At 47.1% G+C, this 142,106-nt stretch overlaps 3 protein-coding genes and 1 pseudogene across 10 annotated transcripts; 2 read left to right on the top strand and 2 right to left on the bottom strand.

The window, feature by feature from the left end:
• The first annotated feature begins 8,308 nt into the window (after nt 1-8,308).
• On the top strand, nt 8,309-26,336 carry TRIM25 (tripartite motif containing 25). 3 transcript variants are annotated; one of them, XR_004972840.1, is made up of 10 exons: nt 8,309-8,995; nt 13,594-13,689; nt 15,573-15,806; nt 18,101-18,257; nt 18,846-18,911; nt 19,635-19,661; nt 20,485-20,568; nt 20,648-20,746; nt 21,350-22,011; nt 25,873-26,336. XR_004972840.1 is itself a non-coding variant. In XM_036340483.1 (9 exons), the coding sequence occupies exons 1-9, from the start codon at nt 8,402-8,404 to the stop codon at nt 21,877-21,879; spliced, it is 1,887 nt and encodes a 628-aa protein (XP_036196376.1). In that variant the 5' UTR covers nt 8,309-8,401; the 3' UTR covers nt 21,880-23,036. The 3 variants fall into 3 exon arrangements, 2 of the variants coding, with proteins under 2 accessions (XP_036196376.1, XP_036196377.1); XM_036340483.1 differs by lacking the exon at nt 25,873-26,336 and having other exon boundaries at nt 21,350-23,036; XM_036340484.1 differs by lacking the exons at nt 18,846-18,911; nt 25,873-26,336 and having other exon boundaries at nt 21,350-23,036.
• Nucleotides 26,337-36,946: 10,610 nt separating this feature from the next.
• DGKE (diacylglycerol kinase epsilon) lies at nt 36,947-63,429 on the bottom strand. 5 transcript variants are annotated; one of them, XM_036340487.1, is made up of 13 exons: nt 63,298-63,429; nt 62,398-62,870; nt 54,788-54,947; nt 52,518-52,637; nt 51,041-51,184; nt 50,351-50,508; nt 49,691-49,742; nt 47,401-47,514; nt 45,498-45,569; nt 44,198-44,325; nt 43,863-43,974; nt 43,296-43,519; nt 36,947-37,299 (listed from the first exon to the last, which is right to left on the bottom strand). In XM_036340487.1, the coding sequence occupies exons 2-12, from the start codon at nt 62,850-62,852 to the stop codon at nt 43,340-43,342; spliced, it is 1,695 nt and encodes a 564-aa protein (XP_036196380.1). In that variant the 5' UTR covers nt 62,853-62,870; nt 63,298-63,429; the 3' UTR covers nt 36,947-37,299; nt 43,296-43,339. The 5 variants fall into 5 exon arrangements, with proteins under 5 accessions (XP_036196380.1, XP_036196381.1, XP_036196379.1 ...); XM_036340488.1 differs by lacking the exon at nt 36,947-37,299 and adding an exon at nt 37,313-37,921; XM_036340486.1 differs by lacking the exon at nt 36,947-37,299 and adding an exon at nt 39,707-40,000.
• LOC118671746 lies at nt 47,525-49,615 on the bottom strand (annotated as a pseudogene).
• CUNH17orf67 (chromosome unknown C17orf67 homolog) lies at nt 63,309-90,942 on the top strand. 2 transcript variants are annotated; one of them, XM_036340491.1, is made up of 6 exons: nt 63,309-63,448; nt 65,662-65,762; nt 70,458-70,514; nt 76,864-76,964; nt 88,491-88,627; nt 90,514-90,941. In XM_036340491.1, the coding sequence occupies exons 3-5, from the start codon at nt 70,490-70,492 to the stop codon at nt 88,605-88,607; spliced, it is 243 nt and encodes an 80-aa protein (XP_036196384.1). In that variant the 5' UTR covers nt 63,309-63,448; nt 65,662-65,762; nt 70,458-70,489; the 3' UTR covers nt 88,608-88,627; nt 90,514-90,941. The 2 variants fall into 2 exon arrangements, with proteins under 2 accessions (XP_036196384.1, XP_036196385.1); XM_036340492.1 differs by lacking the exons at nt 63,309-63,448; nt 65,662-65,762 and adding an exon at nt 65,773-65,888 and having other exon boundaries at nt 90,514-90,942.
• Nucleotides 90,943-142,106: the final 51,164 nt, after the last annotated feature.

The following is a 142,106-nucleotide window of genomic DNA, read 5'->3' on the forward strand; positions in this document are numbered from 1 at the left end:
TGGATTTGGGGGCACCATTTATAGCAGCGGTTCCCAACCCTTTGGACCTCACGGACCACCGTGGTTCTTGGACCACTGGTTGGCGACCGCTGATCTATAGGGTTTTGGTAGGGTTTTACTACATGAAATGTGGCTATAAGGTAATGTCTGATTTAAAAACAAAACATGCCTTGGCCAGGTAGCTCAGTTGGTTAGAGCATTGTCCTAATGAGCCAAGGTTGTAGGTTCAATCCCTGGTCAGGGCACCTACAAGAATCAACCAATGAATGCTTAAGTAAATGGAACAGCAGATCGATGTCTGTCTGTCTCTCTCAAATCAGTTGTTTTTTTTAATGAGTAAAACGTTGAAAGGAAGTCAATCTAGAATTTTAGATTCTTTGAAATTATCCATTGAAATGAAGATAAAATAAAGACATTTTGAGATAAAAGCTGAAGGAATTCATTGTCAGAAGGCCTGCACTACAGGTTATGCTACAGTAAACTTGTATCCATAGGAAGGAATGAAGAGTACTGGGAATGGTAAATATGTGGAGGATATATCTCTTTTTATACACAACTATATTTTCTTTGAGGTAACTTTTTTTAAAAAAAATATATTTTATTGATTTTTTACAGAGAGGAAGGGAGAGAGATAGAGAGTTAGAAACATTGATGAGAGAGAAACATCGATCAGCTGCCTCCTGCACACCCCCTACTAGGGATGTGCCCGCAACCCAGGTACATGCCCTTGACCGGAATCGAACCTGGGACCCTTCAGTCTGCAGGCTGATGCTCTATCCACTGAGCCAAAGCAGTTAGGGCTCTTTGAGGTAACTTTAAAGCAAATGTAATTATATATAGTAATACTGTTAAAAGGTAAACTAAGGCATATACATTTTTGAAGAGTTTATGTCAGCAAACTGATTGAAATCAGCCAGTGCAAAATCAGAAGTGGTTGGGGGGCTCTGTTAGCAGGAGTGAGAGGAAAGTCTTTTATTATTGGGGCCAGGTGCAGGTGGAGGGTGTCAATGGGGGAACAAAAGGGATGTCTAACACTTCTAACAATAAAGGTACATTTTTTTTTTTAAATATATTTCATTGATTTTATACAGAGAGGAAGTGAGAGAGATAGAGAGTCAGAAACATCGATGAGAGAGGAACATCGATCAGCTGCCTCCTGCACATCTCCCACTGGGGATGTGCCCGCAACCCAGGTACATGCCCCTGACCGGAATCGAACCTGGGACCTTTCAGTCCACAAGCCGACGCTCTATCCACTGAGCCAAACCGGTTTCGGCAATAAAGGTACATTTTTTAAAAAGAAAGTTTTATTATTGAATTGGCTATAGTGGAAGCAGTTTTCCTATTTAGGAAAGCCGAGTGCTGTTGTTTAGTTTTGCTTTCCTAACCTCGAGGTGTTTATAGGAAGTGATTCTGGCTTAGGTTTTGGCTTGCTCATGTCAGAGTCACCTCAGTCTGCTAACTTCCTTGTTTAATGATTTTCATAATAGTATGGGGTTTATTATGTATGTATAGGTAAAATATATGAAAACAATAGCAAATGAGATGGTGTATAAAATTTTAATGTAGTAAGATTCTCATGAATCATTAATGCAATATTAATTCTAAATAGACTGTGATAAGCTTAGGATGTATATTGTAATCCCTAGCACCACTAGAAATATAATAAAAAGAAGCATACATAGCCTGGTCGGCAGTGGCTTAGTGATTGAGCATGAACCTATGACCCAAGAGGTCATGGTTCGATTCCCTGTCAGGGCACATGCCTGGGTTACAGGCTCAATCTCCAGTAGGAGGCGTGCAGGAGGTAGCGGATCAATGGTTCTCATCATTGATGTTTCTATCTCTCCCACTTCCTCCCTCTCTGAAATAAATAAAAATATATTTTAAAAAAAGAAGTATAGATAAAAGGCCAATAACTGGAAATAAAAATGAAATGTATAATATATTTGATTAATCTAAAAGAAGATTAAAAAGAGGAATATAGGAACAAAAACAGTTTTAAATGCGTATATTAGAAAAGAACAAAGTTTAACAGTAATGATCTAATATTCCAACAATGAGCTTGAAAAAGAAGAGCAAATTAAACCAAAAGTAAATGGAAGGAAATAATAGGTAATAGAAGAAATCAACAACAAAAAAAAGCAGACAAATGACAGAAAATTAAAGACAAAAGCTGGTTCTTTGAAAAAAATAATAAAAATAATCTATTAGGTGGATTAATCAGGAGAAAAATAAAATACAAATTACCTATATCAGGAATTTAAAGGTGTTATTGCTGCAGATTCTACTGACATTGAAAGAGTAATATGTTGAAATCTAAAAAACAAACAAGCAAACAAAACAGAAACATTCATATATACAGCAGACAAACTAATGGTTGCCAGATGGGCAGAGGTAGTGAGATGGGTGAAAAAGTGAAGAAGATTAAGAAGTTCAAAAGCCAATTATAAAATGAGTCATAGGGATGTAATGTAAGAAGGAAATATAGTCAATAATTAACAACTGTGTGAGGGGACAGATGGCTACTAGATTTATGGTGGTGATCACTTCATAAGGTATATAAATGTCTAATCACTATGCTGTATACCTGAAACTAATATAATATTGTATGTCAACTATAATTTAAAAGCAAATTTTAAAAAATTATTACAGGAAGAAAAAGATTTCAGGTTGATGAATTCTTAGTTTCTACCATGAAATTTATTAATAATGTCTTTTTTGGTTCTTTTTACAAACTTAATAATATGATAAGGGTTATCCTGGGTAAAAAAAAAAAAAAAAAAAAAGACAGTAAAAATGGTAGAGTAAGGACCTCTGAAAATTTTGCCTCCATAAAAGAAAACTAACAAAAATTGTCAGAATCAACTTTTTTGTAACTGTGAAAATTAGCGAAGACCTTGCAACAAATCAGGGAACGCTTATTCAAGAAAAGTGGCTGAATTTGGTAAGAACAGCAAGCTGTGGTGTTTCAACTTTCCTTATTTCATTACTCCAACCCCAGCTCTATGGTAGTCTTGAAAACCAACAGTCTGCAAACAACTCCAAGACCTTAGAAAACACTGGGAAACATACTGGTTTCTAGGCATTTAAGGAAATCTCTAGCTGGTCATTAGTTGCTCACTAGGCTAAGGGAGCAGGACTCTATTAGCAATGTATGACAAAGAATACAGATTTCATGGAATTAAGTCAGAAAGTCTCTAAACAAAAACAACTAACAGCCACAACAACAAACCCTGGGAACGGGGGCGTCTGGTGTCCACAGTGCCACACTGTATTTTATTTTTTTATGCATGTTTTTATTTCAGAGAGGACGGGAGAGAGAGACATCGATGATGAGAGAGAATCATTGGTCAGCTGCCTCCCGCAAGCCCCACACTGGGGGATGGAGCCCGCAACCCAAGCATGTGCCCTGACCGGGAATCAAACCGTGACCTCCTGGTTCATAGGTCGATGCTCAACCACGGAGCCACACCAACGGAGCCACATTGTATTATTTTAAATATCAGGTTTTGAACAACAAATTATGATATAGAAACAAGAACGAATGACCCATATGAGAAAAGGAAATCAACAGAAATTGTCCTGAGGAAGTACAGGTGTTGGATTACACAGACAAAAACTGTAAATCAGCTATTTTAAATATGTTCAAAGAGCTTTAGGAAACTATGTCTAAGGAAAGTAGGAGAATGATGTCTCTAAATAGAGACTATCAATACAAAGATAGAAATTATTTTTTTTAAAGAACCAAATATAAATTCTGGAGTTGAAGTGTACAGTAACCGAAACAAAACATTCACAAGAGGAACTCAGCAGCAGATTTGGGCAGGCAGAAGAAAGAATCTGGCCAGAGGTCAATTGAGATGACCCAGTCTGTGAAACAAAGGGGAAAAAAATAAAGAAAATTTTTTAAAAAAGAAAAAAATGAACAGAGCCTCAGAGACCTGTGGGACACCAACAAGCATACCAACATCACAGAGTTCCTACAGGAGAGAGGAGAGAGGGAGGGCAGAAAGAATGTTTGAAGAAATAACAAAGGAATAAAAATAATGAGAAGGCAATAATGGAGAGAGAAGAACAGAAAAGATGTAAGGCAAAAATATATAGCAAATGGCAGATGTAAATCCTTATCAGTAATTTAATGTAAACATGCCAATTAAAAGGCAGCGATCGGGAGAATGCATTAGAAACAGGATCTGACTTATATGCCGTCTATAAGAGCCACACTTAAGATGCAAAGCCACAAATGAGCTGGAAATAAAAGGATGGAGCCCTGGCTGGTGTGGCTCAGTTTGTTGGGCGTGGTCCCACACACCAAACGTTTGCCAGTTTGATTCTGGTCAGGGCACATGCCCAGGTTGAGGACTCGATCCAGTAGGGAGTGTGCAGGAAGCAGCCGATCCATGTTTTATTCTCATTCATTCTCTCTCATTCTCTCTCCCTCTCTCTCTCTCTCTCTCTCTCTCTCTCTCTCTCTCTCTCTCTCTCTCTCTCTCTTCCCTTCTCTCTCTTTCTCTCTCTCAAAATATCTTGAGAAAATAAAAGGATGGGAAAAGAGATGCCATGCAAGCAGTACCCAGTAAGAAGATAGACCACATTCAGGTAGTAAAACAAGTCTTCATAAGTTTTAAAAGGTTGAATAATACAAAGCATATGCTTTAACCACAGTGGGATGAATTTAGCCTACCAGGTCTTAGTAAATATCTACAGTGTGGAATTTGAAAAACCTAAGATATTTGCCTCCCAGTAATTTTTACTGTCTAATCAGCCCTTCTAAGCATCTGGGAAACAAAAATCCACAAGCATTCTTTTTGTTGTTGTTAATCCTCACCCAAGGATATTTTTCCCATTGATTTTTAGAGAGAGTGGAAGGGAAGGGGAAAGACAGAGAGAGAAACATCAATGTGAGAGAGACACATCACTTGGTTGCTTCCCCCATCCACCTTGACCTGGGCAGGGAATCAAACCTGCAATCGAGGTACTTGCCCTTGACCGGAATTGAACCTGCGACCCTCCAGTCCACAGGCCGATGCTCTAACCACTGAGAAAAATTGACCAGGGCCATTTTTTAAACAATACATTGTAATGTTAACGTAAAAAAAAAACAAACCATTGAAACCTGTAAAGAATTTTTGTGGGTTTATTTGAGCCAAACTGTCAACATATGCCGGGAAGCAGAACCTCAAGGAATTGAGAATGCTCCCGAGAATGGCGGGGTTACATTTGTATTTATACATTTCAATCAAAGGAGGAACATAGGTGGGTTACATGAAATTCATTGGTGATAGATTAAGGAGGAGGGAGAAGCAAAGCAGGAAAACCCCTGGGATTGGATAAAAAGCAAAATGATGGACACATACTTAGGGGGGTGCAGGAACAATTAACATGATGATGAAGGAATTTGTGGTATCTGTCCTGGGGCCCAGCACATTTGGTTGTGCCCCAGGGGCTCCAGATAAAGGGAAGTCACAAGTTACCCAGACATTTCAAGGGTATGTTATCATAGATGAAAAAGACAGATAGGCTCAGTTACGGTAAAGGTTGACCTTGTCAGTGAAGATACTGGCCTAGGAGTAACTGCCCACCATAACTGCTTTTAGTCAAAGTTTAATTTCAGACCATCCTTTGTGGTTACTTTAGGTCTCTGAGTTTGCAAGAATGCCATGCAGGCCTCCCCTGAGCTTGTCAGGTCAGCATGTGGCCCCTTTCGTCCACAATAATGCTTAGAATTTTAATAAAGAAGATACATTTAAAAATTCATAACATGCAGAAATAGACACAAAATGGAATAACATAACTCACATTTCATCAGCTTTTAACTTAACTTGATTTTAACTTTTGCAAAATTATAATCCCTGGGGCCTTAAGTGCTTTTTAAAATTAAACAAAATGTGTATGTGTACACAAAATTAAAACTGTCAGGTCGTGCAGAACACTTGTCAAGAAAAATGATGACACAGAGTTTAACTTTACTCAGAGCTTCCTTGGTTTATAGTTGAACAAGTTGATAAAACTCTATGAAGTCTTAGCATTTTTAGCCTCCAGTGCTTGGAATAACCCATATTTTTAGCTTGTGCATCTATCTTATCTAAGTAGGGCTAAAGTTAATGCAACAGGTAATCTTCTGTGGACTCCGCTTCGTTTTGCATGCCATTCAAGCCAACAAGATATTGTCGGGTGCCCTGGCTGGGTGGCCTGGTTAATTGGAGTGTCATCCTGTACATCGAGAGGTCGCGAGTTCGATTGCCGGTTGGGCCACATACCTGGGTTGCAGATATGGTCCCGGGTCAGGACAAGTAAGGGAGGCAACTGATCAGTGTTTCTCTCTCTCTGCCTTCCTCTCTCTAAACAAACAAACAAACACCCCAAAACAAAAACCCAACCAGAACCTATCCTTGGGTGACGATTTTTTTTTTAAAAAAGGATATTGTTGAGCTTCTTGTTAAATCTGGAGCCATGATGGATGCAGTTTCAATCAACAGCTCAACTCCTTTAAGTAGAACCATTGAGAGCTGAAGACTGGATACCGTCAAATAGTTGATATCGGTGCTAAATTCCAGCTGCTCTGGATGCGGTGGTTTATGTGAGATCTGGAGTCTGGAAGCCACAATGGCAGAGCCAATCAGGAAGAGGGCGCTGCGGCGGGAGAGGCTCACCCAGCGGTGGGCTTCGAAGACTAGAGATGCCCTTTGAGAAGAACAGAGGAAGCTCAAGCATGGGAAGCTGCGTTCAAGACCCGGTGGTGGGGGCTGGAGGAGCAGGCCGCCAGGAAGGTCAGGCTGCAAACTGATGGACAAGAGATGTCCAAGTGGAATTTCCTCTTTCCACAAACATTCTGGCATGAGTCAGCAGGCCGCCTCACCCACGAGAGCTAGGTCATAGGGATTTTATGCTGTTTATTTCCTGGAAACTGCTCCATCCCGCCCCGTGAGAGATAGCATTTCATAGAAAATGCTTGCCTTCTGGAGTCAGATAGTCTGAATGCCGATATCCACGGTCTCAGGTAAGTTATTTAGTGTCCCTACGCCTCAGTTTTCTCATCTGTAATGAGATGATTATACCTGCCTCAAAGATTTGTGAGAATTAAATGAGATGCCATGTACATAAATCTTAATTTCCTACACACCGCATCTTCTGTCTTCCCCCCTCCCTATGCAAACAACAACAATGTAATATGAAAAAGAACAAGTGGGCTCAAGGGGCGGTGGTGGAATCGTTGTAGGGGAACTAGGAATTAGAATGTTGAGTAAGCAATCCTCAGCTAGAATCCCAGTCCTATTTTATATAAAATTCATGACCCTCACCTGTAAAACGGATATAAGAGCTTCTGTCTTGTAGGGTTTAGAAAGTCTAGAAGAGATTGTAAGGATTTTAGAAACTAACATATGTGACTTTCCTACCACACAGTATGTGCCCCATAAGTGGTATCTATTATTTTAGCAGTAGTCTATGACGTTGACCTTTTTCTTATTTTTGCTGCCCACCCTGTCTCCAATGCGAATTCCAGCTAACTCCTCTTTAAACACGGTCTTTCTCTTTGCCCCCCACCCCCTCTCTGGAACACTTCTTGCCTCCTGTACACCCACTTTTCCTACTCCCTGGCAGAGGGGAAGAACAGAGCTAGAAGGATGGAACTAAATCTAAGCAAACAATTTTGAAAAAAAGAATGTTTAAGTTCCAACATTACTGTTATCTGAGTATATGTGAGAGAAAAACCTTTGTTAAACGGGGATGTCTCCAAACCCTAGTAAAGTAGAACTGGAAGCTAAAAAAAAAAAAATCATGTTAATCGCGGTGGTATGGAAAGAAATCACCCAGTTTAAGCATGAGTGTGTGACCATGGGCTCCAGCCTTCAGGGACCGAACGACGAAATGCAAAGCGCAGGACCAGGGAAGAGGAAGGAAGGATTAAAAAAAAAAAAAAGGAAAAGGAAAAGGGGCAGTGGTTTAACTGTTCCTACAGTTATTTTTTAAAGTCCGGTCCTGATAAGCCCCCCTCGCTCGCGCAGCGCTGGGGACGTCGCGGGTCCAGGTAGGTTCTTGTAGGAAAGAACTCGCGGCGAGCGCGCTCGTGCAGAAGCCGGACTAGATCTGGGCTGGGCTCCCGCGCCCCGGGGTCTCCACCCGACGCCTCGGTTTCTCCATCCGCGGAGTGGCCGTACGGGCAACCGGAAGCCCCGAGCCCCCGCTAGTTCCCCATCGGACCGCAGCGACCCCTGGCTCCCCCCGCCCCCCGGGTCCCCGAGCGCCGGCCCCGCGCCCGCCCCCGCGCCCCACGTGACTTCTCGAAAGGCCGCGGGCCCGCCTTCCTGCTGCTCAGTTTCGTTTCCTGGGCTGCCTCGGGGAGGTCGTGCAGCAGTCCCCGTCCCTGCACGACTCGTCCGATCCCCCGAGGAGCGCCATGGCGGACCTGTCCCTGGCCGAAGAGCTGACGTGCTCCATCTGCCTGGAGCTCTTCAAGGTGCCGGTCACCACCCCGTGCGGCCACAACTTCTGCGGGTCGTGCCTGGACGAGACGTGGACCGTCCAGGGCGCGCCGTTCCAGTGTCCGCAATGCCGCACCGCGTACCCGGCGCGGCCGCAGCTCCGCAAGAACACGGTGCTGTGCACGGTGGTGGAGCAGTTCGCGCAGGCCGAGCTGGCCCGCGCCACGGCGCCCGACGACTGGACGCCGCCCTCCCGCGCCGCGGCCCCCAGCCCCACCGACCAGGTGGCCTGCGACCACTGCCTGAAGGCGGCCGCCATCAAGACGTGCCTCGTGTGCATGGCCTCCTTCTGCCAGGAGCACCTGCGGCCGCACTTCGACAGCCCGGCCTTCCGGGACCACCCGCTGCAGCCGCCCGTCCAGGACCTGTTTCGCCGCAAGTGCCCCCAGCACAACCGGCTCCGCGACTTATTCTGCCCCGAGCACAGCGAGTGCATCTGCCATATCTGCCTGGTGGAGCACAAGACCTGCTCGCCTGTGCCCCTGAGCCAGGCCAGCGCAGACCTGGAGGTAGGGGGTGCGGCGCGAGGCGCAGAGGGGCAGCCTGGGCCAGCTGGGTGGTGCAGAGGGCGCCTCCGTGGGCATCTCCGCCTACGCTGGATCACCTGAGTCGGAGCATGGGCTTTGCTGAGCCTGAGATCTGGGGCAGAAGACACGGGTGATGTTGCTTGCCTTAAGCCTAGTAGTTAGTACTTGTCTGATGGTGTTAATAGAGGGTTTTGAACCCTCAAATACGAACCCGGGAGGTTCCCTCTGTTCCCTCATTAAATCCTGGCAACACCCAGGAGGTGGGTATCATTAGTTCCATTTTTCAGGAGAGCAGATGGAGTTCCGCAGAAGCTAATTTAGCCTGAGTAAAGGAGTAAGTGGCCCACCAACAGTTTGCCGGCCCTCCTCAGGTACCAGCCTCAGAACCAAGTCTACAGAGTCCAGGGCATGGGACTCTCCTGGAGGGTGGAGGTCTTATGAGCAAGAGTCATTGAGGAGCTGGAGAGTCCCACTGACTAGGGAGGATCCCTGCGAGTGGGAGGGCTTGGATAGGACCCGACCGACCTGCGGGAGAGCCAGCCATCTTGCCACAGAGTGCCCTCCGTTCTAGCTGTGTGACTGTGAGACAGGGTTTGGCCTCAGGGCCTGAGTCCTCCTCAGTGAAGTGAGGAGGTGGGACCAGGTTGACTTCTAAGGGGCTTTCCAGGTCTGTGATGATTTTCGTGGCTTCGGGGGGCCCAGAACCTCCGCCTGTGTCAGAGGATGAAAAGGTGTAACCAGCCCTAACCGGTTAGGTTCAGTGGATAGAGCCTCGGCCTGCGGACTGCAGGGTCCCAGGTTCAATTCCAGTCAAAGGCACGTGCTTTGGTTTCGGGCTCAATCCCCAGTAGGGGGCGTGCAGGAGGCTGCTGACCCGTGTTTCTAACTCTCTATCCCTTTCCCTTCCTCTCTGTAAAAAAAATCAATAAAATATATTTAAAAAATAAAAAGGTGTAACCAATCCACCTTTTGTTATATCAGTCTAAGCTCCAAAGCGTGCCTTGATGCCCTTTCATTCTCCCAGCACTGTCACGGAGAACAGGGACTGTCTTCGTGTTGTCAAAGCAGACCTGAGCCTTGGGGAGGTTTGTGGCGGCGCCAGGACCTGGGTGCAGGCCTTGCTTTTCTCTGGCCACAGCCCCTCCCCTACCTGGCCTGCTCCTCCCTTTCTGAGCTGGGTTCTCAGAAGTCAGACCTCCAGGCCTTGTGAGGGAAGTTGACCTTTGAGGTGCAACCCTCTGAGGCCCAGCCACCTGGGTCTTCGCTGTTCGCTCTGCCCCATCAGCTGTGGGTTAGGGCAGGTCGCTGCAGTTCTCTGCTGGATGGGGTTGGCTGCATTCCCCTGGCTGGGAGGCTGCCGAGAGAGGAGCTGCTGGGGAGTGCTTTGTGGGCGGGAGGGAGTGGCTGGTTGACAGGGCTCCAGCCAGAGCTGGATGTTGAGACCTGGGTTTGAATTCTGGCTGCTTCCTAGCTGGGAATTGGCAAAAGGGGATCATGGTAGTACTCATCTCAGAAGGTTATCGGGAGGATTAAATGAAGCGGCCTATAAACAGCGTTTTCCAGTGAATGCTCATTTCTGTCACTCCACCCAGGGAGGAGAGCTTGCTGGGCAGAGTGTCAGGTTGCCCAGATCTGTGCCTCGGGAGGGTGCCTGGGCCTGTCCTGAAGACTGGGGCAGCCTGCCTCCTGCCCAAGGGCCCTTCTAGAAGTTCTTATCCATTGGGGCAGAAGGCAAGTAGGGGCAGGAGGGCCCTTCTTAGCCTGCCCCTGACTCATATCTCTCTCAACCTCCAGGGCCCAGAGCTGGAGTCTGCACCCAGTTTATTTGAATGCCATACACGTTTTGATTTTTTTTAAAAATATATTTATATTGATTTTTAGAGAGAGAGAGGAAGGAAGAGGGATAGAGAGATAGAAACATCAATGAGAGAGGAACATTATGGATCAGCTGCCTCCTATGGCACCCCTACTGGGGATCAAGCCCGAAACTGGGGCATGTGCCCTGACAGGGAATCAAACTGGCAACCCCTTGGTTCCTGGGTCAGTGCTCAACTGCTGAGCTCAACTGCAGCTGGGCACGTTTTGCTTTTTTTTTTAATATTTGTATTGATTTTAGAGAGGAAGGTAGAGGGAGAGATAGAAACATCAATGAGAGAGAATCATTGATTACCTCCTGCACGCCCCCTACTGGGGATTAAGCCCGAAACCCAAGCACGTGCCTTTGACTGGAATTGAACTGGGGACCCTTCAGTCCGCAGGCCGAGGCTCTATCCACTGAGCCAAACCAGCTAGGGCACGTTTTGCTTTTTGATTCTTGTAACAGGCCTGTCCCCACCACCTCCTCCTTCCCCATTGTCCTGGCCGAGTCCTTTAGCCACTCTCCTTTCCAGGCCTGCTGCTCTGCTCATTGCTGGTGGCAGAGCCAGCCTCAGTCGGGCAGTGCCGCAGCCTCGGGCGGCTGGCTTATGCCATCACTCAAGCCCTGGTACCTCCCACATGGAGGACCCAAGTCCCCAGGCTATGAGGAATCCTTAGAACTTCCTTCAATTAGGGAATTGTGGCTGTTAGAGTCCTTGGACCGCTTTCCTTTTGTCTGGAGCCATGTGGGCCCCTTTCCACCATCAGGGGACTATTAAGTCTGTTTGGTTAATGGTGGATAAAACCTTTCAAAATACAGAGTTTGGGAGTTCACTATTAAGCGTGGCTCTGCCTTTCAGAGGCCAAAAGGTTGGAGGCCCCTCTCCCCCTTGGCTCTGCCTCTCAGAGGCCAAACGGTTGGAGGCCCCTCTCCCCCGGGTCTAGAGGTTTCTTCTAGCTCTGAGCCCTGCTAGGCGTGGCCTGTGGGGGCATGGTCTTCAGCCTTTGGCCCAGTTTGTCTTGGCCACTCTGAGAGGCCAGCTCAAAGGGCATTGTCACAGAGGTCGAGTCTGAAACATCATTAGTGACGCGGGCTTTCGGGGTCGAGTTAGTGTGGCCTTGGACTCTGCTTCTGCTCTTTCATTCAAGGTCAGGTTCAGCCCTGAATATCTCTAGTGGCGTGGGAGAGGCAGGAAAGAGGAAGGGCGGGTCAGAGTATGTTGAACCAGCTAATTAGGGGAAGTAAAAAGTGTTTTTTTCCCCCTAGAAATTCTGTGTGCTCCGTTTGGACGCATGTCTAATTGTAACACTAGGATCTCGTAACACCAGTTAACAGCGACGTAACGTCAGTCAGACCACCTAATTACTCTGTGCGTCAGTGGCCTCCTCTGTAGAGGGCAGGTAACCCCAACTTCACGGTTTTCCCGGAGCTTCAGCACAGGCAACGCACTAGAGCAACGCCTGGCTTGCAGCAGCCACGTAATGAACACTCCCTGTGATTCTGACGGTGGTGGTGGCTATTTTCCTCTCCATTTCTATGCCCCAACATTTCACCTGAGCAGGGAGGTAGGGACTAAGTAAGATATTATGAAAATTTATAGAAATAGTAAGAGGCCATGGATGATATTATCTTCATGTGTAATGTATCTTTGTTTCTGCAGGTGGCTAGGGGCCTAGCAGTTCTGAATCACCTTAGTTCAATGTCTGGGACTTGAGCTGACGGTGGGCTGGTCCATTGCTGGTTTATTCTTCATTCTTAGGACGTCCCCGCCTGTGGGGCTGACCAAGTGAGCTCTGGACTCTGATTTGTCCCCCTGCCTCCCTGAGCTGACAGGCGCTCGAAGCTGTCTTCTGGAATTGGCAGGTGGCTCTGGGAAAACAAGCCCAGATGCCAGGCTTATCTCTCTGGGTTTCTTTCTCCTGGATCTTGGCTCTGTAACCCTTCCCTGCCTGCTTTTCTGGTTGCTTGTGGTGGGGCGGGCTGCTCGGAATGACCTCGCCTGCCATGACTGAAGCAGCTGTCCCAGCTCGCTCTGTCTCCTCTTTGTGAGCTTGATCACCTTCCTTGCCTTAGTTTCATCACCTGTGAAATGGGTGCTGGTGGAAAAGCGCATCATCATACAAGCTGACATGTAGTTTATCCCAGGGGTCCTCAAACGATGGCCCGCGGGCCACATGCAAATACAAATATTGTATTTGTTCCCGTGTTGCTTTTTTACTTCAAAATAAGATATGTGCAGTGTGCATAGGAATTTGTTCATAGTTTTTTTTAAAACTATAGTCCGGCCCTCCAACGGTCTGAGGGACAGTGAACTGGCCCCCTGTTTAAAAAGTTTAAGGACCCCTGGTTTATACCTTACTGAGTGGGCTGAGGACTTCTGCTGTTTCTGGGTGGCTCACGTTACTCCTACTAGCCCTGTGAGGTGGGAACAGCTGTATGTCATTAGTGGCCAAGGAGACGGAGGTGAGAGGCAATTGGACAGCTGGGAACTGGGACTGGAATCCTGGTCTGTCTGGCTCCAAATCCTGTATTTACAGCACGGTCTCCCTAAGAGGATGAAGGGAGGTAGTGAATATGAGAATGCTGAAAACGGCTACAAGCAGGCAAGACTTGGGGTGGCGGGAACACCACCTGTGGGATAGGCTCAGGGGATGGTTCGGTGTTGGGTGCCGGTGGGGGCCGGGCCCAGGTGTTCTCTCACCCTGTTTTGTTTTCCCCACAGGACAAGCTGAAGTATAAACTGACAGTCATGTACGGTCAGATCAACGGTGCCGCGAGAGCGCTGGAGGATGTGAGAGCCAGGCAGAAGGATGTGCGGGTGAGTGGCAGGGCTCTCCACCACCAGCCCTGGCCCTGGGCCTCCCTCCGCCTCCAGGCAGGACAGGCTCAGCTGGGATCTTCATGAGGCTCATGGTGGGTTCATTCACAGTGTCAGAATTAAACGTCAACCTTGTAAAACATGCCAGAAGCTATGTGCCCAGGAGAGAGCCTTCATAGACCCAAACAGAAGACTAGCTACAAGCCCAGCGTTGGGAGAATCATTAAAAATTAGTGTTGAGCCCTGACCAGTAGCTCAATGGTTAGAGCATCAGCCCACGCACCTGGTTGGTTGAAGCTGAGTCACCATTCCATCTCTCTCCTAGCCTGCCAGAAGGGCAACAAGTAAGAAGAGTGTTGCGTGTATCACTTCCGCTCATGTATATCACTTCTGCTCATACCGTGTTAGGAGCAGCTTAGTCACATGACCAAATCTCACCGCAGGGAGAAATGTAGTCCGTGGCTTCGCAGCCATGTGCCCTCCCGAGACTCCAGGGGTGCTCTCTTCCTGAGAATGAGCACTGGGGGCCATTCACAGTCACATTGGAGATGGCAGGGCAAGGGTTTGGGTAGTAAAGAAATAACTGAATTTCAGTTTCCCTGTACATTGCCCATCTCGTGTCCATTTCTGTTTTCATGTTGATTCTGAGCTAGAGCACTGCTGTGCAATAGAAATAAAATGTGAGCCTTCTCTGTAATGTCAGATTAATTAATTAATTTTGGTAATACATTTTATTTAACTTAAAACATCCAAAAAGTGATTATTTCAACACAGAGTCAGTGAACTGTATTAATGAGAGACTTTGCAGTCCCTTTTTTGTACTCCGTCTTTGAAAGCCAGTGTGCGTTTTACACAGCACATCTTAATTGGGACGAGGCACCTTTCAAGTGCTCTGTAGACACACCCAGCAAGTGGCTATGGAATTGGGCAGTCCGTTCCTGAGGGTGATATTCTCTAGAAATTTTCTAGAGCAGCTTCATACCCTCTCTCTAAAACAGAAAAATTACCCACAAACTGCTTCCCAACTTAAGAAAGGAAAATGGCCCTCACCATTTTGGCTCAGTGGATAGAGCGTCAGCCTGCGGACTGAAGGGTCCCAGGTTCGATTCCAGTCAAGAACATGTACCTTGGTTGCGGGCATATCCCTAGTAGGAGGTGTGCAGGAGGCAGCTGATCGATGTTTCTCTCTCATCGATGTTTCTAACTCTCTATCCCTCTCCCTTCCTCTCTGTAAAAAATCAATAAAATATATTTTAAAAATCAATAAAATATATTTTTTTAAAAAAAGAAAGAAAAATGTCACCAATGCAGCTGAAGCCCTCACTCTACTATATAAAAAGCCTTCCCTTTTTATATCCCCCTTCCTCTCTTCCAGAAGCAACCACTATCCTGAATTTATTTCCATGGATTTCTTTATACTGTTTTATGTTTGTGTGCCTCCCTTTGGCAATAAATGCTCCCATTCTGTTTGTATCTAAGCTTTCTGTAAAGGCATCAGTACTGTGTGTCTTTTTCTACAAGCTGTTTTTCCCTCATGGAACTTATCCATGCATCGCCCCAGTTCATTAATTCTCATTGCTGTTTAATCTTCCATCCAGTGAGTACGCAGCCTGCATATTCAGTCTCCTGTTTCCAGGGTTCTGCTAATTCAGACAGTGCTGCTTGTGAGTGTTCTCATGCACATCTGTGGGGATTTTCCTGGAGTACATTCCTTGAGTTGAGTTGTTGGGTCACAGGGTCCGAGCGCCTTCAAATGCACTAGAAATTGCCAAATTGCTCTCCAAAGTGATTCTGCCCCTGTGTGCTCCACACCTCACTAGTGCTTGGTCCCGAGGGCTTAGCTTTGTCAGCCTGATGGATGTGTTCTTGTCTTGGCATCTTAGGAGGCTGCTCAGAAGAAGATAGAACAGCTTAGACAAGACTACTTGGAAATGAAGGCGCTCATTGACGCCTCCGAGGCCAGCTCCACGCGGAAGATAAAGGAGGAGGAGAAGAGGGTCAGCAGCAAGTTCGACAACATTTACCAGATCCTCCTCAAGAAGAAGGCAGAGATGCAGACCGTAAAGGAGGAGATTGAAGCTGCCCTGACCAAGGGGGGCGAGTTTGAGTTTCTGGAGGTGGGTCTTGATGAGGACATTGTTGAACACTCTTCCTGCCCAGCCTGACAATGTTGATTATGGGGCAACGGGGCCTCTAGGAGTGGGGTCTGTGAGAGGTCATTGAAAGCGTCCCTGACACCCAGGCTGTATTCGTTTTACATGCTGTGGGACGACTCACCACAAACACAGTGGCTTAGATCATACATGGACTGTGTCACACTTTCTGTGGCTCAGGAGTCTGGGCGTGGCGTAGGGGGTTGTCTTCTGAGGGTCTCTCACAGGCTGCTTTCTGAGTGTGGGCGGGGCTGCATTCCTTGGTAGTTGGTAAATCCAGTTCCTTGTGGTGCAGGACGAAGGTCCCCCTTTCTTGCTGGCTGTGCACGCTCTGTTCCTAGAAGCTGCCGCAATTCCTTGCCACATGGCCCTCTTCCAACTTGGCAGCTTACTTGAAAGCTAACGGGAAATTCTCCCTCTAGGAAGGCCTGGCCCCCCTTTTCAGGCCTTTCACCGAGTAAGCCTGGCCCATCCAGGAGACTCATCTTTTTGATGAACTCAAAATCAACAGATTTGGGCCCTGGCTGGTGTGGCTTAGTTGGTTGAACATCGATCGTCCCATGCACCAAAAAGTTGCCACTTCGATTCCTAGTCAGGGCACATGCCCGGTTGCCTGTTCGATCCCCAGTAACGGGGGCGAGGGGGCTCATGCAGGAGGCAGCTGATCGATGTTTCTCTCTCACATCGATGTTTCTCTCCTTCTCCCTTCCACTCTCTAAAATCAATTAAAAAACATACTTTTAAAAAATGACCTCTGAAAAATTTTTTCACATTCACTGCCCTGCTTGTTCTCAAGGGAGGTGATTATATAGGATGTGTAACCTTGGGAAGGGGTGGGACTCTTAGGGGCCATCTTGGAATATTGCCTACTGCATGCACCTCGCTCTCTCCCCTGATCCTTCCTCCACATGGTCCCTGGAAGTGTCTTTTTTTTTTTTTTTAAATATATTTTTATTGATTTCAGAGAGGAAAGGAGAGGAAGAGAGAGATAGAAACATCAGTGATGAGAGAGAATCACTGATCAGCTGCCTCCTGCACACCCCACACTGGGGATTGAGTCCGCAGCCGGGTGTGTGTCCTGACTGGGAATCCAACCGTGGTTTATAGGTCGACAGTCAACCTCTGAGCCATGCCGGCCAGGCTGGAAGTGTCCTTATAAAGCACAGAGCCCTCCGCCCTTTCTGACTTCATGTTCCTTAGCACGGCCCCCAGGCCCTTGATGACCGGGCCCTGCCTTTGCCAGCAGCCTCATGTCTTGCTGCTCACCCCCAGCCCATGCTCCGTGCTGTGACCACAGCAGAGCCCTCGCCGTTCCTCCTGGCACTGGATCGTGTCCCAGGGTCTCCAGTTTCCTCCGTCCTCCCTGGACCCCATTGTTTTGCCATTACTGACAATCAGAGCGTGCCCCCCCACCTCTGCCGAAGCTCTTGACATTGTGCTAGATGTGTTTTCCTGTCTGTCTAGGCTGTCAGCTCCGTTCACTGTGGCCCATCCTTTACGGCCACCTTTCTTCTTCCTGGCATGTCCAGCCCTTGCAGAATGCCTGGCATGCAGTGGGTGTTCTGGTGAGCCCACTGATTGGGTGACGTACTCTGACCCCTCCAAGGCCCAGATTCCTTGTTCAGGTCCGGGGGAGGGCACAGGAGTGACTGGTCCACCCTAGGCTGGAGGGTGTTAGCTTTTTCTCATTGCGGTGTGTTGGAGTAGCTGCCTCGAGCTCTCTGAGAAGGGTTCTGAATTCACATTTGGGCCTCTTCATACACTGTGACCTGCCTCTTGTCTCAAAGTTTGGGACAGCCCGGAAGACCCTTCCTTTTCATCGGATGTGCCCTAGCTGAGTCCTGCATGCTTGAGACCTCCCTGTCCATCCCAGAACCTGTGTTCACAGCTGGTCCTGAGTCTCCCGTGCTGCCTCAGCCACAGCTGGAGGAGTGGAGGGAGCGTTTTCCATGGTGCTCAGGGGACCTGGGTCCCAGCTTTGTCCCTGCCACTATTTGTGACCAGGGCTCCTGTCAGGTCACTTGTGATTTCTAGACGTCAGTTTCCCCATCTGTCAGGGGAGCAACCTCTGAGGGTCCTTCCAGTTCCAGATCACTGTCTTAAAAGTGGCACTTTAATGCCCAGCGACCTCAGGCCTATATAATTGGGAAGGCGGGGTGGGTGGGGTGGGCGCAGGGCAGCTCCTCCAGGCTTCTGGAGGCTGAGCCCAGGCCCTGGCTTCCTGGAGCCACCTGCACTGACCCCCTGGCTTGTTCCAGAAAGCGGCACAACTGCAGGCGGCCTCAACGAAGCCAGTCTACGTCCCCAAGGTAGAGCTGAATCACGAGCTGATAAAGGGCGTCTACCAGAGCACCTTGGACCTCAAAACCGAGCTGAAGCGGTGCCTCAAGAAGCCTGAGGAGCCCCCCACCTCAGGTAACCATCCGCACCTCCCCACGGACCCCACTGAGACCCCTGACTCTGGATGGGTCCCCTCAACAGTTTGGGGTGCAAGAGAGGGCTGTGATCCCAAGCATTGGGACTTAGTTTCAGGGGTCCTGCCACGAAGACTCCCAGTACCTCCTCATGGAGGGCTCGGCCCCATGGAGGAGCGTAAAGCTGTGGACGAATTAGCCCCCTGCTACCTCAGTGGTCCCTGGTCTGGGGGAGGGAGGGGTGGAAACCCAGAGGGAAGGAGCTGCAGGCACCTCTGTGTCATCACTATGAGCAAGGGCCCCCTCCCGCTGTGCGCTGGAAGACGCTGAAGCTGGGCCGGTGCAGAGGTCACAGAGCGGGTGCTGGTGGAAAGACTCGACCCCAGCTTCATTTTAAGCCAGAGAAAAGAGAGAACGCCCCAGATTGGTCCTCCTAGGACCTGTCTTCTAGCTCTTGTAAAGGCTGGGCGGCGAGCGTGGATGGGATGTGGGGGTGGCTGCCTTTGTAAACCCGCCCTCCTGTGGCAAAGCTGGCTCCCGGGGTGTTTTGGAGGAGCCCCATCAATGAGCACCTTCTTCGTTGGCACAGGGGAGCCTCCAGAGCATGCCACGGCGCCCACGCCAAAACCCACACGCCCTGTGAAGAAGGTCCCGAGTAAGTAACCCCGCGTCCCCGTGGCAGCAGCATGGCTGTGGCTGGCGGGGCTGGCTGAGACAGTCACAGGTGTCGCTGCTCCTTGCAGATGGGCACAGCCCCTCATAAATCACTGCAGAGCCTGCGTGCCGGGAGGGGCTGTGTGTGCTGTCTGAGCCGTGAGCATTAGGTATTCGAGCTGCCTGGAGCAGGAGGTCTGGAGTGGGGCTCGAGAATGTGCATTTTCTGTGGGTTCCCGGTGATGCTGATGGTTGGGACAACACGTGGAGAACCGCTGTTTTCGCTAAGTCAGTTTCCATAGGCACACACTCCAGCTAGTTCTTAAGGACTATTGCAGTACTTGGCCAGCACGTGGCTTTTGCTGACTCTGTTTTTGTTTTTTGCACTTTTCCTTTTATGGAGATATAATTTATGTCCAGTAAAATGAACAGATCTTAAATACAGTTAGGTAAATTTTGACCAATGCATTCGTGTGTGGTACTATTATTACCCACATCAAGATAAAGTATTTCTATTACCCCAGAAAATTCCATCATGCTCCTTCCACACCAGTCACCATGGAGCTATTTGCCTGTTGACCCCTTATCTTTGTCAAGTTAAAACATCCTAGCTTTATCAGTATGGGTCACATTTATGCAAATGAATGTTATTATGGTCTTGGGAAAGCATCGTTGTGTTGTGCTTTACAATGTCTTTATTCTGGAATTTTTTTTTTTTTCCCAGAAGAAGAAAAGAAACCCAAGAAAGTTCGTAAGTTATGCATTTCTGCTCTGTTTGTTTCTTGAGACTGGCTGAGTGCAGCACTAAATGCCGACCTGTCTCATCGGGATTCTGTGACGGGGCCCAGTTCTAGGATTATATTCTGTAATAGCAGGTTGGAGGTGAGGACAAGTGTAAAGGAAGAGGTCCACATACTGTTCTCAGGTTGGAGGTGACGACAAGTGAGCGTAGCCCGTCTGGACTCACCTGTGTTGCCCTGGCTGTCCAGGTGTGCGTCTGTACAAGTGACTGTTTTTTTTAAAGTTTTTTTTTTTTTTTTTTTAATATATTTTATTGATTTTTTACAGAGAAGAAGGGAGAGAGATAGAGAGTTAGAAACATCGATGAGAGAGAAACATCGATCAGCTGCCTCCTACACATCTCCTACTGGGGATGTGCTGGAAACCCAGGTACATGCCCTTGACCGGAATCGAACCTGGGACCTTTCAGTCCGCAGGCCGACGCTCTATCCACCGAGCCAAACCGACTAGGGCTTTTTTTAAAGTTTTAAAAAATATTTATTTTTATTGACTTCAGAGAGGAAGGGAGAGGGAGAGAGAGAGAGAAACATCAATGATGAAAGATAATCATCAATCAGTTACCTCTTGCACGCCCGGACATGTGCCTGCAACCCGGGCATGTGCCCTGACCGGGAATTGAACTGCGACCTCCTGGTTCATAGGTGGACACTCAACTATTGAGCCACACTGGCCGGGCAGAAGTGACTCTTGAAAATCAGCTTAGAAGGGAGTAGAGGCCATCAGGTCACTCTGTGTCATGTCCCCAACATTTGTTCCTCCTTCCTCATCCCCAGCCGCTGCTGCTGCCTCACCCAACAAGCTTCCCACCTTTGGGTCCTCGGAGCAGCTAGGAGATTTAAAACAAGCTGGCTTTGAGGGTGAGTTACTGTGGACGAGGGGCAGCGGGAGGTCTACTCTGAATTTGTTCTGAAAATGGCTCTCTGTTTCCTCACCCAGCTGCAGCCAAACCCACCCCCGCGCAGCCAAACTCGGTGTCTCTCAAGGCCAAGGTGCTGGAGAACTTCTTAGCCAAGTCCAGACCTGAGCTCCTGGCGTGTGAGTAGCATCTGCAGGCAGTGGCTGTTGCCGAAACCCACCGGTCCCACTGCCAGCTCTCTCCTCTGGTTTCCCTTTTGGCTCCCTGCCGTTCCAAAGCCTTGCCACGCACCATAACTTCTCCCTCTCCCACCCAGCTTCTGTGTCACAGAGAAGAGAGGCGCTCAGAAGGGGCCTCCCTCATCCTCTCATTGCCGTCTCACTTGACTCCATACCCTCTCTCTCCTTTCTCTGTTCACTTCCTCAAGGCCAGTTCCTCGGCCAGGACTCTGGCTCTTACCCCTTTTGCTCTCTCTGGAACTTTGTGTTCTCAGTTAGGCCTCAGTTATGGATGAATGGATGGATGAATGAGTGGATGGATGGATTGATGGATGGATGGACGGATAGATAGATGGAGGTATGGAAGGAGGAGGGACAGAGGGATGGATAGATGGACGGGTGGATGCGTGGATGGATACAATAGTAAGTAGATGGATAGATGGGTAGGTGGATGGATGGGGGAATGGATAAAACAAATGAGTGATACTCCCAGTTGAGAAAAGGTTTAAAAGTGAGAGCGCTTGGGTTCCTTGTGATTGATTGCTTGGGGGGATGCTTTTGTAGATGCTGTTAAGGTCATCCTGGACTACAACACTGCCTACAGCAAGGTGGCTCTCTCGGAGAACTACACTGTGGCCTCTGTGGCCGAAACACACCAGACCTACCGGCCACATCCCCAGCGGTTCACGTACTGTTCTCAGGTGCTGGGCTTGCACTGCTACAAGAAAGGGATCCACTACTGGGAGGTGGAGCTGCAGAAGAACAACTTCTGCGGGATGGGCATCTGCTACGGCAGCATGGCGCGGCAGGGCCCTGAGAGCCGGCTCGGCCGCAACAGCGCCTCCTGGTGCGTGGAGTGGTTCAACACCAAGATCTCTGCCTGGCACAACAATGTGGAGAAAATCCTGCCCACCACCAAGGCCACGCGGGTTGGCGTGCTTCTCAACTGCGACCACGGCTTCGTCATTTTCTTTGCTGTTGCTCTTGACAAGATCCACGTGATGTATAAGTACAAGGAGGACTTTACTGAAGCTCTGTACCCGGCCTTCTGGGTGTTCTCTGCAGGTGCCACGCTCTCCATCTGCTCTGCCTAGTAGGCAGGCCCTGGACACTGGCCGACTGCCCGGGCAGCGCCCAGGACTCTAGTGAAAAGGCTGCAGGGGGCTCTTGGAGATCTTCCCTGACAGTCCCAGGGGTTGCCAGGATGGGAGGGGAGTTGATGGAAGGTAAGAGGGTGAGGAGATGGGATAAGGGAGGAATTTGGCCAGGGAAAGGCGTGGGGGTGATTGTGTTGTGGGCAAGGAAGCGTTTCTACGTCCTGTTGCCCCTCAAGGCAGGATCGCCCCCTCTCCTCCCCTGGTTCTGGTAGATTCCCAGGCTGCTGGGTGGCTGGACAGGGCTTTGGGGATAAAGTCATCAGTGCCCCTTTCCTCTTGGAGAACATCTCGGGCCACTGCAGTCCTTTCTCGGACCCCTTGGTGGATGCCCTCATGTTGTCTTCCCATCTCCGTGTCTTGATTACTCTTTAGGGCTATTCAACTCTATAGAGCAGCGACTTTCAACCTTTTTCATCTCATGGCACATAAGCTAATTACTAAAACTGTGGAGCACCAACAAATATATTTTTTGCCAATCTGACAAAAAGGGAAAGATATAATTTTGACTCATTCACACCGAACAGTTATTGTTGTGTTGGCTGTTGTCATTTTCTAATTTGACAATCTAAGGGAAAAGAGGTCCGTGCCGCTGACTAAATAGTCAGGTGTTGCCATGTTTTAAAAATTCTTGTGGCTCACCAGTGTGCTGCAGCACACCTGTTGAAAATCGCTGCAGTAGATTGAAAAAAAAAATTCCAAGTCTTTGAATTGCGATATTATTCACCCTCCCTTCCCGCCAGTACCCGCGTGTGAGGACTGGGGGTGAATGCTCAGATTCCTGTTTATTTTTTGTGCTTGAGGGCAGGTCTCCACCCAGACCAGAGTTTCCTCCAAAAGTGGGTCCTCTTCCTCCCCTGGAAAACAGCCTCACCTCCCTTCCTGTCCTCATCGCCCCATTGGGAATTTTTAAATGTTTACTCCAACAGGAACCTTTTCTGTCTCGGGCCATGATCTGAATCAGCCGATGTTGTATTTCTTCTTCTTTTATAAATCCTCACCCAAAGACATGCTTTGAGAGAGGAAACAAAAGAGGGGGAGAGAGAGAGAAGTACAGACAGGCACATCGATGTTAGAGAGAAACATCTGTTGGTTGCCTTCCATATGTGACCCATCCTGGGACCGAACCCACAACCCAGGTTATGTGCCCTGACTGGGAATTGAACTGGCAACCTGTTGGTGCACAGAACCATACTCAACCAACTGAGCCACTCCGGCTGGGCGTAACTTATAGAATTTCTAATTCAAGGTCAAGGTGACCCAGGTCCCGAGTGAATGGAAACCTCTCCCAGTCCCAAGTATTACGGAAGGCATCTCATGGCTGTAGCCACAGAACCTCGCTGGAGGCCTTCTCCCCACAGCCTAGGCTTTGGGGCAGGGAATCCTGACCTGGCTGCCAGAAGTGTGTGGCTTTGGTCTTGTTAGAGGATCTTGCCTTCTTATCGGTACCTCTCCTCAGGGTAGCTGCCTCTCCCCAGGATTGTGGGATACAGAGCTGGCATAGCTGAGCAGCTAGCTAAGCCCCATCTCTGAAACCTGTTATCATAGGAGAGGTTGTATGTAGCTGCCTCAGGGACCATACTAGCTCATCTGGGTGACTACCTACAGCTGGGATGATCTTCTAGCAGATCCCGTGGGGAACAGCACCTTCCTGTTCATCCCAGCCACAGGCTGCTGACCCACCACTGGCTCTTGCATGAGTCGGAGGCCTGTCACTGGCCCTCGCCCCTTTCGCTGTCTTCTTCCTTTGAGCCAATTCTAGATGTGGGCATGGACCAGGCTAGAGCTCAGGAAGACCATAAGGATCGGCGAGGGAACGAGCTACAGGATTCTAGCACAAGGGGCTGTTTTCCTGCAGTGTTTCCGTGCAGAGAAAATAACCCCAGTCCATGAAGGGGCGGGAGTGAATGGAGGGCTGGAATTTCCCGAGCTCTCTCTATCCTCATGTCAGGATGTGAGTGGAAGGAATTTCACCTCTCGTGGTGGAATGAGTCCTGCTCTGGGTTTGCCCGAGAGAGGAGCTTAGGCCAGGCCCTTTGTGGTATGAAAAAGCGGTCACCACTAGGGTCTGGAGACTCCAGACCTTTTCATGTGAAGGTGAAGCCTCTCTGGCCCTGTGCTGGCATTCCAGGGCACAGGCAAGCTCAGGGCACGTGGTGTTCCTGACAGGTGTGGATCTGTGTCATCTCCCAACGAGGACTGTCACTTCCTTGGGGGAGAGACCATCCTTGTAGGGGAGGCTTCTCTGCTGTCGTTGGCATGTGGTTATCAAACGTTTTCTTCCCTTGCTACCGGGAAGAAAGGTTCTCTGATGACTCTTCTCTGCTTTTGGAGATGGCCAAAAGCATCTACGTTGACTTTCTGAAACAATAGCCTTGTCTGGAGCCAAGTCGTACTTGGGAATCAGCTGGGCTTAGAGGAGAATGCCCAAGACGAACCCAGGGTCCTACTGTGGCTCTCTCCCGCAGAAATGAAGGCCACAGAGGGCGCTTCCCCGGCCATCGACCACTCAGGAAAGGGAAGCACGCGTCCCTCTGTCTCTAAGAGAGGCAAGTAGGTGACCCGAGCTCTGCGCAAGGTGCTTTGGAGGTGTAAGTGAGGCGCACACATTCCTGTCTCGAGCCTTACATTCCCTGGCCTTGTAGGGCTACTGCCTAACCCTGGAGTCCTAGGGTGGGAGGAGCCTTTGCATTCATCTGACTTCTCGCTTTGCAGAGAAAGTCCAATGGGGAGGTATGGGTGATGCTGACTGCTCTCGCCAACCCATCATGGAGATGCTTCCTCGAGGCCTCCTGCATGCGTCCTGGTACCCCAGGGAAGTGTCAGAAATTTCCAGAGACACAAACATAAAAATACATCCCAGACCTGGGTGTCAGGGACTGTCTCGTTCACTCTGGCATGAGAAAGCAAAGGTCAGGGTCAGGTTTCTGTACAATTCAAGACTGCTTGGCTGGTTCCTCCTGTTTTAATGACTCTGAAATGGATAATTGATAGGTTATCGCTTACCTTATGCTGACCCCCATTGATTTTAGTTAATCAGAAGTATCCGAGCTGTTATTTCATGAGCTTGTTTATTTTAGCGTTGATTCTTTGCGAGATAATCAGGGCTGTGGGCATGGATCTTTTGAAACTTGTGAGAAATACGAGGACCAAGGCTGGCTGACTTGCCTTAGAAGTTTGGAATGTAGGAAACCAGTGTTTGGTGTCCTTCCTTGCAGCTCAGTGTGTGTAGACAGTGTGACCCATCACACTGGGGTGAGCGAATGAGGTGCCCAGGGGCCTCTGGTCACCCAGGCCCTACCCAGCTGCTCCCAGATGTTGAGATGTCAGCAGACCTATAGCCCATTTGAGACTGGCCGAGGACGAGAATTCCTGATGGGATGTCCCTCTGAGCTTTGCTTCAGGATAATCCGAGGATGGGTGTAGGGAGAAGGGGTGGGTTATGAATGAAAGGGTGAGCCACCAGCTGGTAATCAATGAAACAGTTGCGGGATAGGATAGTTCATTAAAATATTCTTTCTACTGTTGCATATTTTGAAAACTTTCACAATAAAAAGTTTTAAAAATGAAATAAAGCATAGCCCAGGCCAGCGATAGGCCCTGTCAGGTGGATTTTATCTTTGTTTGCAGAGGTAGGAGTTGTGGGAGGTTTGGGTTTGAGTCATCCCCTCTTATCTGTGGGGTATGTTCCATGACCCCCGTGAATGCTTGAAACCAAGGATAGTACTGAACCTTATGAATATTGTGCTTTTTCCTATACGTACATACTTATGATAAAGTTTCATTTATAAAATTAGGCAAGTAAGAGATTAGCAATAATAACATAATAAAATAGACCAGTTATGACAATATACTGTAATGAAAGTTATGTGAATGTGCTCTCTCTCTCTCTCTCTCTCTCTCTCTCTCTTTCTCTCTCTCTTTCTCTGAAAGTGTCTGATAACTGAGCAGGCTACGAAGTGACAAACGGTGGGGAGCTATACAGTGTGAATATGCTGGAAGAAGGGATGACTTACCTACCCAGGTGGGATGGGGTGGGACTTCATCATGCTACTCAGAACTGTGCACGATGTAAAACTTATGAATCGGTTATTTCTGGAATTCTTTGTTTAATATTTTCAGACCACCATTGACAACGGGTAACTGAAGCTGTGGAAAGTGAAACCATGGGTAAGGGGTATGGGGTGCGGCTACAGTGTTTGGACAGGTTCAAGCCTTGGACTAATGAGAGGGCACAGTCCTCTCGTGGCCACGTGCAAGTCCCAGCTTGGAGGGCGGAGCCTTCCCAGCACCATTAGCCAACAGCTGTAGCTGTAAGCTTGAACCTGTGGTCCGAACACCTGGCCCCACGTGCCTGAGTGATATAATTCAGGTGCATGTAGTTGAGTAGGGTTGAAACCAACGAGAATGTTGTAAACATCTTGATCACGCCCCTACGTTGACTGGTGGCATCTGCTATAAAATAAAGACACGGCTTGTGGGCGCTGGCGCTGTCTTCTCATCAGGGAAGCCGCGTCCCACCGAGACCCAGCTTTCGTTCTCTTGTCTGTCTTTTCTAAGTCTTTCACACACACACACACACACACACACACACACCCACACCCACCTCAGGGTCACTGAACCAGGCTGAGCTGGCATGGCACATAAGGCGCCCTGGGGCTGAGTATGCCATGGCCGTGCCGGCTCCCCACAAAGGGGAGACTATTATAATAAAGAATTCCACTGGCCTTTGTCCCTGGTTTCCAGAGGGGAGATTCTGAATCCTTGGCATTTCCCCAGTAAGAGGAGTGTCTTGGTCATTCATGAGCCCCTTGGGTCACACCTGAGTTTATGCTAGGAGTTGAGATGACCCAGGATGGGGCCTGGTCATCAGAAAGGCCCACCATGAGGTTAGAAGGTTGGGACTTCGAGCCAGCCTGACGTCCATGATGCAAGAGGGCCTGGAGATGGATTCAATCAGTTATGCCTTTGTAATGAAACTCCAAAAAAATCTCTGGACATTGAAACTCTGCTGAACACAGGGATGCACCCCGGTTCCACGGCCGTGGGGAGGGTAGAGGGTACAGAAGCTCTGCATTTGGGTCCCTCCGAGACATCACTCTGTGTCTGTGTCTCTTCCTTTGGCTGGTCTTGATTTGTATCTTTGATAAGCAAACTGTCATCATATCTGTAGCCCTTTTCTGAGCTTTGTGAGTTCTAGTGAATCATCGAACCTGAAGGAGGTTGTGTGCTATACACTGGATGCTTGTGTAGCCCCAAGATCCAAATGTTGAAACCTCACCGCCAATGTGATGGAAATGGAGGTGATTAGGTCCTGAGGGTGGAGCCCTCATGAATGGGATTAGTGCCCTTAATAAATAAAAGACCCCACAGAGTCCCCTTGTCCCTTCTGCCATGTGAGGACACAAGAAGACACCAGGCACAAAATCTGCCAGCACTTGCATCTTGGATTTCCAGCCTCCAGAACTATGAGAAATAAATGTTTGTTGTTTAAGCCACCCAGTTTCTGGTGTTTTTGTTATAGCAGCTCAGACCAAGACGTCATGGGAACCTTCTGGATTTGTGGCCAGTCGGTCAGAAGTGCGGGTGGCCTGGGGACCACTGAAGTGTGGCTGGTGTCTGAAGTGAGGACAGCCTTGCTGGGACTGGGACCTTCAGCCTGTGGAGCCTGGCTCCGGGGCCAGGTGGTTCAGAATAGAGGTGGGGGGACTTGCCACCTTTGAACAGGCCCTTTGTGACCCATCTGTCAGAGTAAAACACTGTCCTTCAAAGGAGCTTCCCGTGTTTTCTCTCCAGTGTCAAGTTTCCAGGATTTTGTTCCCTTTCACTCCCACCACTGGCAGTTTTTTCTTCCTCACTGTCACTGTACCCACAAAAACACTCGGTATGTCAGCTATAGGCTTGTCCTCCCGTTCAGAGATGCCACTTAAATTGTCATGGAATATTCTTCTGTTCTGATAAAAAGCTCAGAACAATAACCTGACTCCTCAGTAGAAGTACAACAAAGCTGCCCGCCAGTGTGCATGTGCGATGAGGGGCTAATTGTTTTTGCTGTTGTCAATCCTTTTTTTCCATTGCTTTTCAGAGAGAGTGGAAGGGAGGGAGGGGGAGAGAGAGAAAGAGAAACTAATGTGAGAGAGACATCGATTGGTTGCCCCCATACCTGCCCTGATGCAGGCCAGGATTCGAACCTGCAACCCAGGTACGTGCCCTTGACTGGGAATCAAACCCATGACTCTTCGGCGCTCGAGCCGACACTAACCACTGGCGAGGCCTACGAGGGGCTAATTTTTGTTTTTTTAATGTTATTGATTTTAGAGAGGAAGGGAAAGGGAGAGAGACTCATTGATTGGATGCCTCCTGCACGCCCCCTACTGGGGATTGAGCCCACAACCTGGGTATGTGCCCTGACCGGAAATCGAACCATGATCTGGTTCATAGGTTGATGCTCAACCACTGAGCCACACTGGCTGGGCATATTGTGAAACAATCTTAATTACTCTAAGCCATCGGTTCTCAACCTGTGGGTCGCGACCCCTTTCGGGGTCGAACGACCCTTTCCCAGGGGTCCCCTAAGACCATCAGAAAACACATATATAATTACATATTGTTTTTGTGATTAATCACTATGCTTTAATTATGTTCAATTTGTAACAAGGAAATTGGGGGTCACCACAAAATGAGGAACTGTATTAAAGGGTCACGGCATTAGGAAGGTTGAGAACCACTGCTCTAAGCAGACTCTTAAAAAGGCAGGTCTAAGAGGGATGGGTAGACACAACTGTGATATGATTCTAGGTCCCTTTCAGGTGATTGGCTCTATGGGGATTTCCCAGGAGGTGTATGTCCTAGCGTCTCATCTATGGATGGAATGTGAGTCTAGGACAGTGATGGCGAACCTATGACACCCGAACTCATTTTTTTGGTTGATTTTTCCTTGTTAAATGGCATTTAAATATATAAAATAAATATAAAAAATATAAAAAATATAAATCTTTGTTTTACTATGGTTGCAAATATCAAAAAATTTCTATATGTGATACGGCACCAGAGTTAAGTTAGGGTTTTTCAAAATGCTGACACGCCGAGCTCAAAAGGTTCGCCATCACTGGTCTAGGATGTGAGAAGACGCTTCACCGCTAACCGGCTCTCACACACCATTTCCAAATGTTTCCATTAGTTTCCAATGATGTGTTTAGGTTTCCATTGCACCACAGGTTCATCTTAGTAAAGCATCCGTGAAGGCCCCCTTTTGTACTCATCTCACCTGTCTTCCACGAGGGTCCCATGGCATTGAAGGGTCCCATTCCAACTCAGCTTTCTCAGAGGTGTCTCTGTGACAAGAGAGATTTCTCACTCTTGTACCCAGGCCCATGGCTTATCCTCACTGGGCCCTGGCAGCGTACCACTGTGCCCATCTTAGGCTGGTCCAGCCTTGCCACCAGTTCTTCCAGGTGGGTCTTGCCCAGGCCAGTCCTGGGGCCGGGAGCCCCGTGGACAGATGACCAGGAGTCCGAGTGCTCTGTCAGTGTTGGCTCACCACCGGATCCACCCCCTGCTGGCTGGATTGGCCCACTCTGGGACTGGACCTCAGGGTTTCAGAACCCTCGGTGGCTGGAAGCAGAGTCAGAAGGTCTATGCTAAAATCACCTGGAAAACAGGTCCGACAGCTAAGAGTGGAATCATGGACTTTTCCTCTGGGCAGATACTTTCCTTGCCTGGGGCCAGAAAGCCTGGGTGAACTCGGAGATGACATAATCCAAGTGCAAACACTTCAGACTGGGCTGCTAAGTGGTTATCAAATGTGTGGGCATGGAGTGGTTCATCGTCTTCCATTGTTTGTGGGATCAGTGGTGATGTCTCTGCTTTCATTTTTGATGTGAGTAATTTGTGTCCTCTCTTTTTCCCTTAGCTTGGCTAGGGGCTAATTGATTTTATTTATTCATTTTGAAGAATCAGCTTTTGATTTTATTGATTTTCTCCATTGATTTCCTGTTTTCAAATTCACTGATTTCTGCTCTGCCCCTTAGTGCTTCTTTTCTTTTGCTCCCTTTGGATTTAATTGGCCTCTTACTAGTTTCCTAAAGTGGACCCTAAGATGATGGATTTTAGAGCTTTCTTCTCTTTTTAATATATGCATTCAATGCTATACATTTTCCTCTAAGCACTGTTTTCACTGCATCCCACAATTTTAAAAAAATGTTTTTTAGGTACGTCGGCGGCGCATCTTGAGGAGAGACGAGCCCGCGGAACCGCAGCGATGACTGAGGCTGACGTAAATCCGAAGGCCTACCCTCTCGCAGATGCCCACCTCACCAAAACGCTATTGGACCTCGTTCAGCAGTCATGTAACTACAAGCAGCTTCGAATAGGAACCAATGAGGCACCAAAACCCTTAACAGAGGCATTTCTGAGTTCATTGTGATGGCTGCAGACGCAGAGCCCCTGGACATCATCCTGCACCTCCCGCTGCTGTGTGAGGACAGGAATGTGCCCTACGTGTTTGTGCGCTCCAAGCAGGCGCTGGGGCGGGCCTGCGGGGTCTCCGGCCTGTCATCGCCTGTTCTGTCATCGTCAAAGAAGGCTCCCAGCTGAAGCAGCAGATCCAGTCCATTCCGCAGTCCATTGAAAGGCTCTTAGTCTAAACCAGTGGCCCCTGCCACGCTCTCTCTTGCCTCCTCCCCCTGGGCTTGTGTATCATACTGTCTGTGTTACCATGTAGGCTTCCCAGCTACCGTCTATTGTCATAAAATATTGTAGTAGTAAATCTTTTTATATTTTTGAACTATTTTTGTTTTGTCTTATAGATTATCATCCCCACACCCACCCCACCCCTGCCCTAAGCCTCCTCTTCCACTTTCCTTCTGCCATCTTTCCTCCCTTTTGAAAAATGAACTAAGGCCAGAACAGGTGGAGCAGAGTGGTGACGCCATTCAAAGGCAGGAAAGAGCCAGGGTAGAGATCTGCTTCCAGCTTTGAGGCACTAACTCCCTTTTGTGTACAGGGCATGGTGAGGTAGACACCACCCACTTGATCTGCCTTGTGCCTGGCGTACAGAATCACTCCATACGTGATCCAGGGGTTCCTCTGCTCTCTAGGGGGACGATGCATCATTTGGGGAAGAAGCATGTATCCTGTGAGGTTGTTCGTTGTATGCCCAGGTGTCATTTGTTAATGTACCCCTACCGGTTGCTTTTGGTAATATGATATGTCCATCCCCCCTCACCCCCCAAAAAAACCAACCTCCCAATGGTGCCCCTGAGGGTGGCAGGACAGCAGCATTCCAAAAGTGGCCTGGGCTAGTGAGACACGGAGCAGTTGGCCTGGGTCCTGGGTCTTAAAGGAGTCTGGAGTGGCAAGAGAAAGTAGAGTCAGCTGGTGCTGGACTGAAGGATGCTGGGCAAGTCTTGGAGACATGGGAGCTACAACAGAGGTGAGGGAGTCCAAGGAAACATCCTTTCTGGTGAATAGATTTCTTCAGTGGATGCTTGGTATCAGCTCTGAGAGCCTTTACCCATTTCCTGTCCTGCCACGATGTGGGTCAGATGTATGTGTTCTTGCTCACGTCAGAAGGACAGTGCTAATGTGTCATTGTTGTGAGAGTCCTAGTAAAGAAATATATTCATACTACAAAAAAAAAATGTTTTTTAACTGATTTTTTTCTTTTCTTTTTTTTTTTTTAAAAGAGAGAGGAAGGCAGAGGGAGAGAGAGAGACAAACATTTTGCCTCCCACACCCACCCCGACCAGGGATCAAACCGGCAACCTGGGCATGTACCCTGATCAGGAATCGAAAGGGCACCCTCTACCTCTTGGTACACGGGATGACGCTCAGCCAACTGAGCCACACTGGCCAGGGCCACACGTTTTGATAGGTTGTATTTTCATTTTAATTTAGTTGAAAATATTTTAAAATTTCTCTGGAGATTTGACCCACGTGTTGTTTAGAAGGGTGCTGATTAATTTCCACATTTTTTGGGGGGAGGGGATTTTTCAGTTATCTTTCTGTTACTGATTTCTAGTTTAATTCTACTGTGGTCTGAGAGCAGACATGGTATGATTTCTCTTCTGTTAAATTTGTTAAGGTGGTCCTGGCCGGCTGCTCTGTGGTTAGAGCGTTGGCCCTTGGACTGAAGGGTCGCAGTTTGATTCCCAGTCAAGGGCACATACCTGGGTTGTGGGTTTGATCCTCAGCCCCAGTAGGGATGAGTGCGGGAGGCAACCAGTTGATGTGTCTCTCACATTCATGTTTCTCTCTCTCCCTCCCTCTCTCTCTTCTTCCCTCCCTCTCTCCCCTGCTTCTTCCCTTCCTCTTTCTCTGAAAAAAAAAAACCAAAAAAAAAAACCACACACACAAAAAACGAAGGGAAAAATATCCTCTGGTGAGGGTTAACAACAACAACAACAATTTGTTAGTGTGTGATGTACGGCTGGAATGTGGTCGATGTTGGGGAATGTTTCAGCGAGTTTGCTGCTGTTGGAGAAGTCCTCTGTGGATGTTTGGCTCTGAGGCTTGCTCTGTCTCTGCATCTGGGGCTTCCTGCCTGTTGCTAAGCCGTGTGCGTCCTCCTGCTGGTCCGACGGGACCTGCTGGGCGAAGGGAACTGCGTGGTGCTGCGGTCAGAGGCCTTGGTCGTGTGGCTGGGAGGTTGGGGGCGGGAGGAGGCCAGGGAGTGCCCGGCAGCCCTGGGATGAGGCCTCGGGCTTTAAGTGACCCCATGCTTCTGGAGTGTGACCTTCACAGTGTTTCTGTTTCCCCCTTTCCTCCCCCAAGGGCGACAGGAAGGCTGGAGTGGGCTGGCCTCAGGCATTCCTTTCCCGGCCCCTCGGGCTCTGATAAAAGCCCAGCAGCCGAAACCGGTTTGGCTCAGTGGATGGAGCATCGGCCTGCGGACTGAAGGGTCCCAGGTTCGATTCAGGTCAAGGGTATGTACCTGGGTTGCGGGCACATCCCCAGTAGGGGATGTGCAGGAGGCAGCTGATGGATGTTTCTCTCTCATCGATGTTTCTAACTCTCTATCCCTCTCCTTCCTCTCTGTAAAAAATCAATGAAATATATTAAAAAAAAACACACACACAAAAACCCCAGCAGAGGCTCCAGCTCACCAGCTCCTCCTGCAAGAGGCCGCATTAGGAACAGAGGCTCTGGGTTTTCAGAGTAGTCTCTCCCTCCTCCCACCGGAAGCGGGAGGGACTCCCCGGATATGGACTGTGGGGACCTGGCTGAGCTCTTGGAGGTAAATCTCACAATAGGGTGGGGGCCCCCCCTCCCTGGTCCCCCCTGGAGTTTCTAGTGCCGAGTGGTTGGCCCTGAGCCTCAGCAAGGCATCGGGTGTTCCTACTCCAGGTTTCGGCTCTCGTCTCCGGTGAGTGTCCGCTCTGGGAAGCCGGGGTTCCCTGCGTTTGTCTGTCTGTCCCTCCAGTCTCTGAGCGGCAGCTTGCCCTTGTCCTCCTCTCTCACAAATCCAAGGAGAGCTGTTGATTTTTTCAGTCTGTTCTGCTTTTGCTGATTGGTAGGAGGGAGTGGCATCAGCTGCGCTTCTATGCGCAGCTGGAGACCGGATCGCCATGATTTCATGTTCATTCAGTTCCAAAGACTTTCCTCTGCTTTGACCCAGTGGCCCGCTGCAGGAGGTTGGCTGTGGGAGCACCCTGACCACCAAGGGGTAGCTCCTGCGTTGAGTGTCTGCCCCCTGGTGGTCAGTGCATGTCATAGTGACCGGTCGACCAGTTAGTTGTTCAGCCGTTTGGTCACTGGGTCACTTAGGCTCATATATATATTATTGACTATATTTCCTATGCTGTAATTTACATCCCCACCCATTGGTTATTTAGAAGTGTTGTTTGTTTTTCACATATTTGGGGGGTTTCCAGATATCTTTCTGTTGTTATTGGTTTTAAATTTGATTCCACTGTGGTCTGAGAATATACTTTGCATGGTTTGAGTTGTTTTAAGTGTATCAAATTTTGTTTTGTGACTCAGAATGTGATCTAGCTTGGAAAATGTTATATGTGCACTTGAAAAAAAATGTGTATGCTGCTGTTATTGGGTGAAATGTTCTATGTCAGTTGGTCAAGTTGGTTGATAGTGTTGTTCAAGGCCTTTATGTCTTTACTGATTTATGTCTACTTGGATCAGTTCTTGTGAGAACAGTGTTTAAATCTCTGACCAAAACTTGAACTTTTACCAGTCTTTGTTTTAGGTAATTGGAAGCTTTCTTATTATTAAGTGCGTAAATATTTAGATATGTATGTCCTTTTGGCAAATTGACCTCTTTATCATTATGAAGTGACCCTTTTCATCTCTGTTAATATTCTTTGCTCTGAAAACTACTTTGTCTGATATTACTATAGACATAGTAGCTTTCTTTTGATTAATATTACCATGACATAGCTCTTTTTTCATCCTTTGGCTTTTAACGTGTGTCATTATATATTTAAAATGTATTTTTTATAGACAGCATATAGTTGAGTCTTGTTTTCTTATGCAATCTAGTCATCTATTTTTAATTAGTGTGTTTAGACCGCTTACATTTAATGTATCCGGAAGGGTCAGAACAGGCCTCCACAGGATGTGCTGCTTTGGCCTGTGAATTATCTTGAACTGAAGGCAACCGAGACCCTGCAGGTTCATGAGAAACTTTTACCTCTCCTTACAGAATTTAAGTCGGAGGCCTTTCCCATAGTAACTTTTTATGACCTAGCTCTGGGGCAGGGCAAACATCTAACTACCGAACATTTGCCTGTCTTATCTGCCTGGGAATGACCTTCCTCTCTTCGAATCCCAAGGCATCTTACCTCATCCTTACCCCAGACTGACGTATAGACCTCATTTTAACTTTCTGTCTCTGAACCTGTCACGCGTGTGGGTCTCTGATTCTCATGTATGTTCCCATGTGTACATATGAAGTGAAATTTGGTTATTTTCTCTTGTTAATCTGTCTCACATCAATTTGATTATTCGATCAGCTGAAAAAAAGGAAAATGGAAAAAAAGGAAAATGTTATCCTCTTGTGGATAGCTTAGCATGTAGAATAGAGAATAATACTACACTCACATTTGAAAAAGAAAGCAACACCATAATTCTCTGTCTTTTTTTCCTCCTTTAACATTTACTAGTTTCAGGTTGGCCCGCATCTGTGTCCATTTACTGTTGTTCTGTGAAGTTACTGAGGATAAGGGAATGTTCATATGAAAAAAAGCTCCTCAGTTTGCAATTGTATATACATCTCCCTCTATGTAAAAGGATTCATGACGTAGATAATAGCATTTGAACTTCAATACCCACATCTATGAATAATATTGGATTATTTACCACCTGATGCTACTGGGACTACCAGATGCAATAACCCTTGAAAAGGCACAAAGAGTAGTGTCACTTGTTTAGAGAACAGAAACTCAATTCTTAAAATACCCAACCACATTAGTGCTTCTTTAACGTAAGTTGCTTCTTTTTTGTTTGTTAATCCTCATCCGATGTTTTTTTCCCCATTGATTTTTAGAGAGTGGAGGGGAGAGGAGAGGGGGAGAGAGAGAAACATCAATGCGAGAGAGACACATCGACTGATTGCCTCCCACACATGCTGCTATCTGGGGGCCAAAAATCGAGCCCACAGTCAAGGTGTGTGCCCTTGACCAGGAATTGAACCCAAGACCCTCCTGTCCGAGGGTCGACGCTCAAACTACTAAGCAAGACCGGCCAAGGCATACGTTGCTTCTTTAAAAAAAAATCTCAGAAACTTACTTCTACCTTATAAAGCTTTCATTGCTTATTTGTAAGAAGTGATGCCTCTTTATATCTAAAGAAAAGGCAAAAAAAGAAAGAAAAGAAAAGGCTGAATGCAATTCGTGCTGTTTCCTTTTGAAACGTTTTAAAATGTAAATCTAAATTGACTGCTGATGTAGGAAGTGTCAACTCTCTTTAGTTAGAAATAGATGCCAGCAAAGAAATCTTAAAAACTTCTATGAAATGTCAACAAGCTTCTGCATGTATTTCCCTGCTGTGGGTTCCTGCACATTTCTGTTCTATCCCAGGAGAAGCCCTTTGCTCTATTAACAGAAGCCCCACCTGGTAGGTGGGGAGTTTCTGTTTTGCTTTCCGTTCCTGAATGAGTCATAATGAGACACTGCTCATTGTGTCTAACTGCTTCATATAGCTCAAGTCAGAGATCTTCAGCCCGTCCCCACAGCGGCACACAGTGACCTTTCACCTGTCACCTCTCGGGAAGGTAGCCAATAACCAGAAATGAAATACAGCAGGACCAGGTTGCACACTTTTAGGAAACAGCAGTCTTTACCATGGGCGAAAGGGGAGGACCCTAGAAGTGATCATGCCCAACTTATGGCAACATGGTCACTAAGAAGGTGCAGAGCCCTAGCTGGTTTGGCTCAGTGGATAGAGCGTCGGCCTGCAGACCAAAGGGTCCTGGGTTCGATTCCGGTCAAGGGCATGTACCTTGGTTGCAGGCTCCTCCCCGGCCCGGGCCTTGGTTGGAGCTCATGCAGGAGGCAACCAATCGATGTGTCTCTCTCACATCAATGTTTCTCTCTGTCTTTCCCTCTCTCTTCCACTCTCTCTCAAAATCAATGGAAAAATATTCTCGGGTGAGGATTAACAAAACAACAACAACAAGGGAGGTGCAGAGTAGATGCTGGAATTCTGTTCCACGGTTATCTCTTTTCGTCTGTATTTTTGATCTTTCCCTTTTTATGAGGCAGTTCCTTTCCTCTGTGCTGCCAGTTATGCCCCAGTGTTCCTTAACAAAGTAACAATATTTAATGAAAAACCCCACTGACTTGCTTAGTTTGGTGTAGCCCAGGGTCTTGCATCTTCTGTTTAGGACGACTGCTCCTCTGCATAGCTTGTCCTGTCTCCCCTCGCCCCAGTGTTAGTACGTGCAGACCCAGGGAGGGTGCGAGGACTGAAAATATACTCCGTAAGTGGAGGGCAGGGAAAGACGAATGAAAGAGGCTGGCCACTCCGGTCTGGGAATTAATAGAGTTTATTAAGCGAAACTTCTATACAAGGCATCTTGGATGGTTAGAAGATGAAGTGGGTCCCTGTGCTGCTTGGTAGGTGCCAAAGAATTATATACAGGGGGAAGGAGGGAACAGTTGCAGGCACTAGCATGTGAATGCTACCAGACACAGGAAATTACACGCTTGACCAGACCGAGGCATCAGCCTCTTCCAGGAGCCAGGAGGGATGCTGATTAATGTCAGAATGAACATTGATTATGAGCAGATAGTCCCGAAGGGCGGCTTTGCAGTCAAGCACTCTCTGTTCTGGCCGGGTCCAGCTTGTGGGTCCAGCAGTGGTCACGCCATGGAACAATCTCTCCTTCACAGCTTTTCAAACTTACTGAGGTGAAGAAGCAGGGGTTTGATGCATTAAAAAATTTTTTCCAATACATCATGTATTGATATTTTTATAAAATAGAAGAAAATGACATGAAAAAGACATACAAAATACAAACCACATTTTACTATGGTTAGATTCAGTTGTCAAGATAGCTAGAAAAATTTCTAGACTCTTAGTCTCAGTTCTGTACTTCTTTCTTGGTGGGCCAGTTCCGGGGCCACACGTGAAAACAAAGCCTAGCGGAGACTCCGATTGGTTGCTGGTCCATTGATGGGCTCCCTGGGACCAATCAGTCACAAGGGAGGAATGATCACATGGTATGAACACGCCCCTTCGGCAGAGTCTTTGGTTGGGGGCACTTTCCAGAGGATGGGGCATGAGATATAGGAGCACAAAGCTTTGCTGTTTGCCTGGCTGCCGTATGAATGCAGCACCTCAGCAACTTAATTTGTTCAGATTGCTGAGTGCCCCACCTGCTCATATGCTGGAAATTGGAGTCTGAGAGCAATGTCCTCTAGGCCAAGCATGTCAAACTCAAAGGCTAACACGGGCCAAATAAACGAGGTATGCGGCGAGTTTGACATGCTTGCTGTAGCGTAAGGGTTTCGTAACAGAGCAGGATCTTCACAGAAAATACAAAATACTCATTAATTGAATGCAAAGATGAACAAGGTAAGCTCTCTGCCCTCAAGAGCTCACAGTGGTTAGAGCTTTTTTATAGACTAATTTACTTTTCCATCTACTCCCATGAGAAAAATGCTGTTTCTATTTCCTAGTCCCAAACCCTGTCGAAAAATTAAATTCTTTATAGGCAATGTTATTACACATTCAGCCCATCAAAAATCTCTGAGTTCCTCCCACAGTAATTTATCTTTGCATGTATATGACCAGTTTCCTTGTGTGGGGAGTTGCTTTGAGGGCTGATTTATAAACCCGGGCATTCCCAGTGCTCAGCTCAATAGCATGTCTGACTGTATTCAACATTTTTTTATACTGTGGGCGGCGGTTGTGTTGATGATGAAAAAGCAGCAGGGAGGAGGACTTGGGGTCAACAAGCTCCTAGTTAGTTGCCAGTCTGTAAAATGGATTAGTAATGCCTACCTCACAGAACTGTACTAAGAGACAAAAGTAAGTAAAAGCCTCTGGCACAACACCCAGATGCTCAGTGTGTGTGTAAAGCTGCTTAAAAAGTCAAAACACGGAATTGTTAGGGGTTGCTTAGATAATGAGAGCCTTCCTTGGGAACTTCAGTGGGTAGCACAGCCAAGCATAATTCATGTTTAAAATTACCGAGTAAGAAAAGGTGCATTATGCCTGGCATCATTCAAAAAATAAAGCAGGAAAGTGAGCAGTGATTTTTAAGTTATTTCAAAAAATTCGTAAAAATGGACTTCTGGGTAAAGATGACAGCCTGAAGCTGGACCACAGAATCCCCTTCCTCTAATGCCTAATGAATGAATTTAAAAAATTATATGCAGTGAAACCCAGATCGAAGCTGATAAAACCGTAACGATTTATAAAAATTCAAATGGAAGGAAATGCAACGTTTTGCTAGGTCTAGTAAGATGTCTCCACCCCCCCCCCCCACACACACAAATATACCCATCATATGACCCTGTAATCAGTTGTTGCCAACCACTATTTAAAAATTAGATGACAGAAGGCTGTCTCTCTCTTCTGGGAGTTTTGTCCTCATGCCCCTGCTTTCCTGCCATCAGCTGCTCTCTGGCTCACTGCAGCCTCCCACACTCCTGCCCTGGTCAGCTGCCTTGTTCTCTGAGCATTTGAGTTTGCAACCCCGAGGTGGGCATGAACTCCAAGTTTATAAAGAAAATTGAGGCTCAGGCAGAACAAGTAACTTGCTCAATGTTAAACAGTGACAGAGGCTGGGTTTTTAACCTGGATATTTCAATAAATTCTATACTCTTCCCACTGTACCGACTGAAAATGAGATGAATGCACCTCATTTATTTTATGTTTCTCCGGTGTGTCACTCAGGTGTGTATACACTCTGTGCCTCTAGGCTACAGGAGCCATACAAAATAAATTATATGTTTTCATCCAAAAGAATCTGACCCAGAATTCGCCACATATCATGTTTGTCCAAGGACCATCTTCTGTGAAACTAACTCAAAGCCACTTATTTTCTCATTGTTGTGTCAAAAAACATAGGATCATATATTTTTTTAAAAAGTTTTTATTTATTTTAGAGAGAGAGGAGGGGAGAGGGAGAGAAAGATCAATGGGTTGGCCTTCTACCCGCCCCCTACTGGCAACCCGGGCATTGAACTGGCAACTTCTTGCATGGGACAACGCTCACCCAACTGAACCACACAGGCCAGGGCAGGGTCATACTTTTTACTAGTAAGTGTTGCATTTTTAATTGTATTAAAAAACAGACATCTTCAACATTTCAAATGCTTTAATTCACATTTCTGTCTGTAGGCAATGACCACAATACAGACCCAACACAACAAAAGCAATTAACACAGGGTAATTAAGTGGTAGGTACACAGCATGTGGCCAGAGGGCAAGAAAGTGCAAGAGGCCAGCTGGCTGCTTAGTGGAGCCTCACAAGCGTCCTCAGTCCTGGGGATTCAGGGATCTGATTCAGTCAGTTCTCCTGCAAGAGTGATCAGGCGAGGGGCCCAGGCTGCTCTAACTGTGCACAGAACAGAATTACAGATGACTGCCCATTTGCCTGCAGGAGATCAAAGTAAAGAGAAAGAGCCAGAGCTGGAGAAATGAGAGCAAATGTCCTTATGAGTCATTGTCATCCACTGCACAAAGGCCTTTTCTTACTGCAGGCATTTCCTCCCAATCTCATCTGACCTGGAAGCCAGCTTGCCTGGACAATGCTAGAGGAGCAAGAAAAGCAACCTAACTACTATGTTTTCAAATTTCTAATTTTTTAAAAGAAACCTACCTACATCTCACTGTCCACAATTAGGCAGAATTAAAAAAAAAGTGAATATAAAGTGCTGGTTCTTGATTCAATATTATCATTTCAAGGGAAAACCACCCAAAACTGTCACCCATTCTATTGAGCTTTTCAGCTGAACAATGCAGATTATGTGTTCGGATCCACAGGAATCTGTAAATTAATATAACCTTCAAAGTTTAGTTGTTGCCAATTTAAAATTCCATAATGTACGTTAAATACAATTTTGCTTTATATTACAAATGCAAACTGTCTTTGCTTCCACATGCTGGTTGTATTCATTTTTACAGTGCAAAAAGGACTTTACAATTTCTGAGTCACAGTATATTTTACAACTCTAAGTAGGCAAACACATTTCAAAAAGCAAATACTATACATGTTTCTGACACACCTTAAAAAATAAAAATAAATACTTTTGACTATAAACTTTTTATAAACATTAGTGACATTAAGGTTCACAGCTAATGGTTGCAGAAGCCTAAAACGCACTTAAGGTCATGTACTCTTCCCATTAGACAACCTGTACTTTAAAACACAAGTCAGTCTGGTTTCTATTAAACGTAACCAAGCATGGGAATGATCACCATTTACTTACATAAGGGATCCATTAGAGCTGCCAGGTATTCAGTATTTAAGCCACTAAGTCTACCAGGAGTTAGGAATGTGTGAGGACAATAAAAGATGAGAGAAGTCAAGACAGACATGGAGATATGCTTTACTTCGTATATTTCTTCCTGAGACTATAGAAGCTATTAAAAAAAAAAAAAAATCAAGCCCAGCCAGTTGCTCAGTGGTTGAGCATCAACCTATGAACCGGGAGGTCATGGTTCCATTCCCGGTTGGGGCACATGCCTGGGTTGCAGGCTTGATCCCCAGTGTGGGGTGTGCAGGAGGCAGCCAGTCAATGATTCTCTCTCATCATTGATGTTTCTATTTCTATCCCACTCTCTCTTCCTCTCTGGAAAAAAAAAAAAAAAATCAAGACAATTCCAAATGAAACAGGAAACTCTTGGGGCAGATTATCTTTTGCAATCTGTAGAATCCCCAGTAACGTAAACAATCGCTACCCTAATATATAACTTGTAAACATGAGTCTTGTAAATTGTAGATTATTTAAAACAAGACACATGCCTATATATGTATTTGAAAGTGAATTTAACAGTATACAGGGGTGGACAAAAGTAGGTTTACATTAGTTTATATGGAAAAATAATACAATAATTAATAAATACAAGAATAAAGTGTTTTGCCAACTCACAACTGTAAGCTTACTTAACTTTTGCTCAGCCATATTTGTAAAAGGTGATAATGTGTAACAATTCTGACCATGAATTAAAGAATAAAACTCATTATACTCAAAACATGATCTCCCATCACTACATGGGTGCATGAATAAGGTAAGACCAGATCTGCTCACAGAAATCTCTCAGTACTAGACTTTAACATTTCCTGATGAGATTTGGGAGTTAATTTAAGCAGAATGAAAGTACTTTATATAATGTACTAAGCATTGTATTCAGCAGTAGATTGTTCCTGGGCCTTACCTTTAGTGACTGAAAGTTAAGTTTACAGTAATTCATGGATGACAGAATCATAATAGATCCTTAAGGAGAGCTGATGTTGTTTTGGGGGACACATTTTAATCTTTCAGAGATTAATGTTATGCAAGAGCAATAAGACAGGCCATTTGTTAGAGAAACACCAGGCTGGAGGCCCAGTGGGTCTGCTGAACTCCAGAAGGACGGAGCAGGTTGGTTAACAACAGAAGAGCACCCCTAATGGATAACCATGGGACTAGCCCTTCAGTAAGGTTTTGGCAATTGAGGGTCAAATAAAACAGTGAAACAAAACATTCAATTATCTAAGAGTAGTTTGTCAGTGCTTTCACTACCCCCTTTTAAATTGAGGAGTATTTCTGAAGAATGAGAATATCTGTCACGGGAATTAAATTATGGGTTTTAGTTACTTAGTCAATAGGCCACATTTCTGATTGTGACTAGAATTTATGTGATCAATAAACTTATTAAATAAAGCTATATACTATAAACACTAGACACAGGTTACCACAATAAAGAAAATAAATAAAATAAAAAATACATCTCTCTCTTAAAAATAAATACGATAGAAACATTTTTAGCAGAGGATAATATCATTGCCCCAAGGGGAAATTCTGTTAAGTACTTTGGCTATAAAAGACTACTGTAAGAAGACCACTTATTACTCATTATTAAACTGTTTTTGAGAAATTAATATGACTAGTAAATTTTCTTTACTACACTTTTCTTGGATTACACTGTCTTTTAATAAAAAGAGAAGTGAGTGGGTGAACTGTCCAGCTTGGAACCCATAACTTTCAATCCAAAGTATTATGCTAATTTTCACCAATTCGCCTGTGTGGCTCTCTCTTGGCTGCCTTGGGTTCTAGCAAGATTCTGAATTTCAGCAGCTCAACATGGTCATTACCGGGATTAACCAAACATTTGGGGGTCTGAGAGTATTCCTAAAATAAAAACCGTAACAAAAATTTCCAGTATAGTCTTTCCTTTACATTTCTCTTTTTAGGGTTTCCTGGAAATAAACACTATGGACCCACTAGATGCTGGGCTGTAGGAACTCTTAGGAGGCACATGCTGAAGGAGGGCCCAGCTTAACCACACTGGCTGGAAACCGACCATTCCCTGTCAAAAAAGCAAGTTAATTTTGAAAATGTTATGGTGTCACCACATTAAAAATTAAGATGGAAGTGATTTTCCCACCCACATCTTGTTGGATGTATACTATGTCCATCAAACGTGTGGTTCAAGAGCCTCACTCTCAAGCATAAAGCCACGAAACAGACACTTCACCTTCATGTACAGTTCTGAGACATTTTAAATGAGGACCATATGATCAAAGTGTTTGCTAAAAACAAAACCAAAAAACAGGCATTAGTAAACAACTGGAAGTTTGGCTGTTTTTGGAATGATATTTACAGAAATGTGTACTCATACTACTGGTGAAATGAAGACTAAATAGTTGATAGGGAATTTCTACTTTTGGATGAATATGCATTTACTTGTTTGTGAGCATTCTATTGTAAGTTTTAATTTCCTCATCCAGCTACTCAGTATCCTTGATATCCTCTTGATCTGAGTTACTAGAGATGTCATCATCCGTTTGTTCTCCGGAGAAATACAGCATCAGTGCATGTGTCTTGTGAGTGATGGTAACAGTGCAGGGTCCTTGGGCCCAGGGCTCCCCATCCACCTGCATTGGCATCATCGAGCACTTCAAAATCAGCTGGTATTAGGGAAAAAGAATTAGAAAAGTCAGTCCCCAAAAAGCTCAGAAAGGTCTTCCTTAAAATATCATCCATAGTCCTTAAACCTCCTTAGCATTTCAGTCTGAGAAAATCAACCTGGATATATTTTTATTCCTTGCTTGTTTAAAGGATTCTTTCCCAATGAACACTTTATTTCTTCAACTGGACTGACGGCCCTATTTGCTGTTTCTTCCCCATCCCACTCAAGCCCCTCATGGAGGCTGATCAACCGCATAGGAGTAAGCACTGCGTAAGGAAAGCGACAGGTCAAGGGCTTAGAAATGGACGGACCGACTAGCCTGTTAGCGCACGTTCACCTACCCGCACTGTGTGTGCCTGTCCTATTCGAAAAGGGTTTGCCAATTTCACTTGAATCTGAGCACAGTGGAAAGACCCATATACTCCAACGACTTCCAGTAAACCATCGTCATGCCTAAAATTAGAAAAAGGAAATTTGGATTATACGATGCAATAAAATAAAATCAGCCATGTTAGGACAGTTATTTTTTTTAACATAGGTGGACCATCAACTTATTAAATATTTACATTAATGAAGTATACAAGAAAGAACATCTGAGGAAAAAATGTCTATGAAGAACAGACTGCTTAAAAGCAGAACACAGTGACATAAAATAGCAGATCGCAAATGTACATACCTGGCTAGGGGGTAAGTCTCATCTCCCATCCCTTCCCATAGTCTGCAGCCACCGCCCCAGTATCCAATGTTCAGAACAATAATACCTTCCAAATTAGGCAGTTCCACTCGCTCACCATCCAGTTCTAGCTTTAAAGAAATCCAAGCAGTTAGTTACTACAGGGCACATGATTTGCAGACATATCCACTTAGAATTCACGTCCACTTTCACATACATGAGATGTGAGAGATGCATGTGTAAGGGAAGACTACTTCCTCACTCATGGTAATCTGGCCTCTCACATCTGTGCAATGTTTATTATAATAAACGAATGATAACAAATGGATTTTCCCCACAAGGTCATCAATCACATCCTTTTTGTTAAATCCCATTCTTTTACTGTATTGCAATGTGGTCTGAATGTCTTTCTTCTCTCTAGACCAGCGGTCACCAACCTTTTGGACCTCACGGACCACCAGTGGTCCGCAGACCACCAGTTGGCGATGGCTGCTCTAGACTACAAGTTAGTGACAACAGGGGTTCATCGCTGTATCCCCAGTACCTAGGACAGTGCATTTTGTAGGCGGCTTCACTAATATTTTTGTATAAATAAAGGATCAGACAAAAAAATAAAGTGCTACCTCCCATGCTTCATCCTACCAACGCTATCACAGCCTAACACAAAGGAAATATGATAAAGCAGAAGGAAGCTTTTTTAATGGGCAATCTTGCCATTCCTCTGTGCTGTGGCTGCAAAGGCTGTGAGCTCTTTCCTTTTTACGTATTTTACTAGTTGTAGGTTTCTCTGTATTAATGGCTTTGTCAGTGCTATTAACAATTACAAATTCTTTTTGGAAGCAAGCAAGGAATATATACAAGTCTTTGCCATATTATGATGTCAGGGATATTGTAGCAGTAAGCAATTGTTAATATCCTGTTTTTACTGCTCATATCTTTTATTTTGTAAGAGAGATGCATGTGGTAATATGAATTAAAATTTGGGTCAAACCTCCCCCTAGAGTCCATGATGAGTCAGGCACTGTGTTAAATAATTTCACACTTGTCATCATGTATGAATGGAAATTGTTTAGCATAGAGTTAAAACAGACTCTGGAGCTATATAAAGCCGGGGTCAAATCCTGGTTTTACATGTGTTTTTGTAATTATTTAATTTAGTGGGATAATGTGGGATAAAGCAGTTAGTAAAGTGTCTGGCACACAATAAATACTTCATATATGTTAGCAAAATATGTCAGAAATTCAGCATTTCTGTTAAAACAATGTTCATTATCCAGAGAGCACCTAAACTTTAAAAGCTTACCTCAACTTTTTTATTCAGATCTTTACATTCTTGCACTAAACAATCTTTGGTTCCATAGAATAAGTAAACAGCCTATGAGAAATAAACAGAAAATATGATAGTAAAGCAATCTAACAAGTCCTGTAAGCAAGAAAAAGACACAGAACCAAAGCTCCCTGCCCTGAGTGCTGAGTCATGTTTCCTCAGAGTGGATTAGACACTGTGGATTAGGCACCATTACTTTTTTTTTAAAATATATTTTATTGATTTTTTACAGAGAGGAAGGGAGAGAGATAGAGAGTTAGAAACATCGATGAGAGAGAAACATCGATCAGCTGCCTCCTGCACATCTCCTACTGGGGATTTGCCCGCAACCCAGGTACATGCCCTTGACCGGAATCGAACCTGGGACCTTTCAGTCTGCAGGCCGATGCTCTATCCATTGAGCCAAACCGGTTAGGGCGGCACCATTACTTTTGAGTTCAGCCTGTTTTTCAGGGGGAATATGGGATAGAGGTGGTTTGTGCCTAAATAATGTTTTCCCCCAGCTTATTAAAAAAAAAAAACACCTAAGTTTTCACCCTGGTTGGTATTGCTTAGTGGTTAGAATGTTGGCCCGTGCACCCAAGTGTCTTGGGGCTTTTTTTAAAAAACATTTTTTGGGGGGTTAATCCTCACCTGAGGATATTTTTCCATTGACTTTTAGAGAGAGTGTGTGTGGGGGGGTGGAGATACATCGATGTGAGAGACACATCAACTTGATGCCTCTTGCATGCTCCCTGACTGGCCTGGAATCAAGCCGGCAACCAAGGCATGTGCTGTTGACCAGAATCAAATCCGAGGCCCTTCAGTCCACAGGCCAAAACTATACCCACTGAACCAAACCAGCTAGGGCAGTGTCTTGGGTTTGATTCCTGGTCAAGGGCACATACCTGGGTTGCAGGTTGGATCCCCGGCTCTGGTTGGGGCATGTGGAAGGCAACCAATCAATGTCTCTCTCACATTGATATTTCTTTCTCACTCTCCCCCTCCCTCCTTACCTTTCATTTTCTCTAAAAAAATCAATGGAAAAAATATCCTTGTGTGAGTGAGGATTAACAACAACAACAACTACAACAACAAAGCTACATTTTATAAAGAAATACATTAAAATTAAAAAATTCCACCTTTTTCTAGAATTTCAGATTACTTACGGAAAGTAATACAGATAAATCTAGGAATATTTTATAATTGCTTTAGACTATAAAAAGGGTGCAAAGTTGACTGGAAGCACTAAAAATGTAGTTAATTACCAATGATATAAACAGCAGTACTTACTGCCTTAGTACCTACATTAATAAAAGGAAACTATTTGTAAATCTGAAATATTTGTAAAACAGAACCAGGAACAAAATTGTTTTGAATTTATTTTTCATATCCTATTGCGCAGTCACCAACAGTCATTAAGAAACTCCAAGACCAAACTTCCACCAGAAGAATCACCTGTACTAGAAACCAGAGTGATGCTGGGGTTAAAATCCTCCTTCCCTTACCTTACCTGCCTTTCCCAGTTTTTTCCAAGCCAGTGGAATCTATTTTTTCCATTAACAACTTCACCTAAAATGTATCCTGCCTAAAATTTCTTTCCAATATCAGTTGCCATTTAAGTAAGATAAGCTATTGTATACTTGACTTAGTTGCCTTTAAGCAAAATATGCTGTAAAATATTCCAACTTTAAATCAAAAAATTTTGCCATAATTATAAAATATTTTAATCAAATACACTTAGAGATATAATTTGACAGTCTTACACAAAACAGAGCAGGCCAGTGTTTCCCTAAGTTAGTTCTGTCTGAATCTACTTGAAAGGGTGCTAGATATAAGGAACTATTGATTTTTACTGTACCTTCGGTGTAAGCAGGAAATGTTATTTTATCCAACACACCTTATTTAGAATTCTGCTAGAAAACAGAGATGGTGCCTTCTCGCGATGAGCATGAAAATTGAGGGCCATGAGGGCGTCAGGTCCAACAGAAAAGTAGTTGTTCATTGTGAATTCCTGTGGAAAAGGGTAAGATTTAGCAAGAGATTTGCTTCGGTTTAAGCCTGTATCATGTATTCAATATGTAAATCTGTTTTTATGTTCTTTATGACAATTTAGTACTTTCTGCATCTCCTGTCCTCATAGAGCTATTTTATGCTATCCAGTGTGTTTAGAAAGAAAGCTTCAGTTCAAAGGCTGATGATTACAGATGTGAGTTTCCCTTCCCACTTCTGTTTAATATGCTACATCTCAGATCTCATCAAGTAGAGTGACTCTACTTTGCACCTGGGCTTTCCACTCCTGTGTTCCTGTTGCGTTTGCTTCTATCAGTCTCAACCCAGGCTCCCAGCACCCCCTTAGTTTATCTGACCTCCTGGCCCAGCCTGGATTCCTCACCCTACTTCTCCAACTCTGTCTTGTTCCTGAGAATAAGCCTGAGTGTCCAGCTTCTTGTTCAGTGCACCATGGCCTCAGGTTGAGAAGCTCAAAATCTAACTCATTTTCTTCCTACGCAAACCTGAAACTCTATTTTTTGTATCTTAATGTCATTTCCATGCACCCAGTCATGAAAACTAGAAATCTAGTAGTAAATACTATTTTTTCTCTCCCCCTAGTACCAGTCGGGTGCCAAGTCTTGTCAATTCTACTTCAAAGTAGTCGATTTTCTGGGATTCTTCCCTTGAAAATGTGGCGTTTAATTTTGAAAGACATACCAGGCCCTACATAGTTCCCAACTATATTCCAAGTAGGTGAGAGGCTGAAATCTTAAAATGTTCATCTTCCACTTCCCCCAGTCTGTGGTCTGTCTTTGGATCGGCAATAACTGCCTGAACAGCTACTATGGCTTCATTAGTTTGTGTCTGTGGCTCTTTGAGCTCTTCTCTGTGTAGCAATCGAATTAAGAACTGCATCTCCTATGTCAAAACCAAGAATGTGCTTGTCTAAAGCAACAGGCAACCCTTCCTTCGTGTGATGCTTAGCAGCGGCATCCTTTGTCAGGCTCCTGGGCCAGAATGAGAGTTACATTAAGCAATACCAAGTAATCATCAAGACGCTGAATCTGAAGGTCAAAGTCGTTCCACCAACCGTAAAATCGGGATTGTTTACACCCCAACTGATCAATGGTTCTGCATTTTTAGCTGCATTGCTGGTATTGTTTGTATTATCAGGAACCGAGCCCCTGTGTTTTGCAGCATTATCTCCACATTCAAGTCTAACAGCTAAACCAAGAAACCAGCCAACTGCTTCTTGTCAGTCTTGAGTCTTGAAAGGACAGCTAACATCTGTGAGATGCTTTTCAAAGAACTTGGGTCAGTCACTGCTTTAGATGTCTCTTAAGTTACCTCTGTCTTCAGTCTTGTAGTGTCTGATTTTCTGGTCTTCGAGCCAAACAATAAAGTTTCTAAATTCTGTTTCATCTTTGCAATTGAAGCCAGCAGGGTTGTGGTAGTCGAAAGCCATTAGCTTGTGTGGGAACACGGTCCTGGCTTCTCGTTCTGGTCCCCCGGACTTCGGCAGGAGAGCAGAGGTGAGGAATGGCCCATGCATGGGTGACGGTGATGTGGTGAGAGCCAGAGCATCTTTTTAAAAGTACAGATCTGCTTTTGTCTGTATGATTTTCTATTTGCTAACTATGATTTGTACCCTCTGGTCTCTATTCTTCTGCCTGCAAAGTACTGATCCTTTCTCTGTTGACCTAAATTGTATTTACCTTTTAAGGATCAACTCACATGTGGCTTCCTTTCCGTCTGAGCTTCCAGGGCAGAACTAAGCACCTTGCGCTGCTCCCGCCCACAGCACTCTGTACTGTCCAGCCTGGGAGCTGTGCCTGACTCCCAAGCATACGGGTCTCTTCTGCTCCATAAGCAGCTCCCTACAGGGAAGCCCTCCATCCCTGTGCCCCCGTCACTGCCGCATCTCACACTGTGGAGGCTCTCCATCATGTTCGCTGAAAGTACTCCCAACTGAAGCCCTAAAAACATACCTTAGGTTGCCCGGCCAGTGTTGCTCAGAGGTTGAGCATTGACTTATGAACCAGGAGGTCATGGTTCGATTCCAGTCAGAGCACATGCCCAGTTGGGGGAGGGGTGCCGGAGGCAGCCAATGGGTGATTCTCTCTCATTATTGATGTTTCTCTCTCTCACTTCCTTTCTGAAATCAATAATAAAAAAACAAAAAACCCACCACATACCTTGGGTTTTCTCAGGTTGTAGTATCCTTTATTTGTTACTTGAACTTTCCATCTGAAAAACAGATTAAGTTAAAAAAATTCATGATTATTTCCAAATTGACTGCCAATTAACTACAATTATAGCAATCAACTCTGGATGCCTGGGAGATGAGGTCCTTTTATTAAAATAGCATTTGAGCCCTAGCTGGTTTGGCTCAGTGAATAGAGCGTTGGACTGCAGACTGGAAGGTTCCGGGTTTGATTCTGGTCAAGGGCACACACTCTGGTTGTGGGCTCGATCCCTAGTAGGGGGCATGCAGGAGGCAGCCGATCAATGATACTCTCTCATCATTGATGTTTCTCTCTCTCCCTCTCCCTTCCTCTCTGAAATCAATACAAATATTAAAAAAATAAATAAAATAGCATTTGAAAAATAAGCACATCTGTGAATATGCAAATTTTGAGATAAGTATTCAGCCTAACTTGTGACTTCAGTCCTTATATAACAAGAAAATATTACAGCAACAAAATAAAACACCATCATCTATGTATAAGTACAACTAACATAGTCTTTCATTTTAAATTACATTTAACTTTATAACTTATACAAGACTTCATTTATAAACCAAACAAAATTCTCAAAGCTCAAAATTCTACTTTTTTGGGGGAAGTGCAACTTACCTGTCCAGTTTAATTCCATCTGCTTCCATCACATTTCTTAAGACCTGGGCAACTGGGATTTCACCTGTGTAACTTGTGCCCCAGCCCAATGTATTGGATAGATCATTGCCTGTTCCCAGAGGCAAGACTGCAACTTGTGGGATGTATTTTTCTTGTCCCTAGAATATGGAAGATAGAGTTTAGATTTTTCTCTTCTATTTGTACAGTAATAACATTTGGTAAAACTTAATGACGGAAGCAATAAAGATACAAATATAACAACTGAATGTTGTTTTGCTAAAGTTTATTCTAACTGCTTAATCATAATATACCAAATTGGCAGTCTTCTCATATTCATCTGCAAATAAAAGATATAACCAAAAATCTTGTATAATTATCTTAGTGCTCATGTGAAAGGCAAGTACTCAGCCTAACGTATGACTTCTCACTCAGATCTTATCAGTAATGGTGAACCTATGACACGCGTATCAGAGGTGACACAAAAACTCATTTTTTTGGTTGATTTTTCTTTGTTAAATAGCATTTAAATATATGAAACAAATATCAAAAATGTAAGTCTTTGTTTTACTATGGTTGCAAATATCAAAAAATTTCTATATGTGTCACGGCACCAGAGTTAAGTTACGGTTTTTCAAAATGCTGACATGCCAAGCTCAAAATGTTTGCCGTTACTGTCTTAGAGGTTGGTACCTTAATCTTCATTTCATCAATGGCATCCAGGACCCAGCCCACAGTCCCATCCCCTCCACACACAAGTACTCGAGCTGAGTGATAAGGAAGAAGAGTACAAAGTTGTAGGGCTTTGATGGGGGGAGTTTTAGTTACATCAAAAACCTAAAAATGAAAGAAAAGAAAACAATTATTTTTATCCAACACTGTCCTCCACTTGTCAGCATGACTTCCCTCTAGATCAGTGGTCCTCAACCTTCCTAATATTGCGACCCTTTAATACAGTTCCTCATGTTGTGGTGACCCCCAACCATAAAATTATTTTCGTTGCTACTTCATAACTGCAATTTTGCTACTGTTATGAATCATAATGTAAATATCTGCTATGCAGGATGTATTTTCATTGTTACAAATTGAACATAATTAAAGCATAGTGATTAATCACAAAAACATTATGTAATTATGTATGTGTTTTCCGATGATCTTAGGCGACCCCTGTGAAAGGGTCATTCGACCCCCAAAAGGGTCTCAACCCACAAGTTGAGAACTGCTGCTGTAGATGGTATAGACATGGTTAAGTAAAAGACTGGCTGCAATGCACTGATCTGTAACAATATGCCAGGCTCTATGTTAGACTTTTCTTTTCCTTTACGTCCTTTTTACTTAATGTATAATGTTGAAAGGGAAAAACACACATTGGAAGGAAAAACATCAGTGCGTCTTTGATTGTTGCACAATGGGTTGTTTAGTTTTTCAAAGCAGAAGCTGCTAGCACGTAACTTCAATTTCAATGGCGCAATCGTTTTATCCTTATTTTTTAACTGAGGTATAATTTACATCTAATGAAATTCACCCATTTCAAGTGAACAATTCAATGATTAGGAAGTTTACTGAGCTGTGCACCAGCACTTTAGAACTTTCGTCGCTCTGATAAGATCCCTCAGTGTCCAGGTGCAGTCACTTCCGATTTCCTACCTCAGGCGACCACGAATGTACTGTTTCTACAGATTGGCCTTTTCCGGGGAGATCATACATCAGATCATACAATATGGGCCCCTTGCATCTGGCTTCTTGGATAGGTGGGCTGTTTCTACTTTTTGGCTATAATGCTGCTATGAATATTTGCATAAAAGTCTTTGTGAAACATGTTTTCATTTCCCTTGGGTAGATTGAACCCGGGCATGTGCTCTGACCAGGAATCAAACCGTGACCTCCTGGTTCATAGGTCAACGCTCAACCACTGAGCAACACTGGCCAGGCTCTATGTTTAATTTTTTAAGAAACCTCCAAACTGTTATCTACCATGGCTGCACCATTTTATACCTTCACCATGAGTTCCTTTCTCAATATATTAGAATAGTTTGATACTTTTATAATTATTCTTTCCTACAATCAGGTGAATACTGGTTGAAAGAATTAATAACCATTACAATTTAGGAAAAATGAAAAGCTAAAATGAAAAGATTAACACTGAAAGGAAGGTTTTCTCTTTAGATACCTGGACTGGGTTTAGAAGGATCCTGAATTCTCCCAATAGTCCATCTCCCATGTTAGTTCCACTACGAGAGTTGGCCAGGATTATTAATGGAGTCCATTGCTTCCCAAGCTTAGAGGCTAGCTAAAAAAATTAAGGTGAATGAAAGAGTTAAATATCTCATCTGTGCATTGTATTGTGTTCTAGTCAAGTCTCCTTCCATCACCATTTATCCTTCCTATACCTTCCCCCACCTACCCTACCCCTCAATTTTTCATCTTGATAACAGTGCTGTAATTTGCTGAGAGAAAAACAACTATCCCAGAACAACAAATACAATATAAAAATCAAAGAACAGGGCGGGACCTTAAAGATGAACTAATTTAACTTCCACGTAATGTACAATTCTCTTGTACATTATTCTAGTTAAGTCCTCCAGTGTATGCTTAGATACGCATATAAGAACTCACTAACAAGGCAGCCCATCCTACTGCTAAATTATTACACAGTCTTAACTTAAATGGAGTTAAAAATCTGTCTTTCAATAACTTTTATTCATTGTTCTAATTTCATTTTCTGAAGCAACTAGAAATTTTACTTGTTTTTCCCTATAATGCTGTGCTCAAACACCTGAAGCATATTATCTTTCATTAGTCTTGTCTCCTAGACAATGCATTTCAAGTTCTTTTGACCTTTCATAGAATGGACAATGACTTTCTCTGCTCTTTTACCTTAACTGTCCTTTTCTGGATATAGTCTAATATATAGTTTGCAAGTTTATTTGCTTTTTTCAAATGGGTACTCAGAAATAGATGAAAGAATCCAGACTTGTACAAAGCCCAAAGTCAAATGAAATTAATGTTTTTCTAACCTAACAATTTATTTTCTCTCCCCTTCTCCTTGTGGATGGAGACATGAATGGAGTTGTTTTGTGTGTTTTTTCTTAGCAATTCTCACTCCTTGTGATCTCAGAGTAAATTAAAATACATAACGGTTGTACATTTATTTACTTATCTTTATTATAATTTTTTAAATCCTCACCTGAGGATATATGTATATATTTTTTTATTGATTCCAGAGAGAGAGAGGGAGAGGAGACAGAGAGAGAGTGAAAAAAAACCCATCAATATGAGAGAAAAACATTGATTAGTTGCCTCCTGTACATGCCGAGACTGGGATTGAAGCTACAAGGAACCTATGTTCTTTGACCGGGAACCAAACCAGAGACCCTTCAATGTATGGGAGACACTCCAACCAACTGAGCCATGCAGGACAGGGCTAGGGATTGTACGTTTAAAAATATGTATCACAGCCCGGTCAGTATGGCTCAGTGGTTGAGCATCAACCCATGAACTAGGAGGTTGAAGTTCAATTCCTGGTCAGGGCACATGCCCATGTTGCAGGCTCGATCTCCAGTGGGGGGCATGCAGAAGGCAGAAGATCAATGCTTCTCTCTCTATTCCCCTCCCTCTCTCTCTAAAAAAGAAATCAGTAAAAACATATTTTAAAAAAATGTGCCACAACATTAAACATAATGTTTTTAAATTTTCAAAATCCCCTTTCTTTTGCAGGAATATTGACAAAGATGACATTTAAGATATAAAATCCTAACTTGGAAAAGACACAATTTAATTTTAAAATAAAGCAGTTTCACCATTTTGGCATATTCATGTAGAAAATCAATGCCAATATTTATAGTTATTCCTTCAGAGCTACATAACGATTGAGAGATACACATTTACATCAGTTTTCATACACAAAAATACTGTTAAGTGCTGTTAGCAGCTTCAATGTTCAACATTATTTGTGGGATCATATAATGAGCAATGTAAGTGCATCTCTAGACACCCTGTGTAAAGTTCCCAATGGAAAAATTCTTCTACAGAACAACGTGTGAGGAAAATCTACATTTTCTTTTCACTGACAATAATCATGAATCCCAATCCTAGCTGTTCATCAGAATCATCTGAGAACCTTAAAAACACATGGATGGATTCCTGGGACCTACTTACTAAGTCAGACATGGTCATGGAAGTGGGTTCAGGAACCTGTATATTTAAAAAGTTCCCCAAGTCCAGAAGCAGGCAGTGATTTAGAAACCACTAATATAACATTTCCTTTTAGACATGAAAGAACTCCAGAGCCCACATTTGTGGCACACCTCTAGGATCTGGGTAGGAATTTATGGTTTACCATAACGATTCTTCTCACGCACACACAGTTGTAATGGTCACACAATGACTTAAATCACTTCCTGGAAATCAATTACATAAGGACAAATGAACTCTGATTACCATTGCGTAATCTGTTTTTTTGTCTTTACGCATCTGATTAATAGAGGTTAAGTAACTGGGTGGAATGATGAGGTTTCTGAATTCTCCAAAATCACACGCTTCGTTCTTTAAGCTACTTCTCATGCACTCATCATGGACAGTTTTCTGACACCAAATGCACCTGAGGGGTGGAAGAAACAAAGATAATGAGTAACTTAAAACCATAGCTTACTGATCTGCAGACCAATCATTTCTGTCAAAAAACCTAAAACAGTAATGTCATCACTATTGAGCATAAAATCCGGCAACTGAAAGATTTATAATTGTACCTACAGTGAAAATAGAGCAATAAAGTTTAAACATACTTGGCAGTTTGACAGTGTTTTTTAAAAGATGGTTTAGGCCCTAACTGATTTGGCTCAGTGGATAGAGCGTCGGCCTGCGGACTGAAGGGTTCCAGGTTCGATTCGGGTCAAGGGCATGTACCTTGGTTCCGGGCACATCCCCAGTAGAGGGTGTGCAGGAGGCAGCTGATCGGTGTTTCTCTCTCATCGATGTTTCTAGCTCTCTATCCCTCTCCTTCCTCTCTGTAAAAAAATCAATAAAATATATAAAAAAATAAAATAAAATAAAATAAAAAAAAATAAAATAAAAGATGGTTTAGGGCTCCTAAGATTCCTTCACGGTGTCTGTGAGGTTAAAATCATTTAAATAATAATAATAATAATAATAATAATAATAATAATAATAATAATAATGATGATGTTATTTTTACCCTCATTCTCTCAAAAGTGTGCAGTGGAGTTTTCAAAAAGCTGTATGACAGGTGCTACATCAATAAACTGATGCAGAAATAGATAGGAGACTCTGAGCTGACTTCTAAGCCAAAGAGATGTACCACAACTAACATCACTCTTTTCTTTAGATTTTCATTTATTTCATTTTGATAAAAATGCAGTATTTAGCCTGGCCAGTGGCTCACTGGTTGAGTGTTGACCTATGAACCAGGAGGTCACAGTTCTATTTCCATCAGGGCATATGCCCGGGTTTCGGTTTTGATCCCCAGTGTGGGGCATGCACGAGGCACCTGATCGATGACTTTCTCTCATCATTGATGTTTCTCTCTCTCTCTCTCTCTCCCTCTCCCTTCCTCTCTAAAATTAAAAAAACAACAATCCAGTATTTGTTATCATGATCAATCTTTTAAAAATGAATATTGAAAAGTTCTGTTTTAATTTATAACATGGTAAATATCAGTAGATCTGATCCACATAAACAAAAGCCGATCTAGAACAACTCTTCTGGGTATTATTCATTTGTGCTTCGGTTGAAGCAGGGTTGTGAGGCCTACAGTCCTTAGTGCTTGAATGCCCCACTGGCCTGGGTCCTTGAAGCATTTCCTCAGGGTCCATGTGAAAATATCTTCACTTATATACCCATCTGTGAATATTACTAACTACAGTAAAATAGTCCATTTCTTGGTGGCTGTTAATACCAAATGAATCTATATGTTTGCATTTGAAATACAGACAGAAGACATGCACATTCAGATCGGCCTTTGTGTGGACCAGTGCTGAAACCAGCAGGGAACATGCTGGTCAAGGTCCCGGGTTCCTGTCATTAATCTGTTCAGCAGTTAATCCTCTCCCAGATCAGGCAGCTCTGGCGATCCAGATGACTGCAGGCTGGCTGAAAACAGATGTCAGAGTTAAAGGAATAATTTAAAAAAAGGATAATTACTCTTTCTTCCCCAGATCAACAATTTAGCCTTCTAATTTAAGGTTGTTTTTTTTCTGGTTGGATGTTCAGATTTGTCAAGTAATTACTGCTATTTACTGCTGAAAGAAGTTATCTGCATTATCTGTTAGAGCAGCAGTTCTCAACCTGTGAGTCGAAACCCCTTTGGGGGTCGAACGACCCTTTCACAGGGGCTGCCTAAGACCATCGGAAAACACATATATAATTACATAATGTTTTTGTGATTAATCACTATGCTTCAATTATGTTCAATTTGTAACAATGAAAATACATCCTGCATATCAGATATTTACATTACGATTCAATTCATAACAGTAGCAAAATTACAGTTATAAAGTAGCAACGAAAATAATTTTATGGTTGGGGGTCACCACAACATGAGGAACTGTATTTTTTTTAAAAATATATTTTATTGATTTTTTACAGAGAGGAAGGGGGAGAGAGAGAGTTAGAAACATCGATGAGAGAGAAACATCGATCAGCTGCCTCCTGCACTTGTCCTACTGGGGATGTGCCCGCAGCCCTCGACCGGAATCGAACCCGGGACCTTTCAGTCCGCAGGCCGACGCTCTATCCACTGAGCCAAACCAGTTTTGGCGAGGAACTGTATTAATGGGTCTCGGCATTAGGAAGGTTGAGAACCACTGCGTTAGAGGAAACTGTAAAATAACTTGCCTGATAACCTTTGTTGATGCTTGCTTTCGAACTATAAAAGATGGCTTATGCAGCTGAGGTACTGTACCTCCGCCCACTTTCTGTTAACTTTAAAATAGTATGTTATCATTGAAAATAATATAAAAGGATACTCACTGATTTATTTCACAGTGGTTTCCTCTGGGAAGGAAAGTGGGACTGAAGGATGACAACATTCACTTTTTTCTCTATATTCTTTTGTAAATTGCCTGAGTTTCTAAAAACTAGAATATCTTCGTGTATTGGTATACATTTAAAAATTGTATTTAAAATGAGATAACATCAGCTTATTCTTGAAAAAGACATAAAATAAAACTCATCCAGAAACAGTCACTCTTAACTTTTACATGTGCCTACTCTTCATTTTTACAGTGCGTAAATGTTTGGCTTCCAGGTCAGGGATATGATGTAGAATATACAACTGGATAGCACTTTTTTCTTCCCACATTGTATCATGAATATGGGCTATGCCATGACATATTTCTAAAAAACATGGTTTGCAAAGAATGAGTAATATCATATGGATATAATATAATTTGTTTAACCCCTTTTCTGTTTCCCCTCCCAAACATATAGTTTATTTTTCTAAGTATAAATAACACGAGGAATAAAATGAGGCTTAAACATAAATGAGGCTATTTTTCTGGACTCTTAGAAGTCAAGATACTGAGTCACAGGCCATGCATTTTCCTAAGGTTCTTCATATGTCTGCCCAAAATGCGTATCAGTGCACGAATGTGTCCATCATATCTAACACTTGCTAATACTGTTCATTAGGACTTTTTTAAAAAAATATATTTTATTAATTTTTTACAGAGAGGAAGGGAGAGGGATAGAGAGCTAGAAACATCGATCAGCTGCCTCCTGCACACCTCCTACTGGGGATGTGCCCACAACCAAGGCACATGCCCTTGACCGGAATCGAACCTGGAGCCTTTCAGTCCGCAGGCCGACGCTCTATACACTGAGCCAAACCGGTTATGGCTTAACTATTTTTTTTTGATAATTTGATAGACAAGAAAGTATTTTGTTGTTTTCATTTGGATGTCTTTGATCACCAGGTGAAGTTGAATTTTTTTTGGCCTTTTGTTAACTGATTCATGCCCTATATTTTAATAAATGCATGCATTTTTTTTGTGTAGGATATCAACATTTTCCTGTCATATTTATTGCAAACTAGTTTTTCTTTTTTAAAAAAAATATATTTTATTGATTTTTTACAGAGAGGAAGGGAGAGGGATAGAGAGTTAGAAACACCGATGAGAAAGAAACATTGATCAGCTGCCTCCTGCATCCCCCCTACTGGGGATGCACCCGCAACCAAGGTACATGCCCTTGACTGGAATCGAACCCGGGACCCTTCAGTCCACAGGCTGATGTTCTATCCACTGAGCCAAACCAGTTAGGGCATAGTTTGTTTTCTTTTAAAGTTACTTTTTAATGTACTTAAGTTTATTTTTTGATAGATCTATATTTCTTTTTGTGGTTTATCCAAATGTTTTTATGCTGTAAAGACCTATACCCCTGCCATCTGATTTTTTGTAAACAGCTACACCCATTCATTTATGTATTGTCCACGGCTGGCTTAGTTCTATGTTGTATAGTAGAGTTAAGTAATTATGACAGACCACATGATCTGCAAAACCTAAAATAACGTAGTTTTGACTCTTAACAGAAAAAGTTTGCCTACTTCTGTTCTAGAAGATGATTTGCTATTTTTCACTGTTTCAGATAATTAATAAAACGCATAAACACATACCAATAGAACACAGAGATATAAAATTTAAGATCAAAGCTGAGACTAAAGCTGCCAATGTAATTACCTTCCAAGAGTCAGAAGCTTTGTTTTATGAATCACAGTGTGTGTGTGTGTGTGTGTGTGTGTGTGTGTGGAGTGGGATGTAATGAAGAAAGATCTTATAAATAAAAAGGCACCTTATGTTTTCTTAATGAGAGAGAACACAAAAGGAACAAAGGTTCATTTAATAACTGTAATGAATATTTAAAAATATAAACTAATTTCCTATTTAGTTTAGAAGAGAGGTGAAAAGATTAAAAGGAAGTAGAAGCAGGGGAAAAAAAAAAAAAGGAAAAAATCTACAGGAAAGTAAGAATCCAGCACAGTGTGTGGCAAGAAACAGACGCTATGTGAAAACTAAATAATGACTGAACATAAATTAAAGGGCCTTTGTCACTTGTCTACGGAGTTTAACTGGGCGGCAGGCATCACTTGCCCTTTGAAATGCTAACTTATTGTACAGCCTTCACAGTTCGTTTAAAATTGCAGATATCCCAAGAATAGGAGCCCCCAACAGTGCTTGATAAAATCCAGAGACAGGGACAGTCTGGCCTGTGTTTAAAAGTTCTAAATAGCCCTGGCTGGTTTGGCTCAGGGGATAGAGCGTCGGCCTGGGGACTGGGGGGGAGGAGGAAGGAGAGCCCTGGGTTTGATTCCGGTCAGGAGGCACATGCCTGGGTTGTGGGCTTGATCCCCGGTGGGGGGCGTGCAGGAGGCAGCCGATCGAGGATTCTCTCTCATTGATGTTTCTATCTCTCTCCCTCTCCCTCTGAAATAAAACAAAAAAAAGTTCTAAATAGATATTTATCTTGTTTCTCTTTCTCAAATATTTCATTCCGACAGAAGGTCATGGCTGACTGTAATCCTGAATAAAATTATTGGCTGAAGTAAATCAGAACATTGCAGAATATGTGCCACTTCAGGGCCCTGTGCTCTTTTTCCTGGGAATAATAAGCCCTTCCTCAATTATACAGAGACCATTTCTACCACGGGTGAAGGGCTCTAGCATGCTTGGACAGAATGCTCAGTACTAGTAAGAACAAGCTAATGAGGAAGAGGAGATTTATCAGCACAGACATTCACTGTGCTCAAGGGGGTGGGGAGGGGACACAAGATTAAGGATAGGGGCTCATGTTTAAAAAAGCTACATAAAGATACAAGTGGTTCTCCAACTTTAGAGTTACCTGCAGAGCCTGTTAAAGCCAAGAATGCTGGTCCCCAGCCCAAGTTTCTGACTCAGTGGGTTGCCAGGAAAAATAGAGGTTGCTCAGTTAAATCTGAATTTCAGATAAATAAATAATTTTTAGGTATAAGTATGTCCCAAATACAGCAAAAATTTTTATTTTGTTCGCTAAATCTGGCAACCCTAGAATCTGCATTTCCGACAAGTTTCTAGGTGATGCTGCTGCTGGTGGTTGTGGGGACTTTACTCTGAGAACCAAAGAGAAACAGGATATTATGTTATCATCAAGAGAGAAAAATTTGAGGGCAAGGATGCCTAGAGGAAAGGGCGCAAGGTGAGTCTTTAAGGATGCATAGAAGCTAGCCAGGAGAAGGATACTTAAGACCGAGAGGAAAGCCTTGAGAAAAAAAAAAAAAGAACAGGAAAAAAAAGGACAGTCTTCCTGATGTTGCTTATACATAAAAGCTTAATGCAGGTGGTGGTAGGTAAGATTAAAAGGGCAGGCAGGGTCCGGAGGGCATGTAGGACTGTGTGAAGCACTTCGAGTTTGCACTGAAAGACCATCAGTGCATGTGAAGGGTTCTAAGCAGAGCAGGTACTCCGTCTGCCCCTTCACAAAGAAACAGTGCTCTGACCCTCCGCCGTAATGATCTTCCTAGAAACACAGGTAAGACACGTATGGCAGCCGCTTTTATCTAATTCTGCACCAACACAAAGAAGGGAAGGAAATAAAAACAATACTAAGTTCATGTCTTCTTTCCAACTAATCCCAGCTCTTGAAGACTGAAGCTTACCTACAGGGAGAACATAAAATGTGAAGACATTGGTAACCTAGCTCTCATGGATGCCAAAAAGGACAAAGAGCCCAGATAAAAATGAGTGGTAACAAAACTCTAGTTGTTTAAAATATATTTTTTGGAAAAATTATATTCTTAAGTCTAAATCTGATAGGTAAAACTAAAGAAATAAGACTTAAAAATAGGTGTTGAACACTGCCAGTGTGCTCAGTGGTTGAGCTTCGACCTATGAACCAGGAGGTTAGATGGAATTTCTGGTTAGGGCACATGCCCGGGTTGCAGGCTCGATCCCCAGTGGGGGGTGTGCAGGAGGCATCTCTTTCATCTCTCCCTCCCTCTTTCTCACTTCCTCTCCTCTCTGAAATCAATAAAAATATATTTTTAAGAAACAGGTGTTGACTTAACAATGCTCACACCAATTAAGAAAAAAAAAAGGGATTGAAAAACAACAACAGACATCAAAAGTCACTTGCTCTCTAGTGCCACCTTTCTATATCAGTTCCTAAACATGGTTCGGGGCCTTTCTACTTGTCAGAAATGAAACCCATCACAATGAAGATGTCCATATCTAAGGCTGAGACAAGGCTCTGTAGTAATAGCATTCCTAACCCTGTCCAGGGGGGTCGGAATTCTATTTTACTCCTGACTACAATTCTCTCAACTGTAAAATAAGTAGACGATCTGCGAAGTACCCTTCCCTTTTATTACCGATCTCTAACATGACCTTACCTAGTTCCAGACACTATTTAAGAACACAAACATGTTGTTCAGTGTGTATTTAGAGCCATTACAATATGTTTGGCTTCGTCAAAGTCACCCTTCTAAGATGCTACATGTCCTGAAAGACCACTGACAACAGGAGTATACCTTTAAGGGTTGTATGTCACTATAGCATCGAAACCTAAATTCGAAAAAGGTTCCTGAAGTGCTGCTTTGGAATGACCCTTGTCTTCCTTGTACATACAACACTGAGGATGAATCCATTTTACGGCTCCAGGGAAAAGTTAACTTATCCGTACTCCATTTTTCCCCTCTTACATAAAGTGGAGATAATATCCGTACTTCATGTTTTCTTCTCTTACATAAAGTGGAGATAATAGCAACCAAAGCTAAACTATAACATACGGTGGCCATAAGTACGCAGCATTTAAGAGACCTCTGGACGGAAGCTGAGAGCTTACAAAAGGGCAGACAAAAGGTCAGGCTGGCTGAGGAGGGAGGGAGGCTAGCATCATCTCAGCGTATGACGATTGCAAAGCTGCCCTGAATGTGGATGAGCCTGCTTCCTCCAAGTGGGCACTTCAGGCCACTTGCAGAGATCACAGCGGGCCTTCGCACCCACGCCCTAAATCCTGACTCCCACGGAGAGCCATGGGGCCCTCGGGACCCACCAAGGCCATACCTGTAATCGCAGAGCTTCGGCTGACTGCCGCACTGCTGCGTGCACACCACACAGCAGCTGCACAGGGGGACGTTGCCCCGGATCCAGTGGTGGGGCATGGCGTCCGGGGCCTTGGCGTCCGGCTTGAGCACGATCTCCTTGCACTGGAAGCGCTTGTCGGCCTTCTTGAGGCAGCCCTCGTCCACGCGCAGCCCGCAGCAGTCGCAGAAGGCGCCCTGCAGGATGTGCTGCGCGCACACGCAGCAGTAGGTGGGGTGGCTGAACAGGTCCGTGTCGTGCCAGCCGTGCTTGCTCTTGCGGAAGATGTCCCTGCGGTGCAGCTGCCGGCGCGACCGCTGAAGGCTGCACCAGAAGGTGATGAACACGGGCAGCAGCACCGAGCACAGCGTCCACAGGACCAGGTGCCCGTCCGCGAACAGGCCCGAGTAGGGCTCCGGCCGCTTCTCTCCTTCCATCTTCCCCAGGGGCGATGCCTAAGGAGGGAGACGCGGGCGGTCCGCCTCGGGCTCCTGCGCCCGCGGACCTGCCGCGCCGAGGGGGCGGCGCCCCGCGCGGCCCCGCCCCGCCCCGCCCTCTCCCTCCGCCCGCGGCCTGCCCGCCCCTCGCCTGCTGCCGGCGGGGCGCGGAGGTCTGTACCCGCCGCCTCCGCGGGAAGCCCTGCGCTCCGGGAGCCTTGGCGCACGTGGGCCGCGCGGCGCCGGCCGGCGTCCGTCACCGTTGTTATCCCGCGCCCCGCGCGCCCCGTCACCCGCGGCCGCCGGGCCGGCTACCGACGCATCCAGCTGCTCCGGGCCCGGCTCGGCTCCCGCAGGCCCCGCCCGCCGGCCGCGCGGCCCCCACCCCTTCGCCAGGCCTCCGTGACCCCGGCCTCCGTCCCTCCCGCGCTCGGGCCCTACCTACCTCGCGCGGGGCGGAGGCGCGGTTTCGGGGGGCCAGGCCTTGGGCGCCCTCCGGCCCTCGAGCGGCCGCGCGCAGGAGCCCTTTTCCGGGCCGGCCAGCGGCGCCGACGTCAGCGAAGAGGCCGGGACAGTCCCCACGCGCTCGGAGGAAGGTGGGCAGGGGCCCCGGCGGGGGCGCGGGGCGGGGCGGGGCGCGGGGCGGGGCGGAGGTGTGAGGGGATGCGCAGGCCGACTGGCAGGAGGGGGCGGGGCCTTGGGAAGAGGGCGGGGTTGAGCGAAGGGGCGGGTCTCCAGGGGCGTGGCTTAGGGAGAACTTTGGTAGGAGTAATAAGAAGTGGGGGCTTTGGAGAGGGTGGATGGTTGAGCCCTGTAAGTCTGCAACCATAGAAAGTTCTAGTATGAATGATTTACAGTGTGAGTCAAGCTTATCTCAGACCTTCAACCTCCCCTCCTCCTCACTGTCTGGTGGAGGTGGGAGGTTGGCACAGTTTGGAATGTTGGAAGGGAGAAAACCGGAAGTTTTGAAAGTGTCATCGTATATAATAAAAGGCTAATATGCAAATCCACCGAACTGCAGAAAGACTGATTGCTATGATGTGCCCTGACCACCAGGGGGCAGACGTTGAATGCAGGAGCTGCCCCCTGGTGGTCAGTGTGCTGCTCAGCCAGAAGCCAGGCACAGGCTGGCGAACGCAGCAGCAGCAGCAGCAGCAGCAGCGCTAAGGACCCCTCAAGGGATGTCCACCTGCCAGCTTAGGCTGCGGGGAGCGGGCATCCCCCCAGGGGTCCCAGATTGTGAGAAGGCGCAGGCCAGGCTTAGAGGACTCTCTCCCCCCCCCCCCCCTCCCGCCCCAGTGCACTAATGTTGTAAACCAGGCCGCTAGTATACTAATAAAATGGGGGGATCCAAGTCAAACATTGAGAGAGGTCACCTGGGCTCTTATTTGTTAAACGCATACTGGCGGAAGGCTTCCTGTGTGCCAAGCACTGACCGAGGGGCTCCAGCTCTCACAGAGTGCCGGGCCTGTTGAAACGTGCCTAACAAGAAGCATTTATCAGCCCTGTTTATAAAGCCCAGCTTCCATCTTGGCATTTGCTAGCACCTGGCTGAGTTGATCATCCCCACTTTACCGATGAGGAAAACCAAGGCGCAGAGTGATTGAGAAACCTGCCTGATGTCACAAAGTCAGTGGGAGTTGGAACTGAGGTCCCTTTGTTTGAACTTGGCCACCCAAGTTACCTTCCATCTAAATGAAGCCATCCAAGAGAGACTTCCTTTTATTTTGTTATTTCTCTAAGACACTTGCCCCAGGGTTTTTGTTAACATGCAGATTTTGATTCCTTTTCTTTGGGGAAGAGGCCTGAGGGTCTGCATTTTGAACAAGTGCTGCTGGTTTTGCTGGTAGAGTATGTAACAATCTGGATTGTGGGGATCGAGGGGAAAGTGCGAAGAAATGGGAAAAGTGTTAGGTGGCATGGGAAGGCCCTCGCAGGTCTCTGTCCTCTTGTGCTTGTCGGTTCACCTCTCGGGGCCTCAGGTTCCTCGCTGGTAACGAGGGAGGTTGAATGAGATCTCTGAAGCCTCTCTTCTCTTCTGACAGCCTGCACTGTATATGGAAATGTCATTGTCTTTTATGAATCCTCGTTGAGGCAGAGCCTTTAAATTAGTTTGGACTTGAAAAGATAACAAAAGTATACACTTTTTAAGAGTGAGATTTAAAAAAAAAAATCCCGTTATAGAACATTTGGAAAATATAGAAAAGTAAAAAGGAAGAAAAAACAATCATCCAACTCTTACCCCAAAGACAGCCTATGTTTGAACATTTTGGCCTATTTTCTTCCATTGTTTTCTATGGAAACAGTGGTTTACTTTGTGGTCTACGTAATTTTGATCACATAGTAGATATATTCTCTGTCTGGCTATTTTTTAATTTAACATTACAAAGTAACTTTTACACATTTTTATAAATTTGTATTTAATGGTTGCATAATATTCCATTCTATGATAGCTCACAGTATATGTTAAGCTTACCTTTGTTGTTGGCTATTTAAGTTGTTTCTAATATTTTGCTATTATATATAACTCCTCTGTTTAGGGTTTTTCTTGAGAGTCTCACATTTCGCTAAAGGATATGAAAGGTTTAAAGCTTATGGAAAAGTTTTTAACAGTAATAGTTTCTCTTTGCCAAGAGAAAATCAGGGAAATTTATGTGTATAAGGACAGATTAATAATATTACTGCATCTGGGGAAAACACTCTTATTCCACAAAGTATTACTACTATTAAAGGCAATAGTAATAATCATTCTTATTATAGCTATGCAGATCCTAGGCACTGTGCATAGTTTATCATCCTCATTTTACAGATGAAGAAGACTTGCTTGATGTCACACAATCAGGAGTCATCTGAGTTGGGGCTTTGAACCCAGTCAGTGAGATGCCAAAACCTGTGATGCTCATAACCCAGGTAGGTATCTGAAGGTGGTCTTCGATCACCTGCTTCAGCATCATCTAACCAGGTCTTGACCAGGTCTCCCAAATTAGAATTGTGATGGAGCCAGGAATCTATCTGCCTTCTTAACAGTTTCCCCAGGTAATTCTCTTGTGAATTTATTAAAACTTTTTTTTGTTTGTTTACATTGTGAACTATACCACATATACAACAGATTTTATAAAACATATGCACAATTAAAAAATAATAAACACCCGTGGACTCATCACGAAGGTTAACCTATTGGACATTGGGAGAGGAGGAAGAGGTGGGGACAGGAAGGGGGCGGCCTGGGGAGAAGTGGGCCGGGAGGAGAGGGGGGGATGGGAGTCGGGTGTGGGGTGTGTGTGCCCTGGGTGCTGCCTGCTGCAGGGCGTGCTGAGGAGCCCTGGCTCTGGGAAGAGAGGGCACACAGCATGAAGGGGCCTCCAGAACTGGGTGTGACAGCCAGGCACACTAGCGAGGAGGGGCCATTCACGCAGCTACTGTCACTCTGTCTGTGAAGACACTGCCTCCAATTCAAAGGGAAACTTGCTCAGAAAAACACAACAGACACTCACCCCTGCCCTAGATTCCTGACTGTCAACATGCTCCAAGCCCTTCCTGCACTTGCCCGAGGGGTGATGTCATGGGGTCTGTCCCCGGCTCCCTCAATGGCCCAGCCTTATCTCTGCTTGGCAAGGCCCCTGGGACCAAAAGAGGAGCAATCTGCTTCACTGAAGACAGGAGACGACCAAGATGCCTGACTTTTCCTGGCAGCCTCAGCCCCCTGAGGATTTCCCTGGGAACATCCTGAAGCTTATTTGTGAGCCATCAAGGCACCATCAAGTTACCTGAACTTTTCAGTTACTTGGAGAGTAGTGTCCCCATTTTAAAGGTGCAATTCGATAAGTTTTGGCAAAAATGTACACCTGTCTGATCAGACAGACTTGAAGTCTCCCAAATACCTAATTTCTGTGGGTTTTGATCCTGGGAGTTGAAAACGTAACATTGCAGTGCTTTCCAACCAGGGAGGGAGATGACAGAGAGCCACCAAGGAGATGGCCAGGCTGTCACTGAAACCTGTGCACAGCTGGACGGAGCTGGAACGGGAGCCTGTGATTTAGTGAGGCCCGGTCTCCATTTGGATCCACATACCTTTCCCAAGTGCCTTTTTAGTGATCAAAACCGTGCAACCAAGTATTAAGAGAAAACTCAGAACCGGGCTTCTGAGTGGCTGCATCACAGTGTTAATCGAGGTTTTCAAAAAGAATGAACATGTTTAATCGCATTGCCACTCACTAAGAATATCATACCTAATATGTGGGTAACAGCAAAATGTGGCTGTGAATAAATAAGTTATTATTATTATTATTATTATTATTATTATTATTTTTAAAAAAAGAACATTGGGCCCTAGCCGGTTTGGTTCAGTGGATAGAGCGTCGGCCTGTGGACAGAAGGGTCCCAGGTTTGATTCCGGTCAAGGGCATGTACCTTGTTTGCGGGCACATCCCCAGTGGGGGGTGTGCAGGAGGCAGCTGATCAATGTTTCTCTCTCATCTATGTTTCTGACTCTCCCTCTCCCTTTCTCTCTGTAAAAAATAAATAAAATATATTTAAAAAAAACCAACATTGGGAGCCTGTCCCGTGCCCACCTGATGGCTACCCTTCCTCCCCCGGCAGGACACTGCTATCCAAATTTGTGTGTTCTTCATTCCCTTGCTTTTCTTAATAGTTTTCCTGCCCCTGAAAGTATCCCTAAACAATATGGTTTTGTTTAGAAAAATAAGCTCAAACCCGCCCCAGCAGGAAGTAGCCATGAAGCCTTGACTCTAGGAAGGCTCCTGGAGGAGGTAAGCTGAGTGGGGACTGGGTCAGAGTCTGAATCCCGCTTCCCTGACAAGATCCCACATGGGGGGGGGGGGGGGTGGTGGGAATCAGTGGGCAGGTCCTGGGAAGATTGCTAATGACCTGGGACACGTGAGCAGGTCTGTATTTGGAACGCCATGCCAGGCAAAAACATGGCTGGGAGAGAGCTTGCTTTCTCTTTTGCCTTCTTAGCTCACTAGGACCTCCCTCAAGTTCTTACAAAAAGGTTAACATGGCATGCTCCTTGGGGAGAAATGAGGATCTTCCGCTGACCCAGGGGTTAGGGAAGTGGAACCTCACCAGCTCATGGTTGTCAAGATAAACAAAATATGTACAATCTGTCCCAGGCTCACCCAGGCAGTCTGTGCTCGGCGTGTCTGCCCCTCGCGGTGCCAAGCCCATGGCACCTTGTGCCCGTCTGGACCCCCTGCCCTTTATGTCGGAGCACAGTGGTCATCCTGGGTTTCCCTTCACCGCTCTCCTGTTTGCCGGGACTCGTGGCTTCCCCTTTCCCGGTGAATTCTCTCGTTTTTGTGGAGCACATCTGTCAGTAACGTTTAGAGTGAGGGCACGTGGGAGGCATCATTTTGAGGCCCTGCCTGTCTACACATTTCTTTATTCCGCCCTCCGCACCTGTTCGTTTATCTGGTCTAGAATTCTGGGTTGGGAACGATTATACTTCACGACATTGAACACGTTGTTCCATTCTGCTGCTCTTACTGCCGCTGAAGAGAGGTCTGAGGTTATTCTTACACCTGGTCCCTTGAGTGGGCCTGGTTTTTGCTTTCTGGAAGCTGGTAGAATCTTCTCTTTTTCTCTGGTGCTCTGGCAGTCCACAGAGGTGTGCCCGCCTTCCTCTGAGCTGCCAGGTTTGCTGGGTCCTTCAGTTCTACAGTTGCTTTGTTGTCTTCCGCCTCTCTATTGTCTGTGTTCCTCTTTTTGGATACTTCTGTTGTTTGATCATTATGGAGTATAAAGTACAGAGTTTCCATAGATCCGCCTGTCCCCCACATGCACAGCCTCTCCACTGTCATCTTGGGGCACCAGAGGCACATTTGTCACAACTGCCAAACCTTCCTTGACCCACCATCATCACCCACAGTCCATCGTTTCCACGAGGGCCCACTCTTGGCGTTGTGCAGTCTATGGATTTGGACAAGTGTACCCACCATTCCAGTGTTACCCAGAAGAGTTTCACTGCCCTAAACGTCCTCTGTGTTCCAGCTCTTCATCCCCACCTCCCTTCTAACCCCTGGCAACCCCTGATCTTTTTATTATCTCAATAGTTTTGTCTTTTTCCAGAATATCGTATAGTTGAAATCATACAGGATGTAGCCTTCTCAGATTGGCTTCTTTCACTGAGCGATATGTATGGAAGGTTCTGCCATGTCTTTTCAGGGTTTGAGAGCTCATTTCTTTTTAAATGCTGAATAATATTCCATTGTCTGGATTTGCCTGTTTATTCACCTACGGAGGGACATCTTGGTTGCTTCTGGGTTTTGGCAATTATGAATAAACTACTGTAACATCTGTGTGCAGATTTTTTGTGTGGACATAAGTTTTCAACTCATTTGGATAAAGGTCCTCTTTAAAAAATTTTTTTTTCTTTCTTGCTTTTTTTTTTTTTAAACAACTCTCTCTTGCTCTCCTTTTTGCTCTATTTTTCTAAAAAATTTCCATAGCTCTAACCATGAATCTTTCAATTTAGTTTTTAATTTATATTACGGTTTCTAATTTTGAAAAACTTCTTTGTTGATTTATTTTGTGAATATTCCTTTTTACAGCATCCTGTTTATATTTCGTGGGAGAAAAAAAATCTTTCAGAGGATATTGTCGGTGGTGGTTGTTTGCCATGTCAGCCTGCCTCATCTCTGCCCCAATTTGCTTTTTCTTTGGTCCCTGTTGTCCTCATTTTCCACGTCCAAGGCTTTCTCGCATGTCTCGTGAGCCTCCAGGGGGCTCTGGTGCGCCTGAAGGTTTGAGAGCCTTTGCTAGACTTCCTCTTATCTCACCGAAGCTTATCGCAACTGAGCGCCCACAGAGAAAAACAACACACATTTCAGTACTTTTCCCCTGAAGAGCCAGAGCGGTTCTCTCCCCCTTAAAGGCCCAGCACTTCTCCTGGATGAAATGTAACATGACAGTAGCCTTGGAGGTGGTTTCACCAACGATTCCGCCGTGCCCCACTCCCCTCCTGTGTTTATTTGTACCACCTGGCATTCCTGCAGCTTTGCCAGTGCTCCTGTCATTCCTGTTTAGGTTGGAGAGACGCCTGGCACCGGCTGTCAGGACCCTGCCGCTGACCTTGGCTGTCCTTACCTGCTGGGCAGACTTAAGTTGAGGCCAACGTCCTGGCCCGGAGCAGAAATGATAGCCCCCTTGGGGAAGCGCGCCGCAGGCCGGAAAGGCCCCCGTGCAAGGCCAAACCATCTTGCCATTGTGTCGCTGCTCCCAACAGGAAAGTGCGTGTTTGTGTAGAATGCTGAGGGCATGAAAAGGGAAAGAGAACTGAAGGGCTTAGGGTGTGGACACCAAGGGAGGAAATCCACTCATTTTCAGAAGGGGCCCCATTTTTTTGGTAAATACAGATGCATTTTTATTTCCACAACATGTAAAATTATATGTCTTACTATGTACGTGATTAATCTATCATTTGGTTATTTCAAAGATATTTACAGACTTTCTATCACGTATCTGAGAGTGGGGCGGGTATGCACGTATAAATAAGGGTGATTTCACAAAGAGAAGAAGGAATGATAATCATAGCAACAACAACAGTGGTTTCCAATAGAATGAGGGTTACTATTCTTTTCTTTATAGATGAGAAAACAGTGATTTGGACAGTTTGCCCAATGTCATGGCTTCGGTGTAACACAGGTAATAAATTTCAGAGCCGGGATGCAAGCAAGCCCAGGTCTATTGGTGACTCTGGAGCCCCTAACCTTGACCATTAGACCACGTGACCTCCAGGGTGGATGTGTATTGACCTTTGAAGGAAGCGTCCATCAGGATCCTATGATTAACTTAGATCCCATAGCTCCAGATTTGGATACACTAACCATCCCAGCAGAATCCCCTGTGTCAGTTAGCTGTTGTCAGAGTGTTGCTGTGTAACAAACCACTCCCAGACCCAGTGGCTTAGAATAACAGTAGTGTAATCTCAGGAATCTGCAGGTTGGTGGTAGCTCTGCTTCAGGCGGTGATAACTGGGGGTCCACTGAGCTAGGCTGGGCTGGCTTGCGAGGGTCTCCTGTAAGCGGCACATGTGTAGACTTGGTTCCTTGCTCAGGTACTTTTCGTGTGAGTTAATTCTGAGGCTCGGCTCCAAGGGGCAGTAGCTATCTGGGGGAGCTCTTGGGGTAGCAGTGGCAGCGATATAGGAGGGCAAATACACTTCATACCCCTGTCGGTGTCAGTCTGCTACCATCCCATCGTCCAAAGCAAGTCACTTGGTTGAGCCCAAGGTCAAGGGGCAGGACTGCAAAGTCATGTGGCAAACAGCACGGATATGCAGTGGTGGTGGTGGTGAAGAATGGATGCTAATAATTCAATCTACCACAGCTGCCCGCACAGTATGCTTGTAAATTAATGGGTGTATGCGTGCACATGCAATTTATGGAGTTACTATTATTAAAAACTATAAAAGAATTATATGTACCTTGTAAAAATATAGAGTTGATATGCTGGTGGGAGAGTCAGACAATAAAAAAAAAGAAATAAAAACAACGATGTAAAGGGATGTTCCAATTTATTTGATTGACTCTGGACACACTGTAAGTCTCTTGGGTCAGATTCAACATCTTTCTATAGTTAAAAAAGGATGTTCCCTTGTCCTTGAAGTTCCTTTAGCTCACAGAATTTGAAATCACGTCTTACTCTTCTAAAGCAGCATTCGGTGCAACGTCGGGAGCTTGATGTCAGCTTTCTCACTGTTTAGGGTAGTTAAAAAAGATGGGAAACCCACGCAAGTGAAGATGTTAGTTATGTTAGGGTGCTGTGAATATGGATGGTAGCGTTCTTCCTTTATATTTTCTCAATGCAGTTCTCCTAGGCCTGAGCATCTGATGAAGAACTAAAATCATAGCAAAAAGTCTTAGGCACGGTAGCACCCTCTCTTTCCACATCCAGTAGATTCTCTGGGATTGCTGGCAACTTCTAGAATAATTAACCTTAGTGGCCTTGAGTTTCCTGATCTTGGTTGTCCCTGGTTTTGCTCTTTTACTCTGCCACCTTGTGGATTTTGGGGAAATTGCATCTTCTGCTGTGAGCCCTACTGACTCACCTAATTGATCTGGCCGCTGCCTTTCCTGGGAAGGAGGGGGATGGGAGGGTAGAAGAGAGTTCTCCCCATCACAACAAGGTGACTTTGCTTTTTCAGTTTTTCCATAGTACTCCCCTCCCGCTTTGGAACAATGTCCTCAGGGGCCTGGCTGATGGGCATTTGAATGGCCCTGCCAGTATCACACCTGAAAGGCCCTCTCCACTGGAGACCTGAGCCAGCATCCCAGGGTGGGATCCAGGCCCCTGACTTCCTCCAGTACTGCCTCTCCAGTTCACTAGAGGCCCCCTCCTTTTTTCAAATTAGGAAAGTAATTGAATCTTACTTAGAGCTTACAGTCCAGTCAAGGAGACAGATTAAACAATATATACAAATAAAGACAATATTTACACATTGTGGTGAGTGCTATGAGATAGTAATGTTGGTAGGGGTAGGGAACTTGCATTAAGTAGGCTGGTAAAGGCAGGCTTGCCTGAGCAAGAGACATTTCAAATGGAAATCTGAAGGATGGGAAGGATCCAGTCATTAAAAGAGGGAGGAAGAGAATGTGCAAAGGTCCTGAGGTGGAAAAGAACTCGTTAGGTTGAAAGTAACTAAGTGTGACTAGATTGGCGTGAGCTGGAGGGGAGTGATCCGAGTGGGGTTGGGAAAGGCAGCAGGCACAGGTAATACAGCTTCTTTTTTTAAAAAAAATTTTAATTTATTGGGGTGACATTGGTTTGGAAACCATACAGGTTTCAGGTGCACAACTCAGCAAAACATCATCTGCACACAGCATCTTGTGCCCATCGCCCAAAGCAAGGTCTCTTTCAGTCCAGGGTCTTGTGGGGCACCGTGAGGATTCTGATTTTGTGAGAAAATAAAGGATTCTTTTCTATCTCTTCAAAATAGTCTTTATTCAACAACTGTAAGTAAATGTAATATACAAAGGAGATTGACTAGTAAACCTCATGCTGCTAAATAAGGCATTTCAAACTTTAGCAAAAAACAAACATCTCTTGTACATTTGACTATACTTGGTTACCGTTGCCTTCATTAGGTTTACTCACAAAATTAGTACAATACTGCCTCCTTATTGGCAGTTTTGCTTTCTGAAGTTAGTTACCTATGGCCAATAGTGGTCCAAATATATTAACTGGAAAATTCCAAAATGAACCAATTCATAACTTTTCTTATTTTTTAAACATGTAAGATTTATTTTTCTCATAAAAGTTTTTATTTTTCAATTATAGTTTGCATTTAACATTGTTTTGTGTTAGTTTCGGGAGTATAGCACAGCAGATAGACATTCACATAGGTTACAGAGTGAAGAATTATTAAGCAGAGAAGTGATGAGGTCCAATTTATATTTTATATTTCTATTTTAAGAAGATCCTCATTGCTGTTGCACGGAGAATGGACTGAAATGAACAGGAAGGGAAGCTGGGAGAGCATTTGGGAGCTTGGTGCAGGAAGCTGGGTGAGAGGTAACAGCAGCCTAAACGTGGGTGTTGGCAATAGAGATGGAAGGGTCTAGCCCAGCCGGTGTGGCTCAGTGGTTGAGTGTCCACCTATGAAACAGGAGATCAAGATTTGATTCCCGGTCAGGGTGTGCTTGATCCCCAGTAGGGGGTGCACCGTAGGAGGCAGCCGACCAATGATTTTCTCTCATCACTGATGTTTCTATCTCTCCCTCCCTCTCCCTTCCTCTTTGAAATCAATAAAAATATTAAAAAAAAAAAAAGATGGAAGGGTCTAAACCAGCGGTTCTCAACCTGTGGGTCATGACCCCTTTGGGGATTGAACAACCCTTTCACAGGGGTCGCCTAAGACCATCGGAAAACACATATATAATTGCGCATTGTTTTTGTGACTAATCACTATGCTTTAATTATATTCAATTTGTGACAATGAAATTGGGGGTCACCACAACATGAGCAACTGTATTAAAGGGTCGCGGCATTAGGAAGGTGGAGGACCACTGGTCTAGAACCACGCTGGCCAGTGTGGTAGCAATGAGCCACATGTGGCGACTGAGCATGTGAAATATGTAAGTGTAGGACACATACCAGATTATGAAGACATGGTACAAAAAAAAGTAAAATACCTCATTTATAATTTGTTGACCTTAATTACATGTTGAAATAAGAATATTTTGGATATTTCATGTGAAATAAAATATAATAGAAAAAGTTTCATGCGTTATTTTACTTAAAAAAATGTGGCTACTAGAAAAATGTGAACTACACATGTGGCTTACATCTGTGGATCACATTATGTTTTTATTGGACAGCATTGATATAAACAAAAGTTACTGAATGAAAAAAACACTTTATAGTAAAATTACATTGGACACTAGAAATTTCTAGTTAGGTCTAAGTTGTTTTTTCTGGTTCACAAAAGATGATGTTTATTTGATAAGACAATACAGTTAGTGTTTGATATAATCACAAGCAGCAAAAGAAATAAACAACTTGACAATGTACATTAAAAAACCAAGATGTTTAATGTGACAAATATGTTTCTAAAATAAATCCCCTAAAATTCCTCAGTTATTGAAAACGGTATAAACACAGAAAAATGTTAATAGCGACACAATACATAAAACCAAACATCTAATTTTGGGCAAATTAACATACAAGGCAACTTTGCTACCAATGTATGATTTTCTTTTTTCTTGCTTACAAGCTCTTCAGACTATCTTTATATCAACAGAGACGGCAGAACATTTAGGTTTCATATCAGTTACACAGCATTAGTATAAACTCAGACAATACTGAGAGAGTTGTTTTCTTTTGAGCTGGCTAAGTAACCACTAAAACATCAGATCATTGCTGTGAATTGAGAATTTTATCCCAAATAAATGTCACATACTGTCCAGACATAGTTTTGTAATACATTTAGTAATTCTTTTATGTGATATTGGTAGGCAATTTATTTTTTAAAAAATGTTTTATTGATTTTTAGAGAGAGAGAGGAAAGGAGAGGGATAGAGAGATAGAAACATCGATGAAAGAGAAACATCATCGATTGGCTGCCTTCTGCAACCCCTCTCAAGGATTGAGCCCATAACCCTGGCATGTGCCCTAACCAGGAATCAAACCAGTGACCTCTTGGTTCATGGATTGATGCTCAACGACTGAGCCACACCGGTTGGGCGGTAGGCAATTTAAATTTAAAAGGACTTTAGCTAATTTAGATTTTATTGTCTTTGAAAAAATAAATGGCATGGAATATGGCTACTTACAGTCTTTTGGCAGAATACTGCACGAGGCTTTAAAGACAGAGAACTTGCCTCTATTTCAGCATCCATAATGTGCGCACTTGGATATGATTTCACCGGTCTGAGCCTCACTTCCTTATTTGTGAAAGGGAGATGGAGAATGGTGAGAAGTACTAGCTGCCATGCGGTTCATCTCCCTCCCTCCTTCTAATCACACCCCACAAGATAGGTACTGTTAACTCCTTTTTACTGGAGGGGAAACTGAAGTTCAGGAAAAGTGACTTACCGAAGGTTACATTGCGAGTAAGAGGTGAGGCCAGGACACGAGTCTTGGTCTTTCTGGCTCCAAAGTCAGCAAAAAAAATTTTTTTTCATCCTCATGGTGCCCCTTGCTAATTTCCCTGCTTGCCTCTGAAATGACTGGTAAAGTCAAATTAGATTGGCGAACAGGCTTTGGAAAAAAATGCCATAAGATATGCAGATGTCAGAGATGATTCATTCTCAGTGAAACAGGCGCATACCCTGAAGCTGCAGATGAAAACTCAAAACTTCCTGGATGGTGAACATAGATCTGTGTAAGTGACACGGGTGTCTCATGTGGCTTTCTCGAATTCAAGCTCTGCAAGTCATGTTACGGAGGGTTAACTTCCTGCCTCAGGATGAGCATTTAGAGGAACTCAGAGGGAGGTATGTTCGTGGTCGTATTAAAAACTCAGGGTCAGATGCACTTAGCATCACACGGTCCGCGCTGCTAGTCAAAGCGTAAACAAGCCTGGGCTGGACACGGCTCCCTTCAAATAGGCTGGCTCCTGGGGGTGCGGTTCATTCTGCAGCAGGCAGAGCAAGGAAGAGGCAGGATGAAGAAATTATTTGTGTTTGCGCTCCTTCTCACCTTCCTGACCTTCTCAGGTGAGCATTCACTGCAGAAACGCAGCCTGTTTCTAGGCGGACGTGATAACCTGAAATAAGTCTAGTTTAGGTTTTTAAGGTGTTTTTTTTTCTTATTTCAAATAAGATGTGTATTGTTTGTATAAGTACATATTAATGTATAATAATTCAATGACTTGTTTTCCTAAGAGCAGGCTCCCAGCGTTGGTATCCCCTTAGGGATACATTTTGTTTTAAATATTTAGATGTGTTTGAATACTAATTCTCAAAAACGCTGATAAATCTTGGAGTATGCCTTCTTTTAGCATTCATACGAGATCACAAAATTCGGTAGACTTTTACTTGCTGATGCCTTTTAGAGTTCGTGTGTGTTTATGAAAACATAATATAATTTTATTATCAAATATCTTCTTTGAGGGACCATGCGTGATGACCAAGTTGAACATAATCTTGTTGTCACGGGGTATTTTCCAATAACAGCTTTAACTTGGTTTAGTGTATTGAGGATTTAAAAAAAAAAAAAAAATCCCACAAGGCAAACCTATAGGACGAGAAACACATGGACTGGAGAGCTGGAGAAAATATGTCTTAAAAAACATGTAATTAACACCCACTTATGAAGGAACGGGCCATTGCAGTTGGTAAAGATGTCTAAGCTTGCAGGGCTGGCTCTGAGGCAACCGTATTAGAAACCATTCAGAATTCCTCCCTGAGCCGCCTGGAATGCCAGGTCCCCTGGGACAGGCCCCTGTGAAAGAACTTTTGTGTTTTGACTGAAATGGAACTTGCTAATCATTTGCCTTGCACTGTGAACTCGTGTGCCCCGAGTCCCTAAGGCCCTGTCCTGACTTTTCCAGGGGCCTCCCCGATTCTGACGGAAAAGGAGGCCAAACAGCTCCTGAGGTCCCGGCGCCAGGACAGGCCGGGCAAACCCGGGTTCCCCGACGAACCCATGCGGGTGAGTGCTGGGCTCAGGCTATGCGAAGGGAGAGTGCCATCGATAGGTCCCTGCAATAGGAAATGAAAATGGGCGCTGGTCCCAGCCCAGCGGGGTCTGCAGGATGGAGGTTCTGTTAGACCCGGAGGCAGGTGTCAGGTGACCTCACCTTTCATTCAGGCCTCTCCTCCTCCAGAGGGGCCAGCTTCCTTGCCTGCTGCTCACACCGTATTTAAAATGCCAACAGTGGGCCCATGGCGGGGTCCCAGGATTCTGAGTAGCCTGCTGGGTGTCAGCTCTGAATCGGGTGCTAAAGAGCTGTGCCCCTAGCAGGTGTCAACCCCGTCTTCTCCCTCTTCCCTTGGGGTCTGGGTGGGCTGGACCACGACGTCCTTGGCCAACGACAGCCTCTCTGGGCAGGCAGAAGCTCTGCTCCAGCCTCCTGAGGGGCTCTGTCTTTACCTTGTGCCTTGGATTTTCGTCTTTGGCCTCAGCTCTGCCCTGTGGGTTTGTGGTGTCCGCCTGCCTGGTCTTTGGAAACAAGCCCCCCCGCCCCCCACTATCTCCATCTCGTGATGGTGATCGTGGTGGATGTTTCTAGAACCTGCCACACTGGCCACAGGCCACTTCAGGCCTGGCTGGTCCTCCCTTCTGGTGGTGAAAATAATGATAATCCTGTTATTTGTGTCCTACTCAGGGGAGGGTAGAAGTCGCAGTGACAAAGTTAGCATGCCTGGGAAGCCGTGTCTGTGCCCAGGCTGATCTTTTACCCGGTGCCCACTTCAGCTGGGCACTGGGCTCCAGGCTCACCCTCTTTTCATGGGTCTCCATGTGGAGGTCTAGAAGGATCTATAGCAGCGTTAACCTTCCCTGGCTGCAGAATCATGTGAATAATCCTGTTAGTTCATAAAAGAGGCTCTTATTGAGATGCTGTGTCACAGTGATGAGGAATGCTGACGGTCTGGGTTCAAATCTCCCTTCTGTAACTGTGTGACCTTGGGGATATTTCCTCACATTTCTGCACCTCAGGACCCTCATCTACAAAACACTAATAATAAATATTATCACTTACATTATTATAATGATAACTAACAATGTAAAACAATTACTTTAGCCCCAGCGGGTTTGGCTTAGTGGATAGAACGTCGGCCTGCGGACTGAAGGGTCCTGGGTTCAATTTCGGTCAAGGGCACATGCCTGGAGTTGAGGGTTTGATTCTCAGTAGGGGGCATGAAGGAGGCAGCCCATCAATGATTCTCTCTCATCATTGGTGTTTCTATCTCTTTCTCCCTCTCCCTTCCTCTCTGAAATCAGTACAAATATACTTAAAAAAATAAAACAATAAAACTATTTTATGAGCTTAGTATAAAGTAATTCATACTAAGGCACTTAAAACAGTACTCAGCAAACAGTAATGACTCCGTGAGCATTAAGCACCAGGGCCCGGGGGGTGCAGAGGCTGCAGACAATGGCCTGGGCTTCAGCTCAGAGTTGGTGGCAGACACAGGACTCAGCAAGTGGCTATTGTACAAAGTGGTTTTGAAACAAAGCAAGGACTCTGTGCTGTTAGGGGTGGACGTGGCTGTTTCCTTTGTTTGAAGAAATCCGAGGTGTCTCGGAATATCCAGGCGCAGGGAGGAAGGGCACTGGGAGGCGGGCAGGGCCAGGCCAAGCAGGATCCCAGTGCGTCGGGCTTTGTCTTGTGTGCAGTGGAGGATGTTGGAGGATTTTTCAGGTGGGGGAGTGCAGATTGGGGCTTTAGACACGCGGTTTGGGAAGCAATTAGAACACAATGCTCAGAGGTGGGGTGGGGAAGAGGAACCTCAAGGGGCTGTGAAGGAATTTCGGGGAGATATAGGAGGAACCAAGAAAGGGTGGGGTCAAGCATGGGGAAGAGGGCTCGGAGGGGGGCGGGCATGGGCGTGGGCAGGATGCCTGGCTTGAGGCTCCCTGGGGCTCCCACTGCAAAGGCAGGAAGGTGTGGTTCCTCGCGAATCAAGGGGCCTTAGGCTCCTAACTCCTTGGTCCCTGTGGCGTAGGACACGAGCCCTCGTGGCAGTTCTGCCTGCCAGCCCCCACCTCCCGTCTTCCACTTTTGACCTTGACTCTGGTATCTGGGCTCTATGGAAGGACGGGTGGTGGCCACAGAGGTCCTCTGAGAGCCAGGTTGGAAGGCCTGGCTGGCGCGGCGGAGCTGACCTTCCTTCTGTGCTCGGAGACCTGTCAAAGGACTCTGAGCAGAGACTGATGTGATTGGAGCTGGTTTTCAGGAGCCTTTTGGAGTCTCAGGACACAGCCTCTGAAACACCGGCCTTCGCATAGCCATTCAGGGAAATGGGACATGACATTTCTGGACGAGCTGTTGCACCTCCTTGCCATGGCACCCAGGAGACAGACAGGTGGGCTGGGACAAATAATGCAGAGGTGGTGACCTCTGGGGCCAGTGTGTGCCCCTGGGAGCTGAGCCGGAGGTTTGTGGGCTCACCACTACCTTGAAATTACCAAGAGGTGACCAGTTGGGTTATTTTATTTTGCTTCTTCCCTCTGAGGGACTGTGCAAAACAAAACCCTTTTTGAGAGGAAGAGGCCGCTGATGAGGGTGAATGAGCCGTGCTTTGGGGAGGTATCAGGAATTAATTCAAAAGGAAGACGAGTGTGGAGATTCGCAGTAGTCTCTCCCCAAGAGTAGCTGCTAAGCCGTGTTTATCATGTTGACACTTGGTGTAAATGTTGGCAGATGTTGGCTCTGAGGGATGGTAAGGTTTCCGGAAGCAGGTGCAGGGCTAGGACTGGTTGGACCAGATGTATTTCATTGATTCACTGCAGCAGGCGCTCTTTTCTGACCGTGTGGTGGGAAGGACAGAATGCTATGGGACAGATCATGGGGTGCCCTGCATTTGGGACGGGCTGGCTTTCACCCAGAGGAATATGAGCATTAGGTTGGCACCCTTGATGGAGGAAGGGAAGGCTGCAGTGGGGATGGGGAGAGAAACCAATGGGGAGACATGATCTGGGGAAGAAAGCAGGAGGGGTTTTGAATGTATGAAAGCAGCTGGGAGGAAGAGCCCGGGAAGTCCGGTGGTGGGGGATGAGAGGAGGGGTCAGAGAGAGAAAGAGGCAGGTGGGAGGGTAGGCGCTCAGAGGCACACCGCTGAGGAATTCCTGGTGGTAGGAAGCAGCTGATCCATTGATTTTATGGCAACGCCTGACATTGAGTTTGAGGTTGTTTTCTGCTTTGTGCCATTATTATCCCATGCAACCCCCAAATCTTAGGAAAAGTCTGCTAGATGCAGCAACCTGTGTTAGTGGTTCTTTGGAGGAATGAGAGGTGGTCGGTGTGTGTGGGTGAAGGTGGCTGACAAAAGACAAAGGAAATCACTCGAGTCTGGAAGCTATGGTGGTGGAGAAACGGGCTATAAGACGAATTCAGGAGAAACATGGCCCCCAAATCTTCAGAGATTTTGGGGACTAGGGGTCTAGACATCACAGGAATGGGATGGGCCCTTCTGGAAGACTGGGATATTCCATGGGGACATCCCATCTGGGGACATGTAGGGTTCAGCTCAGTTGACTTCAGGATCTGATTTAGGACTTACTACATTGGTTTCATGAAGACATTGTGTATAATGAAGCCTCAAGATTCTAACGGAGGGAAAAACATTGCCTGGGGAAAAATTGATGAAGACAGAGCTGCGTGGAAAGAAGGACTGGGTGTGTGTTTAGAGGGAGGAAGGTGGAAAAATATTCTGAGCGTTCCCTGAACATTTCCTCAGTCATGACTGCGCTTATGTTTAATTTTCAGAATTTTAGTCTAAACTCTTGCTATTTCACATGTGGTCCCAGCCCAGAGCTCTGAGCAATGTATGCTCCAATCCCCCAGAACTTCTCGCTGGTTTTCAACTAGGCCCTCCTCTCTCTGCTCAGCATCTTCTGTCCCTGATCTCAGCATCTTTTCACAAATGATTCCCTTTTGTAAAAAAATATGTTTTGATTGATTTCAAGAGAAAGGGAGGAGAGAGAGATAGAAACATCAATGATGAGAGAGTATCATTGATTGGCTGCCTCTTGCACACCCTACACTGGGGATCGAGCCCGAAGCCCAGGCAGGTGCTCTGACTGGGGATCGAACTGTGACCTCCTGGTTCGTAGGTTGATGCTCAACCACTGAGCCACGCTGGCTGGCCGGGCCACAGATGATTCCCTTTGCTTGCAATACATTTTCCCACTAGTTCTTCCTCTTCATTCTCAATGTCACCTTCCCTCTCTTCCTGGCCGCCTAATACTCACACACAAAACAATGCTATGTATTTTATAGGTACATCTGTATAGTTGTACATGTCTAGAAAAAGGTCTAGAAATATGGTTAGTTGAATGTTAAGTGTATCATCACATTGAGGAGACAAGGATCACTGGTGGCGATCTAAGGAACTATATTTGATGTTTGAATTCTAAGCAACAATAATATGTTCATGTACTAGTTGTACAATTACAAATAATAAAAATTCAATCCATTTGTATTTATTATAGAAAAATTGCGAATGAAGAAGGAGTCAAAAGAAGAAAAGAAAGTCAGATGTAATCTTGTTCCCTCTCCTCAAAGACAGCCTCACCATTTTTGATGTATTTCTGTTTAGGTTTTTGGCATATATTTTTAAAAAGTGTGACCATACTCTACCATTTCGTATCTTGGTTTTTTCTCTATAAGATACACACTTTCTCATATTATTATAAGCTCTTTATACCATAATGACACTGAATTACCCTCTTTTGTTAGGTAGTTGGATCATTTCTACTACTTTTCTGTTATAAACAACATTAGAAGCCTGGTGCACGAATTCGTGCATGGGTGGGGTCCGGCTGGTCTGCCCAGATGGGGGCCCATCGGGCCAGGCCTGCAGCGGGGAGGGGCCATGGGTGGTTGGCTGGCCAGGCCCACCCTCAATTGGGGCCTGGATCAGGCTGGTTAGCTGCCGCAGTGCATGTCATAGCCACTGGTTGTTCTGGTCGTTCCACTGGTCTGGTCGCTAGGCTTTTATATATATAGATTCTGAACACTTTTTTCTAAAGTGCTTTTGATATTTTTAATTATTTTCTAAGGATATAGTCCTGGAAAACAAATTATTGGATCCAAGGATATGAATAGCTTAAAAGCTTTTACTATACATCATCCAATTACTTTCCAAAAGGTTAGAGAACACATACACACATGATTTATTCTCTTGTCCTCCAAGAGAGTGTTCCAGTAGAGGTATTAAGGTAAAACCTTACGATGGGGGCATGATTATGGTGCCTTGAATTAGAGAGCAGTTGGCCATTTCTGGGGTGGGATGAGCGGGCTCAATGAGGGATGAATAGGGATCAAGAATGGACTTGTAGTTGTCTATATGGATACCTTGGGGCTATTCATTGGCATTAGAAGCCTATAGAAGAAGCAGGTTGTCTGGAATGATGGTGTGTTTGGAGTGCTTCGCTTGCAAACCTGCCTTTGTGCCTGTTTCTTCCGCTCTTGTTTACCTGGTTCACTCTTATTCATTTGTAGAGATTCACCTTCAATAATGCCTTTTTCGAGAGGCCTTCCTGATGCCCCCGCCCTCCTACCATGAATCAGAGCGTCCCCATGGCATCGACTCACAGCACAAGATTGCTGTTTTTGACTTTGAAAAAATCTGTCTCTCCTCATAGTCTGCTCTAAACTACTTGAGCAGATGGACCGTTTCTTCCACTTCTGGGTCCCCAGCACCAAGCACAGTATTTGACATTTACTCAATGCTCATTATACTTATTTCCATTCCTTCCCTTGCTTCTCTCCTGGGGAGACATTTGACAGGACATAACTCTACTGCAGAACCTGGAGACTGTTTCCTAGAAATCTTTTCTATCGCCTCCCTCAAATTCATTAAATTTCTCATAATGGTCTCAAATTTTTAGGGGAGAAATTATTTGCCAACTGCTGGGGTGAAGCATGGAAATTCTTCAAAAGGATGACATCTCAGCTAAAATTATGTCTTTCGTAAGCACTTGTGTGTCCTGGGAATATGCTTTCCATTTTGGCCTGTCTTCCTTTAAGGAATGTTCTTGTTGGGCAAGTATAAATCATATGAGCTTTATTGTACGTAGTCTTTGTGAAATACACTTTCATGTTTAGCCCCCTGACACATGTATGCAGTCACTCCATTACCCTTTTGTTCCCCATGATCTCAAAGACCAGTTCGGAGTGACTGAGATCAGTAAGTTGTGCGCATCACTGATCTGCCTCCTTGCAGGGCTCAGCAGGCCTTCCAGTGTCGCGGTGCAGTTAACTCAGAGCCAGCCTTCTGCCCCGGTGATCGCCTCCTTTCAGTAATGAGCAGAATAATTCATCCACGTGCTGCTGGGCCTTCAATTCCATGCAAATGCCCGAGGAAGGATTTTGTCTTCTTGGGAACAGTTTGCTCTTTAATAGATTAACAGTCCAATTTATGATTCTCAGCTTAGATCAGGTTCTGGTGGGTATTTTATTTTAAAATATGTTTTTATTGATTTCAGAGAGGAACGGAGAGGGAGAGAGAGATAGAAACATCAATGATGAGAGAGAATCTTTGATTGGCTGTCTCCTGCACGCCCCCCACTGGGAATTGAGCCCACAACCCAGACATGTGCCCTGACCGGGAATCGAACCGTGACCTCTTGGTTCATAGCTTGATGCTCAACCACTGATCAACACTAACCGGGCAAGTATATAATTTCATTATCACACCACTTCAGTGCCATAAGAAGGGACCACTTCCAATCTCTGCTTTAATTACGGCTAAATTATTTACTTCCATTATTACCCTTGGCATTGAACATGAAACACAGATATTGGTTTTTGCTTTATTTTCAAAATTTTTTTTCCCTTGAAGAAAGAAATCTTAAAAAATTAAAATTTATTTTCCATCTAGCTCTTCTTTCTTGATCCAGGAACATTTGAGATGATCATTAATGTCAGGTCATTTCTAACTCAGCCAACACAATTGTTGAATTTGTGGTTTTCAGCAGATTTGCAGTTGGGCTTTTCATCTTTGACTAATGATTGCTTGTAGGCCTTTGTGGCATATTTATTTTCCTAACATTTTAAATAAATAGTGAACTGTCATGGAAACCAGTGCTCGTTTCTCTCTCTCTTTCTCTGTGTGTGTGTGTGTTTTGGTTGTTTTTCTGCAACTATGATTTCAGCTGCTACTCAGGAGTGTGAAATACCTAAGTACATTTGGACTGGGCTATTGTAATGAGCAGATTGACACATGTTGGGGGGATCTTCCAAGGGGGATTTGCTAAGATTATGGAGAAAGAACAGTCGATTAATTAATTCACTCACTCACTTGTATATTTCTCCAGTGAGTTTTATTGAGGTCCTACTATGTGCCAAGTTCTAGGTACTTTGGTCACTGCTATAAAAAAGGCAGGTGGATGTTGGCCGAGTGGGACCAGGATTAAAAGAATAAGAAGGCAAACAAGCATATACTTACAAAAGGTGTATAGCCCGACTGGCGTGGCTCAGTGGTTGAGTGTCGACCTATGAACCAGGAGGTCACAGTTCGATTCCTGGTCAGGGCACATGCCCAGGTTGTGGCTCAATCCCTAGTAGGGAGTGTGCAGGAGGCAGCTGACTGATGATTCTCTCTCATCATTGATGTTTCTTTCTCCCTCTCCCTCTCCCTTCCTCTCTGAAATCAATAAAAGTATATTAAAAAAATAAAATAAAAGATGTATCAATGCTGTATATTTGTTAATATCACCACCAACCTCATCAGAAAAGTTCTGAAGTATTGAAAAGCTGCCAGGCTCATGGGAGTAAATACAACTTTTCTAAAATTCTAATTTCCCCTCAGAAGCTTGAACTTGAGCATTTTGTGACAAGTCCTGTCTGTAGTTTTCCTTGGAAGGACAAACTCACTTTCTTCGTTTTTGAGAAGATGTCTGCCAAACAAGCACATAAAACACTGCTAGTTCAGTCCTTGACACCAACCATCACCCAGGTGCTTTTCCCATGAAGACCATTGTATTTGGCCATGCAGCCTGCATGCTTCCTGCTGTGTTATGACTTGGTTCAGTGAAACTGACATTTGAAGAACATTTTACATTTACTTATCTACTAGAGGCCCGGTGCACAAATTTGTGCACGGGTGGGGTCCCTCAGCCTGTCTGATGATCGAGGCGTATCGAGGGGCTGGCTGGCTAGGGGGAGGGACCACAGGAGGTTGGCTGGCCGGCCCCCCAATTGGGGCCGATGGGGGGACCGGCCACAGGGGGGAGGGACCGTGGGAGGTTGGCCAGCCAGACCCCCAATCGGGGCAGGGAGGTTGGCTGTGGGAGCGCACTGACTACCAGGGGGCAGCTCCTGCATTGAGTGTCTGTCCCCTGGTGGTCAGTGCACATCATAGCAACTGGTCGACCAATCGTTCTAGTCGTTCAGTAGTAATGGTTGCTTAGGCTTTTATATATATAGAGATTTTAAACTGTGAGTGTGTGATGGTGAAGGATACGACTTTATTTTCATTTATTTTTTGACATTTTTAAGAGAGAGAAACACACATTGATTTGTTGTTCCACTTATTTATGCATTCATTGGTTGATTCTTTTATGTGCCCTGATGGGGGATTGAACACATAACCTTGGCCTATCGGGACGTTGCTCTAACCAACTGAGCTACCCAGACAGGGCACAGTAACTTCTAGGATAGTCGGAGCCACTGCCTTGACTTCTGCTAGGGCACCAGTTTTATCCATCGTTACACATGATCAGAAGGCAACTAAGTCATGTCTTAGTATTGTTCTAAAAATAGTTTTGACCTCACAGACCACATGTTGAGGCCCTCTGCTTCAGTCTTGCATTCAGCAGGCATTTATTGCAAGTTTCCTATGGATCAGTTCATGGGAGAGATGCTCAGTGCACAACCTCAAGTTATGTTTGGGTGTTTCTCATCTAGTAGTAACCAGAATCAGTCGAGAGCTTAACAAAGAGACTTGTTGCAAAGCTGTTCCAGGATTAAGGTAAACCAACAAGAGATGATCAAGGATCCAGGACTAATAGCCCCTAGTCTTGGAGGGGGAGGGGCAAGTTATGGTTCCCAGACTTGGAGAGTGCAGCCTTCGAGGAGATCTGGTCTTCAGGAGAGGGAGGCAGCCAATCTGCCGTGACTCCTCAGGGAGGGACCAGGAGCAAACACCCTAGCCTTTCTCCTCTTACCCCTACGTCATACCCAACTGGAAGCCCCTGGACAAGGGAGTCTGTGCTTGCAGTTCATCCAGGTCAGCCACTCCCTGCACGGGGCCATGTGAAGGAGGGGTGAGAATGGGTTTAGAGGGGCACATGGGGACTACGTATTTGGCACAGAACTTTATAATTTTATTGAATCCTGGCAACTCAATGAAATAAGTGTTAGTGTCTCCCCCATTTTGCAGATGGACGAAATGAGTCTAGAGCAGCCGTGGGCAAACTACGGCCCGCGGGCCGGATCCGGCCCATTTGAAATGAATAAAACTATTGAAATAAAAGACTGTACCCTTTTATGTAATGATGTTTACTTTGAATTTATATTAGTTCACACAAACACTCCATCCATGCTTTTGTTCCGGCCCTCCGGTCCAGTTTAAGAACCCATTGTGGCCCTTGAGTCAAAAAGTTTGCGCACCCCTGGTCTAGAGTAAAGCAACATTGGCAGAGTCTGGCTTTGAACTAGATTCTGACTCAGACCTCTTAGCCTCTCCACCACATTGCCCAGCAACCAGGTAACATGGGCTCCTTCAGCCCACTGCTTACAAGGAATAGTTGAGTAAGTAAAGCTACGTGCTGGGAAGTCTTTGTTCCTTAATTACAGGACTCCACATTGCCTTCCTATTCCTCCCACTTACTATTCTTCTGGCCAAACACTTCCCAGAGAGGGCAGGACAGGGCAGAATTCAGTCCAAAACTCACAACCTCGTCCAGCAAGCTCCCGGGGTATCATTGCTGTGTCCCATGAGGAGCCTTCTCACCATCCACTCCCACCTTGGCTGCCCTAGGGATGCCCTGCCCAGGACACAGGGTGCATTTCAATGAGTTAAATAAAAACAACCATGATAACCAAAACAAATTCAAACTGCATGGGTCCTGGGGGAAAGAAAAAAATTCAGGAAAATTGGACACCTCATCATTTATTTGCATAGTCATTAAACATTTCTTATTTATTTTTCTTTTCTAAAAATATTTTTAAAAATACCTTTTAAATGGTTTTTAGAAAGAGGAAGAGGGAGAGAGAGAGAAACATCCATGTTTAGAGCGAAACATTAATCAGCTGCCTCCTGCACGCCCTCTACAGGGGATTGAACCTGAAACCCAGGCAAGTGTCCTTACTGGGAATTGAACTGGCAACCTTTCGGTGCACAGGACGACACCAACCAACTGAGCCACACCAAGAGGGCAAAGTCTATTTTATTTGATAATAGTATAGCAAATTCAGCTTCCTTATAGTTATCCCTTGCCTTTTATTTATTTATTTATTTTTTAAAAATATATTTTACCGATTTTTTACAGAGAGGAAGGGAGAGAGATAGTTAGAAACATCGATGAGAGAGAAACATGGATCAGCTGCCTCCCGCACATCCCCCACTGGGGATATGCCCGCAACCCAGGTACATGCCCTTGACCGGAATCGAACCTGGGACCCTTCAGTCCGCAGGCCGACGCTCTATCCACTGAGCCAAACCGGCTTCGGCATCCCTTGCCTTTTAAAAAAAGATGATTTTATCACAAATGCATGCAGCCATACTAATATATTATTAGTTGTGTATGTCTTGAGTTTTATAAAAATGGTGCCACATTATAAATGTCTTACTGGATTTGCTTTGTTTTACGTGCTATTTCGAAGACTCATCTATGCTGTTGTATGTAGCTAAATTAATTTATAGGTATATACAACACTGCTGTACAATATTCCATGGCGGGACCCTACTTTAATTTATCCATTCTCCTGTCACTGTATTTGGCAGGTTTCCAGTGTTTTGCTACTACAGACTTATTGCTGCTGTGTGCAACCTTCTACACAGCTCTTGATTTAAGAGTTTCTCTGTCCTCGAAGTGATCTGCGGCATCAGCAAAGGCTTGGAATTTGTTAGAAATGTAAATTCTGGCGCCCCCCCCCCCCCCCCCCCCCCCCCCGCTGAAATAGAAATTGTGGGGGCGGAGTCCAGCAGTCTGTTTTCACAAGCCCTCCAGGTGATTCTGAGGGCAGATAACGTTTGAGGAGCACGGGGCTAGGGTGTAAACGGGGAGTGCGATTTCTGGAACTCAGGCAACCGTTTGTTTTCCACAGTGGTTGGTCCATGTTACGCCCCATCAGTGTATACGAGTTCCCGTGGGCACACACCCTCTCAGCACTTAGGGTTGGCAGATTTCCTTCTTTTGCCCACTGAGTGGGTCTGTGGTCTCCACAGAGGCCTGGGCGTGGCGGGCTCTCCTTCCTAGGTCTGGAGGCTTCCTGCCTCAGAACCAGCAGCTCATTGTCACTGTGGATAAAGGCCTCTCTTCCCCATGGGTTTGTTTTGACAGGAGTACATGCACCACCTGCTCCGCCTGGAGCACCGCGCGGAGGAGCAGTTCCTGGAGCACTGGCTGAACCCTCACTGCAAGCCCCATTGCGACAGGAACCTGGTCCATCCCGTGTGAGGGGCTCGGGATCCGCTTGGGTATGTGCATTCTCTCAGGCCTTCTGTTTCAGGGAGACTGCAGTGCATGGCTCAGAGGCCTCCCAGAACATGGCACCAGAGAAACAGCTGGTAGCTGCTTATGCTGAAGGAGCGAGGCAGGGGAGATCGGTGGCAGCCAGGTTGCGAGAGGCCTTGGGGGACACCCAAGGGACCCTGACCCCTATCAACTCACCAAGAGATCCCAAATAGGGGAGGTCATTCTGGAATACAAATCGGACAGGTGTGGCTTGTTGAGGCTTGGGTCTGTCCAGGTGGGGGCAGCGTCCACGGGCTCAGCCAGTGACCCCCATCACCATCCTCACCACTGTCACCAGGATCAGCAACTCCTCTCCTGCCTTCCCATAGCCCTCCAGGCTGGGAATGTGCCTGGCCTGTCTTCCCTCTTCCTCTGGGTTTAGTCTTTGGTTCCCCTGAGCAGGTCTGCTTGGCCCTCCCAGCACCCCTGCTTATCCTGGTCCTCCCCACCCCCTATCCTGCACCGTGTTCTTACATGAGCCTGTTGTTTCTTCCCTCACTGTCTACATCCATCTCCTTCCCCCTTTCCAAATCCTCTTAGATAAAGTAGCAAATCCCTTCCGAGGTTAAGCCTAGTGAATGTCACTCCTCCTCTGTAACTTTGCGGATGAAGCAGGGCAGGGTGCAGTTGGGCAGACTGCCATCTCTGGTTAAGAGAGATCTTATGTCTTTGTGGTAATTTTGTGCTACTGTGAATGGGCTCGGGAACACGCCCTTCTGAGCATCGCTCTTTGTCATTGTCAGGATGCTCTCACCCAAGTTCTCTCATTTGATCCTCTTAAGACCCCTGTGTCATTTCAGGGTGTGCATTTTAATCCAGTTTTATAGAAGGGCTCACTGAGCCTGATGAAGCTACTGCCTGGTGCTGGGCGGTGGTTGGTATGTCAGCCTCTGACCACTCCAGTTCTGTACACTTTATGTGGAGGTGGTGAGGGATCCTGTGTGTGTGTGTGGGGGGGGGGGAGGGGGGGTGGAGTCCCTCTGAGGGGCTTTAACAGAAGTTCTGCTTTTGAGGGGTCGGGGGAGGCCTCCCTGTTCCGGTCCCTGCAGCCTCTGGAGCCTGCTCCTCCCCTTGCACCAGGGACCCTGGTCCTCCAGCACTGGAAGTCCGAGCTTGGCTTCTTCCAGAAAATACAACCGGGGAGCAGTTAGGAGCTCAGACTCTGGAATCGGGCAGACCTGGGTTCAGCTTTCTGTGTTTCTGCTCTGTGGCCTTGGGCAAGTCACCTAACCTCTGTGAGTCTCCATTTCTGCACCTGTAAACTGGGGCAATAACGATATCTGCGGAGCCTGGCGCAGTCAGCGCCTCCTCGATTGGAGGCACTTATTACCACTGCGTAGGCCCGGCAAGAGGAGGGGTTATGGGGGTGAGTGAGCCCCAGGGCAGCACCCTCGGAGGAGCAGCTGAGGCCTCTGCCTCCGGGTAGGACAGGCCTTGCTGGTGAGCTGGAGTGGGGGTGGGGTGGCTCCTGAAAACAGGATTCCACAGAGGCCTCCCTCCTAACAGCTCCATTTACATGAGGACGAGGATGCTGGAGGCACTGATCAACTTGGAATCAGGAGTCCCAGAGCGAATGCCACTCCACTTGGGGAAAATTGCCCGGAGTCTCTCTCAGGCTCCTCATCTGTGAAATGAGGACAGTGAGAGCTCCTCCCTCGTGTGGCGGTTCTGGGTCTGAGCATGAGAAAAGCCAGTGCATGGAAAGCAGGCTGGCATAGGACGGGCTCCGGAAGTGACAGCCATCCTCTCCTCCTCCTAAATCCCCCTCTCTCTTCCTCCTCCTCCCACCCCTCCTCACCCTCCATCCTCACCAACATCATGTTCACAGTATTTTCTCATTCTTTCCCAGGGAGCCCTTTGACAACATGGACCTGGATAATGGCGAAACAGGAGGAGGCTCCTTCATGCATTTAATTTTTTCAGCTGCGGAAACGGATGTTATGAACTGTGGCCATGGCGAAGATTGCTGTGGGGATCGATGGCAAACGCACGTGTTGCTTCACTTTACTAACCTGCATCACTCACTGAGACCAACTGCTTAAAGTAGTGACCCCCCACCCCCACCCCAAGGGCTTCCTCCCAGTTCGGGAGGGTGGGCAGCACGAGAGTCTCACTGCGGCAGATGGAGCTGGGCCCCCAGAGCCTGGGGACAGGCTGCCTGCTCCCAGGACTTCGGGAGGTCTGGTTGGGCAGAGTGAGGCCCCTGGGGCTGCGGAGGTGTGTGGTCATCTAGTTTTCTCCTTCTCTTCTGCTCTAATAAACATCAGTGTTCAACCTTTCCTTCTGTAGTGTCTCCTTTCCTTCCCCTCCCTTCCCCTGCCACTCCCCGCCCATCCATTGTTTGTCTTTGTGAATCCAGAATCAGAAAACTTACTGTTCTTGGAATAAATGAATGGGTGAAAATACAAACACCCAGCAATTTTTCATAAGAACCATCTTTTTTTGGTGTGTGAATCCTCAGCCAGGATATTTTTTCCGTTGCTTTTTAGAGAGAGTGGAAGGGAGGGGGAGAAAGAGAGTGAGAGAGAAACATGGATTGGTTGCCTGCTGCACATGCCCCAACCAGCATCGAACCCATAACCTAGGTATGCGACCTGACCAGGAATAGAACCTGGAACCTTTTTGGTGTACGGCAGGACCATGCTCCAAGCAACTGAGCCACCCGACCGGGCAGCCCCCCCCCCCCCCCCCCCGCCCCCGCCCGGCCCCCCCCCCCCCCCACCCACAAAAAGCTTTATTGTTTCCATTTGGTCCAATGCATGGGAGAGGGCTCTGGGATGGTTAAAAGGCTGCCTAGTGGTTCCAGGGGGATGCAGAGGGGCCCCTCAAAGGCCTCAGCTCCAAAGGCTCCTAGTCGTGCTGGAGGGGGAGCCTTTCGAAGGGATACTCGCCCAGCCCAGCCTGGGGGCCGGCAGCCTGCAGAGGTGGGTCAGGTGTCGCCCGTCTTCTTGATGAGTTTCACCTCCTCACCCGGAAGTGGTTCTGCAGGAAGTCACAGAGCTGAGGGTGTGCGCGGATAGAACCCAGGGCCAGCAGCTCCAAAAGGGCCTGGGTCAGGTTCCTCTCCAAGGCCAGGCTGGCTTCCCTGGTCCTGAGTTTTGCCCACTCGTCTTGGGAGGCTTCAGCGTGTCCTGGAGGAAAATGCGGCCGACAGGCTGGTTTTGCATCTTTAAGAGACACTCTGCGCCCTCACATCGAGTTTCTTCTCCACCGAGTCGGTCGGAAGAAGTGGTCCCGCCCTCGAGAGCCACACCCTCGGGTGGAAATAGAAGCCCAGAGAGAGGTAGGTGCGGGAGGCCCAGAGGCAGGCTGGCCAGGCGGTTGACGGCAGCCTGCACCTCGGTGGAATAATTCTCACGAATTTGGGAGCTCATGGCTGTTGGGCAATAAGGAGTTAAGATCAAAAAACGGTGTCTGGCCTTGGAGGTGGAGGATGGCTGACGTGGTTCCAAAGGCGGCGACTGGAGGAGAGGTGGGAGGGGGTCAGAGGCTGGAAGAGGGGGTGTCCCTGGGTCTGCTCCGTCCAAACATGGCTGAAGCGAGAGACAGATCCGGGGGCCACGGCTAGCATATGCTTTTCAGAGTCGTCCATTGTGTAGTATGTCAGTCCTTCGTTCGGGCCTTTCTGTGGCTGACGGGTAGCCCATTGTGTGGAAACACCACATTCGGTTCATCCATTCATCCGCTGGTGGACATTGGGGTTCTTGCCACCCGCCGGCTGTTGCGAATAGTGCCGCTATGAACATTCGGGCACACATTTGTGTTTTGAGTCTCTGTTTTCAAGTCACTTGGATATATACAGTATCTAGGAGTAGAACTGCAGGTCACAAGGCAATTCGATGTCTAACGTTTCGAGGAGCCACCAAACCGTTTACTCCAGTGGCTGCGCCATTTTACGTTCCCACCAGCATTGTCCGAGGATTCCACGTTCTCCTCGCCCTTGCCAACACTGGTTATCTTTTTAAATGACAGCCACCCAAGTGGGCGTGAAGGGGTATCTTATTGTGGTTGTGATCGCATTTTCCTAATGACTAGTGATGTCGACCGTCTTTTCACGTGTTTATTGGCCATTTTATGCATCTTTGGAGAAATGTCTATTTAAATCCTTTACCCATTTGAAAATCCAATGGCTGCCTTTTGGTTGTTGAAGGGCTGGTGTTTTTGTAGCGGCGAAGAGCAGAGCGTGCTTGAAGGTGGAATCTTGGACAAGTAACTGGAGCTGTCCTGTCTCAGCTCCCCGTTCTGTGAAATGAGGACAATAATAGAACTTACGATAAGGGATGGTTGTGAAGATTAAATGACTGACTGTGTGTAAAGCGCTTGGAACTTCGCTTGGCGCAGAGTCAGTTCGTGCTATGCAATTGATAGCCCTTATTACACATGAGAGGAGACTAACAATAGTAACTAAACAAGAAATCACCAGATTCATAACCGCTGGGAAGAAAACACGACAGTGATGCAAGAGAGTGACTGGAAGGCTATTTTAGGTTGGGTGGACAAGGAAGGCTTTTCGGAGGAGGTGACACTTGAGCTGACACCGGAATGACAGGAAGGGGCCAAGTGCGTGAAGATCCACGTACAGGAAGAGCATTCCCGGCGGAGGGAACGGCTAGGGCTCAGGTCTTAAGACAGGAACAGACCCGGCCAGTTCAAGCAACTGCTCGAGGGAAGGACAGGGCCTCTGGGGTGGTGGTGGGGGCTGGGCTTTCCTGCCAGGGGATCCTGGGTGGCAGTGACAGCAGGAGAGCCGTGAGCGTTGGAGTCAGGAAGCCGGGGTGCCAGGTCTCTTAGCTGGGAAACTTGGGACAAGTTACTTAGCCCGTTTGGAAAAGCCCTGTTTTCTCATGGTAAAGGTGGGTCTGGTTGCCTGGCCAGTGTGGCTCAGTGGTTGAACGTCGACCTATGAACCAGGAGGTCACAGTTTGATTCCCAGGCAGGGCACATGTCCAGGTTGTGGTCTCGATCCCCAGTGTCGGGCGTGCAGGAGGCAGCCGATCAATGATTCTCTCTCATGGATATTTCTGTCGCTCTCCTCTCTCCCTCTCCCTTCCTCTCTGAAATCTATCTATCTATCTATCTATCTATCTATCTATCTATCTATCTATAAAATTGGGGCTGGTTATACTTACCTCATGGGGTTGCTCTGTAGCTCAAATGAGATAGAATACAAAGAGGGGGGCACACATTTTTGATGTAGTAATTACAGGAGTGTGGCATAGGGAATGTTCAATTACAGTTTAGCTAGTCACCTTGTTTTGGCCAAAAAAAAAAAAAGTGTGGGAGTGTTTGAAAATACCTGTTCATGGGGTGGTAGTAGAGCATGAGCTAGCATTGCGGTTTATGCAGCCCCCTTCGCCTCCCTCCCTCCTCCTTCCTTGAACCTTCCTTCCTGATCCAGTCCAGTGGGCTTGGATTAAGCACCCCCTAGGTGCCAGGCCTGAGGCTCTGAGGGTGAACGGCACTGACTGTGACGTCAATACCACCCCCTCCACAGGCTTCTTCCTTCCTAGGCAGTTAGAACGGCTGTTCTCTCTCCTGCTGCAGCCCTCTGTCCCTGGGGGAGAAAGGAGGTGTGGAGAGGCGTGGGTCTGGAAGCCTGGAGAGATACGTGAAGAACACTCTGAAGCCAGGCTGCCTGGGCTCTAGGCTGGATCCACCACTCATAGCTACTTAACCTCTCTGTGCCTCGGCTTCCTCATCTGTGAAATGGGCGTACTTACCTCCTAGGGTTGTAATGGGGGATTCAATATAGGTCGTTTTAATATAGGTGAAGTGCTAGAAGAGTGCCTGGCAGATAAGTGCTGGGTAAACATGTGCTTATTAAAATCAATACTATCGATAAAAACATGAGCTTCGTGACTTGGACAAGCCATTGGACAGCCAGAGCCTCAGTTTCCAATTCTCGGTACATTGGGGCTATGTTAAGGCTGCAGCGAGATAACATGTGCTCAGTGCCTGGCCCCAAGGAGTCTCTCCACAAACGCCAGCTCCCTTCCTCCCTCTCTGTGTGTCCTCCTGGGACCCTGCCTGCCTTTTTCTCAACTTCTCAAGACCAAAGAAAAAGGCCTTATTTGTAGGCCAGGGCTAGCACCCTGAGGGGTCAGAAAATCTACGCTCTGTGGAACTGGAAAGGAGAGAAGCAATTGGACGTGGTGTGTGTGTGTGTGTGTGTGTGTGTGTGCGCGCGCACGTACGTGTATGCGTGTTTGTGCGCACACGCGTATGCGTGTTTGTATGCGTGCACGTGTGTGCGTGCGTTGGGGCAGAGAGCGGAGACCCAGCACCCGCCACGCCCCCAGCCCACACATTGTCGCTGCTCCAAAGAGGGAGCCACTTTTTCCCACCGAGTGAGGGCGGGGTGCGGCGCTGCGAGGGCCCGGCCAGCCACTAGGGGTCAGTGTGTCTCCGCCGCAGGCGCCGCGGGCCGCTTACCTGATTGGGGCCGGCGCCACTGACAGTTCCTGACAGTTTGCAACCTCTCCTGCCTAACATTAAAAAAATTAATTAATGTATCTTTGTCCGTAGCAGAGAAGGGAGTCCAGACGACCGAAATAACAAGCCGACTCTCTTTGCAGGAAGATGCAGAAGGTGGTTAAACTGTCCCGTCCTTCGCATTCCTGGGCTGAAGGAATAAGAATCCAATTGTGGTTTCGGCTCTGGTTATCTTGGTGCCACCGAGGGTGCCACGGGGGAAAATCTGCTGAATTCTTCCCTTTCTATTTTCTGCCTCGGCGGCGAGGAGGAGGGCGTTAATGCCGGCTGGCAGTTACATGAAACTGAGATGGATGGTAATGGGGTGTGTTAACAAACAAGGGCAGGAAATAAAGTGTCATATTTTCTGGAGGGCGAACCGCTCCCCGGAGACAGAGCGGCAGGATTCTACCGAGGAGACAGAAGAGAAAAAAGCCCAACAACCTTTGCATAATTTTCCCTGTCTGTCTCTGTGTCTCTCTCCTTCCCTTCCTGGTGCCTCTTTGGTGAGACATAAATTCAGTCTCATCTCCGGGTTGGCTAACGGGCAAATAACTGGGCCCCAGAAAGAAAGAAAAAAATAACCCACTTAGATTCCTGCTTAAATGCTTAGTTATTCCTCTGTCTCGGGCTGAGTCTGGAGATGAGGAAGATCTTGGGACTTGGAGGTAGACTTCCTAAGATCAGAGCTGCCTGCCTGGACCCTGTCCCTGTCCATCCTCAAGCCCACCGTCTTGCAGACTGGATGCCCTGAAGTGGGCCCTTACCGCTGCTTTTGCCCCTGCAAGGAATACCCTCACCATTTCCCACATCCTCCACGTCACCTCGTCACCTTCTCTGATTCCTTCTGCAAGGACCCGACTCCCAGCAGCCTCACACACCTCTCCCTCTGCTGTCCCTTGTGTAGACCTATATCACAGCCTCTCTCAACAATGCTTGCTGTCTTTGTTTTTTTTGACAATAATATCTAACATTTATATAAAACTTACCATATGTCAAACACTACTATATACCATCTAACCCTCTTAATTACCCCATAAGAGGTAATTAATAGAATTAATTACCATAGAATGCTGGCTCTCTTTGAAGCCTGGCTGCTGTCTCATTCTTTGTATGCCTAGCACCTGGTGCAGAGTGCCTGGTACATTGCATGGAGGTGCTTGATGTATGTTTGTGAATGAATAAATGATGAGGCCCGGACCTTTCTGCTAGACATAATAATGGCTAATGTGTACTGAACACATTCCCGGTCCTAAATGCTTTGCATGCTTCCTCTCATTTAATCCCGACGCCATCCCTGTGAGATTCGAACTAGCATGTTGTCATCACCCTCATTCCCATTTCACAGATTTGGAAGTTGAGCCTCAGATGAGGAAACTGATTTGCCCGCAGACACAGAACCTGGCAACCACACGGCAGGGATGTACCCAGTGACCGGTGCTTCGGGACCTCTGCCTGCGTGGATGGCCCACTCCCTGGCCCCTGGGTCCCTGGAATGCATTTCACACTTGCTAACTTGTGCTCTTGTTAACCAAGTGTGCTCCTTGAGGCTGGGGCTGTGCTGGCAGCTGCTGTGTAGCCTTCAAGAGAGAAAAGACCAAGTCAGGGCAGGGGTCCGCGTCTTCTGGAAGTGGGTCCTCTGGTTTGGCTTTGGTTTGGACTGAATGAGTCCGCATGGGGTCTGACTACTTCTGGACTCAGGAGCCAGGCTGCCTGGGTTCAAATTCCAGCTCTGCTGCCTACTAACTGGGCCCATCAGCCAACCTCTCTGGTCCTCAGTTTCTTCATCTGCAAAATGGGAATAATAGTAGCAGCCGCCTCTTGGAGCTGTTGTGAGGATTATATGAGTTAGCGACTTACGTTGAATGGTGCTTGGTACCAGTATCTACTCCTTGTTTGAGACATTTGGTTACAGAACCTGCATTCTTTGCCGCCACTTCTGAACGATGCGTTTGTCCCACACAGCTCATCAAACGTCTGTGGGCCTCAGAACCCCCTCTTTTTCGTCTACGAAATAGTCCCTTGTTAAAAACAAACACTACACCACCCCAACAACCTTGCGCCTTTGAGATGACAGGGGAAGGCAAGCATTTGGCTTTCTGCCTTAGCCATCCACTTCATGTCACTTATTAACAACATATGAATCAACAAGGGATGCCCATATAAGGCCTGGTATTCAATACATTCGGTGTATGGCTGCGTTGGGTGGACATACGCTCACAATTAATGCAGCCAGCCACTTCTCCGGATGGCTATAAATACTCTAGGAAGAGAAACCCAAGACCAAAGGCCCGGGACAGCCCGCGCCGTCGGCACCAGCTCATGCCCTTCCTGTGCGGGATGCAGCATGACTTGATACCGACTCCTTCCTGAGAGCTGGTGACCCCACTACGGCCACATTTTTGTCAATGCGCCCAGTGGTGTCACCAGACACCACATTTGCTCAGACCAGAATGCCTGCCATGGACTTTTCTTCAGAAGGTGCACCAAGAGGAGTGTGGGTGGGGTCCTCAGCCTGCTTGGGAGTGACTCCCGTAGTTATCACTCAGTCTCCTCATACTTATGCGGCACTTGCTGTACGCTGGGCCACTGTCCCAGGTGTGGGGGTACTGGTGGGTCCCTGTGTCCATGCAGGGTGCAGCCTAGTGGGGGACGACTAGTAGCAAGAAGGGCTGCGATGCTGAGCGTTGTCAAGTGGAAGGCCAGGGCGCTATGGAGTCTCCATGAGGGTGGGGCGGGGGCTACTTTGGTCTGGAGATCAGGGAAGGTTTCCCAGAGGAAGTGCTGTGTAAGCTGAGTGGTGAGGCACGAGCAGGAGGTAGCTAGGCAGAGAGAGGCAATAGCCTGCTCCAAGCTTGTGCAAGACCTCGAAGTTGAGGAGAACACAGCAGGAAGCCTTGTAGGGCCGGAGTGAAGAGAGCAGCAGGGCAGGGATGGTGAATTGAGGTGGACGGTCGGGGTCCACTGTGGGAAGGTGGGTCATACGGAGCTCTGGTATCCATGGCAAGGAGTTGAGGATTTATTCCAAGAGCAATAGGGGACAGTCGAAGGAGTTATTCTCCTTCGGGTGCCTCTCTAAGATTTGAGCATTTAAATGCATGACCTGGCCCTTGCCCTCTCACGGTTACATTCTCTGATGCTGTCTTTCTCAGTGTCTGCAGTGTCCTTTGCAGGTGGCAAGTGACTGCTTTCTTTTCATTGATTCTTATTTTTCCTTCTCTTTATGGCACAGGATGCTGGGTTGCTTGTACAGTTACTGTGCCGTTTCCTGCATATTTCCAGCTCTCAGTTTTGTGGGGTTATTTGTCACCTCAGCTAACTTGGCTTTTCCTGACTATTGCAGCCATAACGTAAAATATTTGTTTAGAAATAAACATATTTGAGTCATTTTACACTCGAAACACGGTAATGGCAAACATATGAAGGCGATAACATGAGTGAAAAAGTTAGAAAAACAATGAACAAGATTATAGAGTATTTTTTAGAGCAGGGGTCCTCCAACTACCCGCGGGCCACATGCAAATACAAATATTGTATTTGTTCCCGTTTTGTTTTTTTACTTCAAAATAAGATATGTGCAGTGTGCATAGGAATTTGTTCATAGTTTTTTTTTTTAAACTATAGTCCGGCCCTCCAATGGTCTGAGGGACAGTGAACTGACCCCCTGTTTAAAAAGTTTGAGGACCCCTGTTTTAGAGGCTGACCTAATTAGGGAAATCAGCTGTCCTTGTGTTCCTGGGATGCGAAACTTTCAGTTTTAGAACCAAGAAAGCCCCAGACAAACTGGGACGAGTTGGTTAGCCTCGCCAGTGAAACTAGCTAATTAGCCGGTCATCAAAGTTGCGGGTGGCGTTCTCATCAGAGTCTCCAGGGCTGCTGGGTCGGGTGAGGGAGTCAGTGGGTCTTTGTCCAGATTCAGCTACCCCATGTGGTTTCTTCTTCTTCTTTTTTTTTTTTTTTTTTAAAAAATATGTTTTTATTGATTTCAGAAAGAGAGAGGGAGAGAGAGAGAGAGGGAGAGAGAAACATCAGTGAGAGAGAATCATTGATCAGCTGCCCCCTGCATGCCCCCTGCTGGGGACCGAGCTCACCTAATGGGCTTGTGCCCTGACCAGGAATCGAACCATGACCTCCTGGTTCATAGGTCGATGCTCAACCGCTGAGCCATGCTGGCCTGGCCCCCATGAAGTTTCATTTCCTCCCCACATGGATGAGGAAACCGAAGAGGAGTGAGTGACTGCTTTGTTCCAGGCTGCACAGACAGGAAGTGTCAGAGCGCAGAGTAGAACCACATCTCCTGGCTGTTGGTCCCAGTTAATTTTCCTCCTCCCAGATCTTCAGTTAGAGTTCTCTGCTCTACTCTGTCTGTCCTTCCCTAAGCCTCTGTTTGCCTGCAGGTGCCTCTATGATAATGTCAAAACAATGAACAATGAAATGCTCCTTATAAAGGCGAGACAGTAAGAGCTTTCTGTATATTAACCATTGATCTTCAGCAATCCCATAAGGGAGGAGCTATTATTATCCCTCCTTACCCAGGAGGAAATTGAGGCACGAAGAGGTTAAGTCATTTGCCCAAGGTCATTAGCTAGGAAGCGGGGAGGCAAGCTTTAGAAGCCAGACTGTTTGGCTCAAGCATCTCAGTGCTTAACCACCAAGCTTCCCTGCCTCCCTGGGCTGGCGTGCTTTCCCAGCGCCGCCTAGTTCAGATGGTAAGCTCCTGGAGGGGGGGGTCCACGTTCATGTGGAAAGGGTTCAGGCGTAGCATCATGAGGTCTGACTTTGAATCCCGGCGCCAGCAGTCACTTAAAATGCCCGGGACTCACGTAAAATTAGAAAATAATAATAATAGATAATATACCTGTTTTTCTTTTCTCTGATAGGTCGTTATAAAGATCACACACAAGTAAGTCTGTAACAGGACTTTGGGAACAGCCAGTACAAAACAGATCTAGCTAGTTTCTGTGAGACAGACAGTGGCATAATGAGACTTGTGAAAGGCACGGTCATGATGGGAAAGCCCACCGTGAAAAGGCGATGGATGGGCTCATTAAAAAGGTCCGGATTAAAAGTCTGGATGGCGGGGACATGAATAGTAAGTGCTGAGTAACATTTGCTGAACGGACAAATGAATGATGAAAGTTGGAGCTGGGAACCATGGCCAAAATAAAGCACACAGGCCTGGCCAAAGCAGGCTAACACCAACAACAGTTTCATACTGGTAGTAGCTCCCCCTCCTCGGCGAGGGGCCACAGTGAAGAGGGCCCAGGGGCCGTGCATGGGACCATACCAGCACGCCTTGCAGCCCTGCCCTGCCCCGCTGTAGACTCCCCGCCGGTCTGTGCCCTCTTCCCGTCTCATTTCCCTCCTCTCGCCTTCAGGATGAGATGAAATAACACCACCAAGTGCTCAGCACAGAGCCGAGCACCTGGGAATCCCTCAGTCAATATTAGCTATTATTATTAGTGGTGGAAGTACCTATTTTAAAGCAAGCCAACAGTTGCTACATGGAAGAGGGTGATTTGTGTTTCTCCATCTCCGCTGAGACGCTGGGAAGAGTGGGTAAAGGAGGTTGTGAAAACTCCCTCTGATCCCAGAGCCCCTGTGGTCCTTTCTGGAGGCGGAGCAATGCCTGTCGAGACCCTTGGCAGCCTTATCGTTGATTCCAAACCATCCTCTGGGTTTGAGTCTCTGTTTCAGCCAATCCTTTAGCACCTTCACTTTTTTAGTGAAGGGCTAGCAGGGACAGGAATGAGCGTTCCCCCAGAGACTTGCTCTTTCCCTTCCAAAGCTAAATGCTTGGTGCTAACAAAGTGTCTTTCAGACACAGAGGCACAGAACGCCCAGGGCTGGCCAGTGTGGGCTTCATGTTCCTGGGGGCGATGGCTGCCTCCCCGCCCCGCCCCCCCCCCCCCCCGCCCCCTGCCCCTGCTCCCAGCATGTTATCTATGGCGATTGGAAAACATTATCAAAACAGGCCCCATCTGTTCTTGAAGCCGTGGAAGAATACCTGTGTGATAAATTTACAGGGTCACTGGAAGACCCTCTAATTTTCTGGGAAATGACAAGGCGTCTGTGGCCACGCTGTGTAAAATTTCCTCTTTTATGCCCCAGGTTACATGCCGTGGACTATTTACTTGGAGTCTGAGGGTATATTTACCACTCAGGCAACATCACAAGCCGTCAAAGAAATCTACTCAGAGTAGGATGTGTTGGGTGTCTCGCCTTTCTAAAAATGACACTCACCTCTTTTTTTTTTTTTTTTTTAAATCTTTTTAGGCGCTATGTTCACAGTGCAAATAGCTCAGGAAAGACACTGGTAGGGAGTCAAAGTTTAAGTCAGGGCAGACGTCTTGCATGGAAATAAGACTCAGCCCCGCAGCTTTGCCAAGAAAGGAAGCTGGCTGTGTATTGGATTCCCTCTACGGGGCCCTCCCAGAGCGGGCCCCTGATATATCGATCTGCTGAGTCAGCACCGCACGTGTTTGAGGCCTCGGCGTGTCATTCCCAGCAAACCTGGGACAGCCACACGATACAGAGAAGTGGCCTCCAAAGTCAATAGCCGAAGGAATGCTTTGGGGAGAGATTGGAGAACGTGTTTTTCCAAATTTAGAATGCACTCCCATTTCGTGGGTTCTGCCATGGGTATTGAGCTTGAACATGAAGTTCTGGCAACAGACAATTTCCTGATTCAGAACGAGACACTCTCTCAGGGAGCCTGCGAAGGTGTCTTGGAAGTCCTCGGTCTCTTACAAAACAGCCTGTTTGAGGATTCAAGTGTGAACCAACCAGGACCAGACTGATTCCATTTCCCTTGAAATCCATGTGGCTTTGAAAATCAAGCAGCAGTGTGTGTGTGTGGGGAGGGAGGGGGGTGGGGGGTGGCGGTGGGAGGGTGGGAGGGGGAGGTCAGGGGGGTGTGGAGAGTAGAAAAGAACTCTGGAAAAAGTGCATTTGAGGTTTCTTTGACCTGAAGACATTTGAAAATTAGTTGGAATCTGCCAGCTCCCAACAGTCCATGAATCTTGCAGACTTTGTTTTGGGTCGGATAATGAATCCCCAAGAGGAGTTCTTGGAGAACAGAGTGGGTATGAGGCCACTTCCCCAGGGACACAAGGACAGCCACCCAGGGCTCCGCTTGCCTGTGTTCATCACAAGGCCTTGTCCCCAGGACTGACTGTCTGTCTCAGACTTACTCCCGGGGGAGGGGAGCTACTGCTGCCTTGCAATGATTTGGAGCATGAGGCAGAGTAGCATAGCGGTTGAATGACCCCTATTCCAGCCCCTATAATCTTCCTAAACCCTATAATCATGTCACTTTTAGGCTTAAGATCTCTCAGCAGCCGCTCTGCAGTGATAGCTTCAAGGACATCGTTCTCAGCATGGCCCGTCCAATCCCTATGGCTGCGCCCTTGCCTCCCTTCCAGCGGCTCCTCATACTGGATTCTCTAGCTCTGCTCAACCGATTTTGTCAGTTGGAAATCACCATGCCCTCTCTGACTTCTTTGTCCCTGTCATTGTTCTGCTTGAAATAGCTTCTTCTGATCTCCCTCTCCACCCGGGATCCTTCCCAGAGCCCACTTCCAGGCACCTGGCATGGGCACCCTGAACTTGTGCTGTGGTAGTGTTCACCATTCTGTGCATCGCAGTGGTCCATGTATGCAAGTGGGAGTACGTTCTATTCACCAGGTTCTGGGGACAGCCAGTGGTCCTGAGGGACATGTCAGGGTAGGGAGTGAAGACTAGATGACACTCCCAAGGGGCTGTGCACTGGGGAGGGTTCCATGTACCATATTTTTCTGTGTATAAGACCCCCCCCCACTTTTCCAACCCCAAATTAAGAAATCAATAATCTTAAACATTTTGCTGGTTTTCCTCTTAAGGCCTTCTTCTTTTTTGGCATCTTAAGGAGTTGTTCTTCCTGCAGTGGGAGGAGGTCCAAACTGTCTTTCTGCAGCTCTATTTCCATGCTCGTTTGCATAGCTGATTACATTCAGTTTGAATTTTGCAGGGTAAGGCAATCGCTTATCGGCATTTAGCTTTTTATTATTTGACATCTTTATGGGCTCAGAATGCCCCGGTTCCTGTTGCATCTGAGCACCCTTCACCTCCACCTCCAATTATGGCATCAGCTGAGATCAGTAACAATAAGGCTCATGATTGGAAGAAGCCTTTTTGACAAGGTATGGGCATCTACACACCCATGAGGCTGACTTCTGTGTTTAAGATGCCCCTCCATTTTCAGTCTAACGATTTTAGAAAAAGATAGTGTCTTATACATGGAAAAATACCGTAAATCGCTTGGGCTTTGGGGAAGTAGAGGATTATCATTGGGAAATGAGCAAGATGATGGAAGGGTGTAGAGGGTAGGTAGGACATAATCCTTCACATGAACTCCTCGGGTCTATAGTAAAGTCAACAAATTCACAAAATCACCACTGGGTTTGTATATATTTCTTGTGGAAAAATGGTCAAGGGACCTAAGGCTTTGTCCCAGTTGGCTCAAGGTCATACTGGATGACACCATTCACAGGAATGAAGACAGGATCCAAATTGTGGGGAGGAAGTCTGGATTCACATAGAATATGAAATTGGGGGTTTGAGCTATGGCAATACTTGTTTGTCTTTCCACTGGACTGTGAGCTTCTTAGGGGACGGAAATACAGCTCATTCATCTATGGATCCCCAGTGCTTAACTTAATACCTGGCATGTAGCACACAGAGCTCAGTAAATAGTTGTTGGATGGATGGATGGATTGATGGGTGGATGGATTGGTAGATGGATGAATGGACGTATGGATGAATGGATTGATGGAAGTGTAGATGAATAGAAGGATGGATAAATGGAAGGATGGGTAGGTGAATGAAAGGAATAAAGGATGGATAAATGGATGGATGACAATTCCTAGGATGCAGCTAAACTAGTCATGATTTCCCCTTGTCACAGATGCCTTTGCTCATCCTTCTCTCCTCCCTTCCCAATCTGGCTAACTTGCTTATGAAATATTTCTTATTAAATACAAATATCCAACCATTATGTTGTACACCTAAAAAAATTATAACATATGTCAATTATACCTCAATTAAAAAATGAACATGAGGACACAAGTGAGAAAAAAGAGTAATTTAGGCAGAAATTAATATTTGCTGTCTTCACTTGCATTTTGAACCAAACGTCCATCCAGAAAAGTGAGAAAGAACTCGGTTCTTAGGCTGGAAAGTGCCTCCTGGGGTAGGAAGAAGGGACTTGAGAATTCATCTGTACCTGCCCCTGGGCTGGCCCTCAATCCATGGCTCCGAAGAAACAAGAATCTAAAAACTTGGAGAGAAGGCGATTTCACAGTCTCCCTAGGAGTCCCCTTTCATGGCCCAATAAGCCCTTACAGTCAGGAAGTCGTTTCTTGGTCTGATCTACGGCTCTTGTGCTGCATTAAACCGTGCTGATCTTAAAGACTCCGGGTTTCCTGGATGGCACCTCACTCGGGCTTTCCTGGGGCCCACGAAGGTAAATGAGCTGCCTTTAAAGGCCTGTTTCAGAGCAAATCTGTCTTCCACTGTCTGATGTCTGGAGTGTTCCTGCTGCTGGAGTCTTTGATGATTTCCTTGCTGGCCGGGGCTGCCTGCCCCACAGCGGGGAGGCCGCCGGAGTCCGCGGGGGCCTGGGGATGGTCTCTGCGGTGAGGCTCAGATGAGGCTCGCTGGGATGTGCTGCAATCCTTCACCCTCCTCGGAGGCCAGTGCTGGGAGTGTCCGTCATTTTGTTCTTTAATTGCTTTACTAGCCCACCGGCTCCAACTCATTCTTCATGCCCCTCTTCAGGATACCCCAGCTGGAGGGGGGCTCAGTAGAGACCTTGCCTCCAGGTCAGAGACTGAAGGCACGTTCCCTTATCTAACCACTCTGACCACCATCGACCCTCCTTTCCAGTTTTGAATGACGCACCTAGACCCGAGAGCCCTTGTGATATTTGTGAATGGAGGTATGTATGAATGAACGGGATAGGGCATTACGGTGTACCAGACCAGACGTTGGCATTTTGGCTTTTCCGTTGCTTCCCGGTTTAGCAGTGGGTTTTCTGCCTCCCAGTAACTGGGATCACAAAGCACAGTTAGTAAGTAGAGAATATGCCAGTCACTCGGGACAGGGGAGCCCCGGGTGGATCTGGGAAAGAGTTTGACCAAATTTTGGCTTCAGCACTTAGCCATGAACCAGGCAGGACACAGATCTGAGGGGACAGACCCGCCTCTTGTATTGGTGGCATCGGCTCCAAGATGCCGTCACGTCTCACCTTTGGGGTTCAGTGCACTCCTCTGTCTACTTTTCTCTGAGCCCCCGCCTCTGCCTCAAGCCTAACAGAGCCAAACTGAGGAAGGTAGTGTCGGGTTCAAGGCCCTCTGAACGAAGAGGTCAGCTCACTTTCCTGGATTTCCTAACACGGGATAAGCTAGAAATACTATTTCTGGGTTTCCCTGTCCTCCCCTGAAAAAGCAGCCCCCGGAGCTTGGAAGCCTGGCTTCTAACACAAAGTGTAATTAGGTGAACGATTGCACTGGAGGGATTGACACTTTTACCAAAGCCGTGAATAAGCACTGAGCTTGGTAACTGATCGTCCCAGGAACCAAATCCTCCTCCACATGGTAAAAGGGAAAAGACCCGTCGCTTTAATATTTTCTGTTATTAATATAAGCCCTTCCCTTCTCCAGCACACACCCTGCCCTCTAGACCAGAGCGGTCACTACAGCTCTTGCTCAGGAAGGCCATGGGCTGAAGTCAATGTAGAGGGTGGTTCTTCCTACTTGCTCTCTAGCGAATGAGTGAATTAATTTGTGATTAATTTGTGATTCTCCTCTGCTTTTTGCAGCTTAAAAAACAAAATGAAATACGCTCAGGTAAATCTTGAGTTTCTCTTTTTTGGAAGGTGCTTTCAACTTCTTGGTTTTTCCCACCCTGATCTCCCCTCTCTCCCAGGAAAAAGGATGCTGCCTTTCGGATATGATGCCCTTTCTTGAAATTCACATGAGCTCCTACAGGCATTACTTTGTAAACTCAAGGTCATTATTGAGTTTTCAGGCCTGTGGAAAGTTGTCTTCTCTGTAGGAAGTTTTCTCCATCTGAGGTTTATTTTTAAAATATATTTTTATTGATTTCAGAGAGGAAGGGAGAGGGAGAGAGAGATAGAAACATCAGTGATGAGAGAGAATCATTGATCGGCTGCCTCCTGCATGCCTCCTCCTGGGGATCGAGTCCGCAACCCGGGCATGTGCCCTTGACCAGAATCAAACCCGGGACCCTCAGTCCACAGGCCGGTGCTCTATACACTCAGCCAAACCGGCTAGGGCTCCATCTGAGTTTTATTCTGCCTCCTGTACTTGATGGTCCCTAGGAAAAAAGGTTACCTTCCGTAACAAAACATGCATCTTTCAATGGCACTCATTTTCATCTTTCCTTTGTGCCTTGGTCACCAGGCAACTCAGTGAAATGTCTGGCTCATTTGCTCTAGTTTTAGTTTAAGCTTTTTGATCCTGGATCTTCTGCCTGAGTTTTAATCATTCTTCTCTATTTGTTGAAGTTCTGACTTCGCGTCCACTGAAATCCAGGGAACGCTCAGGCAACTTGGGGGTGGGGATCTGGGACGGTTCGTGGTGAGAGCTGTTGACTGAGGAAGTGTGAGGAAGTCACACAGTGGCCGAGCTGAGAAAGTTCTCTTGATTGCTTTGAAATCTCAGCCTGAGTAGTGAGCTCTGGGAAAGATGGGAAGCTGTACAGAGACCCTAGCCAATTTGGCTCAGTGGATAGAGCATAGTCCCGAGGACTGAAGGGTAGCAGGTTCGATTCTGGTCAAGGCCATGTACCTCAGCTGCAGCTCAATCCCTGGCCCCAGCCGGGGCACATGCAGGAGGCAACCGATCTATATGTCTCTCTCACACTGATGTTTCTCTTTCTCTCCCCTCCACTTTCTCTAAAAATCAATTAATGGAAAAAATATCCTCGGGTGAGGATGAACAAAAAACAAACAAACAAAAACAAAAAACAAACAGAGAGAGAGAGAGAGAGAGAGAGAGAGAGAGAGAGAGAGAGAGAGAGAGGCAAGTGTACCTTAAAGTCTCCCATTCTGGTCAAAGGAAAGGAATAAAGAGTCGGTTGAGGTTGTGGGTGAGGTGAGCAGGTTTATAGACTGAGGTTGCCCAGGAATTCTCAGTGTATATATACAGTGTACATACTTCATGTTTGATATATTTGTTATACAGTCATTTTCTGATAATTAAACTTCTTAATATAACCTTGCGGTAAGAGTGCTTTTCCCACATTCCAGAGATGACCAGGAGTCTGACTTTTTTCCCCCTCCAAAATCTTGTTGTATTGTATATATTTTTAGAAGGAGGTAGAGTAAAAATAAATAGATTAACCAGGAGTGTTGGAAAAGGGGGTTGGGTGGGAAAGAAAAAAATACCATTCAGAAATAGACCATGAAACTAATTACCTGGATAAACCAATGTGAGACAAACTTATTGTTTAAGACAGGGGTCATAAACTGCTATAGCTTAGGGGCCAGGCAGGTGACATAAACAAGCGAAACAGGCTGGTTGGGGACTGTGGTGACACGGAGAGTGCATGCCCTATCCAAGGAGGACAGCTGTGACTTGGCTCCCTCCGATCGTTGGCATGTGGGATCATTGGTGTGACTTAGTGTTGCCAAGTCTTCTGAGCTTTTCTGAGAAGCAGGGCTGCCACGTATGCTTGCGTAGGTTGTACCCTGCACAAGAGAGCTCAGCTGATGGGGCAACTGGAGACTGAAATACAGCCCAGGCTCCACTCCGCCAGGACACATGCCTTGGGGAGCGGAGGGGGGCTGGATTTCAGCCCCCGCTCACCTCCTTCAGCCTACCTTGGGGTAGTGCACGATCAACCAGGGGGACCTGGGACGGAGAATCCCACTCCCATTGTGGAACTCCTGCTTATCCCTGCCCTGGGCGGCCCGGACATAGGTGCGCTTCCTAGGCTCAGCCTATCAGGTGCTCCTTCCCAGGACCTGGAGTCACGCTCGAGTGACAACAGCACAGAGATGGAGAGTTGACAGGGGGTGGCACCAGCTGTGTTTAGGTGTGTTTGAATGGTGACTGATTTAGCACTTTTGAAAACACTGGGCCACCAAACCGAACTCATTGGCATGCTGATGGGGTCTCCAGCTAGCCACACTGGATTACTTCCTCCAAGTACGGGGGGGGGGGGGGGGGGACGACTATGAGTGTACTCACCTGCTCTAGTAACCTTTGCAGGAGCGTAGGTTTGTACTTCATGAAGGTCCCTAAACTGTGTTTCACCACAGTGGGCACCACAGTCCAGGGCAGTGAAAGCTCTTTCCCAGGAGGTTTGCACTTGGTCCCCGTTCTACTGGAGCTTGGTCCTGGGGCGTGCCGGCCCTGTGATCTCGGCCAAGTTTTTATCATGCTGACCCTCCACTTCCTCATCTAAACCACAGGAATTTGGATGCTAGTACTCCTTGCCTCTCAGAGATGCTGTAAGGACCAAATCCATTGAGATGATGGGTGAGAAAGCACTTTGCAAGCTCTGGCACACCATATAAACATAAGGTATTGTTAATACAGCGGCTGAGACATGGGAGGTCATGTTGCTGATATTTCAACCAGAGATGGAAGAATCTGGCATGGAGCAGGCCCTTGATTATTGTGGAAATGCTGAGAAAAGGACTTCGCAAGCCACTGTCTCCCCAGGCTACCCACTCTGTCCACTGCGGCAAGCCTGTGCCTTTTCTGTGATAATAAAATATTTGTATTGCACCTTAACATTCTTACATTTGACCCTCACAGCAGTCCCATGGGGTATGGATTATTGTTTCCGTCTGCTGACGAGAAAACCGAGGCTCAGAAATTGCTGTGTCATGCCATGTGGATATCTTCAGTTTGACTGAATATTGTTGATAAATTGCCCTTTGAGATGGTTGTGTCGATTCACCCTCCCACCAGTGGTGTATCAGTATCTCCCCACATCCTCATCAACACTCAGTGTAGACAGATGTATTAATTTTTGCAGTCCGTTGGGTGACTCATTGTTTTAATTGGCATTTCCCCCAATCATTAGTGTTGTTGACCGTATTTCATATGCTAATTGCTCCCTTGGGGTTTTCATTTTGGAGATCATGATTCCTATTCTTTGCCTCTCCCCTTTTTATTTTAGCCTTTTTTTTTCTGTTTAATTTCTTAGTGATTTGTAGGTGATAGATATTCTAGGTACCAGTCCATTTTTAGTCATGTGAATTGAGCATCTATTCTGTGACTTGTTTAACTTTTTTTAACTTGTACAGAACTTTATAATTTTACTTCGGTCAAATGTTTTAATCCTTTTCTTTTTGAATTATTTTCTCCCATCTTGCTTTAAGGATATTTCCACATGCCAATATATTAAAGATACTTTCCTCTATTTTTTTTTTTTTTTTAAAATAGAAAGGTTTTCTAAATATCTAGTCTTTAATCCATCTGGAATTTATTTCTATTTGTGGAGTGTGTCACAAATCTTGTTTTCATTTTTCCATAGGGTAGCTAGTTGGTCCAGGCCCAGTTATTGAACAACCCATCTTCTCCCCGTTGATCTGTAAGGTCACCATTGCATGTAGTGAGTCTCCATTTATTTGTGGGTCTATTTCTGGGCTCTCCATTCTGTACTGTTGGTCTACTTGCTAGTTTCTGCACCAATACCCCCCTGATTATGACACTGGCAAGCTGTGTAGGTACCTGGCCCAGAAGGGGGGCCCAGGAAGTGTTAATTTCCTACCCCTCCTCCTGAAGGTTCCTTGTTGTTACCACCAGGAATGTACACTTGTTGGCTTAGTTTCATTCAGCCCCTGACCTTGTGCCCTAAACAAGACAACAGAATTGTGGTACTGAGTTCTGGGATCCACTTTGTCACAAGCAGTCTCCTTCCACATATGACCCCAGCTCCGGGCATATAATAGCAGTCAGTAAATATTTGCTGAAACGGGATGAAAATGCCTGGACAGACCAAATGCCCCAAGCAGGGCCTGTCTGTGAACTTCTTGCAGAAATAGCACCATGTTTATCCATTAGCATGTGTTTGTGCAGCTCCTACTATGTTCCTGGTAAGCCAGGCGACATGGCCTCAGCCTGAGACAGACATTCAATAAGTTGGTTTGTAACTACACCCTGCAAAAGTGCCATCAAAAAGAAAACTGAACTCTTAATCGAGAACGATGTTATTGGAGGGTCAAGAGAGCCCTTTCTGAGGAAGCAACATATGAGTTTAGAATGAGTAGGGCCAAGTCAGTCCGAGATAAAAGAGGATTGTTCTAGACAGCAGGAAGAGCACGTGTGAAGGTCCTGAGGTGGGAAAGGCTAGATGTGCAGTAGTGATGTTTCTCATGCTTTCCTTTGCTCCTGGGGTATTATTGAAAGGCGGATTCTGATCAGTAAGTCTGGGATGAGGCTGGACTCCTGATTTTCCAACCAGCTTCCAGGTGCTGCTGGTGCTACTGATCTGAGGCTGCGGCTCACACTCAGGGTAGCGCTGTGTTGGAGGAACTGAGATTTCTGAATGTGTGACAGAGCACGGTGAGCAAGGATGAAGGCCAGGAGATGGGACTAGGACCAGATCATGCAGGATCATGGAGACCACCTTCTAAATGTAAGCAGGAGAGTCACACAGTTGACTGATCTGGCAGTGGATAAGATGCTTCTGAACACTCTTTTAATGCTCTGTACCATTGCTGAGAATGGTAGTGGGTGAATCTGACACACCCTTGGGAGTTGATAATCCTGGGCTTGTTCCTTGACCCAGAGACCCCTAAGAACCAAGGGGTTGCTAGATAGAGGTATTTAAGGTAGTGACTGGTGAACCACATAGCCAGAGTCCATCCTGCTGCCCATCTCCTGTCCTGTCCACCCTCAGATCTGCTGCTGTGTTTCCACAGGAGGCAGTGAGGTTATGCTGGAAAGGGGACCCCGAAGACCCATGGGGAACGCTCAGCCCCACTACTTGCCACTTGGGTATCTGTCCAACCTTGGGCACGCCCTCAATAGCCTGAGCCTCCGTTTCCACACCTGTAATGGAGATGCATAAACCTCCCCGCAGGCAGGGCTCTTGGGAAGACTGGAGATAATATGTGATTAGCGTGACCATTCAGCAAACACAATATGTTTTTCCTGATTGCTAGTCCCCAAATCCTGAATGTAGGACAAGCTCCCCACACGCCTCCTTCTGCACCAAGTTCAAGGACTTGAGGCAGTCAGGACCTTCTTTATCTTGCAGTGTGACTCGCAGAGGGTTGCCTTGCCTTAAGTAAGCCAGTATGATCCTGGGTCAGACTGGCAGAATATGCCCTCCCCACCCCCCCACCCCACAAAAAAAGTAAATATTTTCTTTTTGAAAGAGAAAATTCTCCATGGGGAAAAAATCAGCTCGGGTCTGCGCTGACGGTTTCCTCCCGTCTTCTGTCTGTGTGTCTGTCTGTCCCTGTGTCTCTACTCAACAGGATGTCCTCCTTCTCCCCCTCCTCTCCCTGCAAACATCCCGGAGCCGCTCTGTCTGCCACGCTGTGCTCTGTTTAAAGGAACAGACACCCATTTCTCACAGAAGAACCGTTAGGTAAACAATAATATATTTTTTTAAGCCCAGAAAGTGGCTTAACATACTCAGTGCAGAGTGAACGTCTCCCACCTTCGCCAGCTCATTTCAGGACAAAGGTCTCTGGAGGAAGGATGCTTCCTTTCTCTTCTTTGAAAGAGTAAAAGAGGACAACAGGAAACCTTGGCGGGGAGGGGCTGGAGGCCTGCGGCTGGCAGACAGGAGCCTCATCTTGGCCTAAAGAACCTCGGGCGGCACCCCTGGCCAGAGTGGGCAGGACAGGACGGCTTTCACTTCCATACACCCTGTCCCCAAATGCCCCTCCCATTTGCTGAGCACTCCATCATGGTGGAAACGTCCCCATGACGGGACCTCATAGCACCCTCCATAGCACCTGGAGGTATGCATGATTACCCCCACTTCCAGGTGAGAAAACTGAGGCCCAGAGCATGAATTTGCCGAAGGTCAAGGTACATGCCAGGACGCATAGCCAAGACCCCAAAGTTCATTTCCGAACCACCCTCTACATTGACTTCCTGGCTCCAATCGTTTGAAGGACCCGACCTCATCCCATAGCCTTGTGAGAGAGGAAAGGACCCATTTTCTAGGTTTTGGGGGCAGGATCTGGAGGAACGAGCTGCTCTAGGTTATTGGTGGGGCCAGAAATAGGGCTGAGGTTTCTAGGACCCTGACTCAAATACCCAACGTAGCTACTTTCAATCAAGGAAAATTCCAAGAACAAGATGCAGGTGGCACCACCATTTTCTCGTGTGGATGCTCCACTCCACATGAACTCTTCCTCCTGCTGCCCCTGCCTTTCAGTACCGTCTCCATCCATGGAGGTCCTTGGCTGCGTCCCCATGTTTCCATCTGTCAGTAACAACAAAGGAATAATTACCAGAAAAAGAAAGCCACAGAATGTGTTCTCAAACCAAGTAGAAGGTAAATGATTTTGGCCTCTTGAAAATATAGGGACTGTCCCCTAAAGGGGATAAGTCAGCTGGAAGAGGTGGTGTGGGGAGGGGAGTGGAACGCCCCTGGCTGTGGGCAAAGGCAGCCCTGGATTTAGACCCACTTGCTGGTGTGGGTCCATGAGCAACCCATTCCTGGCTACCATCATGGCTTCTTCATCTGTCACCCTGGCACTCCAGGGCTGATGCAAGGAAGAAGAGCTTATACACTGAGTGGCCAGATTATTATGACCACCTGACGTTTGTAGGCAAATTAGCTATAATTTCGCTCTCAAGTTGCTAGAGGGCCAGACCATTATAAATAGGGAAGCAGGTTGTTTACCACGACAGTAGAAGTGATTTTTTTCTGAAGATATGGGTAAACAATGCGATTTAACAGCCTTTGAACGTAGGATATATATATATATATATATATATATATATATATATAGAGAGAGAGAGAGAGAGAGAGAGAGAGAGAGAGAGAGAGAGAGAAGGCTTCTCGTGCCCCATCTTCTCCACAGAAGGGCAGCATTATTATTTTTGCAATGAAGAAAGTGAGGCTCAGAGAAGTCCATGAGCTTGCCCGGGGTCGGCCTGGCCCCCAAGTGAATGTGCTTCATCAAACCGCTAAGCGACACGGGTAGGTGACTAGAATGTGCTGGGCACACTGTGTGGGCTCAATCAATTTGACTCATTGCCTTGATTCCTTGTCTCCAAGGGACCAAGAGCACATGAACACATTAAAGATGGAAGCCCTGGCCATCACCCTTCAGTAGGGTCTAAAGCTCAGTGAAGACAAGGGAGGTTTTGGGACTTCGCTGCCCCTGTAAATTGAGGCCTCGCGTGGAAATCTGGTCTCAGAACAGAGCTACATCTTATCATCTTATCAACTATTCACTCCCTAAGAGGCCCAGGGATAGCCAAGTTCTTCGCCTGGCCTGGAGGAAGAAGGGACAGAAGCGAGCAGAGGGCATGGTCCTGCCAGAAGACCAATGCATTGATAGTGATGCCAATGAGGACTGGAGTGCATCTGTGCTTGCTGCGGGCAGGGGTGGGCCAAACCTTTCACAGCCCTTTGCTTCTTCCAACATAACGTGATGCTGCACAAGTTGATGACTGTTTCCCTTCCAGACCTATTCTTTGCCCTTCTCTCTATGCCTGGAGGCTGGACCCCTACTGATAGCATTCCTGTGCTTGTTAGAGATGCTAACAGGACGTCAGAGGCCGAGAAGAGCAGAGCGTTGGGGTATTTCCTCCCCCTCCCCGCAGCTCAGAGTCCCTTGGCAGCAACAGCTCCTATGATGGGACCCTCCTGTGTTTCTAGCTTTTACCTGGGCCTTGGCGCTGGGGGAGGTAACAGCTTCCTTCCTTCCTTCCATTCAAATCTCCCTATGGCCCCTGCATGGACGCTGCCAAGTGCTTCTGTCTCAATTTCGCAGAGGAGGAGGCTGGGGCCCAGATTCACAGATCTGGCCAAGGCCACAGGGCTTGTGAGGGGCAGAGGGAGGAGCCAAACTCGAGTCTTCCCAAATTCACCACCCAAAGAGGCTGGCAAGTGGGATGGATCCACCTGGACCTGCCCGTGGGGTGGAAGGTCAGCCCGAACGGCCGTGCATCCTTACCATGTGTGCCCTGTGCTGAGACTAGATCAGGCCACTCTGCCTGACTCGTGGATTCCTGCATGAATGGACCCACCAGCTATTTATTTCCTTCCTCATGAAGCAGCAGGGTTACTGGGAGCGGGGTGAGCGATCAGACTCCAGGCTCTGCTGCCCAAAGCCAGTGCTGCTATTGTTCACGTTCTTAATTTTTTTAAAAATTATTTTTCTTTATTGTTGAAAGTATTACATATGTTCCCTTCTTTCCTCCATTGACCCCCTCCAGCCCACCCCCACCCCTCCCCCACCCCAGGCCTTCAGCACCCTATTGTCTGTGTCCATGGATTATGCATATATGCAGCGTTTCACATTTACAGAGTTTTCCTCTTGCTCCTCTGTCCCCCACCCTCTTCTCCTCTTCCTTGTGGCTAAGCTGGGAGACAGATGGGCCCTGTTTCCACACCCCACTTTCCAGATGGGGATACTGAGGCCCTGAGAGATGCGGAGCTGGCCTGGAGGGCAGCAGGTGATTCGGGGGTGAGGCTGCTCTGAGGGGCTTAGCATCAATGGGGCCAGTGATATCTGCTCCAAGAGCCACTAGCCTGGATGAGCAATGACTCTGGCACAGAAGACCTAAAGCTTTGACAGGGACAAGAAGATGGGAAAGAGGAAGGAGAGGGAGAATCAGTTTTTTGTTTTTTTTTTGGGGGGGGTGGGGAGAGCAAACATAATAGTATACCGCCAATAATTGACCAGCAGATATTAATATACCCATTGTCCAGATGAGAACACAGAGACTTGGACGGGTTAAGTGCCTTGGGACTGGCATATGGTATTTACTGGGATATATGTATTTTCTGAATATGTGTTGACTGAATAGATTAAGTAACTTTACCCAGCTAATCAGTAGTGAAGCTGGAATTGGATTCTCAGTCTGCCTGCCCCCAAAGCCTTGTGTAGACATCAGTAACACTGTCTGTGCCAGAAAGAAATTAAAAAAAGAGAAAGGATGGAGGACTACAAAAAGCCAGAGAGAGACACGAGGTGCTATGCTGGAGGCTTTAGGGGAGGTGCTCGAGCATTGCAGTTGAGGTCGTGGGTTCCAATCCCCACCGCTACTCTTTAGCTGGTGATGTTGGGCAAGTTGCTTAACTTTTCTGTGCCTTATTTCTTCACATATAACTGGAGGTAATAATAGTCCCTATGGTGGTCTGGTCATATTTGCCGTGACAGCCACCCTCTGCCTTTCCCCTGCTCTGCATCAGGGTGGGGCTGACCCTTGCAGACTGTTTGCCAGGCTCCTGTGACGTCAGGTTTCCCCGCAGGGCTGAGCCAATGGGAGGCACCTGCATGAGGTTGGGTAGGGCTAGGGAGAAGCCAGAGGGTTTCTGCCCCTCTCTCTCTGTCTTTGGGCCTGGCCTCCTCGGTCATGGCTTTCGCTCCTGCTGGACAGGGCTGCTGTGACCCCAGCTTCTGATGACCCCAGAGGCCATACCACCCACCTCTTTGTCTGCTCATCCCTCTCTGGGCTGTCTCACTAGCCTTGTTTGGCTTCTCTCCTTGTATGTCCATCACCAAGAAAGTCAGTCGTCTGCACTAAGCGCCCCCTGTTTGAGACACAGAGTGATTTCCCTCTTTTAAATTGGTGCCTCCTGTGGTTTATGTGAGACTTAAACAAGTTAATCAACACCCGAGCGCTCAGCCCATGCGGGCTTCTATTCTTGTCATCACCGACACCGCAGGTTGTCCAGCCCAACCCCCAGGTTCCCGAGTGGTCTGCTCCACTGTGGCTTTTTCCACGTGGGGCGGAGCCTCCACATCCACAGCAGCGACATGACTGCGGCAGCTGCAGTCGCCTGTCCTCACCTGAGCACCCATGCCAGAGGGGCCCGGCGCGGTCGTCATTCCCCAGGTGGGGACAGGGGCTCAGCCACCGTGCTGCTTGCTTCAGGTCAGGGAGGGAAAAGGAGCCGTCCCACGCTGGGCGGGGGAGGAGCGAATGCAATCACAGTGGGCCGTGTCCCTGGGGCCTCCTCCTTTCAGAGTCTTTCTAGATGCTGCTGGTACTAGCAGCCAGCTATGTATGTGTATGCGCCTGTGAGTGTATGTTTGGCGTGTGTGTGTGTGTCTGTGTGTTGGGGGGCTGTTCCCCTCCTCCCCAGCTACCTTTCCTGGGTCCTGCTGGCACTGGTGTGACCTTTGCCACCCTGTATAGCAAGGGAAATACTGGATCTTAACCTACGTCTCTATAGGTCAGTGGAGGGTGCCCCTCCCTGAGGTGGGGGTACAGGAGGTGCTGTCCTAGGAAGGAGACACTAGCAAGGAGTTTCTCTTTTACTGGTTAAGGGACGAACTGGGCAGGGAAAGGGGGAATAAATAGCAAATGAAATGCCCCATCGTAGAGTCTCTCGAGCACATTGTGGTAAGTCCATTCCGCAGAGCGCTAGCAGGCAGCAATGGTCGACATCCCTATTGGCTGACCTGGAGAGACACCCACAGCCTGCTGGGTAGCGCGGACAGCAGGCTGGAGGTCTGTACATCAACTATGACCCTCTCTGTGCTGAGCTGGACATGCGTCCACCTCTGCGAATAGACCGACAGATGCCCAGGAGCAGTGTAGCAACAGACTCACCCAAGTTCTCTCTGGCAGAAGGGATTTCGACTTTGGTTTTTCAATGTTCCTGCACGATTTGGCTCTTGCAAATGCACAGAGAGCATGTACCCTCTTATTAACCGAAAGAAATACCCTCAAAGATGTTCACTGTTAAAATCCATGAGTGGAAAATAAGGAACAAGCCACAGACTAATGCCTGCTTTCGGGTTCTCAGCCAGGAAGGTGGGGGTGGGGGGAGACAAGCTGGCACTAAAGGCGAGGACAAAGGCCTGGACTTGCTTTTTCTGCAGAAGGGAGACATGACCAGCAAGGTGCCCGTGGTGGGAAGAAGGCAGAGGGTGCAGGGTGGGGGCTGTGCTCCTCGGTGGGACCAGGCCTTGGCTGGGAGGTGGGGGTGGGGTGGGATCTGGCCCTGGTGGTGGGATTAGCCCAGGACAGGTGGAGGAGCATCGCTTTCATGCAGCAGGAAGGGCAGTCAAGTGTGCAAATCTTGTAGGTGGGGTGGCAGGAAGGTGAGGGCGTCCTTTCCTGGTCGACTCTATTTTCTCTGCTCAGTAGGAGGAGAGGTCATCCCCTGAGGGCAAGAGGTCAGCTTCCCAGGCCCGGGCCTGGGCCTCGAGGGACCTGGGGGATTTGGGAGGTGCTGTGGGGGATAGAAGCAGGGCAGGGGGGATGGTAGAGGGATGGTCAATCTCGTGAGGCCAGCTGCTGTTGCAGGCCTTTCCTTTGGCACCTGTCCATGCAGCGGAGTGTCTTTCTCTAGTGGAATTCTGGTGTCCAGAGCTGGGGATGGAGATGGCACATTGTTGGGTTGACTGCAAAGCAGAAAGGCTTTATGGGTGAAGTGTGACCAAGAGACAAGATGACGGGGCGAGGGGGGGGGGGGCGGGGGGGGGGGGCCCGGCAGTGACAGCAGGGGAGTGGGTGTTACATGAGGAATCATGACCAACAGGGTGGCTAGGGAAGGAGGGGAGTCAGTGCGCAGGAGAGGGAGGTCTTAAAGAGAACACAGGTGGGCATTGCAGGAGTAAATGAAGAGGAGGGTGGCTCCCATGGCCGGGGATGAGATGTTGATGGGGAGACGTCAGGGGCGGGCGTTGGAAGGTTCCTGTCGTGATCATGGGGGAAGGGGGTCAAAACAGAGAGGAGTCAAGGTCACTGGGTTGAGGCCAGGGTGGTGGATGGGAGGTGGAATGAGGGACGGAGGGGAAAAGTGGGAGCTAGGGGCCCTCTGTGAGTAAGTGTGGGGGAAGGACTGGGTGGTGGTGAGATCAAAGCTTCGAGGAGAGATGGGGAGGTGCAGGATGGCGAGGAGGAGACATTTTTGTTCAAGGTGGGAAGGTCAAGAACGAATGAAAAGGGAACTTACAGGAAAAAGAGTAGGTTCTGGCTTCTGGAATGCCGGAGGGGAGCCTGGAGACCATGAAGCACATTTCATGTGGGGGCAGTTGAGGCTGGGAGAGGTGACGTGAGAGGCTCACGGCCAAGTAGTAGCAGAAACCCGTCACCCTGACACCAGGCTGCTGCTTCTTCACGGTCCTGAGATCTGGAACCACGAGCCTTTATGGTTCCAGAGCCTTAAGTTGCTGCTTGTAGATGACTTCTACTCAGAGCTGAGATGTGGATTAGATGTTTTATTTTATTTTATTGATTTTAGAGAGAGAGAGAGGAAGGGAGAGGAGGGAAACACCAATGATGAGAGAGAATCATTGATCAGCTGCCTCCTGCATGCCCTCTATTGGAGACTGAGTCCACAACCCCGGCATGTGCCCTGACTGGGAATCCAACTGTCATTTCCTGGTTCACAGGTTGATGCTCAACCACTGAACCACACTGGCTAGGGGCGGATTAGATGTTTTAGCAGCCTCACGCTCAAGGAAAAGGAGGAGAAAGAAGAGGAGGAGGATAAGAAGAGGAACAAATACTGTTTGTAACCAGAAATACTCTCTCTACCTTGATTGCATGGGTGTGGGGAGCTCAAGTTGAGATGAGAGCTTTTCCTCTTCAGGAATAAAGACACTTAAGCAGCCATAATGCCCCCCTCTGTCTGAGGTTCTGTCAGTGCTACACTCAGCATCAAAGCTGTTCTTTAGTCCTTCTAGGCTTGTGCTGTCCGATAACACAGCCATGAGCCATAGAGAAGTGAGAATGTGCTCCAAGTGCAAATACACTCCTGATTTCAAATGCTTAAGATGAAAACAACACCAAATGTCATGTTAATAATTTTTGCATCAAACGCATGTTGAAATGATAATATTTTGGATGTATTGGGTTATGTAATATATATTATTTTTTAAATCCTCACATGAGGATATATTTCCCATTGATTTTTTTTAGAGCGAGAGTGGGGGGGGGAGGAGAGAGAGAGAGAGAAACATCCATGTGAGGGAGACACGTCGACTGGTTGCCTCCTGCACACACCCCTACTGGGGCCAGGCATGGAGCCTGCAACCAAGATATGTGCCCTTGACCTGGAATTGAAGCCTAGACCCTACGGTCTGAGGGCCGACATTCTAACCACTGAGCAAACCAGCCAGGGCTAGACTATATATTATTAAAGTCAATTTCACCTGTTTCTTTTTAGTTTTAAAAAAGTGTGGCAATTAGAAAATGTCCAAGAAAATTTGTGGCTCTTATCTCTCTGTTGGGCAGTGCCATTTGGAGTCCCAAGCAACATGGCCTAAGGCCCGAGTGCTGGGCTTGAATCCTGGCTTTGTTACTGGCAAATTGTGTGTTCTCATTTGAGACACTTTTGTCTCTCTGGCCTTCGTTCTCCTCTTCTGTGAAATGGGTGTCAAGTGACCGTGATTCCTGCCCCTCATCCTGGGAATCGCCATGAGCGTCAGAGGAGCGAAGGTATGTGGAGAGGCTTCGTGACTGGTAAGCGCAGCACGAATGGGTTTTGATCAGCATCAGCTGCAGCAGCAATAGCAACATCTGCATCACCACCACCACCACCATCACCATCACCTCCATCAGCGCTGCCTCCTCTCTCAGCTGAGAGAATGAGGCCACCAGGGCAGGGGCATCATAGCAGACCCAGGGTTGAACACAGCCCACAAAAATTTCAGCTTTCGGCTCTTTCCAAACCCTGTGGCTGGATTAGAAGTGACTTACCCTCTGCCAGCTGCCAACAGTGCTTTTGTCTGCTTGGAGGGAGTAGGGTGGGCAGGTCTCCGAGAAAAATGTGCCGTCCACCTAGTACTTTTCAATCAATACCGCGTTTATGCATGCTTTCAGGATAGAATAAGACATCCAGCTTTTTATTCCCCACCTCCCCCAGAAAAGCATTTCTGTTGCATCAGACCACCAAAGCATTTCCCCTCTCTTTTTTTGGCCACCAAATATTTTTATGATTTTCCACATAAACAGCTAGGGAAAATGCTAGCAGCCACTCAGGCGGCAGTGGCAGGCACACTGTGTCTCCCAGGGGAGTAAGGGATTAAAAAACAACACAGGACTAATGCCCAGGGAGTGGGGGTGGCAAGGGAGGGGTAATTAGCCTGAGATACAAGGATTTCTATGAATTCTTCTTGGGAATGCTGGGATAATTATCTAGAATTCGCCCTGTGGCTTCAGGCAGCCAGTGCTCACTTTGGAAAGATTCAAACATTTGCAGATGAAATTAGCCATTGGTGAGGTTAGGAGGGGGGTGTGGAGCACCCCACCCATCTGAGGGCTAACCCTGGGGCCAGCTGAGCTGCCTCCTTCTGGCCCCTTCTCTTCCCAGCCTGACTTTCTGCCCCCTCCCCCATGAGTGAGAATCCCCATACAATTGGGGACCTGCCTCCTGGAGGATACTGTGTGGCCAAGAGCTCGTGGTAACTCTTGATTATTTGCTCTCTCTTTCATTCTCTCTGATTTCCATCCCTGGCCAGCTTTCCCAGAGACATAGCGGGGCCTCTCGTAGCCAGCCAGCTGCTCTGTGCTGAGAGATTTAAAATCCTTCCATTGATTCTGACTGTGTCCAGAACAATAGGCGTCTGCATCTGATTTATTAATCTTCTGGGGAGTGAGGCCGGCTTCGTGTCCGGGCTGTTTACTGTGATGACAACGGGCTGGCTTGGACTTGGGTTCGTGACGGGCGGAGGCCTGGGAGTGGCGGACGGAGGACACTTCTAACCTGCGTGAGGCAGTGAGGACCCTCCCGCAGAACTGGGGGCGAGGTGTTGAAAGAGGAGAAGGAGGGATGAGGGTTGATTTAGGGGAAGAACCCCAGATGGGCGATGGCAAGAGACAGAACAGAGACGGCGGGCGAGGCTCCTGGTGGATGCTCAGCACGATGTATTCCGTTATCCTTGCTTTGTGGGCGAAGCTCTCAGGTTTCTGAAGGATGGGAGCCCTGTATGCAGGGCTAAGCATTCCTTCGCAGAGGGCTGGAGGAGACAACGCCGAGCAGGTTGTGGGTAAAGGCCTAGGAGTCAGGAGGACAGCGCTTCTTGGCAGCGTGGGGCACTAGACTGAGTGACAGGATGCATGGCAGGTGCGCAGCCGCAAAGCCAAAGCATCCTGCTCCGTGGGGAAGTGGAGAGTCCGTTCGTATTTGAAGGTTGCAAATGGAAGACAGAAGAGAAACCAGTGCAGCCCAGTGCTTCTAGAAGAGAACGGGCTTTTGAATCAGATTGTCTGAACCCAAATCCGAATTCTGCCGTCTGTTGGCTGTAAAATGTGGGGCGAGTTACCTCATCTCTTCAAGTCTTGGTTTCTTGGTCTCTGAAGTGGGGCCAGTACAAGGACCTATTCTGTGGGGTTGCTATGAGGGTTAATTGGGGAAAAAATGCATGCAAAGTTCTTGTGCAAAATAAGAGCCGAATAACATTTGACATCATCCTCGGGATCACGCTCATCCTCGTTGTTTTTATTTATTGTTGATGGATTCTGCACAGCCCCCGGGGTGGAGCAGGAGCAAATGGTGGAACTGTAGGGAGGCTGACAGTGGTTCAGCTCAAGAAACCACAGTCTAACTGTTAGAATTGTAGAGAAAGGGAATAGGAAGGAGGGAGAGAGGGAGAGAAGGAAGGTGGCAAGGGTGGAGGGAGGGAGTTTACACTTGTAGATGTTAGTGGGCAAATATGCCCTGAACAGTGATGTGCCCAATGAAGGCAGAAAAGCCTGGGGTCGGCCCAGCCCTGTCAGGGGTATCAGAGAGCAAGGCGTCCAGGCCAGCAGTTGTTGAGAACAAGACTACTTGTCGCCTTCTTCCCCTCCCTCTCCCCGGGGTGGCTGGCTCTTACCCCAGGGCTGGCCTGGAAAGCCGGTAAAGAAATACGAGCTTGGCTTCAACGATAAAGATCAATTAAAAAAAGAAAAGAAAAAGAAACTGTCTCCTGCTGAGGACCAAATACACAAGGGAAAATGGTCAACATATTGAATAAAACATATTTACGTTCCCTTTTATTTTTTAAAAAATATTTTTTTTATTGATCGAGCCTGCAACCTGGGCATATGCCCTGACTGGGAATCGAACCATGACCTCCTCCTGGTTCATAGGTCAGTCGATGCTCAGCCACTGAGCCACACCTGGTCAGGCTTACGTTGCCCTTTTAAATAGCTTTTGATTCAGATTCAATTAAAACAATATATTCAACATAAAAAAAGAAGGCATTCTTTAAAAAAATTTTTTAAAAAAATTGATTGTAATAGAGGAAGAGAGAGGGAGAGAGAGAGAAACATTGATGTGAGAGCAAAACATCTATCAGCTGCCCCTGACTGGGGACTGAGCCTGCCACCCGAGCATGTGCCCTGACAGGGAATCCAACCAGCAACGCCTTGGTGCTGAGGACAATGCCCAACCAAATGAGCCACACCGCGCAGGGCAGAAGGCATTCTTGAAGGATGGATGGTCCCTGGGAACTGCTCCCAGTCCAGATCCCTTGGGAAACTGAGCCTGGCACTTCCAGCAACGGAAGGCCCTGCCCGGCCAGGAGCAGCCTGGGAGGGCAGGGGGCACCTTCCTCCCACAGCCTCCTGGATGGCCTTTGCCCCACCCTTGCTTGGAAAAAAACCTGCCTGCCCCTTCATACATGGCTTTCCCTCTAGTTTGGAGGCACGCTTCTCGTCATCTTCCTTCTCCCTCATCTCTCCAAGGCGACCTGGTTGATTCTGAATCTATGCCGACCATCCCCTTCCCTCTACTTGGGCCATCACTGGCCCATCCTGGCCTCCCACCCTCGCCCCCTCCACTCCCACCCCCGCAGTGGCCCTCCCAGCCTGATGTGCTGACCTGGGACCCGCTGTGAACACGGAGCCCCAGACACCTGGGCCAGCCCTGACCTCTTCAGCCTCTGGTCTCTTCACTGAGTGTCCCGCCCCCTTACAGCCTTAGGTTTCTTATTTGCAAAATCAGGTGTCTCTCTAGATTCAGCAAGGCCATGGGGATGAAGCGTCTAGCCCAGGGCCTAGCACAGTAAGTGGAAGGGCTGATTATAGGGTTATTATTATTGTCAGATAGGGGGGAAACGGAGCCAAGCCCTCCGTGCAGGCTTGAGGATAAGCCTTGAAAGAGACACCACTTACTGTGAGTGTAAGACAGGGCAGGGCAGGGCAGGGGAGGAGAGAGATTGGAGGGGGTGGGGGTGGGGGGGACGGCGGGCAATGTTAACGAAGTTCATGCTAAAGATACTTGGCGGCAGCGAAGCCACAGGCCTGTGGCCGGGCGCCAGGCCCAACCGGGGGCCTCATTTCCATATGCGGGTCAGCCTGTGGCATGTTTATAGCCCTCCTCTCCGCAGCGCTGTATCAGGAAGGTCCGGCCCCCCAGGTCCGCGGGAGGGAGGCAGGCGCTGGCTGTGGGAGGTGGGCTGCGTGCCTTTGGCTGGGCGAGCAGGGTTCCCATCAGAGTCAATTACCGCGGCCGGCCCTGACGTGAGGTCAGGAAGCAGGCCCGGGCACCTGGGGGATGTGTGAAATGATGTAGGTGAGATCTATATGGGGGGCTGTCCACACATAGCTGTGTGGTTATAAATACACCCGGCTCCGCTCGTGGAGCGCCGCGGGCGCCCCCAGCGCTCTGCACGCAGCTATATATGAGATGTAAACACTGCGCCGGCCTGTGGTGCAGGGCCTGCGGCCGAATGGAAGCCTGGGGCCCCCTCGGGTGATCTTAGCAAGTGCTTCCCTCCCTCCTCCGCTGCGCAGGGCGGCCTCACATGCTTACCCTGGTTATTAACCTGGGCTATCGGTGCGGACGCACGCAGAGGAGGTGCAGAGCCAAGTATTGGGATCGGAGGGCTTCTTTATTTTTGTTTATTTATGTAATATATTTTATTGATTTTAGAGAGGAAAGGAGAGGGAGAAAGAGATAGAAACATCAATGGTGAGAATCATTGATGGGCTGCCTCCTACACACCCCCTACTGGGGATCAAGCCAGCAACCCAGGCATGTGCCCTTGGCCAGAATCGAACCCGGGACCTTTCAGTCTGCAGGCCGACGCTCTATCCATTGAGCCAAACCAGCTAGGGCAGCTTCTTTATTTTTTAAAAATTTTTATTTAAAAACACATACATATTTTTATTGATTTTCAGAGAGGAAGGGCGATGGAGAGATAGACACATCAATGAGGAGAGAGAATCATTGATGGGCTGCCTCCTGCATGCCCCCAACTGGGGATCGAGCTTGCCACCCAACCTGAGCATGTGCCCTGACCGGGAATTGAACCATGACCTCCTGGTTCATAGGTCCAGGCTCAGCCACTGAGCCGTGTTGGTGGGCAGGGCTTCGTTATAAATAGCTCTTTCTTGGGCTAGGAGGCATCCTTTTCTTCCTTGTCTTTCTCCCTCATCTCTCCAAAGATACCTGGCTGAGTAGATTCTAATCCAGCCATCGCCTCCTCTCCACTTAGGCTATCAGCACAGCTCCTGGGCTCCCTGTCAGGGTACATGATGATGTGCTGGTTAAGGGAGGTCGACAGGTTTCGGGGTAAGGTGAGAGGCATCCAGCTGGGGACAAGCTGAGTGTCAAAGTGTGGTGCACATTAACTTGTGAGATGAATGAAAGGAGGAATCGAGGTCAGACTCTGAGTGTGGCTCCTGGCCTGACCCAATCTCCAGTGACTTGGATTAAGCCGGACACTTGACAGCCACAGCTGCAAGGATGCTCCCCTCTGCCCGGCAGGGCAGGTGCTGTGGAAGAACCCCTAGTTTGTAGGGGAGGACATTTGCTTGGGGTGACTTTTAAAATAAACTTTTAATTGAAATATACGGTAAGTGCAGCAAACTGTGCAAATGCTAAACATACAGCCAGAGGCCCTCTCTGCAGGCAAGGTTATCTCACCTTTGCAATAGCACTCGGATCAAGAGCAGACATTGCCAGCACCCTGGAACCTGGCTCTATGATGGAGGGTGGAAGTCGTCCTGGTCGCTTCCTCTCCTGCTCTGGCTGAGGGCTGAGAGCCCCTGACCTTCCTTCTCTGCAAATGGTCTTACCCTCAAAGAGCCAGGCGTGGGTCAGAGACCAGACTCCCGGCCCAAGGATCTGGGCAGGGTCGGCAGCCATGAATGGGAGTAGGCACCTCTCCCCTGAACCATGTCTGCCCTCTCTGTCCCCAGCCCTCCCCCAAATCTTGAGAACCCTCCTTTTTGCAGTGCCGAGGGCCTCTGGCCTCAACCATGGGACGGAGTGAAAATTCTTTGAGTGGCCTATGGCTGGCAGGCCAGGCATCTGCAGCGCCACGCCCTGCCTGAGTGGGAAAAATCAGAGGCTGGAGAAAGTCGCTTTTAATCTCCATGATGTTTGAAGCACAGTCATTATCAACTTCATTTTGATAAAAATAGGAATAATTGCAGTGACTAATTGAGCACGCGCTCTCAGCCAGGATAAGTACTGGGTCTCCATCAATGCCTTTAATCCGCCTGTCCACCCTCTGAGGTTGCTGCTTGTGTGTTTCCAATGGGGGTGTGTAAGTTTCCTCACACTCATGTCTATAGGCAGTGAAAGTATAGATTAAAGACAATTCTTTTTTTAAAAAATATATATTTTATTGATATTTTACAGAGAAGAAGGGAGAGGGATAGAAAGTTAGAAACATCAATGAGAGAGATCGATCAGCTGCCTCCTGCACACCCCCCACTGGGGTTGTGCCCGCAACCAAGGTACATGCCCTTGACCGGAATCGAACCCCGGACCCTTCAGTCCGCAGGCTGATGCTCTATCCACTGAGCCAAACTGGTTCGGCTAAAGATAATTCTTGATAATGGATTTAGTCTTCCTTGTGAGCTTTCTCTTCTCCAGGAAGGTGGAAAGGAAAACTATCCCTTAAATTGTGGTTCAGTCAGGTAACCTTAGTCCAAGCCAGTAGCTAACAGTCTTTTATGCAACTATCCTTCAGCTTAGATTATTCAGATACCCGGTGCATCTTTCACGATGCTTCTCCCTCTCTTTGCTTCTCTCCAAGATGGCACTGGGTGAGGGCCCTGCTGGGAAGGTAGAGGGCCTGGCGTTGATGTCTTTGCAAGGAGAGTGGGCATGCGTATCACAGAGATGGGCTCCAGGCCAAATTTGATGGAAGTGATTCCAGAGCAGCGGCTCCACCTCCAAGTCTGCCCGGTAAAATGCTTCCTTTTCTGGAACCAGTATCCAGAAGAGGGCAGCACTGAGGCATGGGGGATGGGTGTCCCGGGAGAAGGTTGGATCTGGGCCTCTAGACAAGAGAGACCAGTGACTGAAGGGTAAAGTGAGCTGCAGGTGACAGGCATCATCAGCCTCTGGACATGCTTCTCAGACACTCTGTAGGGAGAACCCATGGGACACAAGTTACCCTACCCCCTCCCAGGGGTGCCTGTTGTCAGTGTCCATCTTCAGACAGGTGGCGAGCTGGTGCTTTTCCATTGGATCGATAGTTGCTAATTTATAACTAGAGCCTACCACCCAGAGCCCTGCTGAAATGGGGGCCATTCTCTCCTGAAACCGAGGCTTGAGATATAAAGACAAAGGCCAGTCGATGCCTCCACAGCCTAAACATGACCTCATCATTGGCCCTGATTATGGGAGAGAAGTCACGTTCATCTTTCCACCTTCCCCACCAGGTATAAAACAAGGAGGGTGACATGCATTATCCCTTGAGAACCTGGTCCTGAGTTTCTCTTGATACCACTGCATCAGTAAGAGAGAGACAAAATCTCCAAGGTATCAGGTGATTTTTCCCCTGATGGAGGAGAGAGCAGGAGCTGTCCTGGTATTTGCGGTACATGAGTGCTGGACAGGCAGCCCTGAACTCAGGGAAACCAGCTGCACCTGGATGGGATTGCAGCTGGAGGGCTGCTTCGCCCCCTCTGGAAAATGCAGGGGGCTGAGGCTCCTGTACTCTGCTGGAGGCTGGGCTCTCCCTTCACCTCTAGCCACTACCAAGGGAGGGCGACAGAGCCTTAGGCTGGGCTTTCTCCTGACTCTTGAGTAGGCAGAGCACAGATCACTTAAGGCTGTGCATGAAACAACCTCAGTGCATGACTGGAGTCTGGCCATGGAATGTCAAGATACACAGGCCCCACTGTTCCAGGCCAGGTCTCTAGGGACGGGGGCTCCTGGGAATGAATGCTGCACATTACCTCCTCCCCTAACAACCTGAAAGCATTGTGCACAGGCTGGGGTTGTGGAGGGTACAACTGGGAACGGGGATGGAGTTAGCCCATGGGCTACAGAGTGTAACTCCAAAAGACACTGTTCCAAGGTGAAGCCAGAGTCAAGAACTACCAGATAGTGGGACAATGCATTACTGTGAAGGGGCTGAACAGAGAGGCACCAAGGAGATATCTGGCAAGATGAGCCGTAGGTTTTGGAAGAGTGGGGAGGAGTCAAAGACTTCAGTGTTCCTTGATGTGTTGAAATGAGACATGTACTGGGGTGTGGTGGAACTTTTTATAAGGAACTGACCTGTTTAGATCATCCATCCATCCATCCATCTACCCACCCATCCATCCATCCATCCACCCACCCATCCACCCATCCACCCACCCACCCATCCACCCATCCACCCACCCATCCACCCACCCATCCACCCACCCATCCACCCATCTATCCACCCATCTATCCGTCCATCCAACCGTCCATCCATCCATCCATCCATCCATCCACCCACTAAAGTATTTATTCATTCAACAGCACTTACAATGTGCATGCAATGTGCTGAGAGCACTGTGGGTAAAGTAAAGTAAGGCCAGTCCCTCTATGGTCTCTATCCCTAAAATACATCTAGCCTAGGGCTCAAGGAATAGCTTAGAATGGCACCACATCTTGCATTAATACCCTACCACATGTTGCCTCTTGTATCCATCTGGGTAAGAATAAGTCACTGTACTTTTCAATACCTACCACAGATGCTGCATTAACTGTTTTGCATACATTATTGCATTTAATGTTCATGACAGCTCTATGAGTGAAGCTGTATCTGGGAGGTTGAAGGGCTTTGCTGAAGTTACTTCCCGTGTTAGTGAGGAATGGAGCTGGGATATGAACTGAGATCTGACTCTGTAGGACATACTCACTCTACCCTGCCCTGCTGCCTCGATACTCAGAGGACCCGGGCATTGGCTTTTAAACTCCTAGGAGGCAGGATCAGTGTCTGCAAAGCAGAGTCTTTTTATTCCAACCCCGAGAGTCTACAGTCAGATCTGTGGGGTAAAGCAAATCCACCCTCTCATCAATAAAAGAAACTACACTTTTTACCTGGTTCACATACTGGATTTTCAAGTAAATGACTTCATAGTTTATAAGTTGGCTTATCTAGAGTCAGTACCTAACTGAGAGGGTTGCTGTGAGGATTAAGTGAATTAACACATGTGACACACTTAGGCCTGTGCCTCGTATGCAGTAAGTGCTCAATAAGTGTTCATGCCACGAACACTGCCCACAATTTTGTTTCCACAGAGGTTTCCATGGCTAGCATACTTGCAGAACTGATGGTGCAGCTCCTTCTTATTAGAGACGAGGAAGCCACTTAGAGAAGCAGACCCCACCCCTGGTTGCTCAGTGAGCTCTGTGACCACAGGCCTCAGCAGTCCGCAGTGTCAGGCGTGATTCTGGCCGGGGAAGCCAGGCTGGCTGGGCCGATGATGGCCTCTGGTGTGGAGTTACGGCCAGGAGCTGCCCCCTTCCTTCCAGCTCTCCTTGGAATGACACCTGGAACAACGGCCAGCTCCCCTTATCCAGGAGCAGGTATCCACTTTGTGCCTGAGCTGTGGTCCCCATTCCCTTCCACCCTCCACTGGGCCCTGCCTGAGCTCCTTCAGAGCAAGGATACTGTCTCAGTGTCTCTGAGTCCACAGGGCCAGGTCCCTAGTAGGTCTCCAGTAAGTCTCTTCTTGGGGGATAGGAGGGAGTTGCGCTGGCACTAAAGAAGCAGCTATGTGGCCTGTGCACATGCGGTGCCTGTGTAAGACCAAATCAGTGGGGCTGAATCGGCGTGCATCTAACACTCGGGATTCTCCTTCAACACAGTGAGTGGCCAGAGGGAGTTGCCAGAAGGAATCAACGTGCTCAATGACTAACAACAGAAGGCAGGGCAGGACAAGGGTGTGGAGACCCCACAAGAACCCCAAGATCATTCGATGGAACGGCTTCTGTCACCCTCTCTTTTTCCCAGAATTTGAGAATCTTGAGGTCAGAGAGCATCACCCACTTGTCGCTGTGTCTTAGCAGTGTCGCATGGGGCCAGGCACGCGATGGGCAAGTCCAGGGCTGCTGCTTTGGATCCCACTAGACAGGCCTCTGTTTTCTAAGCTCATCCCTGGCCACTTCATTATCTCCCGTGTCCTCTCCCCCGTCACCAACCCCAACCCCTAATAGAAACGCAGGGACTCAGGGCTCTGGAGAAGGGGTGGCATGCCCAGATTTGATCAAGACACAAGTGAGAGGCAATGATTTGTGAAGAAATCCTGGTCTCGTCTAATGGAATTTTCCCAAAATAAATTCATGTAAACAACTTCCCACAAAGAGGCAGTCAGGGGAGCTGGGTGTGTAAACAGCGTGAACAGTCCCAAGTACTATGGGCTCCAGGGGTGCCGTGTCGTCTGGAGGGGGGGCTGTGGGGAGACTCCCTTTAGCAAAACACCTTTGGCTCCAGGCCTTCTGACATCATAATGTCAGCCAATTCATTAACTTAAAAAAAAAAGTCCTTATTTTACTATCATGCCCAAAACATAGCAGCGCCACTTTGTAGCGGAAAAAAAGACTGCAGAATGGATTTTGCTTCAATTTTCTCATCCCACTTCAAAACCAGTGAAACTGGGCAGGAGACGATCTTCGTGCCTGGAGGAGGTGGGGGCGGGAGTGGGTGGGTGGAGGGGATGCCAGGGGAGGGGGCGGCTGGAGGAAAAGTCCCCGGGGAAACAGAAAATGACGTCTCTCTGGTGCTCAGCGGTGGAGATGAATAAACTCACACAGTTCCTAGAATTAAGATGAAAATCTGCTCTGAAGACACTCAGAAGGACACTGAAGTCTTGTGGCCTGGACGTCTCTGGCCACGTCCAAATGGAGGATGGCTTTGAGCTGGGCCGTGTGCATGGCTGCGCAGACCACGCTTCCGGAGGGAAGTGTGTGCAGGGAATGCGTGCGGGACACACCTTCCCCCAGACATTTTCCCCACCGTGCCTGACTGTTCCAAACCCCGGCTGTTTTTGGGATCTTGGTTTGGAGACTTTCCCTCGCTCCCATTCCTGAGGCCTGGAGAGAGAAGACCTGTATTCAAGTTCAGGCTTGGGCACCGCTGTTTGGCTACCGTGAGACTTTTAGCAAATCACATTGCTTCTCTGAGCCTCAGTTTCCCCATCTACACAGTGGGAACCAGGATAGTGCTCCCAGCCCTGAGAACCTTGGGCAGTTGTGAAGTTCAAGGCAGGAAACGGTTGCGATTAATTTGTTATAATGAATTTGATTCTGATGTTTGCTTTAGCCCCATCTTGGTGCAACTGGATGTTGAAGAGAACCTGACTGTCTTTGCAGAAGTTGAGAGGCAGTGGGAGGAGCCAGGATGCCACTGGGAGGCAGGAAGGGGCAAAGGGAAGGGGAGACCAGCAGCCATCTGCTGGGCTGATGTGCCCCACGCAGGGCTCCAGAGGGTCTCAGGACTCTGCCAACCTGCTCTTGTAACCAAGCTAGAAACCTGCTGGTCATGGTGAAGGTGCTTACTGTGGCCAACTGCCTCTGGGTCTTAATTTTTCACCCCCTAGAAAGGATTGTACTTCCCTACTCTTTATAGTGCTTTCCCACTGTGGATAGGGGCCACTTCCTCACCCCATTGATGTTCACTTGACCATCTGACTTGTTTTGGCCAATGAGATACTAAAAGGGTGTTCAGAGGCCTTAAATGTGCTTGTGTAACTTGGCCTCTTTTGCCTTGAGAACACATGTCTCAGTAGCTGCTGGTGCAAGAAGACTGTGTGGCCACATGGATAGATCTGCATGCAACCCAGAGCTTGGGGTTCAAGCACAGCTGATCCACAGCCCCAGCCAATGTACGGACCTGAGAGTGACACAAAGAAATGCTTGTTGAAGGTCCCTGAGTTTTGGGGAGGTTTGTTACGCAGCATTATCTGACACACTCATACTGGCAATGAGGACAATACAGGCAGTCCTCACTCTGTACAGTTCCAAGGCAGCTGAGATTGATAAGCGAGGACCTGGTTCTGATATCTGTGAGTTTCAGTTAACACAGGACCATGCAAACTGAGGATGGCCCGCGATAATTTATAATACATTTTCCTTTCAAAAAGCATCTGAACCCCTCCGCAGGGGTCCTCAAACTATGGCCTGCGGGCCACATGCGGCCCACTGAAAACATTTATCCAGCCTGCCGGGTGTTTTTGCCGCCGCTGCCTTTCCTGTTTAGCAGCCTACTCGTCCCGGGCCCGCAGTGCGCATGTGTGGAATGTATGAGGGACAGTGAACTGGCCCCCTGCTTAAAAAGTTTGAGGACCTCTGCCCTACTGTATAGAGCACCAGACGCCTGTGACAACGTAAGCAGGACACAGGATGCTGTGGAACTTAACCAGCGAGAGCTTGGCCTCTGAAGTCAGGCAGTCTCATTTTCACCCTGACTTTGCCACTTTTAAGCTTTGTGAGCTAGGATGAGTTCCCCAGCCCCTCTGAGTCTCAGGAGCTTCATCTTTGAAGTTAGGATAATATTTTTTTTGGGAAGGGACATGAAACATGGTATTAATATTTTTAATACAGTGTCTGCCATCTGGTGAATGCTCAATAAATACACTGATCATTATTAGCTGTTATTCTGAATGTGACATTATGTTTGTTGGCTTCCATAAAGCAGTGACTCCATCGGGGCCAAGCATAGTGAAGGATGTTGGTGGCTGTGGGGAGATGTCGAGACCATTTGCTGGGAGCATTCTCTGAGGAGAAGGTCGTCTTGTCCCTGCACTGGGATGAGGGGTGGGTGTGGGCTCCAGGCCGTGGGCTCAGCTCTGTCACCTGGGTGAGGTGATGATACTGCTCAGCTTTCGTGAGTTCTAGTCCTTCATCAAAAGCCCCATCTCTCACCTATCACCTGCTGCAGGGCGAGCCCAGTTGCCCACTGAAGGGCCTCTAGGAGACAGGGTGCCTTTTGCTTAAAGGAGGAGATGAAGGCCGAGGGAAGGAGCCATTCTTCAGGATTAGGGCCTGTGGATTGGAGGCCCACAGGGCTGAGATTATGGGCCTTAGCCATCGAGTGGACACTCCTCTTTTTCCCCTGGGCAGGGAGAACGCATGGCCTTCCGGCTACAAAAGCTCCTGGATCTGGATGCTTTGGGCCACAGCTAATGATGACAATGACGATGACAATAATGATAAGTCACATTTCAGAGAGATGTAGTTTCCTGTGAAGTGCATCCTTCGATTTTGGTTCTTACAGCTCTGAGGAAGGTAGGACAGGACTTCAGTCCCATGATCACAGAGGCAGCAAGGAAAAAAATCTCAGTCCACAGACTCAGGTGTGCAAATACTTCACTTAAATTTGGACTTTAAGCTCCCATTGCGTTGGGGGGGAATACAATTTAATTCTTGGTCAATTCTATTTCCCTGTGAACCCCTGCCCTGCCCCGCAGAATTTCTCTTGGGTTTTACCCAAGTTCCAAGGGGGCAGGTCTCCACTGAGATGTCCCTTGTTCTCTCTGGCCCTTGGTCAATGAGGTCACCATTGTGTCTGCCATTCCTTATTCTCAACTGCAAGAGGTTTGGCTCGCTCTCAGCTACCTTCTGGGCCTCTCTCAGCGACACAGGGAACAGGCGTTTGCTCCCTTGCCACTCTGGTGATTCTGAGCTCAGCGTGGCTACATTGGTCCTTTTCGCAACACGCCACACAGCCACCCCACTGTGGGTTTGCCACCACCTCCTCCTGGGCTCCCTCTAGGAAATGAGGCACAAGTCTTCTCTATTCTCAGATCCCACAAACCTAAAGAGAAAGAGCCTGTTATTTCTCCATCCCACCCCCACTGCAACCAAGGGCTCATTCATCATCAGCTTCTTCTCCAATTGTATTAACGAAGGCGGCAGCGTTAGATGCGGATCCCAAAAATGTACGCTGGTTCAAAAGTTTATTTCTCAGCCACAAGAGATCCAAAACGAGCGTTCCTTATCTCTAGGCACCAACCATCTGCAACTCCCTCATCCTCAACATGTGGCTCCCAAACTTGCTGGGTGTGTTGGCGTCAGGCTAGGGGACCACACAAGCGCGCAGAAGACTTGAGCTTGGAAGGTGTTCCCGGGCCAGGTCTGGAAGTACTGCGTATCCTTGCTTATCACATTCTGTTTGCGAGAGCTCAGTTGCATGGCAGCAGAGGCACCTGGCAAGTGTAGTCTACCTGTGTGCCCGGGACCAAGGGGAATGGGTTTGGTAGACCGGTGACGTGTCTCTGCCATATGGCTACTTCTTTATATGGTGTTGGGGTTCCTTCAATCAATCTTGGGTCAGGCAACCCGATTCTGATTCATCCTGTAATTTCTGTGTCTACCTATTTTTGAAACTCAAAAGCTTTTTCTTTGCTTCTGCTGTAGCTTTCCTTCCCTGAAGAAATAGATGCTGCAAAGTCCAGTTTTGTAATGGACTAAGGGACCTAGAAACAGGAACTGCCAGAGGAAAACACATCAATAAATATTTCGCAATCTTAGGGGAAAGTGACTTGTTGACGACTGCACAGCCAGTGAGTGATGGAGCTGGGTTTTGATCCAGAATCCAGAGCCTCAACCTCTTTGTTGGGGGCCCCCAAACCATAACATCTGGCAAGCCAAGAATCCAAGAGAACCCCAGTTCATCCGTACTCTGGTGTGTGCTGTCTGGACCAGAGACTTGATGTGGGAGGGATGGAGCAGGTAAACTCAGGGACCAGAGGACTTCCAGGAGCCTGACATGGGCGTCTGCCTCCCTGTGGATTGATGCTGATCTTATCTTTCCTCATTTCCCCCTCTTACCTGCCCTTCATCCTCAATTTCATCTGAGCTTACCTGCTCCTTTCTAAGTAACCCCCCTCTTTATCAACCCCTCCTGCTCCCTGAGCTCCATCTCTGTAATGAGCACTGTTTGTGAGCTTTTCATGGTGAAGGGCAAAAGGTACAGTCTTTGGTTTGAACAAACTAGAATTTCAATTCTGGTGTGGCTGCTTGAGAATAGGGTGGGTGATGGGCCAAGGATTTAACTTTCCTGGGGTTCATCCCCCTCATTTAAAAAGTGGGGGGAAGAAAACCAACTTCCCAGGATTTGTGTTGAGAGTTAAATGTGGAAGGGCCTCTGGGTCCTCACTGTCCTACAGCGAATGTCCAGACCCTTCTCCATGTGTCCCCACCTTCTCCTTTGTCTCCGAGGGTCTCATTTTTCCCACAGAGGCTCTGGGCCCCAGCCCCCATGACTTTTCAGGCCACCTCTCTATTTGTCTTTCCTTTCTTGACTGTGTTGTCCTTTTGACAGCCCTACTGGATTATTCCAATCAGCACTCTAACAACTGCTTAACTTTTTCAACTTTTTAAGGGCAGGAAAAACATCTCTTGACTCCTCCTCCTACTCCTGCTCCAGCTACTGAACTTGTCATACTCACCTGCTGCCCCTGCATCACCCCCCGCCCCCAGTTCAATATGACATTCGCCCCACTACTCCATGAGGCTGCTCTTGCCAAAGTCACCAATGACTGCCATGATGCCATCCAGAATGGCTCCTTCTCTGTCTTCGTCTTAACACTCAAGTAGCTATGGACCCTGCGGATAAATCCTGCCTTTTAAAAACATTAGTTTCTCCTGGTTTTTCTCCCACCTTGTGTTGTTCCTTCTCAACCTCTTTTGCAAGCTCTTGTTGGGGACTCTGGTCCTGAGCTCTCTTCTCTTCTCTCTCTCCAGTCTCTCCCTAAGTGCTTTTGTTCATTCCTATGACTTGATACATCTATAGGGTCTTACCCCCACGTGACTAGCTCCTAAATTCTATCTCTTTGGAATTCCAGATTTCCATAGGAAACTGGTGCCTGTCACCTCAAAAGAGGACTCTGTTTTGTGAGAGTTTCTCCATCTCAGTTAAATGTTATCTTCATCCTCTTTCTCCCTCACCTTTCACATCCATTCCATCACCAAGTCTTGTTGATTATATTTGCCAGTGTGTATCTCTGATGTCCCCACACCAGCCCCAGCCACCTCGTGCTTATAATCACTTCCAGCTTTTGAACATGTAAATAAATAATATCTGGACAATATACTGGCTCCCAAAGCAGTTCAGTGGCCTCCCCGTGACTTAGGAGCTGGCTTCTGCCTGCCTTTCCAACATTAGCTCAGGGCCCTTTCTCTCATCTCACTGCACTGCAGCCACACTGGCCTTCTTCTTCCACTTCCTGATGGCAGCGTTCTTGGCCACCTCAGGGCCTTGGCATGCTATTCTCAGCTCATCACCTCATTCCTGCACATCCCTTCAGTCTCCGCTTAAATGTCACCCCCTCAATCTAATCCCAGTGCCTCCTCTTAGTTCTTTTATTCTCTCCATTCACACTCTCCATTTTCTCCATCGTATTCATCACAGTCGATGACTATATAATTATTTTCATTTTGACTTAGTATTAACACTTTGCCTCCCCAGCAGACTGTGAACTCTGTGGGTCAAGGACCGAGTCTCTTTGGTTCACAGCTGCAGCTCCAATCATGGCACACAGTAGAAACTCAGTAAACAGTTATTGTTGGATAATAGCTCATGGTTAACGAGCCCTTCCTCTGTGTCAGGAAGTCTTCTAAGCACTTTACTGTATTGTTTTATTTAATCCTCACAATACCCTGTGACATAGGTCCTATTCACCATTTTATCGATAAAGAAATTGGTAATTTGTTCAAAGCCACCCAGCTAGGAATTATTGTACCTTGGGTGTGAGCTCCAGACCCTAAGCTCTTCATTGCTTTGCTCTGTCACCACCGAAGAATGAATGAACACAGCAGGCACTTGGAAAATGGAGCTGCCTGGGCAGTGGTTTTCACTTACTTCTCTTGGACTAAAGATGAAGGGACTTGGGACCTGTGGCTCCTCACCCTACCCCAAAGCACCCCAGTCATACCTTCCACCCAGTCTCCTCCAGTTAGTAGGTCAGAGCATGCTGGAGCCTCAGGCAGGTGGGGGTTGGGAGAGGCCCTGGACTTCAAGACACTGGAGACGATGGGCCAGGTTGTTGTTGAGAAGGTTGCCTTGGAGATGAGGATGTTCTGGATACTAATGCAAAATGGATGGGGGGTGGGGAGGTTGCCTGGCATGTTCCGGATGCTGTGGTGCAGTGCTCCCCTATCTGGGACCCTTGGAGAATGGACCATAGTGGGAGGATAAGCAGGTTTTAAAAATGGCAATGAATGAAAAAGTGATATTTGCACATCCCGAATCCCAACGCAGGGAAAGCAGCTGAGAAGTTGCTCAGCAGTTGCAGTAGATGGGGGTGGAGAAGCCATTGGCTGATCTGCTCTGCCCACCTTTAAGCCTTTCTTTGCTCAGGCTGTTCCCTTTGTTTTAAGTTCCCTGAGCCCACACCCCCTGCAGCCCCAAACCACATGCCATGTCCTCTCTGCACCCTTTCCTCACCCCAGCCATCCACAGCCTCTTTGGGGCAGGGATTGGGATTTATTCATCCTGTGTCTCCAGGTTCTCACATGCACTTGGTGCTTAGTAGGTAACTTGAATCCTTTCAACTCCTGCAGAATGACTGGGCTACTTTCTCCTCTGTGTTACCTCCCTAAACAGTACATGCCTTTATCACAATACCTTGCCCATTTTACGGAAATATTTCTTTTTTTTCAAAAAAGTTATTTATTGATTTTAGAGAGAGAGAGGGGAAGAAAAAGAGAGAGAGAGAAGGGAAGATGAGGAAGAAGGGGGGGGAGAGAGAGAGAGAGAGAGAAAGAGAGAGAGAGAGAATTTGTTTATGCATTCATTGGGATTGAACTGGCCAGGGCCTTAACAATTTCTTTATTCTTCTGCCTCCGCAGTTAAAATGCAAGCTCCTTGGAGCCAAGAGCCATGCAAAGATCATATTTGTATCTCCAGTGTTCAGCACTTTTGTTAAACGAATCAATAAATGAATGAACAAATCTTCCTTCTCCAGTTTCCATGAAACCCAACTTCTGATGAGCACTTCCCAAGCAGGTCTGACTTTGAGGCAGTGCCCCCTAGAGGCGGGGAGGTGAAAAAGCAAGTGAAAAGCAGGAGGCCTGGCACAGGAGAGGGTTTCTCCTTGGAAACCTCAGGCACATATCCCCACTGGTGTCTGAAGACCAGGTACAGCTTTAGGGGATCAGACACATGCAGTTGATGCCTAAAGATAAATCATTGCCTTGAGTGTCCAGTCACTGGATGTATTTATTTCACTTTAAAAAAATAATTTTTTATTGTTGAAAGTATTACATATGTCCCCTTTTTTCTTCCATTGACCTTCCCCAGCCCACCCCCAGCCTCTGCCCCAGGCCCTCACCGCCCCATTGTCTGTGTCCGTGGGCCATGCATATTTGCATACAAGGCCCTTGGTTGATTACCTCGCACCCACCCACCCTATTTCATTTTGATGCGTACAAATAGGCATCATTGTTTTCATTACACAGATGGAGATCCAGAGGCTCAAAAGTGAAATATCTTGCCTGTCTTGTCTTTTAAGTAGGACGGAACCAGCTTTTCTTCCATCAGGTGAGAATTAAAATAGATCCGGTTGGAACCAGCTTTTCTTCCATCAGGTGAGAATTAAAATAGATCCGGTTATGTTCTCTTCCTGACTGCGGGGCTTCTTATAACCAAGCCTCCCCCAAGCCCATTTTTAAGGGCAGTATTCTTTTTTGTGATGCAAGCCTCCCTATGACCAAGCTAAGAAGTCCAAAGACAGAGGTGAGGTTTGCTAGGTCCTGTAGCTGACCACCAGGTGGTGCTGTTGGCCCAACATATAGTCTTACAATATTGGGCTTTGGGGGAGTCCTGAAGGTCCGCGAGGAAAAAGCTTGCAGTGTTGTCGTAAGTGCCACCAGTCCTAGAGCTCTGCCATTTACCCAAACTGTGTGACCTCAGTTGAACCCCCAAAACTGCCTAAGGAAGTTGTCATCCCATTCATTGGAGCTTTAGAGAATTTGAGTAATTGGAATTCAGTGCCCAGAGTTACACATCGAAGAGCCTGGATTTGAAACCAGGTCTGCTTGATCCCAAATCTTCAGACTCTTGGGGTACAAAGGAAGCGTGTCCTCACCTCTGTCTTAGCTAGCACAGGCAGAAATGGATTGTCTGGGAAATGCCTGTGCAATGTCAGGCCCCTGGGCTAAATTTTAAGGAACCAGAGCTCACCAAGGGTTCTTGGGGGTTTGTGGGCATCTCTCCACCGCCATGGAGCACGGTGCCATTTCTTTTTTTCAGAAAAGATGCTATTCATGGCCTTTCCCCACCTCAGGGGATTCTCTTGGTGGAAACAGCAAGTTTACCTTAGAGTTATGTGATCATCCATTGTTACTCTCTGGAGAGTACCCTTTGCATCCTCTGGTTTCTGAATTTGTGTCCTTTGTAGCCTCTGGTTTCTGAATTTACGAGTCAGCTTTCCTTTTTATCCCCCTAATTTTTCAAGGAAATACATATTGATCTTATGACAGTTGTACTTGCATACACAGATAAATTCAATAAATGACGGGGCCTCACAAAGGGAGATATAGTAGATGCATATACCATTTATCAGAATAAGAATATTAGTACCTCATTCATAAAATGACTGCTCAACATCCTGCAAGACTGGTGGGACTCTGACCTGGGAACAATTGGCCATGATGCACACTTTTGTGAATGGTCTTGGATGTGCTAGGGACGGTGAGTCTGTTATTTCTAATCCTCAAAATAGCCTGTGAGGAAGGTATTATTATCTTTAAGTTACAGATGAGGAGGGGACGCACAGCTTCATGGTTCAGAGCATGGGCTCTGGAGTAGAGTACCTAGATAGAAAATTACCTCTTCCGCCCAGCTGGTGTGGCTCAGTGGTTGAGTGTGGACCTATGAACCAGGAGGACACGGTTCCATTCCTGGACAGGCCATGTGCTGGGGTTGTTGGCTTAATCCCCAGTAGGGGGTGTGCAGGAGACAGCCAATCAATGATTCTCTCTCCCTCTCCCTTCCTCTCTGAAATCAATTAAAAAAATGTATATATAAAAGAGAAAACAAAGAAACTTACCTCTTCCTCTGACCTACACAGGCCCAGGTCAGCCTGACACATCTCTGTACTTTCCGGTGCCTCACCCAACCTCCTCTTCCTGCAGCCACCAGCCTTGGACCCACAGAAGCCACCTGGGTACTTGGAAGGGGAGGGCCTGGCAAAGGTTAGCCTTGAGGCAATCATTTCAGGTGCCTTTGGGGTCCGGGACATTGAGGACCTATTTCTCACCCTTCACCTTTCCTCTGTTCTCTGGAGCTCCGACAGCTAAGGTTGGGGCCAAGGAGAGTGGAAGCTTAAGGGACACAGGTTTTCACTCATGAGAAATAAGAACTTTCAAGTCAGTCAGAATTCATGGAGGTGTCCCCTGTCCCAGGTGGAAGCCGTGAGTTCCCATCGGCGGAGGTGAGTGGGGGAGAGGCTGCACTCGGGCTGCTTTCCCATGTGGCGGGATGGGCACAGGGTGGATAACACTTTCAGGGACATGTTTTAATTTCGTTTAAAATCAGAAAAAAAATAACCTTTTAGGCTGAATAAAATGTTATATTTTATAATCATATATTTGTCTCTCTACCAAATGCAGTGGACAAATATGCATTTTTTTTTCAATTACAGTTGACCTCCAATATGATTTTGCATTGGTTTCAGGTGTACAGCATAGTAGTTAGACAATCACATACTTTATAAAGCGGGCCTCCCGATATCTCCAGTACCCACCTGGCCCATACATAGGTATTACAGTACTGTTGACTACATCCTGTGCTGTCCCTTATATCCCTATGACTGTTTTGTAACTACCAGTTTGAACTTCTTAATCCCTTTACCCTTTCACTCAGTTCCCCAACCCTCCTTCTCTCTGGCAACTGTCAGTCTATTCTATGAGTCTGTTTCTATTTTGTTTGTTTGTTTATTTGTTCTTTAGATTCCACATATAAGTGAAACCCTGTGGTGGCAAATATGACTCGTAATACTTGTTTGATGAAGGAAGAGGATCATAAAAGCAAAATGGCTCTGGCCCCTGGAAGTCCTCACCTGGCCCCGGCTGGACTGCGTGGGGGGCAGGGTTAGGGAGGAGGGACCCGACCGCTGGAAGGGGCTGTCACCATTCCCAGCACCTTCATTCTTGCACTGACACTGGCCTCAGTGTCTGCTCACCCTGCGATGAATGCCCTTCAGAGGACAAAGTCCTCTTGTAAGGACCCCCGGCCAGCTTGTCACTGATGGCACCTGAATCCTGCCCACCACTTTTGGGGATTTGTTGAAGATTCAACCACCACAATGAGGCCTAAATCCCCTGCGAGAGAAGAAAAGGGACCCAGCATTTCCTGAGAGTCACTTTCTTCTGGGCACGTTGCCAAGGTCTTTTCTTTCCACATTTTACAGATGGGGAAAGCGAGGCCCCGAAAGGGTCAGCACCTTCCCAGGTTTGCTGGCCAATCAGAAGCCAGTGCGGTCCGATTCCCAAGCTCGGTATCTTTCCACTCAGGCCACTGCCTCCAAGTTCCTGGACAGTATGTTGCCGAAGGGAAAAAAATACACAGGATGGGAGGGTGGAGCCAGAGTTGGGATGTAGCTTCTCATCCTGGGTTTTCAGATGCCAGGGCCCCGGTGTGGTTGGATTGAAAGGAAGCCGACTGGGAGGTCGGCACGCCCAAAGCCTTCATTCATGCTGAAAGGGGAGAGGGCCGTGGCCTTGGGAGGCAGACACGGGGCTCTCCTGTTGCCTCTGCAGCCGGCCGCTCTGTGGCCGGGAGAGGCCACTTCCGTGCTCTGGTTGTGGCGTTCTGGGGGGAGACATGGAGGAGGTGGGTGTGATCTCCAACATCCCCGATAGATAGAATTCGCCTGCTCCTTAGGCCTGCTGCCGCCTATCTCCCCAGCTAGCTTGGAATTCCCCTCAAAAGCAGGGAATCTGCCCTAACCGGTTAGGCTCAGTGGATAGAGCATTGGCCTGCGGACTGAAGGGTCCCAGGTTCGATTCTGGTCAAGGGCATGTACTTTGGTTGAGGGCACATCCCCAGGAGGGGGGGTGCAGGAGGCAGATGATGTTTCAAACTCTCTACCCCTCTCCCTTCTTCTCTGTAAAAAAATCAATAATATATATATATATATATTTTAAAAAGCAGGGAATCTATTATTATTTTTTTAAATATATTTTTTATTGATTTCAGAGAGGAAGGGAGAGAGAGATAGAAACATCAATGATGAGAGAGAATCATTGATCGGCTGCCTCCTGCACGCCCCCTACTGGGGATGGAGCCCACAACCTGGGCATGTGCCTTGACCAGAATCAAACCTGACACCCTTCAGCCTGCAGGTGGAGGCTCTATTTACTGAGCCAAACCGGCCCCGGCTGGGAATCTATTATTTTATGTCCTCAGTAGTCTCTTCATAATTGTGGCCTCACTGGGTACCACTTGTATTCCTATTTCCTTAACATGATCCTTTAAACGAACTTACTTTAAAAAAATGTGACTCCTGTCCCAAGCAAATAATATTCTTGAAATCATGGGCTCAGTTCATTCATTCATCCCTTCAACCCATCTTGAGTGGATGCCTGTGGGGTGTCAGGCTCTTCTAGATGTCAGGGACACAGTAAAGACAAAAGCAGTCAGCGCCC

The sequence above is a fragment of the Myotis myotis genome, unplaced genomic scaffold (assembly GCF_014108235.1).
Source record: "Myotis myotis isolate mMyoMyo1 unplaced genomic scaffold, mMyoMyo1.p scaffold_m19_p_17, whole genome shotgun sequence".
Classification (NCBI taxonomy): Eukaryota; Metazoa; Chordata; class Mammalia; order Chiroptera; family Vespertilionidae; genus Myotis; species Myotis myotis.

What these genes read in the sequence shown, in the direction of transcription:
- TRIM25 (XM_036340483.1), top strand. Translation starts at nt 8,402, where the DNA reads ATGGCGGACCTGTCCCTGGCCGAAGAGCTGACGTGCTCCATCTGCCTG. An exon ending in GCGAGTTTGAGTTTCTGGAG is followed by an intron (nt 15,807 to 18,100) that starts GTGGGTCTTGAT and finishes GGCTTGTTCCAG; the next exon opens with AAAGCGGCACAACTGCAGGC. An exon ending in AAAGAAACCCAAGAAAGTTC is followed by an intron (nt 19,662 to 20,484) that starts GTAAGTTATGCA and finishes CCTCATCCCCAG; the next exon opens with CCGCTGCTGCTGCCTCACCC.
- CUNH17orf67 (XM_036340491.1), top strand. Translation starts at nt 70,490, where the DNA reads ATGTCATGGCTTCGGTGTAACACAG. An exon ending in ATGGCTTCGGTGTAACACAG is followed by an intron (nt 70,515 to 76,863) that starts GTAATAAATTTC and finishes TGACTTTTCCAG; the next exon opens with GGGCCTCCCCGATTCTGACG. An exon ending in TCCCCGACGAACCCATGCGG is followed by an intron (nt 76,965 to 88,490) that starts GTGAGTGCTGGG and finishes TTGTTTTGACAG; the next exon opens with GAGTACATGCACCACCTGCT.
- DGKE (XM_036340487.1), bottom strand. Translation starts at nt 62,852, where the DNA reads ATGGAAGGAGAGAAGCGGCCGGAGCCCTACTCGGGCCTGTTCGCGGAC. An exon ending in GATGGAATTAAACTGGACAG is followed by an intron (nt 49,743 to 50,350) that starts GTAAGTTGCACT and finishes TCTGTTTTTCAG; the next exon opens with ATGGAAAGTTCAAGTAACAA. An exon ending in ATCTGAATAAAAAAGTTGAG is followed by an intron (nt 44,326 to 45,497) that starts GTAAGCTTTTAA and finishes ATTTCTTTAAAG; the next exon opens with CTAGAACTGGATGGTGAGCG.